This window comes from Cornus florida, unplaced genomic scaffold (assembly GCF_030987335.1).
Source record: "Cornus florida cultivar Cherokee Brave unplaced genomic scaffold, ASM3098733v1 CherokeeBrave_3.0.0_Hap2_Chr08, whole genome shotgun sequence".
Lineage (NCBI taxonomy): Eukaryota > Viridiplantae > Streptophyta > Magnoliopsida > Cornales > Cornaceae > Cornus > Cornus florida.
Window position 1 is genome coordinate 5730863 of NW_026775578.1, and position 142192 is coordinate 5873054.

Below are 142192 nucleotides of genomic sequence, written 5' to 3' on the forward strand. Positions count from 1 at the left end.
TAGTACCGATCATCAAGACAAAGAGTGGACCTTTTATTAAAGCTTTATTGTTATAGGTGCGTTTATTCTTTTCACTCAAAATTTATTTATTTATTTATTTTTTTTTTTTTTTTTTTTTTTTATCCCTAAGGGTCAAAGATGGAAGCATAGTGCAATGTGTTGATCTATTAAGCTTTCTACCGATCCATGAGGTCGAGCGTTAGGTCAATGACTCCCAAACCGGACAGCTTTTGGGCACTAGGTGATCAAACACCCCAAATTTGATAGGAGGTGAAAATGAGAATGTGGAATATGAGAATCGACTAGAGGCGAAAATGTGTGCTATGAGACTGCAATCAAAATTACCTCGCAGGGTTGAACTAATGATAATATGAAGATTTTGTGGAGGGCTGCCCATGTAACGTTAGATGGCAATTTGTGCTTTGTTATATTTAATTAAAGATGTAATGCTACAATGTTTGGGTTTAAAATAAAGGACAGGCCCCTCTTTTAACTGTTGTGATTTTGTATGGTGGAAAAATGATGAGAAGTTGTTATAACTTGTATATCATATGTAATAAAGTATTTGCAAAATCATTTTTCATTTAAATAGGTAAGCAACTCGCACACTTTGTGTTCCAAGTGGGACTTGAAACTCTCAGCCTTGAAGAAATACCACCCAAGTTAAGATTTGGTGGTGCAAGAATATAATTTTTCACAGTTGCAGCATTTTTCTATTTGCATTATGATTTACCATTCCCATTTATCTTACAGGTTCATGGAGATGGTTTGACGATTTTATGTTGGATTGCTGTGAACCTTTGTCAAAGGTTAAAATTGGACGCATTTCATTCTGGCAAACTTGCTAAAGTTGAAGCTTTTCGGACAAATGAAAACACTATTCGATGATTTATGATTGGTAGAAATAAACACAGACAAAGTTTTTCTTGTTCATGTGCTACTAACCTTGTAATATTCGTAGAAAATTTCGATACGAGGAAGAATGTGAATGTTTAGGTCTATGGATAAGGATAAGTAGTGTTGTTGGGTTATCCCTTTCGTATGTTTTATGCTGTCAAATTTTGACACTCTCTATCTCCTCACATAAAAAAACTTAACAAATACTTTGGTGGTAGTCCATTGTTACTCTACATTAATTTTCTTGAAGAAAAACTGTAGTTATTACAATAATATTTATGTTTCTAGTGATTTTAAGGCTACATTAATTTTTTAGCATAATGATAGTTAATTCTAGAGAAGATCGTAGTGGTTGAAATATGTTACCTCTTTCATGAATTTAGCTTCTGGTCCATGTTAGCCTTGCCTCTATGTCGATCTGTTCTCTATTTTTTTTTCCTGAATGTGTGTTTTTTTATTCATACAAAATGAAGCAATATGTTGATCTATTCTGAATTATGGGTAGATTTACATCTACACACTTGTATTCTTATTTCTGAAATTAAATCATTTTCAGAACCATGATTATTTCAAGGCCTCAAAAAGCACTAGGCTTTCTTTATACAGTGGTACGGCCTGGTTGGCACTACTGTTTATATTGTTCGGCTCCTACACCGGGTCACGCACCCTCTAAGTTGAATTAGCCCCGGGCTCACGAAACCTGGTTCCATTTACAAAACCTTTTCTCACAACCTTTTCCAAACACATTTATTTAAAAAGAATCATTTTAACCTCACTTTTCTCGAACCATGCCCATGCCATAAATGAAATCATGCATGAATGAAATTGACATACACATGCTTGCATTTTATCAATTTAGCCGTACAAACTCATCATCATCATCATCTATATACACATAACCTCAAAAAAACATTTCAACGTAAGGCATGCTCTATAAACACCTTTGCAATCAAGCAAATATATGTACACAATTAACATCATCTAGAACATATTTTACCACATAAACATGTAAACACATACTCAACATTCAAAATTTATCATTTTTAAGCACGCTTAGCAAGAATTCAAGTTAACAAAAACAACTAAAGTCAAAACGTAATGGTTTAGACATCCCTACCTCAAAAGTAGCCAAAATGCATCCCTGGCCGGAAATGTCAACGTTGGTCAACGCAGTTAATGTCGGTCAACGGCAGTCAACGGCGGCGGAACGGAAAACTATTCCGTGGAAACATAGCCAACGACGAGGAGAGCAAACTACTCTAAAGGCGCAGCTCCCGAATCCGAATCGAAGCGGCCCAAAATCCCCTCCGAAGTCTTAGATCTAAAATTTTCAAAAATTCGTAAAATAATCACCGCTACTCCGAAAATTAAATCCTTTAACTATGTGGTAGATGACGATGAGAGGAACATTTTTTGTTAGGAACTGAGCCCGGAAACCCTACCGATTGGCCAGAAAATGGAAGAGAAATTTGAGTCTTCAAAAAAAAAAAAAAGGAGAAGTTTATAAAGAGAGATGTTGCGTGAGTGGGAGAGATTCTTCCAAAGCTGATAGTGTGTGATGTATAAATGTTATGCTTAATCAAGTGGGGTCCACTCATAAAATAATATATGAAGAGTAATGGCTCCCCAAAGGATAATTCTCGTGCACAACAATACTGGTTGCGGGTTCCCTCGAACCTCCCAGTTCGAAAAATTGAAAAAATACAAAATTAGCAAATAATGCATTTGTAAGAGTTCTGAACTCGAAGATATGCCTAAACCAACTCTCGATACTCACCTGGCACACCCCACGGTGTTCGGCACGCAAAACAAGGTACGAAAAGAAAATTTTCAAAAAATCAAAAAATCTCCGAAAAGTAAAAATAGGAAAAATCAGAGACACTGCAGTTTTATAGTTTTAAATTTTTTCCTTGAATTGTGGGGTTTTTTTTTTTTTTTTTTTCATTCCATTTTATATTATATTTTTAAATTTTATTTTAATGTTTTAACTTCTAAAAAAGCACATGTTAAATATTTAATGATAAATGCAACACAACATTTCCCGGACCGTGAGGTACTCATTATACCATTTGAAAACCATGTTATTATTATTGGACGAGGAATATGTGCATTTTTTTTTATATAAAAATATTAAAATAGCATTTGGCTTAATTAGACAAATGTTAAAATCTGTAAATTGCCAAAATAAATTATTTGAAGGAAAATATTAAAATTCTCATTAGACTAACATGATCTGACCTCAAGCCTATACCATACTAGCTAGCCTAGGCCCAAGCCATATGATGTACAAACTGAAGCCAAGCCTGCCCATATGACCATAATTTATTCAAAATAATACTTGAATATACTAATAAAATAATCTATTTTACATTCAATTTTGTCCATCTTGAATGAAAAGACAAATAGCGAATTGAAAATTTGAAATTAATTGCCTCTTGGCAGCACATTAGAGATTTGAAATTAGTTGGATTCTAATTTGCATCAGGGGTGAGCAAATAATCCATAAATACGCGAATCTAATTCGATTCGATTCGATTCAATTCAATCAGCACATTATATTTATATGTTAGTGTGATATATTAAAAATAGTTACAAAATTAAATGGGTAAATCAACATTTCAATGTGTCAATTGATAAGTCATTCATAATAAGGTATTTTTATCTTATGTCAAAGGTAACTGGGATGATTGTTAAATTTTTCTTCGAGTTAGGCTCTAATTTATAATTTATAAGACTAATCAACAACGGTTGCAAAACTGATGGGCTAAGCGCACTCATGTTGGGCTGGTTAATTTTTATTTAGTATTTCTGTAAGTGCGTGAAACAAATTGGTGTATATTTACAATCATTCCATCGCCCAAATTCTATATATTCCTTCGTGCCCAAGGATTTGGAAATATTTCTTCAAGTCATGATCATAACAAATTTGTATCCGTTTCACTACTTTTTATCCTTTAAATAGATGTAAACAGAGCTGGTCCTAACCCAAGGCGACCGTGGTCCACAAAAATTTGAGGCCCATAGGGGATGGAAAAAAAAAAAAATTTAAGTTAGGACAAGTCTTGGTTGCCTTGGGCCTCAAATTTTAGAGGCCTCAATTTTGAACACATATACTGTCTGTCTCGTATATTCTTATTGTAGATTGATAGTAATTTTTGAACAATTCCTCAGTGGGTGTTCGAAGTTTTTACAAAGTTGAAGACTTGGCTAAAGGGTTTTTGCCTACACAATGAAACAAAGACAACTGAACTCCAAATTTGCACTTAGGAAGGTAAACATTTTTTTTACCCTTTAAGCAATTTGAAAAAAATTGAATCTTTTCCATATAATAATAATAATAATCATAAAGCTTCTTTTCTCTTAATCGTCATTTTCTCCGCTAAAGACGACTGAACTCCAAATTATTGTGTGTTTCCATATAATAATAATCATAAAGCTTCAAAATCTTGAGTTCAAGTTTGAATCTAGCTATTGGAAAAAAAGTAAGACTATTAAGTAACAAGAATGTACTCTAATAACTCAAAGTTTCATAAAAAGTCATATTTAAGTCTCCATAGAAACGTATATGTGCGTGCATTTTTGTTCAAGATAAAAATAAATAAATAAAAGAAGAAGAAGAACAAAAAATATATATTAAAAATGTTCTCAATGTGTGAAATTATCAAAATTCATTAATAAAATTTCGTATGATAAGTACATTGCTACCATGGAATAGGTACTTTGATATGCGCATAAAATTGAAAATTTCATTTTCCTAACAATTCACCCTAGATAATTACGTTAAAGGGTATCAACTCTACTCGAATTCTTATACACAGGTGGAAATCAGGAAAATGTGTTTTAAATTGGGTGTCAAAAAATAAAATTTTCAATGAATAATTTAACAAAATCAAATTATATAAATATAAAACTGTATAAACATAAATTTGTATGACTCAGAGTCTAACAATTGTAAGATTTCAATTCATTTTCTCAATGAACAGCAAATGAAATGATTCATTTCCAACCATTTGAATACACGGTGGGATGGCAACTTGACTCACCCCTGCGGTTACCTATTCCACCCCTGCCTCGTTTTTTGGCATTTTGGCCCACTGTTTAGCATATTTGGGAGGGGATAGTTTAATGTAATAAACACCTGCGTAGGTTTGGTGTGGGGGCAGGGGGAGGTCGCCCCGCCTCGTTTAGATAGACAAATTACTGAAGTGCCCTTATTTCTTTAGTATATATATTTCTTAGTATATATATTAAGTACCCTATATAACAATATTAAAATAACAAATGAATTTTATTAGAAGAAAAATTGCAATGGTAAAGAACTGAAGATGAGGGGGAAAAAATTGCAAATCTATTTCAACAATAAATAAATTATGATCTTAAACGGGATGGGGCGGGTACCCGCGGGGGTAAAAATTTTAAACGGTTACGGGGATGGGGTGGAAAGTCCCCTCGTTTTTACGATTTTGGGCGGGGAAGGAGGCGGGGTTTTTAAACGGTTGCGGGAGCGGGGATGGGCACACTCTCCCAAACCCGCCCCCCGTTGCCATCCCTATATAATACGCCTCATTTAGGGGTGAACATTGGGAAGGACGAGCCACTTAATAATTACTGTAGAATTATGAAAGACAGACATGATCTGAACTCAAGCCTTTACTATACCAGCCAGCCAAGGCCCAAACCATAGGATGTACTAACTGAAGCCAAGCCCACCCATATGACCATAATTTATTCAAAATAATACTCGTATATAATTATAAAATAATCTATTTTACATTCAATTTTGTCCTCCTTGAATGAAAAGACAAATAACGAATTGAAAATTTGAAATTAATTGTCTCTTCACAGCATATTAGAGATTTGAAATTAATTGAATTGTAATTTGTTTTAGAAAGCGATGAGCAAATAATTTATAAATACACGAATATGATTCGATTTGATTCAATTCAATCAGCACATTATATTTATATGTTAGTGTGATATATTAAAAATAGTTAAAAAAATTAAATGGGTAAATCAGCATTTCAATGTGTCAATTAATGAGTCATTCATAATTCAAAGAGCAATAAGGTATTTTTATCTTATATCAAAGGTAGTTGGGGTGATTGTTTAATTTTGTAAACTTAGGAATATCTTTGTCCAAGCATTGTTGCAATTTACCCAAATAATAATATCTAGATGAAAAATAAGTCTTAAAAAACATAAAAATAAATAAGTTAGCGATTTTTTTTATTAAGCTTAGGGGTTTTATCTCAATTTTTCTTAGAGTTAGGCTTTAATTTATAATTTATAATTTATAGGACTAATCAACGCCGGTTGCAAAACTGATGGGCTAAGCCCACTCATGTTGGGCTGGTTATTATTTATTTATTTATTTATTTTTCTTTCTCTAAGCGCGTGAAACAAATTGGTGTATATTTACCATCATTCCATCGTCCAAATTCTATACACTCCTTCGTGCCGAAGGATTTTGAAATATTTCTTCAAGTCATTACGATCACAACAATCTGCTTCGATACTACGCTATCGCCTCAGGTGACAAGATCTGCTTAGTAATATATATATATACACACATATACTTTCTGTCTCGTATATTCTTATTGTAGATTGATAGTAATTCTTTGAACAATTCCTCAGTGCGTGTTCGAGGTTTTTACAAAGTTGAGGACTTGGCTAAAGGGTTTTTGCTTACACAATGAAATAAAGACGACTGAACTCCAAATTTGCACTTAGGAGGGTAAATATTTTTTTTCCCTTTAAGCAATTTGAAAAAAAATTGAATCTTTTCCATATAATAATAATCATAAAGCCTTCTTTTCTCTTAATATTCAATTTCTCCGCTAAATTATTATGTGTGATGAATTATTGTGTGTTTGCGTGGTTGTTTTCTCCTTATTCGTTTTACCTAATTTATCATGTTGGTGTTCAATTCAATTATTATTACTATATACGGCTTGTCCTCACTATGTTGTGTGGTTTGAAATAATCAGTGTAAAGAGAGGAGTTGTTTTCTCCTTATTTGTTTTACCTAATTTATCATGTTTGTGTTCAATTCAATTTTATTAATTTATACTGATTGTCCTCACTATGTTATGTGGTTTGCAATATTCAGTGTAAAGAGAGGAGTTGTTTTATCCTTATTTGTTATTAACTAATTTCTCATGTTTGTGTTCAATTCAATTTTATTAATTTATACTAATTGTCCTGACTATGTTATTTGGTTTGCAATAATCAGTGTAAAGGGTGGAGTAATCACTCTGAAGATCGGATCAGTCAGTTACCGGATGAAATTCTTATTTGCATCCTCTCTTGCTTGCCAATGAAAGAGGCGGCAAGAACTAGTGTAGTCTCAAGTAGATGGAAAGTGTTGTGGACATATACAACTGGTACTTTTAATTTTGAGGCTTTGAAGTTATTGTGGAAAGTTCGAAGGAAAGCTCGAAGGAAAGGAAATTGGAAAATATTAGGGGTGGAGAGGGCCAACTATATAAGTTGGGTGAATCAGGTCTTGAAGTCACCCAAGGGTGCAACCCTGGATGAATTCAGAATTCACTTTGATTTGGATTCTAGTTCTACATCTGATATTGATAATTGGGTTCACTTTGCAATGGAGAAGAGAGTTCAAAGGCTTGAGTTGAATCTTAAACGATTACAAGGTAATTTGCCGGAAGGGCGTTACAATTTATCATCTATGCGGTCACTGGATTTTTCGAGACTTGAATCACTAACTGCAATCCGTTTCACGTATGTGGATGTGACGGCAGAATGCCTTGAATGTTTTTTATCAAGCTGTCCATTTCTTGAAGAAGTATCTGTTGATAACTCGACTTGTCTAGTCAATCTTAAAGTTTATGGTCAATCGCTCAAGTATTTGAAATTAGCGTACTGTTGGTTTTTGGAAGACATTGAGATTTCTGCGAAAAGTCTGGTGTCACTTGAATATTTTGGTCACCAAATAAACTTGTGTCTCAAGAGTGCATGCCATCTTTCTAAACTATACCTGGGGGGTCAGTTTTGCAAATTTATGAAATTTTCCCAGTTTTCAAGCTATATCTCTCAGCTGCAGAAACTTGTATTGAAGTTGGATTACGAGGTTAGTATCTAACTTACCTCTCTTTTGTGCCTTCTCTTATTCTTCAAGGTTTTCTGACACATTTCGTTATTTGGACTCTTCAGGTATTTGATAACTTCCCCAAATTTCCCGAATTAAGGAATCTAAAGCATTTGACATTGAAGGTGGTTTCAAACCGTATCAGGAGCTTCCTTCCTTGCATTTCCCTCATAGAGGCAGCTCCTTGTTTGTATAGATTTTGTCTCGAGGTTAGTGCTCTTACTTTCTGGTTTACAATATGTGCATCATATTCTATCCTGGAATCTTATGTTTTATGTTATTTTAGGTGTTTAGTAAGTAATTTTAACTTGTAATGGCATTCATACTACATCATCGCTCTCTTTTTCTTTTTTCCCTCTAGATTGTATGATTTGCTTTACAAAATTTCTGAGACCTATATATAAGATTCATATCTTACATAAATTTACCTGATATCAAAAGAATTTGAGAACAGTGGTGCGCTGTGCATCTAGTTTGTTTTCATTGATTTTGTAGCTTAGGCTTAGCATCGGCCATTAGAGGAGGTGTTTATATATATATATATATATATATATATATATATATTTATTTATTTATTTATATATTTTAAAATGTTAATGAAGATGTAAGAAATTCAATCACCTCTCTCTCTAGAATTCTTACACTTCAACGGAATGAAAAACCAAAAAACCCCCCTCTCTACTCATATTGTCTATTTATAGACCATTACAAATGCTCTAACTAATTTATTACATAGGGCTCTTATTCTTGGGCTTTCTTCTTTTTGGGCCTGACCTCATTATGTAAGTCTCAGACGTTGGGCCTAACTTACAGTGTTGCATTATGGGCTGAGTTCAACCGTTCGGTCCAACCTTTCTCTCGTGGGTGTTGGGCTCGTTATGCTACCTTTTTTGCTCGGGCTCGGACCCACCACTCAACCTGATGCTCTACCTATGGGTCGGGTCTGGTCCAGTCCATCTTTGATATCCTCAATTGCCCCCATAATTATTCCCTAATAAATAAGTAGGTAATTATTATTGACGGCCAATCATGACGTTGACGGCTCAAGAAGATCTCGTGGGAAAATGGACGGTCAGATCTAAAACCGATGCTTCGAGATTCCAAAGAAACTCCTCGTTTTCCTGACGCTTCGGCCTTCGGGCCCACTCTGTCTTTATTAGTATCAGAGACGTTCCGTCAATCCTTTTTACTGTCTCTATCTTGCATCACTGTTAGTCAAATCTTCGCTTGCTTTTTTTTTTTTTAAATCAAATCAAATCTCCTCTGGCGAACCTCTGCAACAGCTCCTTTTTTCAGCGATCTTGCAGTACTCTTTGACGTTTTCTCACTCTGAGGTTAGTTTTGTTTGCCTTTTTCTTTTGGAAGATCTCTTTTTCTCCCTTAAAATCCTCATTCATTTTCGCCATGCCTGTAGATCTAGATGTTCTTTGCATGAAACTTCATCTCCCTGTCGATATAGAAATTAGAAACTGCCCTAAAGATGTGAATATCAGGACTGGTACTGGCCTTCTTCCCGGCGAAGTCTTGTTTACCCATCTTCAGTTAAATATCATTAGGTTCCCTTTGCATCCTTTCTTTAACTATGTTTTCAACAGACTAGGGATCTCCCCTCTGCAAGTAAATCCAAATTTTTTTAGGATCCTATCCGTTCTGCTACTACTGACTCGTGACAGAGGTCTGGATCTTGATATCATAGATCTTCTTCTCTGTTACAAGATTAGTAAGATCCGACTTGAGGAACCATTCTACCACCTCTACCCGATTGAAAAGATGTCCATATGTAAGGACACAATCAAGTCTGAAAAGGGTTGGAGAAACAACATAGTAAGGGTTAGGGGGGCCTGGTCTTCTCCAGCTGCAGAGGGTTATCCAATTCCGAGCGCCTTTGGCGAGTGTTCTGTCTCTTCATATAAGAAATTCAAAACACATAAGAACGATTGTCCTTGCGAAATTTGTGTTCCTCGCTTTTGTACTTTCTTGTGCCGATCCTTAAGCATTCCTTGTGATGACTTGAGCTACAGTGTTTACAGGGATAGGGATAATTACTTGAAGAAGTACGTTCTGAACGACATTCCTTCTTGCTCAGACCTTCTTACTTCAGACAACCTTCTCGCAATTTCAGCCCTCGGCAACACAATGAGCCAGCTCCAGATTCCTTCCTTCGGCAGGAGGAAAAACCCTCCCCGAGTCACTGTTGCTGCTGCTGCTGCAGCAACCTCTTCTCCAGCCTCGGCCTCTTCTTCTGCCACTATTTCCGACACCATTCTGAACATAGTGGCTGTTGATCCTGCCGTTAGCGTTCCTTCTACCAATCCGAACGCATATCCTCAGTTCAATACTACTTCTGCTGTTATTGCGGGTGCTCAGGATAAATAGCGAAGCAAGAGGCCTCATCCCGACAGTGCAGCCAACCTTGATGATGAATCTCTTACAAGGAGGATCCGAATCTCTGGGCCGGGCACACTCCTGCATCGCCCAGTCAGTTTTCCTGCCCCCTCTGGGCCTGTTACAGCTGCTGCTTCAGCTTCAGCTTTTGCTTCTGTTTCTGCAATAGCAGCATGGACTCCTCGATTCGTCCGAACGGATGGGACATTCGTGAAGCCGAACGAGACCATGTTCAAGGATGGCCAAACCGCTATGGCATATTACAGGAACATGTGGACTTCCAAGGACATTGAAACAGCCAAAGGTCTGTCTCAGAAGGAGGTGTTCAACCGCTTTCCCTTATCTGCCATGGAGGTAATTTTTGTCTCTCAGTCTGCAAATCTTCACATAATCTTTATGCTTGACCTCTTCTGACCATGTGATCGGTTTAACCAGTATTCATGCATATCTCTGCAGACCTTGTTCGGTATGATGGCCATGCAAAAGCAGGTGGAAATGGGGAACGCCAAGGCTCGTAAGTTCTCTAACAGCCTCGAGTTGGCCCATAAAGAAAATAATATCCTTGCCACCAAAAACACCGAACTGTTGGTCCAGCTTGGCAAAGTTGAAAAAGAGAGAGACGTTCTGAAAAAGGAAATTGACTCCCTTCAGAATGAAAAGGATGCCCTTCAACTTGAGAAAAGCGTTTGGCAGACCGGGCGCGATTTGCTTAAGGATGAGAAAGCAGAACTCCAGCGCCTTCTGACTGATGAGCAGTCCGCTGGGATGGCCTTCGAGAAGAGAGCCCTGGATGAGCGTGATGCTCTCCTAAATACCATCAGCAAGGTGAATGGTGGCATGCTGGCTCTTCACGCTCGGTTTTCAAGGGTTGGGGCTCTCAGGTATGCTCAGGAGTACCGAGAGGGTTTCTCCGACTGTGTTCCTGCCGAAGGCCAGACCGGTTCCACTCCGGACAAAGTTGATAAGGACCTAGAAATTGATCCTCCAGGAGTCTATGTTGATTCAGACTCCACTCCTGCTGAACACATTTTTGATGAGTGTCAGGAGATTGCTTCCTCCAGGGTCACTTCAGCTCCCTCTATCGTTCAGCCTCTGGATGTTCTTCCTATGTCCACTATAGTTCCTTCCTCAACCGCTACTGAGGTTGGGCCTCAACAGAATGATTCAGTTATTCATCTCGACTCCCCTCCTCATGAAGATGGGACGACCAATGAAAGTGAGGAGACGAGTCAACGCAATCAGGAGGCTGACAGAACAGAGGCAGCTAGCTAGGACTCTTCTGATACTTTAATTTCCTGCTTCTTTGTAGTTATGTCATCTGTGTATCTTATCTTTTGTAACCTCAAAACATATCATGAATGAGATGACAAAAACATTGACTTTATCTGTGCATGGGTGGTAACAACCAGCTTCATATTTATCGAAAGCTAATGTTTGGCGTTCGGCTCATAGTGCCAATTGCCACTTACTTTGCTCAAGTGCCGGGCGCTTGGCTAGAATGCCACTTGCCACTTGGATTTTTATTTCTTAGCGAGTATTTGGCGTTCGACTCATAGTGCCAGCTGCCACTTACTTGCTGAAGTGCCTGGCGCTCGGCTAGAATGCCACTTGCCACTTGCCACTTGGCTTTTTATTTCTTAGCAAGTGTTTGGCGTTCGGCTCATAGTACCAGCTACCACTTACTTTGCTGAAGTGCCTGACACTCGACTAGAATGCCACTTGCCACTTGACTTTTTATTTCTTAGCAAGTGTTTGGCATTCGGCTCATAGTGCCAGCTGCCACTTACTTTGCTGAAGTGCTGGAGTGCCTGGCGCTCGGCTAGAATGCCAGTTGCCATTTGGCTTTTTATTTCTTAGCAGTGTTTGGCGTGCGGCTCATAGTGCCAGCCGCCACTTACTTTGCTGAAGTGCCTGACGCTCGGCTAGAATGCCACTTGCCACTTGGCTTTTTATTTCTTAGCAAGTGTTTGGCGTTCGGCTCATAGTGCCAGCTGCCACTTACTTTGCTAAAGTGCTGGAGTGCCTGGCAATGCCACTTGCCATTTGGCTTTTTATTTCTTAGCAGTGTTTGGCATTCGGCTCATAGTGCCAGCTGCCACTTACTTTGCTGAAGTGCCTGGCGCTCGGTTAGAATGCCACTTGCCACTTGGCTTTTTATTTCTTAGCGAGTGCTTGGCGTTCGGCTCATAGATCCAACTGTCACTTACTTCGTTATTTTTACTTAATTTCTTGAAGAGGAAATTACTTTTTATAAATCTTGGAAACCTGTACACTCACCTGTATTCAATTGAAAATGAACATGATTCAAAATTGAAACTCAACTTTTTATTGATTATTCCTCTTCAAAGACGTAGCATTCCAAGGCTTGTTAACCAGTCTTCCGGCCATGGTCTCTAGGGTATATGCCCCCTTTCCTATGACTTCTGCAATTCTATATGGGCCTTCCCAAGGTGCTACTATTTTCTTAACCATTCCTACCTTCTTCTTTAGAACCAGATCACCTGGTGTAAAGTCTCTGTGCTTTACCTTTTTGTTATGGCTATTCATAAGTGTCTGCTGGTAGGATGCGAGCCTTACTGCCGCTGCATCTCTCTTTTCCTCCAGCATATCGAGGTTAAACCTCAGCATACTATCGTTATGCTCTCGGCTCCATGCCCAGCTTCGAACAGTCGGAACCAAGTGTTCGACCGGTATGACTGCCTCGGTACCATACGCCATGGCGAATGGGCTTTCTCCGGTCAGTCGCCTTGGGGTCGTTCTATAAGCCCACAAGACGTTCGGCAGTTCATCTAACCATTTTCCCTTCTTCTCTTCAAACTTCTTCTTGATGCAAGTAAAGATTGTTCTATTCGTGATATCTGCTTGTCCATTGGCCTAGGGGTGACTTATTGCCGCCAGCTTTTGATTAATTTCATATTCCTCCAACAACTCTCTTACTTGCTTGCTGTCAAGGTTGGTCCCATTATCCATGACGATTGACCTCGGAATACCAAAACGGCAAATTATATTACTCCAAATGAACCGTCTCACATAAGTCTGAGTCATGCTTGGGGACGGCTCTGCTTCCACCCACTTAGTAAAGTAATCTGTAGCCAGCAGCACATACTTGTTCTGAGCTCTTGCAGTTGGCAGAGGTCCAACCACATCCATCCCCCATTGTGCGAAAGGCCATGGTGTGGCCATTACGTGCAAGTCCTCAGGTGATTGGTGGATCAGTGGTCCAAACCATTGGCATCTATCGCACCTTCTGGATAATTCTTTCACATCCCGTGGCATGTTTGGCCAGAAGTACCCTTGCGTCATTGCTTTGTGCGCTAAAGACCTTCCCCCTGAATGGTTTCCACATACACCTTCATGAATAGCTCGCAGTACCTGCCGAGCCTCTGTGGGGGTGACGCACTTTAAGTACGGCCTAGAGAAAGACCTCCTGTATAACTGGTTATGCACTATGGCGTACTTTGCAGCAGTCGATTTGATTTTCCTAGCCTCATCTCTTTGCTCAGGCAAAGTACCATCCCGGATGTAAGTTATGATCGGATCAATCCAGCTTGGCTCATATGGAATAACATTCACTTGCCAAGGATCTGCGCTCGAAGGTTCTTCAAAAATGGACGGCTGGTTTAATATTCCTACTAGAATCACCCTTGCCAATGTTTCTCCAGAACCCGAGGCACTACATGCTAGCCGATCGGCATCTTCGTTATGCTCTCTCGGTAATTAGATGAATTCAATTTTCTCAAAGCCTTTGGCCTCATGCAGAACGGCAGAACGATATGCTTCCATCGTTTCGTCCTTGGTTTCGTACTCACCATTTACCTGCGGAACAACCAACTATAAGTCACTAAAAGTAGTTAGGTTTCTGACCTTCAGCTCTTTGGCTAACTTTAATCCATTCAGTAACGCCTCATACTCTGCTTCATTATTAGTGGCTCGGAACTCAAGTCTGAGCGCTTGACTCAAAGATGTGCCCTCTGGCGTTTGCAATTTGATCCCGATGCCTGCCTCCATTTGATTGGAGGAGCCATCTACATAAAGTTTCCATGAGCAACGTCTAAGGTCTTCTTCCGTATCTTCTGAGTCACTCTCCAGCAAAAAATCAGCTACTGCTTGTCCTTTGACAGTTGTTCTGGGCTCGTATGTTACGTCAAATGAGCTTAACTCTATGGCCCATTTCGTCATTCTCCCAGAGAGATCTGGCTTGTGCATGAGTACTCTGATTGGAAAAGTTGTCAGAACAACTATAGGATGAGACTCGAAATAATACCTCAACTTTCTCTTTGCATTGACGAGTGAAAGTATCACTCGTTCGGCTTTCGAGTATCTTCGTTCAGCCTCGGTCATTGTTTTACTAACATAAAAAATCGGGTATTGCACTCCTTCTTTACAACGAATCAGAACGGCATTCGTCGCAACACTGGATACCCCAAGATATAAAAATAACTTTTCTCCCGGATTCGGAGCTGACAAGACTGGTGGGCTCTGCATATATTCTTTCAAATGAGTCAGTGCTTGTTGTTGTTCATCCCCCCAGACCTGTCTTCCATGACTCCGTATTGTGTCGAAAAATGGCTTGCAGTGATCTGATAACTTAGAGATGAACCGGCTTAATGCAGCTATTCGGCCTGTGAGGGCTTGTACTTCTTTGATTGTCTTCAGTTCCGCATTTTTGGTCAAAGCTTCTACTTGAGCTGGGCTAGCTTCTATTCCTCTGTGATGAACCACACGCCCCAGGAATTGCCCAGAGCTCACGCCAAATGAACACTTGGTTGGATTAAGCCTCATTCCATATCTTCTCAGCACATCAAACACGTCTTGAAGATGCTTCAGATGGTCAACTTTGCTCTTACTTTTCACCACCATGTCATCAATGTAGGCTTCCACGGTCTTCCCTATATGATCCTTGAAAATTTGGCTGATAAGCCTTTGATAAGTTGCTTCGACGTTTTTCAGTCCGAAGGGCATAACTTTGTAGCAATAGGTCCCTCGCTCGGTAACGAAAGAAGTTTTCTCTTTGTTTGTAGGGTCCATAGGGATTTGATTGTAACTTGAGTAAGCATCCAGGAAAGTTAAACGCTCGTATCATGTGGTGGCATTTACCATTTGATCAATCTTTGGCAGCGGAAAGCTATCCTTCGGACAGGCTTTGTTTAAATTGGTGAAGTCAATGCACACTCGCCACTTCCCATTCTTCTTCTGCACAATAACAACGTTTGACAACCAATCGGGATAGTGCACTTCTTTTATGAATCCTGCATCAAGTAACCTATCAACCTCCTCGGCTATGATCTGATTACGCTTTGGTGCAAACCTTCATTGCTTCTGCTTTACAGGTTTGACATTGGGATTGACGTTCAATGAATGACAGGATACCGAAGGACTAATTCCAGGCATGTCTAGGTAACTCCATGCAGATATATCGACATTGTGGGATAAGAAATCAATTAATTCCTGCTTCTCCCCCTCGATAAGTCTTATTCCCACTCTGGTGATTCGCTCTGGCTCAAAGCGGTCGATCTGCACATCAACCAGGGGTTCTTCAGTCAAGTCCACTGGCTCCTCCTCCCCATTCTGGTTGGGGGGAGGTTCCTGTAATTGCTATCTCGGGCTTGCTGAATAGATGGGTGCTTTCCCTTTTCCAGCATGCTTCAGCGTTCTTGAATAACATTTCTTAGCTGCAACCTAGTCCCCATAAATGTCGATCACATTGGCTCCATCTGGCCCCAAGCATCTCATTACTTGATGCAGAGTGGAAGGAACACCTTGAACTCTGTGGATCCACCCTCTGCCCATCAGAAGGTTGTAAGAGGGATGAATCTCGACAACCACAAAGGTCTCCATCAGAACCCTCTCTGCAGCATGTAGCGCTACCTCCACCGTACTGATGGGTTCCACTCGTTTTCCATCAAACCCTAGTAAAGGATTCCCAGTGGATTTGAGCCGATTCGGCTTGATCTCAAGCTGATCAAATGTGTCCCTCGGCATGACGTTCGCACTACTTCCAGGATCAATCAGAACTCTGCGTACCAAACATTCGGCCACCGTCAAACTGACGACCAACGGGTCCTCATGAGGGATCTGAACACGCAATAGATCTGTTCTGTCAAACTTTATTTGTGTTGATGCGCTCTGTTGGTGCAGAGTGTTTACACTGCCTATCCTCCTCTTCATTCGTGCCTAGCGAAGGCGTGTTCGAAGCAGTTCATCGGACTCCTCAATAGGCTCAGGCCGACCATGAATTGCATTGATTATTCGAACCGGTTACGTATTGTGAAAGTTTGACTTTTGATTCCTCTTTACGTGCTCCATTGGTCAGTTCTGTTCCACCGCCGGGCCTTGAATATAATTTGCGAACTCCCCTCTGGCTATCAGCATCTCTACCTGTCTCCTTAAATTCCTGCATTCATTAGTCTGATGGCCAAAGTCAGAATGAAATACACAATGCTTAGACTAATCCCTCTGTTCGAGGGGTTGTCTGATTGGTAAAAGAGATCGGAACTTATCTTTATTTTCCTGGTATAGCCTTGCTAAGGTAACTTTCAACGGAGTAACCAGCTTTTCCTCCCTGGGTCTCTTCTTAGATTCCCACGAGGTCTGACGCTGTGGCTGAACCTGTTTTTGTCTGATCTTTGCTTTGGATTTTTCCTCTGTTGATATGACAGATGTCTTCCGAGCGTTAGCTGCCTCTTCTTCCTCTAAGCGTACAAATCCATCAGCTCTTTCATTAAGTTCATCCATAGTCTTCGGCGTGTTCACTACCAAGCTTGTGTGGAATGGAGTGCCACGAGTCATGGCCAGTATAAACGCTTGAACCGCCGTGGAAGGGTGACATTCAATCACCATACTCTTAGTAAGGTTAAACCTGGTTAGGAAAGCTTGGAGACGCTCATCCTCATGCTGCTTCATTATGAATAGGCTTGAGATGTCCTTTGCTGGACGCTTATTTCCATAATATTAGCTTATGAACCAATCACACAAGCTTCGGAAGCTATTCACTGAGCCCATCGACAGGTTCTTGAACCAATTAAGCGCTGGTCCAGCTAGACTTGTAGGGAAGCACTTGCACATCAAGGAATCATTCTCAGTGTTCAGAGCCATTTTCAATTGGATGTGATACACATGATCAATTGGATTGGTCGTTCCGTCGAACAGAATGAAAACGGGCATGGAAAATTTCCTCGGACTCGGAGCATTCAGAATTTCATCGATGAACGGTGAATCAACCGTTCGAGCTGCTGAACGGAGGGCTTCATTTTCCCTCCGGAACCCCGCGATTGCTCTCTGATCTACAGATTTCCTCTCTAAGCTGCGATAGTCGAACGTCGCCATGGAAGGCCGATAAGTTGAATCAAATGATCTGTCCTCAACAAACTCTTTATGCCACGGTGGTATAGCTTTGTGACGATCAAACTCCATTGCCTCTCCTCGGCTAAGCGTTTCTTGATGTGGATCGAAAGTCATGGCTTCGTTTCGCCTGATTTGTTCACGCCGTGGATCTATGTGAGTTGATCCGTCACGATCATCAACACGACGAAGATTCGGCGGCAAATCGTTTGGCCGGACCTCCTCGCGGTGAAGATCTGTCTTATTGTTCCCTACCTCCTCGCTGTGATGTGCCGCATCGGTACGTGCAACTTCTTCTCCTGCCAGGAGCGGTTGCGGCATTACCGGAGCTTCGTGACGCTACATTTCAGTCCTTACATCTACATTCTCCCTCTTAAGAGCTTCGATCATGCTCATCAACTCATCAAGTTTTATCTACTGGACATTCTCTACCGCATTGGAGTTCTCACCCCCAGTCATCATTCCAGAATGGAGCAAAGGCATGAATCGTAAACTCTAAGTTAGATCTGAGTCTCGCTGACGCGAATCACGTCAGATCTGAACTCAAATTTTACGAGTTTTGTTCGCCTTTCGATAGATCAAAGCTTTTCCGGCATCTGAGTTTGCTGGATCAAGCCGCAATAGAGTGAATCACAGCTACGTAAACGTAATGCCAATTCCTCAGAATCAATCAAGAATCTAGAATCTCTCAAGAGCAAACCGCAATCTCTTAGATCTGGACTAAACTTCTCGAAATCAAGTTTCGTCGTCATCAATCAGTCTGAAACAACATGACGTTGATCAAACAAAAATCAACCTTCAACGCTTCCTACAGACGGCGCCAACTGAAGATACAAAAAATTCAGTCACCTTTCTCTCTCTAGAATTCTTACACTTCAACAGAATGAAAAACCAAAAAAACCCCCTCTCTCTACTCATATTGTCTATTTATAGACTATTACAAATGTTCTAACTAACTTATTACATAGGGCTCTTATTCTTGGACTTTCTTCCTTTTGAGCCTGACCTCATTATGTAAGTCTCAGACGTTGGGCCTAACTTACAGTGTTGCATTATGGGCTGAGTTCAACCGTTTGGTCCAACCCTTCTCTCGTGGGTGTTGGGCTCGTTATGCTACCCTTTTTGCTCGGGCTCAGACCCACCACTCAACCTGATGCTCTACCTACGGGTCGGGTCTGGTCCAGTCCATCTTTGATATCCTCAGTTAATATATATATATGTTAATCTGCATCTCTCTCTCTCCTTCAAGGAAAGTTTGTGAAAAAATTCTTTATTTCTTTGCCTCATACCTGTGGATTGATGATTAGCAATGTGTGATGTGTGGACTAGATGCTAATATAGAGGCAATAAGTTATACATCTGTTCTTAGATGGAACCGATGTTAGAGGTATTATACATAAGATGACAGTCCTTTGTGGACTAGGCTACTTAAAAGAAGATGTTAACTTTCAGTAGACTAATGCTCTTGATTCATTTTGTTTGTGGCTAATAGATTAAGTGCATTGATTTGGTTCTTAGCTTTAACCAGTTTGCTCATCATTCTATTTTCATTCTTTGGAATCAAAAGTCAATTTCATTGTTCTAACAAAATTGAATTAATAATCGGACCATTGGCGTGGCAGGTTTTTTATGGGAATATTGATTGTCCTGGCAACTACCTTTTGCAAGGGAAGGTGGTACAAAGAAGGGCTGAGAAACGTCTGCTCAAATGTCCCAAGGTGGTAGAATTGGTTGGATTTACTAGCCGTGAGGTTGATGTTGAGCTCGCCATGTACTTATTTGAGAATTTTGTCTCACTAGAGAAGATAAATATTGATACACGCCCACCAAATTTGATAGGAACTGAAAATGAGAATGTGGAAGATGAGAATCGACTAGCGGCGAAAATGTGTGCTATGGGACTGCAATCAAAATTACCTCGAGGGGTTGAACTAATGATAATATGAAGATTTTGTGGAGGGCTGCCCATGTAACATTAGATGGCAATTTGTGCTTTGTAATATTTAATTAAAGATGTAATGCTACAATGTTTGGGTTTAAAATAGAGGACAGGCCCCTCTTTTAACTGTTGTGATTTTGTATGGTGGAAAAATGATGAGAAGTTATAACTTGTACGGAATATATCATATGTAATAAAGTATTTGCAAAATCATTTTTCATTTAAATAGGTAAGCAACTCGCACACTTTGTGTTCCAAGTGGGACTTGAAACCCTCAGCCTTGAAAGGATACCACCCAAGTTAAGATTTGGTGGTGTAAGAATATAATTTTTCACAGTCGCAGCATTTTTCTATTTGCATTATGATTTACCATTCCCATTTATCTTACAGGTTCATGGAGATGGTTTGACGATTCTATATTGGATTGATGTGAACCTTTGTCAAAGGTAAAAATTGGAGGCATTTCATTCTGGCAAACTTGCTAAAGTTAAAGCTTTTCGGACAAATGAAAACACTATTCGATATCATCATGAGTGGTAGAAATAAACTCAGACAAATAGGACAGACAAAGTTTTTCTAGTTCGTGTGCTACTAACCTTGTAATATTGGTAGAAATTTCGATACAAGGTCTATGTGAATGCTAAGGTCTATGGACAAGGATAAATAAATTGAGAGTTGATATTTCTTGGTTAACCTAACCTAAAAACATGGAGTGTTTGTAGCTGTTAGTTATACCACTTCATCGTTACAAAGATTACCGTGTATAATTTCTAAGCAAGCACATAATTATTGATGAATAATTGGGGTTTGACCCAATGAAAATTGAGGAGGGACCCACTATAATGATTTGAACCGGGGTTTGACCCAATGAAAATTGAGGAGGGACCCACTATAAAGATTTGAACCGTCAAAAATTCGAAACTAAAAACAACCTTTCCATGCAAACTCAATTCAATACATTTGTTAAATAAATAATTGTGTCTAAGCAATAATGTCTATGCTTAATTAAGTTAAAACATCGTTCTCATTCCATAGTGATACGTGTGAGGACTCAATAAAATGAGAGTTGATATTTCTTGACTAACCTAATGCTTAATTAAGTTAAACATCATTCTCATTCCTTATATAGTGGTACGTGTGTGAGGATTCAATAGAATGAAAGTTGATATTCCTTGGCTAACCCAATGCTTAATTGAGGACTCAATAAAATGAGAGTTGATATTTATTGGCTAACCTAATACTTAATTAAGTTAAACATCATTCTCATTCCATAGTGGTAATTAAACATCATTCTCATTCCATTGTGGTGCGTGTGTGAGGATTCAATAGAATGAAAGTTGATATTTCTTGGCTAACCCAATGCTTAATTGAGGACTCAATAAAATGAGAGTTGATATTTCTTGGCTAACCTAATACTTAATTAAGTTAAACATCATTCTCATTCCATAGTGGTAAGTGTGTGTGAGGACTAAATAAATTGAGGGTTGATATTTCTTGGCTAACCTAACCTAAAAACATGGAGTGTTTGTAGCTATCGATTGTACCACTTCATCGTTACAACGGTTACCGTGAAATTATTCTCAGCAAGCATATAGTTATTGATGAATAATTGGGGTTTGACACAATGAAAATAGAGGATGGACCCACTATTATGATTTGGACGGTCAAAAATTCGAAACTAAAATCAATATTTCCATGCAAAGTCAATTCAATACATTTGTTAAATAAATAATGATGCCCAAGTAATAATGTCTGTTGATGATGGATTCTGCGCAACCTGGATCTGATCTGACTTCCTGAATAAAGAGAAGAAAAAGTGATCCTACGAACACCGGTGTGTTACCGGTGGAGTAGGCTCCGACGAACAAGTCAGTGTGAATGATAATCTCCCTGGAGAAATCGAGAAATTGAGTTAGGGTTTATTGTGTACCTCAAAACGTTGATTCCCCCGCCTTTTTTATAGGACTTAGGTTAGGATGTCACGTAGAATTACCTTATTGTAATCTGTAGACTTAATCCTCATCGTAATCTTTAATCCTTATCACAATCTTTAATCCTTATCGTAATCTGTAAAGCCTATCTCAATCTGTAATCCTTATCGTAATCTGCAGAGCCTATCTCAATAGTGCGTTAATTTAGTAATCTTCCCTTAATTATAGATATTTAAATTATACATCCATCAGTTGCCCCCCGTTTCAGAGGATTGCTTGTCAAACCACCGGAACGTTAATTCCAAAATATCACACAATAATATATAGTTAAAATTGCAGAGCCTTGTCCATTAGCCTGACTTATATTGTCATTTCGCGAATACAGTCGGGGGTCATAGTATCACATTGGCAGCTCGTATATGTGGCAAGCTCGTATATTTGTCGTATATTAGCAAGCTTGTATATTTTTCGTAGTGCCACATTGGCAGCTCATATATGTGGCAAGCTGCCATGCTGGTAGTCTACCGTTATGTGGCAAGCTGCCATGCCATGCTGCCGTGGCAAGCTGTCCTGCTGGCATGCTGCCGTTATTTGTCAAGTTGCCCTGGCAGGCATGCTGCTTTTATTTGGCAAGCTGCCCTGCTGGCATGCTGCCTTTATTTGGCAAGCTGCCCTGCTGGCATGCTGCCTTTATTTGGCAAGCTGCCCTGCTGGCATGCTGCCTTTATTTGGTAAGCTGTCCTACTAGCATGCTGCCGTTATTTGGCAAGCTGCTCTGCTGGCATGCTGCCTTTATTTGGCAAGCGGCCCTGCTGGCATACTGCCTTTATTTGGTAAACTGTCCTACTGGCATGCTGCCGTTATTTGGCAAGCTGCTCTACTGGCATGCTGCCTTTATTTGGCAAGCTGCCCTGCTGGCATGCTCCCATTATTTGGCAAGCTGCCCTGCTGGCATGCTACCGTTATTTTATACTTGATTTTATTGACATCTTTAGTCGGCTCGTCCCTTTAATAAGGAAAGTAGATTAAGACGAGTTTCACGTAACTCGTTATAAGGTAAGTAGATGAATACGAGCTTCACTCAGATCACCCTTTAACAGGGGAAGTAGATTACTATGAGCTTCACCCAGCTCACCTTTTAACGAGGGAAGTAGATTACTATGAGCTTCACTCATCTCACCCTTTAACAAGGGAAGTAGATTAATACGAGCTTCACCCAGGTCACCCTTTAACAGGGGAAGTAGATTAATATGAGTTTCACCCAGGTCACCCTTTAACAGGGGAAGTAGATTACTATGAGCTTCACTCAGCTCACCCTTTAACAAGGAAAGTAGTTAACCCCTCATCTTTTTACGAGGGAAGTAGATTACTATGAGCTTCACTCAGCTCACCCTTTAACAAGGGAAGTAGTTAACCCTTCATCTTTTTACGAGGGAAGTAGATTACTATAAGCTTCACTTATCTCACCCTTTAACAAGGGAAGTAGATTAATACAAGTTTCACCCAGGTCACCCTTTAACAGGGGAAGTAGATTAATATGAGCTTCACGCAGCTCACCCTTTAACAAGGGAAGTAGTTAACCCCTCATCTTTTTATCGAGGGAAGAAGATGAAGCTGACCCTTCATTCTTTTAAGGGGGAAAGAGGTATGGTCTTAACATGGGAGTCATCTCCTTTGACGGTTGTCTCGGGATGTTGGCAAATCGTTGACACTTGTCGCACTTTTGAACGAAGTCAAGTGCATCTTTCTGCATGGTGGGCCAATAGTATCCTAGTCAGATGGCCTTGTTAGCAAGTGACCTACCCCCAGCATGGTTTCCACAAACTCCTAGGTGGATCTCCCTTAAAATGTAGTCAGCTTCCTCGCTAGAAACGCATCGTAAATACGGCATGGAAAAGCTTTTCTTGTTAAGCACCCCTTTGATAAGCGTATACCTAGCTGCCCGCATCTTGACCTTTCGAGCTTCTGCTCGGTCTGTTGGTAGCACCCCATCCTTGATATATCTGATGATAGGATCTGCCCATTCCACACTCAATATCGCTTGTTGCACTTCAATTTGTCTCTCCTGAGATATAGATGGTTCGTCCAAATATTCCAGTGGTATATTCTTATTGATCTCAGGTTCAATACAGTAGCTAGCCGGGCTAAAGCGTCTGCTTTCCGATTCTCTTCTCGTGGTATTTGATGAATTGAGAATCTTTGGAAGTGATTCTTTAATTCCTTCACCTTTTGTAGGTAACTCTTCATCTTCTCGTCTCGTGCCTCATATTCCGCTTGAACTTGTCCAGCGACCAGCTCGGAGTCGGTGTAATTGCTCAACCCCTAGGGCATTTGCCACTTTTAATCCTGCTATCAAGGCTTCGTACTTTGCTTTGTTGTTGGTTGCGTTGAAACCAAACCGAAGTGTGTACTGTATACTTTCTCCCTCTGGGGAGACAAGAACAAGCCCCGGCTCCGCTAACCTGAACATTAGATGACCCATCCACGAACAAGTCCCAGACTACTTCTGGGACCATCTGCTCACTTAAACCTCGTTCTGTCAAAAATTGGGGTTGTTTCTCCTCTTTTGGAGGGGTAAACTTAGCTAAGAAATCAGCCAACACCTGAGCCTTTACTGCTGTTCTTGGCTTATACTGAATGTCGAACTCTTCTAACTCTACTAACCACTTCATCAGTCGACCAGAGCTTTCTGGCTTGTGTAGGACCTGTCGAAGGGGTTGATCTGTTAGGACCACTATCGTATGCGCTTGAAAGTATGGTCTCAGTTTCCTGGCGGACACAATTAAAGCAATGTTCCATCCTTGGATATCTTTCCTCCGCACCCCTAAGTGCTCTGCTCACGAAGTATACTGGCTTTTGGACCCCTTCTTCTTCTTCTCGTATCAGAGCTGAACTGACAGCTGTCGTGGAGACTGCAAGGTATATGTATAATTCCTCTCCCGGTATGGTTCGAGACAGTAGTGGGGGAGAACTAAGGTATTGCTTTAGTTCTTTGAACGCCTGCTCACACTCTGGGGTCCATTCAAACGCATTCCTTAGCACACGAAAGAAAGGTAGACACCTGTCAGTTAACCGAGAGATTAGCCTACTCAAGGCAGCAATCTTCCCTGTTAGTCATTGTAGATCCTTGGTTGATCTTGTCGATCTCATGTCAATGATTGCTCGGATCTTCTCTGGATTGGCCTCAATTCCTCTTCTGCTTACCATATATCCCAAGAACTTTCCTGAGGAAACCTCAAAGGCACACTTGCTGGGGTTGAGTTTCATCTTATGCCTCCTAAGTACCTCGAAGGTCTCCTGTAGGTCAGTCAAATGGTCTTCAGCTTTTAAGCTTTTCACCAACATGTCATCAACATATACCTCCATGTTTCTACCAATTTGATGCTTAAACATTGCATTCACTAGCCTTTGGTATGTTGCACCAGCGTTCTTGAGCCCAAACGGCATTACTTTGTAACAGTACAAACCTCTATCAGTGATGAAGGCCATTTTTTCTCTATCTGAAGTGTACATAGATATCTGGTTGTATCCAAAATATGCATCCATGAAACTTAATAGTTCGTGTCCAGCCGTTCCCTCAACGAGCATATCGATTCTTGGGAGAGGAAAGCTGTCATTCGGGCAAGCTTTGTTAAGGTCGGTGAAATCCACACATAGCCTCCACTTTCCATTTGCCTTCTTCACTAAGACCACATTTTCCAGCCAGTCGGGGTAGTACACCTCTTGAATAAAGTCGACTTTTAAGAGCTTTTTCACCTCTTCTGATATAGCCTGATTCCTTTCTGGAACGAAAGTCCTCCTCTTTTGTCTGACAGGTTTAAAGTCAGGATTTACATTTAAGCAGTGCTCCATGATAGTGGGGTCTATACCCGGCATGTCTTCATGGACCCATGTAAATACATCTCGATTCTTTCTGAGGAATTGAGTAAGTTTATCTTTGATACCTGGGGGGAGTAAAGACCCTATACTCACTTTTTTCTCGGGCTCACCGTCACCAAGGATGACCTCTTCTAGCTCCTCTGTAGGTTCCGCTCTATGAAAGTCTGGTCTATCTTTCCCTTCCAGCCCTTCAATCGTAAATGCCTCTTACGATTTTGTTTTTCTAAGAGAGGCGACATAACATTCGCGAGCCATTGTTTGGTCCCCTCTTAGCTCTCCCATACCATATTCAGTTGGGAAGCGTATCAGGAGATGGTAAGTGGACGTGATTGCTTTCATGGCATTCAATGTTGTCCTCCCCAGGATAATATTGTATGATAATGGGCAGTCCACCACTACAGAGTCCACCATTACAGTGACCTGCTTTGGATTGGCTCCTGCAGTAACTGGAAGGGTAACTGCCCCCAGTAGATATACTTTATCGCCTGAAAATCCCACCAGTGGTGATTTCATGGGTCGGAGCTTCTCTCGGCCAATTTTCAATTTCTCGTATGCCCAGGGGGTCATCATGGGGCTGGTGAATTCCCTTGTCATCTTCTTCAGAAAAGGTCATAACCGGCTCCTCAACTCGAGGTAATTTTGTTGGAGGACTTGTCATTCCAACTTCATTCACCTCTGAAAAACTCCGAATACTCCTAGCATGAGCCCTCCGAGCCGAACTTGTCTCACCACCACCAGCGAAGCCACCCGATATAACTTTGATCTCACCCATTGGTTGGTGTTGAGGAGGGCGATCATCTCGGCCCTCCCGGGCTGGGTTGGAGCCTCCTTTTCCATTTCCAGTTGTGAATTTGCGTAAATAACCTTTACGAACAAGGTTCTCGATCTGGTTTTTGAGGTCGAAACAATCTTCTGTGTTACGTCCATGGTCCCGGTGAAACCTACAGTATTTACCTAGAGACCTCTTTATTGGATCAGCTTTTAGCTTTGGCAGCCATTTCAATGATGCGTCATCTTGAATCTGCAGAAAGACTTGATCTACAGATGTATTTAGGGGGTATAGTTATTATACCTGCCTGGGCTCACTGGGCGGCGAGACGATCTGTCAGCCTGGTTGTTTGAGAATTTCTTGTACTTCAATTCCTTTTCCTCCCTAGTGTTAGGTGCTGGCCTCTTCTTCTCCGACCTCTTATCTTCACCATCTTTGTTTTTTCGTGCATTCATAGCATCCTCAGCGTTCATGTGCTTCCATGCTCTAACCATCAACTATGTCATGCTTGTAGGGGCTTCTTTTGATAAGGAAAATAGGAACTTAGAAGTCTGTAGTCCTCCCATAAAGGCTGTGAAGGCAACCTTGTCGTCCACCTCTTCTACCTGCAGCATATCAGTGTTAAAACGACTTATGTAACCACGGAGAGGCTTTCCCTTCTGCTGTTTCACATTCAATAAGTGTGTTGCTGTCTCCTATGCCTCTGCCCAGCGATGAAGTGTCCAATGAATTGTTTGCTCAACTCATTAAAGATTTCAATGGAGCCTGGCTTTAATTTATTGAACCAAAGACGAGCCCAACCCTTTAGTGTGGTAGGGAAAGCCCTGCACATAATCTCATCCGGTACGACTTGCAAATACATAAGAGCTTTGTAGGTCTCCAAATGATCGAGAGGGTCCCGCGTCCCATCGAAGCTCTCAAGAGTTGGCTGTAGGTCTCCAAATGATCGAGAGGGTCCCGCGTCCCATCGAAGCTCTCAAGAATTGGCATATTAAATTTGCTAGGTAGAGGACAACTCATAACATAACAGCGAGGCTAAATGCTAGGTTGGTCTTCTGTACCAGATCGTTCACTGTGGCCTGGCCCTTCCCTTTTATTGCTTGCATGACGTCTTTGACCCTAGTTCTCAGATCTTGCATCTACAGATTGAAATAAGTGACGTCTTCAGTCTTGTCACCAACACAACCAGAGGTACCTGCACGGAGCCTGGTATTATTCCGTTCAAGAGACCGATGGTGATGGCTTCTCTGTTGACCCCCTATTTGACTAAGCTCAGCGTCGTTGTCAATCCTACAGGAGTCATTCTTGGGTACTTCATTATTCTCCACCTCATTAAGGGCGGCTAAGCGTTGTAGAATCATTGAATTTTTCTGGACTAATTGGTTCATTCCCTTATTTAGGGTTTAAACCTGTTGTTCCAACGCTGTGACGCATTCCTGATCGTTTGGGACGGCGGGGGGTTGCCTCGTCGAGTCCCCTTGATCAGAAGTTTGCAACGCTTCGTATTTGCCAGCAACCAGACCAGATCGTAATCGAACCATACTTTATTTAGAAAACTAAAATCGTTCCCACAGACGGCGCCAACTGTTGATGATGGATTCTGCGCAACCTGGATCTGATCTGACTTCCTGAATATAGAGAAGAAAAAGTGATCCTACGAACACCGATGTGTTACCGGTGGAGTAGGCTCCGACGAACAAGTCAGTGTGAATGATAATCTCCCTGGAGAAATCGAGAAATTGAGTTAGGGTTTATTGCGTACCTCAAAACGTTGATTCCCCTGCCTTTTTTATAGGGCTTAGGTTAAGATGTCACGTAGAATTACCTTATTGTAATCTGTAGACTTAATCCTCATCGTAATCTTTAATCCTTATCACAATCTTTAATCCTTATCGTATTCTGTAAAGCCTATCTCAATCTGTAATCCTTATCATAATTTGCAGAGCTTATCTCAATAGTGCGTTAATTTAGTAATCTTCCTTTAATTATGGATATTTAAATTATACATCCATCAATGTCAATGCCTAATTAAGTTAAACATCATTCTCATTTCATAGTGGTATGTGTGAGGACTAAATAAAATAAGAGTTGATATTTCGTGTCTAACCTAATGCTTAATTAAGTTAAACATCATTCTCATTCCATAGTGACAAGTGTGTGAGAACTCAATAAATTGAGAGTCTGAGTCCAACAAAAATGTACTACTATAATATTTGTGACACTGTAAATGAGTCCTGAAGAAGTAGTTTATGAAATGAAACTGGCAGTGACAGGTTTCTAGAATGAGGTCCACTGCAGTTAATTCAAAAATGTGCGATAATACAGTTAATACTCAATGCCTTTGTTTTACCTTACCAGCGAAGGCAGTCTCTGTCTCTCTCTTTCATTAGGACTTCCGAGCCATCAATATATACAGAGACTACTTATTAAGAGACACCTACCCCAACTGCCAAGTAAAGTAACCCAACCACATGCCGTATTATTATTATTATTATTATTATTATTATTATTATATAATAAATGTATATTAGTAAGAATACATTACAATTGAGCTCCCTTGAGCATTTGATGAAGCATTTAAAATTTATTATTTTAACCTCACTTAAATTTTAACACATGAGCTCAACAACCCCGTTCTGTTTTCACTTAAATTTTTTAGAATGTGACCGTTAGTTGGTAGTTGATGTAATTAATCAAACTATTACAACTGTATTTTTGAATTTTTTTTTTATTAAAAAAAAAAACTAATTTCTAATTCCATCAATTTTAAATAATAAAAATTCAATTTCCAAAAATTAAATACCGTCCAACTCTCTGAGAGTAGATCAAAACCCATCGGTTAAAAATCCTTCCTTTAAAGATTGGGCGAGAAATTGTCTTTTAAGGAAATCGTGTAAACACAGGATTGATTTGCCTTCTACGAATTTTAAATACAATAAACAAAACAGCGGACGTTGAAATTTATGGGCAACAATTGTGTTTGTTTCCCATATTTTTCACCAATCATAATCATGGTCCAAAACAAAGACCAAGTATAATTGATTTTAAAAAATCTTTTATCTCAATCTTAGGACAACAAGAATATTAAAATAGTAAACAAAAACAATAGGAATATCTCTCTATCAATCATAGAAGAAGCAAAATATTTCATTAGATATTGAAACTGGAAGTGGCGGAGAGAGAGAAGAAGAAGAAGAATATGAAGGGAATAGAGAGTCATCCACTGTTGAGAGGAGGAAGGAGAGGATGCAAAAGCTACAACCATGGATTCAGTTCATCTCAGATCCAAACACTGTCTGCCATTTGTGAAGCTCTAATCCCATCCCTGCAGCCAAACAATATCATCACCAAAGAAGACCCACCTAACCCGGCCCTCCAATCATTCTACCAAACTTCTGGCTCTCAGTCTCCATTCCCTGATGAGGTTTTTTTTTTTTTTTTTTTCTTTTTAATATTTACTTACATAAATGTTTAAATTTAGTATGAGAATTTTGTGATATTATATATTTGCATTGATCAGTGTTTTTGTTTTTAATGGTGGACAGGTTGCAGAGGTGTTGGTGAGAAGAGGTCTATCGGATGCTGTGTTCTTGGTGACTTTAGTTCTAAAGTTTCTTTCAACCAGATTGGGGACATTACTGCTTTGTGGGTTTCTTTGCTTTGATTGGAAATGGCCATTTATTCACAAATTCTCTGAAATTTCCTTGGAGAAGAGGGAAAATGTTCTACAGAAATGGTCGAAGAAGAGTTTTTTCACTCTCCTAAGAGTAGTGTTTTTGGTTATCAAAATCTTCTGTTTATACACCTTTTACTCTTGGGTAATGCATCTATCCAATCATTTGTTTTCATTATTATTTATTTTATTATTATATAATATGCTTTTCTCTCCCCCCTTTGACTTTCTTATTTCTAGTGTTATGTTATATATTTGTTCTTTTTTCATGATTCTGGTTTATGGTTTGAGGATAATAAATAAATCAAAATAAAAATTCCCAGTTTGCTGAACTGGTTACTTGGATTTCTGCTAGGATCAACTGTTTGATTTACTGGAACTTAGGCCTTAGTAACAATTTGGAAGTAATTTATAGCTTTTAAAACAATACTACAATTTTTCTTTCTAATCAATAAAAACCTCAATTTTCTCAACCAACGACAACAAAGTTCATTAGGAGGATAGGAACTTACCAAATAGTTGGGTTCTTTTCTTCGGAAGCTGAAGCTATAATAACCCAATATTCTGTTCACTAAACCAGGTTTTGGCTTTGTTGATTTGTTTAATTTTAACCTTGAAGGGGTTAGCAATTTGATTGACTTGTGTCGTCATCATTATAATATATTCTTGAAAAAAGAAATTCCTCGGATAAATAAAATAGACATACAGTTCAGATTCTAGACTTTCTAGTCGCTTTCAGAATTTTAATTAAGATTTACAAATAATTTTGAGGATGGTAAAAGGGTGGTTTCTCTGTTTCTTTTCATTTGCTACAGCTTTTTGCAATTTTGAGCAAGAACGTATCCATAAATGTATCAGTATTATATTTATGTTTTTAATTTTGAATTTCTCCTGTGCATTTGTTGCAGACTGATGAGAACTCGAAAAACCCAGCATGGGAAGCAATGGGATACCAGGTAGACACTCGAGAAAAACTGGCCAAAACCCGAAAGGAGAGACCTCTGGAAAAGGGAATTATCGAAACTATGAATCAAAATGAGTCGACACTAGTACAATCTCTAATCCAGAAAGGCTTGGAAGTCACGGAAGATCCAAGTAATAACACTTACAAGATCAAATGTGATGTAGTGATTGTTGGTTCTGGTTGTGGGGGAGGCGTTGCAGCTGCAGTTCTTGCCAGCTCTGGACAGAAAGTGCTCATCCTGGAGAAAGGGAATTACTTTGTGCCTGAAGATTATTCTGGTCTGGAAGGCCCCTCATTGAATGAACTATACGAGTCGGGAGGATTTGTATCAACTGTTGATGGAAAAGTACTGATCATGGCAGGATCAACCGTTGGGGGAGGCTCTGCTGTTAATTGGTCCGCAGCCATCAGAACCCCAGATTCTCTTCTTAGGCAGTGGAGTGTGGATCAAAAGATCCCCGTCTTTGGAAGCTCTGATTATCTATCCGCCATGGATGTTGTGTGTAAAAAGATTGCTGTCATGGAAGGTTGTACGGAGGAAGGGTTTCAAAATCAAGTACTCCGGAAAGGGTGTGAGAATCTTGGTTTAAAAGTTGTGCCGGTTCCAAGGAATTCCTCGGAGAATCATTACTGTGGTTCTTGCGCTTATGGTTGTAAAACAGGAGACAAGAAAGGGACCGATTCCACTTGGCTAGTCGACGCTGTTGGCAACGGTGCAGTGATATTAACCGGATGCAAAGCAGAGAGATTCATATTGGAGAATGGCAATTATGGAACAAGAAAAAGATGCTTAGGAGTCATTGCAACTGCCTTGAACAATAATATCACAAAGAAGCTGCATATTGAAGCAAGAGTGACAGTTTCAGCATGTGGCTCGCTGTTGACACCTCCACTGATGATTTCCAGTGGCTTGGAGAATCATAATATTGGCAAAAACCTCCATCTCCACCCTGTTCTGATGGCCTGGGGGTACTTTCCGGAATCTACATCACAAATCAAAGGCAAGAGCTACGAGGGAGGAATCATTACTTCACTCCATAAGGTGGTTTCTGAGGAATCCAATGTCACCGCTATTGTAGAAGCTGCTGCACTAGGACCTGCTTCATTTGCTGCATTGTTTCCATGGGTTTCAGGGCTTGACATGAAGGAAAAGATGGCAAGGTATTCAAGAACTGCTCACCTTTTTGCGTTGGTTAGAGATCAAGGTTCGGGGGAAGTGAAGGTGGAGGGTAGGATCAAATATCGATTAGATCGTCTTGACAGAGAAAATCTTAGGACAGGGTTAAGGCAGGCTTTGAGGATTTTAATTGGGGCAGGAGCTGTTGAAGTGGGCACCCATCGGAGTGATGGACAGAGAATCAAATGCAAAGGGATGACGGATAAAGATTTGGAGTTGTTCTTGGACAAAGTTACAGCAGTTGGAGGGGCAATGTCGAAGGGTGAATACTGGACCACTTATGGCTCTGCGCATCAGATGGGTAGTTGTAGGATGGGTGCTAATGAGGAAGATGGTGCAGTTGATGAAAATGGGGAAAGTTGGGAAGCGAAAGGATTATATGTTTGTGATGCAAGTGTTCTGCCTAGCGCTGTTGGGGTCAATCCAATGATTACCATCCAATCCACTGCTTATTGCATCTCAAAGAGAATTGCAGAGTTCTTGAAGAAGAATAAGTTAGTGGCAAATGACTGATTGGCGCGATGGGATGCCCCTATTCTTTCATTTACAACCTTAATGTCAAGAGTGCAAGTCATTTCAGATGCCTAGGAAGAAAAACAAAGAAGATGACTGATTCTTCTCATTTTCTATATACCCTTTCTGTATCTTTTTTTCTACTAAAAATATGATGCTACAGAACTTTGTAATAAGAAAATCGATATGATGATGTATCAAATAATTCTTTTTATTATCAGTCCTGTTATTTGTGAGAAGCATCCAAATTCATACACCTATTCATGTGCAATCTAGAGGCAATGAACACGAGTAAATTTATACCAGTTCAACTCACTTATAACCTTTTTATTTTGGTCATGACAAAACTTTTTGTGATAGCCCAACCCAACCTGAACCATTTCACATACCCTCTAGGTGTGCACAACACTTTCCAAGGGTGAACCTATAGGTTTAGGATCAAAGGATTGCACTAGGTAATCGTAGTGGCTAAATAATTAATGTAACAGAAATGTTTGTCAACTATCGGTACATAAATGTTTGTTAATTCATCTTTGCATGTTTGTAATTTGATTGGAATATGAGCAACACATGAAGGCTGGTGCTGCGTAAGAATTCAACCGGTCAAAAAAGTAGTTGGAGATTCAGTCTGGATTTCACCATTCACTCAAACTGTTGCATTGAACTGAAAAATAAGAGCAGCCATGACGTCCCAGATCACATGCTCCCACCAATATGTTCAACTTAATATTGGTTACAGCCTATACATCTCACCTGCATTAAAAGAGTGACTTGCCATTACAAAGACTCTAATATAAGGCACTATAAATTGGAAGTATGGAGCTTACTATTTGGAAAACTTGGAAGAAAGGGTACCTGGAATAGAATTAAACCGGTGGATAGAAAGCAGCATCACTGATCCATGAAGGTTTTTTCGCATTATAGTAAAAATGTGCGATCATGTGAACCAACTCATCTGTTGTTCGCATTTCTACATGCCGAATCAATTAAATAAATAAATAAATGAAAAAAGAATAAACTTCAATATAAATAAATCGGTGCTTCAGATAAATTTAAGGAAAAATAAAATCATGAGCTTACCTTTTTCCCTATATACAATCCTGTTTCCTCGTAAAAATAAAATTTGTGGGCATTCTTTAACTTTAAGAGCGTATGCCAAATCTCTCTCAATGTTGATGTCAATCTTAACCATCTATTTTAAAGGAACAAAGTCACTCAAATTAGTGAATACACAAACTGAAACATTGGAGGAAATGTAAGGTCAATAGAGTTGGTGAATTTATGTGACAAAGCTTTAACAGATAGAGAGAGGAACAAAGAAAAAGAAAGTCAAACGACTTCAGAATGGACAAATGAAAAGTTCAGACTTTGGAGTACCCGAGGAGGCAATCGATCTTTTGCACTCAAGTACACCTTTGCTGCCTTCTCTAATTCCTTCAGTACCTTCCAGTTATAAGCTGCCCTGTTGAGATAATGGCGGATGGCAAATTCTATTAGCAGAAGAATTTATAGTTGGCGGTCCTCTCACACCACAAACATGTGACTTCCATGTAGGATAAAACAATGGGTTCAACAATGAACAAAGCTTGGAAGATAATCCTAAAGCATAAGATGCATAAGATAATCCTAAAGCATAAGAGGCATAACCAAAATCAACTTACCACCCAAATTTGATAGAGCTCAAAAAATGCAACTAGAAAGAATGTAGGTTTATGCCCAACGGTGCTACTAAAACCAAACATGAGAGATCATGAAGATTTGGAGGTACATAATCGATAAATCATAATCATATGCCTTTTATGCATAAACACGATATGTGACTATCATTATATACTTATATATACACTTTTATTAAGAATAAACACATACAAACACGTACATACATACATGCACATGTAGATGCATCATAAACAAATACAATGGCCTACTTTGACGCTAAGAATATACACATCGCGCACATACACACACTTATATGTAGATGCATGCATAAACACATATAAAGATGTCTGCTTCAAATTTCTAAGAAGCATGGAAAGCAAAAAAATATGAAAAACTACATCACATACAGCATTTTAGCTATCGGGAGTATTTAAAGCCCCAACTTCGAATGGACATGTTTATAGCACAGACCATTTATTAGAGAAATCTGAATTTCATATTATTCTATTAATGATACTCTTACACAATTCCTTAATTTCAAGGTACTGGTTCATGCCCTGCAGGTAGCCCCCGATTCCCAACATCTGTTTTCCCGCTACCCCAATGATGTTACTATCCTCTTAGACGTTCTCCAGAAAAATTACTTAATTGTGAGCCAGTACCTAGTCTTTGGTGAATAATTACCAGTAAGAGTGTTATGGACACATCAGCGACCTAATTATCCTACGTGGAAATTCTATACAATTGACTGGGACTTAAGACCTCCCTTGGATCTTTATCACAATTCACACCCCATTCTTTAGACTTGTTTGGGGACCTCGAGGAACCTCTACTCTACTGCCAAACCTCGAGGAGATTATTTTAGGAAGTGACACTTTGTTCTAGCCGCCTAGGTTGGAGGCAGAGCTTAGGGGAGTTCACAGGTACCTAATGATGTCACTTCATGGGATCCTAGGGGCAAAGTCTGGAGGCTCGAGCTCATAAATTGCTGAGGAATGCCCCTTTTGCACTATGTTCTACATATTAAATTGTCCAACTTTTCAAAAATACATTAGAATTCTAAATATTAAATACTATGGACTTGAACCAAAATAAAAATCTAAAACTTCTTGGTATCAAAACCTTTAGTGTTCCTCATGCTCAATTGACCTTGCTGCCCTTGTATAATTAATTGTTTCTAAGTTTCTCATGTTTCCGATCCAGTGTTCCGCAAATCAACTTGCCTTCTTACTGTGAAATCAGAGGAAATCGTTTCATACATGAAAGGTGCTTCATTGAAACTGAGAAACAAGCATCCTATGCATAAAAGCAGTGGAAGAAAATAATAGTCCAGCCAAAAAAAATTAATATAGATCATTACTGTTGTAAGCATGTTTCCTTAATTCAAGAACGTTGCTTTAATTGCTTAATACCAAGTCTAAAGCTGCATGGCAGAGAAGTATGTAATTTTTTTTTATATTTGTGATAAATCTGCATACTGCGTCTGACATAAACATGCAATATCATTTAATTGAAGTAACAAATAAATATTTACCCCCCTAATTTTTCCTTAAGACATATATTTGCTTTAAAAATACTTTAAGATTATATGTAATGCACCAAAGAAACAGCGAAAGATTTTTAAGAGTGGATAATAGTTCTCACTGATCAAAGTAACAACAAAACTGCTAAGAACCTGTTGTATCTTTCAAAAACAAGAACGATTAGCGGGCTTGGATGAAATGCAAAGCTCTCCCACTCCAGACAATTGATTTCCTTCACCCAGTTATCATCAATCTCCCCTTCCCAGTCAATCTCAACACCATCTTCCCCTATAACGTTCTTGATTGGATGCTCTTCAAAGTACTCTGATGCTCTAACTCCCCACCCCACATCTGCATCCAGTGGCCAATTTGGATTATCTTCCTCAACCACCATCTCCTTTTTTCTGCTGTTATCATCTTCATCGCTGTCGTCATCGCTGCCATCAGAATCGATTTCACTATCAACTCTATCCTTCATGATATTATCCTTATCTTCGAGAATTTCTGAATTCTGCTGCCTGATTGATGTAAATGTCTGTTCAAGCGAATTCCGTATATAATCTTCAACAGCAGCTGCTTCACTCTTACGACCACGCCTCGGCTTCTTGGGGATTGTTGTAGGGAAGATTCTGCCATTATTTCCATCTTCATCTTGAGGTACCTTGTTTTTCTGGTGTGCACTCCTTTTGGGTTTGAATTTTGGTTTGGGGTTAGAGTTAGGGTCAAGGTTTGAATCAGAACTCCTTGAAACAGCAAAGCAAGTCAGAGGTTTTAAACTGTAATTGTGATTCACAGGTGAGGATGAGAAGTTCGAGTGAAACTGAAAACTACGAGTAGGGTTGAGGGCTGATCTTTCCCGAGAGAATGAAGTAAAAGAGTGAAAATCAAGCCTATGATTCACTACACAAAGAGACATTTTTCCCTTAAATCCTTCGTCCACCTTAAAGTGACGTTTATAATTCAAATGTAAGGGAGAGCCTAAAAGCCAAGAACGCAGAAGAACTTGCTGGAGCACGCGAAGCAGTTTCACCCCTGATATGAATTAATAAATTTACATTACCAAAAGGATTACTTAATATTAAAATTATTAAAGACACACAAGTGAGACTCATTGAATCAGAATGCTAAAAGTTATGGCATTAGTAGTTTAAAATTTTAAATTTAATTTGCATAGAGAATAAAGTTTAGATCCTGCAGAAACAAGAAGATGCAAAACAAAGATTTCTCACTCCTGATGACACTACAAAAGTTTTAAGTTAATCATCCGAGGTTTATTGTGAACCATCAGACCATTTGGCATCTCACAGGGCCTAAGATTTATAAGAAAGGCTTTGGCATTTTCCCAATCGGAACCTGATGGCCACTCTTCACACCTCACAGCAGCAGCATGTTAACAAACACCCACATCATTTACAAAAGTACTATTTCGACTATCCAGTATCCACTATAAACACGCCTAAAACATTACCGCACAGAATTATATTGGATAAAATTTGCTGGCCATGTATTGAAGTCATAATATCTAATAGTAATTTCAAAACTATCATATTTAACCAAAAGCCTGTTCTATTTACAAATCATGTACTTTCTCACACTACAAGGGATTTAAATCCAATTACTACTCATATGCTATATCAATCACTCTTATACCCATATAATAAAAAATGGAAATTTGTGAACCTACATTATAAACAAAACGTAGACATACAATAGGTCTGGTTCCAAGAGCATGTATATGGTGGAAAGCAGAAAGTCCTGCACGCACAGAGATATGGTCAAACTATACCAGTTTCTATTTCTTTCTTGATAATCATAGATTTGATCATGTAAACGCAAGGTTTACAACTCTGCACTCAGTAGATTTGATGAAAAAGAATCAACAGGTGGAGTGAGTAAAACCCACAGCGTTATTTCAACCAAATGCAATTTTTATCACTGTATAGTAACAAGAGCTTAAAGAATTAAAATTAAACCATAGAACATGTGAACTTATCCGGCAAGACCGCATGCATCTTCTTGGCAAACAGTCGAACATATAGTGTGCATTCAAAATTTTTTGGCTTAAGTCAGGAAATAAATCATAAATCCTATGGACGCAATTAATAATGAAATTATGCAAAATCATGATTCAAGCCTAGAGAGAGAGGAGGCGAACCTAGTGAATTGTTCAGGTTGGCTGTTTGGCTTGCTGACTGTGAAGAGAATGGAAGCTCTCCTCGCGCTTTTGGTACTGTCAATTGTAACTGGACATCATATTTCGAAAAAAATTTGTACTGGACATGATAAAGCAAATGGAGAAGCTTAAAATATCTAATCACAAAAAAGTGGGACCCTAAATCCGGTGACATGTCATATACGTGGCAATATCGTGGGGGTGGTACTCCTGCTCTGTAATGCCACAGAGGCTCATGACTCGGATAAGATGAAGTTGTTGACAATTCAATCCAATACTTAATTCGGAAAATCTAGCTTTTTATTTTTTAAAATATTACATATTTAAAAATAGTCACTTGCAAATGATTACTTAATTAAGTGAGTTTAATAATACAATTTAAATATTAATTAGTAATGTGTGATTTAACTCATGACAATGCTTGAATATTCAAAAAAAAAAAAAATGTCTTAAATTTATTTTAAATATCATTATCATTTAAAAATTTAGCACTTAAAATGTAAATTTTAAAATTTTTAATGTTTAATTTTCAGTCTTAATTATTTCAATTTTCTCTCTCTATTTATTATTTTTTTTAACTATTTCTCATCCTTTCATTTTGTTCTTACTATTTATTATTTTTTCTTTGACTATCGTCATATGCCCATGCTTTTTAGTTTATCAAAAAATTTATATATATATATAATTTTCGGGTCATCAAATTGGATATTCAATATATAAGAAATGACAATTGAATTCAAACAATACGCGTTGTGGTGCATGCATACGGTTATTATTAACATTTTCATTTATCAAAAAATATTATTATTAGAAAAAAAAATTATTTTATTTTTTGGTGAGTGGAAAATAATTTTGTATCAATAAGAAGGAAGGAACATATTTATTGACTTTAAAGCACCTTTTTTTAACTAAAATCATCAAGAAAGTTAGTAAAAAAAAACTTATAAGAAAATAGAAAATATTTTAATTAGAGTTGAGTTAAACATAAACCTACTATATAAGTCAACATAGGCTCAACCGGAGCCCAAAATAAGTCCTTTGAGTCAGGCCCGGCCCGGACCGACTCATTCATCGCCTTAGTTTGGCATATTTCGCTAGCTGCATGGTAAACGTACAAAACAGACGGAGAGGGAGAGAATGAGAACAAACCAATTTAAAAAAAGAGAAAAATATTAGTAGTACTAACGACAAAGCTTATACTGCAGTTACGAAGAAACCGAAGCAAAAGATAGATCGCCGAGAGATTCAGAATAATGGAGGATAAAGACGACGGGACTGTCCAAACCCTAAGAAGGCGTAATCTTGATTCTTTAAATTCGATTCATCTCCAAACGCTTCGACTTTGGGACATCATATTTCCATGGCTGATAATCCTTCTTCAACGTCCAGATTTCGATTTCGTGATCACCAAGAATCCGACTCCTCGGAAGGTCACACCAGTTCCAATTCTTCGTCTCTGTCCAGCGACGCCGACGATGACATCGAACTTGAGTCCATGACCGGAAAGGTAAAGTTCTTCTTCAATCTTTACACGCTAATAAATTATTGTAAATTAATTTGCAAGTAGTCATACTTCGTTACCAAATTAAAAAGAAAAATGCATATATATATATATATATATATATATATTTTTTCTTGACAGAAATGTTTAGGGAATTTCTGTCCAGTTAATTAAAATAAAGATTAACGTCTATTTGTAAGTTCTAATATCTGAATGACAATGGCATTGCTATTTGCTACTAGCCTACTGCCTTTTTTCTTCTTCTTCTTCAATCTTTACACGCTAATAAATTATTTCTAATTAACTTCCCAGTAGTAATACTTTGTCAACAAATTCAAAATAGAAAAGCTATATATATTTTCTTGTAAGAAATATTTCAAGGATGATAACTTATTTGGCAGTGAACATTAGGAAATTTCTATCCAGTTGATTAAGACAAAAACAACGGTATTGCTATTTGCCACTGCCTCTTTGTTAATTTCTGTTTTTGTGTGTGTGCAGGCGTGTGTTTGAACTTTGAAGAACTCATGATTCATTTTTTAAATCAAATTGCTCTCTGTTTTGCAAAGAAGATGAACTGCAGCAAAGCTAACTTTTTATTTTTTATTTTATTTTTATATAGGATTGGAAGTATAAATTTTAGTTTCTGAACTTTTGAATAAAATGGTAGAAGAAAGGGTGGTTTTATCCAAACATGTTGCATGAGTCGATCCATATAGATACAGTGATATTATTGTGTAGAGTTGGAAGAGTTTACAAATATGTGCTAAAATATTTTTTTTGATAAGTCAAAAATTTGCTATAATATTAATGTTAGAATCTCTGATATAACTTAATTCCTTGGTTATGGAAGCAATAAAATACCTATTTGTCATTTGAAAGATCCTTGATGTGCACTTGACAATGTCATTTTATGCTTCATTCAGTTCATTCATTGGTGTCCACTGACTTCACTGTTGGTTATGTTCTCCACTCTGGACCTTGGTGTACACTTGGTGGAGACAACATAATTTGGGCATGAGTATGCGGCTATGCGTATTAGACACATAAATTTAATGAGCACATACATACCCCAGACATTCACTCATTCATGAGTCCGTTTGGCATGGGTTACGAGATGCTTTGGAAGGAAAGTTAAGTTTTCCCACATGCCAGATCATTGATCTGATCCATCTGCATTCCATATTTGTCGAACTGTATCCAACTGACATGCTAATAACTCATGTTTGATGTTTAAAGCAGGATTGATCTGCTAGAAGGTCTATTCACCACCACCCCCTCCCCTCCCCTCCCCTTCCTCTATCTACAACTGCACGACTATGTTTGTCTACATTTTGAGTTTATCAATATAATCCAAAAAGTTTATCTTATGAAATTTAATTATAATGGTTTGAATTTTGTCCAATACTTGGTGGACATGCAGTATTTTCAAATAATGAATTAGTAAGTTATTTCGTTGCTTCAACTTTTTGCTTAATATTTTTCTTTTTGGCTTAAAATTTTCAGTCATATATGTCCCTGTATCATTCTTATATATGATATATTGTTTTGCTGATATAGGGTATTAAGCACCTTTGTTCAGAACTCCTCGAGCTAAAGAGTGTGTCAGATGAAGATTTTCACAAGAACATCTTTTCCAATTATTCAGCATTTGTTAGGTAAATTATTAGGTTATGTGTGATTCTTCTTCTTCTTCTTCTTCTTTTTTCTCTTTTTTTTTTTTTTTTTTTTGGGGGGGGGGGGGAGGGGGGATAAGTCAACGTGGTTATTGGAGATGGTGGATTGAGGTTGTGGTTCATTGATTGCTTATTGTTATATGTAAAAATATTTGGCTCTTGTATTTCCTGCTGAGGTGTGAGTCAGTTCATGTTTCAAATGCTTTATAAACTGGGTGGACCCAAACAATCTCCCCCTCCACTCATGAGGAAGAGAAATCACATAATACACCCGCAAAGGCCAAGCTTCTTCAAAGTCCTTGACTCCCCTTGGGTAGAATTCATGTTCTCAACGCACAGACTCCTACTTTTCAAACATATCTTATTCTTAATTGATTAAAATTCTCTAAATATCTCTCTCTCTCTCTCTCTCTATATATATATATATATATATATTTGTCTCTGAGTCAGAAAATGAAAATTCTGTTTTTGTTGAATTCAATTGCCTTTTTGATCAGATTTTAGAGAGATTTTCTTATACAATTTTAACTTGTTTTCCAAGCTACAAAAGGACTCTTTAACAGGGGCGGAGCCAGGAATAATTATTTGGGGGGCCAAATTAGTAATCTAAAATTAAATTTTAAATAAAATAATTGTAAATATTTTTTTTCTTTATGTAGTGAATTTTTAATGTATTTTGTTAAAAGTATGTTTATAAATCATACGAGGAGAAAATGGGGAGAAGAACCATTGAGTTTGTCAAGTGTCGAGCATTTTTTTTCTTCTCTCAAATTCATAACAAATAATATATGTATGTGCGTATATATATGAATAAATAGAGTATGTTGTAGTGAGGATTACAATAATAATTATAAAAATAAATTTGTACTAACTCTGAATTTTTTAAATCAACATATTCATCAAACTTTGGGGGGGGGGACCCCTCCCTCCCCCTGCTCTTTAGCATATATAAATACTCTTTTCTAACTTGCTGACTAGATGCATACATGGATATCAGCTCTTTCTATGAGATAGTATTAACTTGCCCAATTGTTTAAGCTAGGTTTTTTTATACTACCAATTGTTTCAAAAGTATAAGTTGTTAAGGAATGGGCCTACATCAATCTCTCACACCTTCCCTCTCATGAACCATAACAAGTGTGAAGTGGTAAGAATCTAGATAGAGATACTTGAATTAAAAATCCCTCAAGATCGAATTATGCCATAGCACCACTAGCCCAGAAAGGTTAAAATTTTGAGGCTACTCATGCTTTCTTGTTTTACAGAAGGAGGAAGGGGATAATGGAGGGTTTCATTGTGCATTATAGTTGTTGAGAAGACTTCGTTAATGCTTGGTGCTGTAGGCTGCCATGTCTTGATGTTTCTTACGATATCATCTATTAAACAACATTGAATTTTTCACTTATTTTTGTCATTATAATTTCTAATTGTAATCTGGATTCTGAATGAATATTTTTTCTACCTTACTTTGTCTATATGATATTATGATGGAACATAAATGAAGTTATCTATAGATTTTTACCACCTTTTTTCCCTTTGTGTGTGCTTGTGTCTAGGTGGGTTGGTTGAGTGCAAACTAAAATCCTCTCTAGCACACTGCAGCATCAGTGCACTGTGGCAGGTGTGGATCATCCCACCAGCAGGCCTCACACTGCTGATGAGACAATCCTCCTCCTTCCCAGAGCACTGGAGAGGTTAAAGGCGGTTGGGTTGTGGTGTTGGGTGGGGGCCAGGCACGAACCTGGTTAAGGACCAGTGGGGGCGGATGCCCCCACTCGATTTTTCCTATTTGCATTATTATCTATACTTTTTATTAAAATTTTGAAAATGTCCCCTCTCAATTTGTAAAAATTTTAAAAATACCCTCTCAATTTGTAAAAATACCACACTTCACATTTTTGTCCCCACTGATTTTTTGAATCCAAAAGATAATTATTTATTTTTCACTCTCTACCACCTGCCACATTCATGATTCTCTTTCACACATTTTGATATTCCCACTCAATTTTTAAAAATACCCACTATATATTCTTGCGTTTTAGATCCAAAAGAAAGTAAAGTAAATCGGCTTTCTTGTTTTTTCACATCTCACATCCATGGTAATCTGGAAACCACGAATACGGTTTAAAGATCAAAGAATCTGAGTCAAACAAGCCACAAAAAATTAAATTCTTATATTTAAAAAATTATCTTCAAACTTTCTTTATTCTTCAACAGTGCCCGCCCACAAAAATATTCCTGCGTCCGTCACTGGTGGGGCCTATTCTTCCTTTTTTAGTCAACTCGTCCAGCATACTGCCAGCTTGGCACTCTTCTTTTACTTTTTTGTCTTCTTTTGTTGATGCTTCAATAACAACTAGAGCTGATATATGTTATTTTACTTGCAGAATATTTGAAGAAGTAGAATCCATGGAAAATGAACTAATGCAATTAAAACACCATATCTCAACACAAAAAAGGCTTGTAGAAGACCTTAAATATGGCATTTATCTGAAGGTTTTACCGAAGGAGACAGTGGAATCAATTACTGAAGAACCTGGATGTGATGGACAACCATCTCTGAGCATATTAGAGGCTCATGCCAATGATGCTGCAGAAATTCTAGATGTTCTTCTGTCAGAACGAAGGTTTGATGAAGCTTTGGAAATTTTAAAAATGGAAGCTAGAACTTTTCAGAGCATGCAGTTGGAAGAAAATATTCCTTCAAATGTGTTGATGTCCTACAAATCCGCAGTATCAGAAAGGAGGGCAATGATTGCAGATCAGTTAACAGTGGTGGCTGAAAACCCCAGAGTATCTGCACCAGAATTGCAGAAAGCATTAGTTGGACTTCACAGACTTGGTGACAGTAATCTTGCAACTCAATTATTGCTTAAATATTACCATTCACGCATTGCATCTGGTATATATGATTTTCAGTACTCAAAAACAATTTTACATGGCGTTTACATTCGTGAAGTAGCAAAGTTTGTGTTTTCTATGATTTCACAAGCAGCAAGGAGTTTTACAGTCTTATATGGAGAAACTTCTCCTTATGCTTCAGAACTTATTCAGTGGGCCTGTGAAGAAACTGAAGTGTTTGCAGCCTGTTTTAGTAGATATGTTAAATCCATTTCAGAAACAAGTGGGGGATTGTTAACAGCAGTGGAAGCAGTGCAGTTTGCAACGTCATATTGCTCTTTGTTGGAATCTCAGAGAATAGTGTTGAAGCCATGCTTAGTGAAGCTTATTCGTCCTTGTATGGAAGATGTACTACAGATTCATATAGACCATTTCAAGAAAGTCATTGGCATCTTTACGTCAACTGATAATTGGGTTGTGGGCAGATATCTTGTATCGGGAACTTTAACTGATGAGTGCTCTTCCATGGTTATTGGGCAACAACCAGAATTTTGCGTTCTCACTAACAGTGGTCGGAAGTTCGTGACATTGTTGCAGGTCTGTTTGATCCCTTTTTGGACTTAATTTTAATTTTAGAAAACCTATCTTGTTTCCCATGCTGCCAAATGGGGGAACTTGATGATGTAAACAAGAGGGATCCTATTAGTTCCAGGTGTACATGACTGCATTGGTACTATGTGCATAGAGGGCTATGTTAGAGTGTGGTTGTCATATATTTATTTATAGAAAAAAGAATACAGTACAATGTATTTATTTAGTGTGGTCATTGACTAGTCAAGTGCAATTCCAAAATCCTTCGGCAGTGACCAGAGGCAATTCCTAGCTAAGCAATCTGTTGCAACGTGGGGAGAAATTAATTTAAGAGTTCGGTAAATCTAACTGCCCTGTTCGTCCTGTTTTGAAAACGTTTTGTGATCTTTGTTCGTCAGTAAATTCTCTTCATTTTGTGATTCATAGTTTACATTGTAGGATACACTCTAATTGCAACGAGGAGTTGAAGTTGACATTCTTAGTTATGATTATTTGTTTTTGAACTTAGTCCATGACGAGCAACAGAGAGGCAGACCAAGAGTTGTTTGCCTAGAAGGTAAACCGCAAAGAGGCTGACCAAAACTTAAATGGGAGAAAGTGATTTAAAATGATTTTAAAAAATTAAATCTAAGAGAAGGCGTAGTATATACTAGGAAAGAATGGAAAAAGAGAATTCATGTGGCTAACCCCATCCATATGTGCTGATGCTGTTTTTGGAATTTTGACTGAATGTGAAATTGTAACCCTTTTAGTTTAACTTCCAGGAATAAGTTGCTAATGTTTTCTTTCCTTCTGTTATTTATTAATTCTTTTTTTTCAGGCTATCACAGAAGACGTTTCACCTTTAGTTGCCCTTAAAATGGAAGGTCCGATCCTCAGAGGACTAATGAACATCTTCACAGAATATATTGTCATCCTTGAAAGAGCCCTCACTAGTGAAACAAATTTTATAGAGAAAGGCTGTCCGAGAATCAGTTTGGCGGAGTCACCGGCACAACAAATTTCAGTTGTTGCCAATTTATCAACACTCGTACAACTTTTCTCCAGCATAATAACCAACTTCTTCAGAGGCATCAATCACTTCAGTTTCGAAGTTGATAACTTTAAAATATTTATCCAAGAGGCTTCTGATCGAGTCAGAGAACATTTCTGCAAGCAATTTATAAGTAGAATAATATCTCATGAAGGTGTCTATAGGCTTAAGTCAGAAACTTGTGTTAGCGGCCAGAGTGATTCTAACATGTTTCGTGATGCAATGCCTTCTGTTGCTTTCCAGGTATGCTGAAGCGTATTCGGGACTTTTTTAAAAGTAAAATGTGAGTAAAAAAAAAAGTTTATCTTAGCCTACCTGTAATCAGTATCTTCTTGGAATTTCAACATGAAACCTTCTTTTGATTATTTTAATGTTTCAAGTTTCAAAGTTTACTTACCTGGGGGAGGGGGTGGAGAGGTTTCAAATTTGTGGCATACAAAAGCTGCTACAATTGCCTTAACTGACTGGTTAATCTACTTCATGAGTTGATTGGAGAGTGACGACTTTATACTACAAATAATCTGTGAAATGACCTCATTCTTCTGCTGACCTCCCATCTTTGCTTATGCTGCATTCTTGGTTTGATCCTTTTCCTAAATTTCAGGCAACTCTACCTTACATTCTCACCATTGAAATTATCTCATGTTTTTAAAAAATTTAGGCACCTTCAAATACTTCAATTTATTTATCACCATTGGAAGTGCTTTATATTTAATTGTATGGTTGATGTAGAAACCATTTTGAGAACTGATTTTTTTTCAAAATACAGCTGCCTCTAATTTTGAAGTTTGCTTCTAAATTCTAATAAAACAACACACGGGTGTTTAGAGGATTACATCTGAACTTGGGCCTTTTTGTTTGAATCAGAATTTTCAATCATGATAGACAATTAATCTTGTCATTACTTTTGTCATACTCCTACTGTTGTTCCCTGTGTCCTATGGTTATTCTTTATCTAGGCCACATCTGCTAGTAAGTAACAAGTCACAGGCCACCATGACTTTTCTCACAGAACCCTTTATATTTGTCACCTTCCCTGCAAGAATGAGTTATATGGATATGGTTGATGTGCTTAAGGGAGATGAGTTTGGCTGAAATAATGTTCATTGAAGCTATGGAACAAGAATGTTACACTTAGTATGAGAAAACACTAAAATAAGGAGAAGAAAGTTCAAAAAGAATAATTTCAGTATCTTACCATTGATAGTTGGGAAAGAGGCTTGGATACATAGAAGATAGATTGTGCTCTAGCATAACAAAAAAGGTAGGAAAGAAAGAGATAAATGTGGCAATAGATGCTATGAAGGGCCAGCTATGCCATTATAAAAAACAGGGCAAGGTGCATAACTTCCAAAACGTGAATTTTTTTTTTTTTCTTTTTCGATGGTATTAGTTCATCTTATCAAGCTGTTCTAGATGGTATCTTTTGCAGGTTTTGGTTTAGTTTTGGTATTTGACTATCTAAGTAGTTCTATACTTTGCATATGCGAATTTTGAATATGCCTGAATTAAAATGAGTGGGATATGGGATAATAAGCATCAGTTGATTCACTTCTATTATTTTGAGTGAGATGATCAGGAACTTTTTCTAGAGCTGAGGAACTTAGAGAAACTTGCTGAAGACAGTGTTGTTGAACTTGACTGGTTGATGGATCTATTGGAAGAGCTAATGGAGACCATATTTGTTTGGATTTCAAATAATAAAGAAATCTGGACAATTACTGAAGAGGATTTGACTGCCCAACATTCTGGCATTTTTAAGCAGGTATGTATATTCTTTTGATTGTATGTGTGACTCTTCTGCCTGCTTAGGTATTCTTTAATTGATTGTTTTCCCTTTCCCATGCATCCTTGACTTTCTTTCCCTCGTCAATTTATGATGTGCGGTAATCGTGAAATAGTTGCTTCTTTGTGGTGCATCTACAGCAATTTTAGCAGGTGTGCAGGTTAATATCTAGTTCCCAATACAACCATGAAGAATATATAACTATTTGGACAGTTTAAATCCCACTTGTGTAGTTGTGTGGTGATGGTATAAATACTTCTTCATCTTATGAATTGTCTAACGCAATATCTTTGTTACAACATGTTAAATCCCTTCATTGCAATTCTATCCGATTCCATATTTGGTGGTCGATTTGCCTCTAATGCCCTCTGTATGACTCTCATTTTCACAGTGGCTGTATCATTGGTTTTCGTTGACATTACAAAATAATCTCCATAGGCCTTTTGTTTTTATCACAAGCATGGGCTATCCCTAGGTTTTATTGAGTGCAACCATTAATATTTCATTCCTGGTAATCTATTTTGTTGTCATATCACAGATGACTTATTCTACAATTTCTGTTGTACCCATCCCAAATACCTTTTTTGACTTTTATTAGTAATTGCTTGGTGTAGACACATTGTCTAAGTTATTGGTATCTGGGATGGCATTGTGATTCTTATTTTTGAAATGTTTATAAACACTTGTGGAGACATGGTAGAAGCATGTACTTTTAATATGTTTATTGCCTGCACTTGTTTTTTGAATCTGTATTTTAGCTGGGATTGAACTTAAAATTTTTGAGACGTGCACATGACACAAGTTGCTTCCTCCTCTTGGGCCTTTAGTAGATTACCATTTTTACCTATCCACAAAGGAAAAAATAAATTGGAATTCACCTTATTACAGTTGTGAAATTTATATATTTTCAAAATATTGTGAAGTCTCGTGATTTTGTAAGATACAAAATTCTATCTAAAAGTTAATGTGCCCCTTTGGCATACAAATAATTGTATGCGAGACCTCACCCATTTGTTTCAGTCTCATTAAAGCCTGACAATGACTTTCTTTTATAGTTTGGTTTCTTTGTTGGATGCATTTTGTAGTTTCATCAAGTCCTTGCATCATATCACTATTTTTTTTCCCCTGGTCATTTTTAAAATTATAGATAATTCAACTGAATGGGCTCACAGTCTCACTTTCATTAAAAGCGGATGGAGAGTTCAATGTTCTAGTCAAAGATTAGATTTAGTAACTTAATTCAGTTTAAACTTTTATGAGCTGTTATTAGGTCAATTTTGTGCCTGCCTTATTTGTGTTTCTCTGTCTATTGCAATGATGCTTTTTTTCTCACCTGAATTTTATCTAACCAAGTTTTTGATTAAACAGTTTGTTTTGGACATCCAATTCCTTGTGGAAATTGCAAGCCGTGGAGGATACTGCTCCAACAACATAATGAATGCATCCCTAGATCTTGTTTCTTGCATGGAAACAGCCTTTGTTTCTGCTGGGTTAGATCCTAAACGGTAATACTTTTTCTGCTAGTAATTGGTGCTAAAAATATTATATTGTTTGGATTCACTATCTATGCTCTAACTGAGAAATTTCTGGGTTGGCTACTCCAAGGTCCTTTTCATGGCATCAACATGTAGGTCTATTAAGAACTAAGCTTATGCCCAATATTGTGTGTGTGTGTGTGTGTGTCACTAGTATATATGACCAACTCCTACTTGAACCAAACATATTGATTAATTTAACGAAGTCAAGGTATAATGAATTGTTTGAGCAAGATTGAGACATATATGCATTGGGTTTGTGTTTGGGACTACCTTCTGGCCCAGAATAGTAGTCTGTAGATCGTTGTGTGGCTGCTGATGCCTTACAACTGGAATTGTTTTTTTGAGGTTTCTACCAACTGGAGGGTGTAAAACATATATGCATTGGGTTTATTAAGTTCATTACCTTGAGGGACCATCACATTATGGCTGTAGGAATGTTTCTACCAGTAAGCAGTAGTTGGAATAGAGTCTGAGGTTATCAGTGGTGCCGTGACAACTGGAACAAAATTTCAATCCCTTTTCAAAGCAATGCTTCATGGTGAGGTTATGGGGAAGTTATTTACTTTTCTTTCTTTCTTTTTTTGAGATAAATTACCCCAACCCTCTCGAGGTTTTTTCAAAATTACAGCATGCTTTCTCTGATTTTTATTTTTAAACACTGTTATGACCTTATTAAACACACTGTTTAAGGTTTTTTTGGATAGAGTTTGAGGTTATCGGTGGTGCTGGCCTTCCCTGTTAAGTTTTTAATTTTCAATCCGACCAATTTCCGCCGCAATGACCGAGAGTTGTGCAGAACGGTTAAGTTTTTAATTTTCAAGTGAACTATATCCTCACTCTCACACATACTCATTACCCTCCACTGGAACAACTATGATCATCACCTTAAATAGTCACAACCCAAAATCAACTTTTCCTTACTTTCACAAACCGATCATTATTAACATACTGCTTTCAAACCACCATAACTACTCAAATGCGCCCTAAACTTTTCACCGTCACCATACCCAATCAAAAGCATCACTTTTCCTTGTAAACTTACTATCATCCCCTCTTGAAACCATACTCTTCTACAACTCCCAAATCTTGTCACCAAACTCCATCATAGACCATCACCAAACTTAAAACTTTTACTCTCCATAGTCACCAATCGCCATTGATTGGTTATCCTAAAAATATTCATATAATGCGGTGTTTTGAGTGTGAAATTGCGTGATCTCAACTCTGAGCCTTTGTTCCTTATATTCAACTGATTTGTCTTAATATGAAAGAAGACAGGAAGAGGGTTTTGATTAGTGCCTTCCATAGATTCCGGCAAACAATAGAAAGGATAAAAGAGATAGTGGAGAACAATTTTAAATAGTGAGGATTTGATTAAATTACCATTCTGTAACTTAGGAAAGGAGAAATATGGCAGTTTGATTAATCTTTGTGGCTTTCATGACAAACTTGGATTTGCAAAAATTGTTTTTTACTTAAAATCTATAGATAGAAATCACCTACTGGGAAGCAATTTGGAAGTGTTCCATTGAAAATGAGTACCTCAAAAGTAAATTAGAAAGATGATGATGACTCCCAAACTGAACTCTCGTTGTGGCGCTACCATGATGGGAATGGGATAGTGATAGCAAGGAGAGTGAGAAAATGAACATCTTGCAGGAAGTGGGGGAACAAGTCCGAGGGCGTTTTAGGGAAGACCTTCGGGTGCTGAAGGATGCAAATATGCAATCCTAGGTGTAATTGGATATTTGTCAGTAAATAAGAGAGTAATCAAGTCATTTTATGCAATTGAATAAGGATAAAAATTCTTTTTTATAAGGGCAAAATTAGCATTATGAAAGTTCAATTTGCTAAGTAGATATAATCCACTCTTAAATGTTGGGAGGAATCTGTGTCAGGTTTATGTTATTATAGCAAACCACAAGGGAGGACAGATTGTTTACCCTTTTCTTTGCGCAATTCATGACAGTTGTTACATTTTAAGAAAGAAGGTTATATACTTGCTTCTGCTATTAAGTTGGACAGCGGACCTCCAACCTATCCAGTGAAGATCTTCTATTCTATCCTGTTTCCCTCTATTTTGATCTTTACCCTCTCTAATTTATTTCCATACACACCATAAGGGAAAGATTTTCATCATCGTAACATTATCATTCTGCTAGATGAATGTGTTGTTTGTGTTGAGCTTTAAAAAAGAAACAAGAGTAACGTGTTCATGTAACGGAAATAAGAATGTTAAGATGGATGGTCGGAATGACTAGAAGCGATTTTTTTTCTTTTTTCTTTTTGGGTGAGGACTAGAAGAGATAGGGTTAATGAACGAACGAGAGAAAAATTAGGAGTGACACCCATTAGTGGAAATAAGATTGTTATAGACTTAGATGTTATGGGCACTACAATGAAGACCTACAGATGCCCCAGTAAGAAGAGGAAGATTAGTTTTCAGAGCATCCAAAATTAGCTTAGAAATGCTTTCAAGGAGTTAAATATAATAAGAGAGATGGCGTGTAGTAGAAAAGAATGGAAAAAGAGAACTTATGTGGCTGACCCCATTCATATGGGATTATAGCAATGATGATGGCAATGCACCATAAGGAAAGGTAGCTTAAAAAATAAATTAAAATTTTGTGAAAAGTTGTCCTTCTCTTGTTCCTCTTTTGTGTTTTCAACCTTTTTTTTCATTTGTTACTCTTTATGTGTTGCTGACTTGCTGTTGATTCGAAAGAGAAGGTGTCATAACTACCAATTGCACCAGTTTTTCCCAAAGGACAGATAAGAACTAGAGTACAGTCTGATTTATCTTTGATTTTCACTTCAGCCTTTTCTTCTGTGAACTATTGAAATCCCTTAAAAAACAGTGTCTCTCTTTTCTTTTTGCAGTACCATAGAAGATGATGGATGGGCTATCAATGCTGCCACTGAAGCCCTTCAAAAACTAGAAGAGATGGCAGAAACAAACTTACCTCCAAATGAATCTTCAGAGCATTTTCAAGAGGAAATGAGTGAACACCCGTCCATGCTTGCAAGTGATTCCTTCAAGGATGATGACGCCATGAGTTATTCAGAGAAATCTGTCGAGTCTCTGGAGGATTCAGTTGTCGTAGATGTATCAGAAATTGCAAGTAATGCGGACTCAGATATTCCAAAGACAGAATTAGAAGCTGTAGATCTTCACAGGGATGGTGGTTTTGATGATGAGGACACTATAATCTCTGTTGCCACTTCTGTGCAATTAGAAGACACAACTGAAAATGCAGTTTATGGTGGGGAAGGCAAGCTGCCGACCCAATTACCGGACATGCAGTTGTCTGTGGGTAATGGTGGAGAAGCTTCTGGGGAATGGGTTTCTAATGAAGGCAAAACTAGCAGTCAGCAGGATGATTCTAGTCAAATGGTTTACAAGCTTGAAGAGAGCATACAAACAGAATTGCCAGCAACTGTTTCAACTAGGGAAGACATTGATAAACTGCGAGACACGGATGAAAATAATGTAGGGAAGGCTGCCGCTCCTACTCTGGAAGATTGTGACAAGAACTAAATCACAGTTATCCAGTCAAGAGAGAGAGGTTTCCGTGTTCTTAAGATATGGCATGTTGGATTGAATGCCAAAAATGCTTCAATGAAGTAGAATTCAAAAATAAAAGTTGAAGGGCTAATTTCTTATAGTTGTTATTTAATAATCATAAATAACGAGAGACGCTCCAGGCACTCCACAATAAAGATCCATTGTTGGTGTTGCTTGTATATATCATTTAATCCAACACTTTGGTACGCTTTTTGTTTATAGGTCCTGTTTGTTTGGATGCAAAGTATTTTTTCATCTTAAAATCTAATAAAAATAATTTATCATCAATTTTTGACAAGTTATTTTATATGTCTGTCTGATGGACTCAACCTTGATCCAAACCTTTGTCAACCACCGAAAAAGAAAAAATAAAAAATTTATTTTACCTTGAAAAAAATATCTTTTCTGAAAAAAATATTTTATGTTAAGAACAGACGGAACCCTCACCGCTTTGTTTTGTTGAGTATTATAGCAGTTGTCAGTTTGATATTTTTAGCAGTAATCGAACTCTTAAATAACATTTTTAAAGTAAACATTATATTTTTTAAACTTGCAACAACTACATAAAACCAAACCAACATAGACCAAGAGGTCACAAAATCATTATCTGACATATGATGTATACGAAGGGCGCAAATCCTCTGCTGTGAGAATCCTATGCGGTCCCCTGCAGTGGGTTTTGAGTGGCTTATATTTTGCCCTTTCATTCTTCATTTCATAACTCTTGATATAGCGCAAATCATCTGCCGTAAGAATCCTATACGTTTTAAGTGGCTTATATTTTGCCCTTTCATTCTTCATTTAATAACTCTTGATATAGCGCAAATCATCTACTGTAAGAATCCTATGCGGTCCCCTGTAGTGAGTCTTAAGTGGCCTATATTTTGCCACATCATTCTTCATTTAATAACTCTTGAGACAGCGTTTGGATGCACCAATTACTAAAAATTAAAAACCTTCACCACCATTTGCAAATATCTTCACCCTCAAAATAAGATATGCACATAATACAGACTAAATAATAGCACATATACAAACGTAACTCAATTCAACATACTGTGTTTGACAATTACACCACCATTTATAACATTTCATCCCCATTTATAAAAAAATTTCACCTTCAAATTAAGATATATACATAAATGGTGATGTTACTTTTAAACTCCTGTAATGTTACTTTTTAGACTCTGTAAATGGTGATGTAATTACCAAATACGGTCTCAATTATCAATATACGGTCTCAATTATCAAATGGTGATAAATGACGTGGCCAAATATAAACCACTTAAGAACTTACTGGGACCGCATTAGAATCCACAGCAAAGGATTTGTGCCCGTATACAAACCACCAGATAACTCACAAGTAACATGAAATTCGTCCGAAAAAAGGAGCTGCACCCAACATCATCTTAGAAAATAAAGCAATCCCTCCTCCAATCCCTATGGGAGGGACAACATATGACGCGTACCCAGAAGCCGTCGAACACCATCAACCTTTTCACTTTGATGAGCATGATATAATCAATTTTGTCAATGCCACCATTGATCATCAAACTTGAATTCATTTTCTCATCTCAATGAGACTCGAGATCAAAACCAACACCTGCTATTCTTTGGCTGGGCTGATAATGTAAAACATGCGGTACTAAAAGAACTTGCATGTATAGACTTGTAACTGAAAAAATTTACATGCATGAGGTAAGATCTTTAGTCCCAGCAACGTTAGTAGCTAGCATGCATGTCTTCCCTATTTTCTTAGGCTCGACTATAGAGCTAATGTTCCCCAATTTCCTATCAATTTTAACAATTGAAGGGTAAATAGAGTTTCAATAAAGGGGGTAGGGACAATCCATCACAGCAACGAAAATCCTTTTAAGTTCTATGGATAAGAAACATCTCAGTAGCAACGTTGACACAAAAGTGCCTGAATCTACAAAAGTCCAAAGAACAACCTTAAAATCATTTTTATGACATAATTAAGAACAAAGTGACACCAACATGACACCTAGCAACCTACTCCATAACAAACATATAACAGCCATTATGGTTTACTGCCTATTTTCACGGCGCCTCACATAACGGGTTCGGTCATTGTATCTTGGTCTGTCTCGGGCTCTTTCGGGCAGTGGCTCCACTCTCCTTTGCCTCTCTGGAGACCTTTTAACTATCTCTCCATTCACTAACAGCTCCGCTGCAAATCAACACAATAACAGATACATTCAGAATCATAGAATTTCATTTTAACTTTCCTTGTTTCAGAATATGGGTGAATAGAAGTAATTCAGATATTGGAATTTTGCATAATTGGTTGTATTTGATGTAAGGCTGGTTCCAGTGTAGACTAATATAGTAGTTGAGATTTGAGAACATAGGCGAATAACAAAGAATGATGACTTGAGACTACTACTACAATTCTTTGGTAAAGAACATCAGGTATGTAGTTAATGATTAGTTGGAGGTGGATTGGTGGGAATCCAAACATCCTCCATTTATACGGGACAAGATCCAGATACTACCTTACACCCCGTGGGCCAGTAGTAAGTTTGGAATTAATCGAACCAACAAGTAAACAAACAATGCAATAAATCTTGTCAATCTATCCTTTCTTGAGTACGTAATGAAACAGATTCCCTCCTGGAAAGCTTGAAAATTGAAATAGTTTGTGATAAAAGAGCGTAGAACATAACCTACAAACACGCAGAACTATACCTTAATGCTTATCCCAAGTAGTACAGTAATAACATTGAATTCATTCATGATAAGATAAAGGAATCAAGAACAGAAGAAGTATCTAGGAGGCTGTGGCCATGTGCAATTAAATCCAGTGAAAAAAAAAAAAGTAAAGGATGTGACCAAGCAGTCTTAACAAAGGAAGTATCCTTGTGAGCTTTGGGCTTATCAGAGAGTAATATTTACTTGGAATCTTATCCAAGTTCAGCTCAGCCACTGAGGTCATTGTTCAAACTAAGATTCCAAGTTTATGTTAATTGCTTATAGTTTCTATCAAACCCCAATCCTATAAGGTATGGCTGGTTTAACAGTTACACTATAGATATTACAGAATACTAAATAAAAAATTATCAATGAAATCTCAGAAAGCATTGAAAATTACAAACAACATGTAAGAGTCCCAATATTGAAAATATTGTGTACAAAAGGAATTCTCCTAGAATGAATCAAAAGGTAAATACCAAACAAAATATTTTCAATACAAACAACATGTAAGAGTCCCAATATTGAAAATATTGTGTACAAAAGGAATTCTCCTAGAATGAAACAAAAGGTAAATACCAAACAAAATATTTTCAATAATTGAAAATAATCTCTATGGATTGCTTATTCATTCTGTGTTCATTGTTGTAGAAAGCATAATGGATTGCTTATTGCCTTATTAGGGAAGGCCTTAAGGTAAAAGGGTAGGCAACCCTATTGATTTTAAGTCTTAAGGTCATAAAATATAAAATATTAAAAATGTAGAATATATATGTAATAAAAACGATACTTGAGACCAAAAAAAATGAAGAAGAAGAAGAAACACATATGAAAAATATAGTAACATAAATGACAATAAATACTATGAATATGAACTTCGATAACATTCACATCACTTTTGACAAGCTAGTCCTTGTATTTGCCAAAGAACTATCCACACCAAACCCATGTGTCAACAGATCAAAACAAAAGCTAAGTTATTAAGCACGCACATGATAATTGCACTTTAAACTGAAATTTGAATAATTTTTTATTTTTTTTTAATAGGTAAGATCTGAATGAAAATTTAGATAGCACTTAGATTGACTTACCGCCATAATCCTTATTCTCAACATCAACATAAGAATCAGGCAGGACAAACAGAACACCGGGCATACCTATAAAATTGGAAAATGTAACCATTCAAATTAAATCATTCCTCTTACATAATTACAACTAAGAATTAAACCAAAACTGAGCACAAACCGTCAAGCTTATTCGATGTCTCCTCATCAATCTCGCATCCAAACCCAAAGTACCTCTCACAAGACACATTGTAAATCTTCTTTTTGGCTTCCTCTTCGCTGATGTTCCACAACAACAAATACATTTTTACCATAATAATAAACCCAAAACTAAACATCAGTTGGAATAGACAACATATCAAAACATAAACCTTCAGTCCCTCTCCAGAGAGATCCGTAAGCCCTAATTGTAACATGCTGAAATGCATAAACCCTAAAATATAGAGACGAATTCTCTTAATTAGGCCACTGTCACAAAGCTAGGGTTAGAATCTCTGGCAAATGTCACAAAGCTCGGGTTAGAATCTCTCTAACATACAAGAATCCATATCACATACGCAGCAGAGGAACCCAAAAACCATTTATTTTACACGCACGCACAAACCCTTACTCTTTCCATCTCTAAATTCATTTCTCTCCACGATCTCCTCTCTCTCTATAGATTTATATAGATTTATATTCATAGATATAGGTGTATATGTGAAAATTTACCTTCCAAGGACCTTTGCAAGTGTGTCGATGTAACACTGGATCATCTCCTGCTTGGTGGCGGCGCCACCGGGCTTGTCCATGACAATGAGCCAGTGTTCGTAATCGCAACCCGGAAACAGCGGAGCCATCTCGGTCGGAGGCCGATCGCTTATGTTCCCGGAGTTGAGTGGCGAGTAGGTGGACCCACCAGACCGGTTCGCCCTGCACCGTATCTGGTTCAATCGAATCGCCGCCGGAGCGGCAAAACGGACGGAGTGAGAGATCATGCTCGTGGAGCGGACCGATCGAACAAAGCCAGGAAGTGGAGGGACTTTGCCTATAGAAGAATAGGATGACAAGAGCCGTTTAGAAAAACATAGATACGATGACGATGACATTGATCGGACGGTCAGGATTGATCGGGCTACTGTTGCAGCCATTGTTGCCGCCATGGATGTGAAACGAAACGAAAGGAAGGTAAGGGTTTCAGAGAAGATAATGAGGGTTTGGGGCTACTAGGTATGTAGATAGAGTGGTGTACGTGTAAATAGCAGACTGATGATTGAGTGTCTTGGGTTTATGTGAACTCGATGACGTGTGAGTATGCAATTGGTTAGACTGCACTGACGCTCTGGGTTTTAGCCAATCAAAATTTAACCCGTGTAAATTATTATTATTATTTTTTTTTTCCTCTTTTGAAAAACTTGTGTAAGCTTTCTGAACCAAATAGAAAGAAATTTAAATTTCCAAAAAATAAATAGAAAGACATTTTCTGGTGTTTGGACGACTCAATAGGATAGGTTCAGATAAAATCCTGTATTCATTCATAAACTGATAAACTTAATAAAAAAAATTATTACATATTTATTGACAAATAAAAGAGATGTTAGTAATGGTGATTTTTGCTTGGGTGTAGTTTCCAATAATCATCTCATACGCCCATTTGAATGTTAATTAACACGCTTATCAATTGACCAAATGAGAATGAATTAAAAGTATCAAATTTAATTATCAAATGAGTATGAACATGTTATTTTTGATTATCAAATCATAAATATTGAGTATATATTTATTTACCAAATCAAAGTTGATGAAGGGCTATTTGGATTGGCTTTTCAAACATTGCTTTTAACTTTTAGAGTTCAAAAGCTATTTAAAACGGTGTTTAACTAATTTTTTAAAAGAACTTTAGGATTTTGGAAGGGTGTTTTAGGCAAGTTGGTACCCCTATCTTTTCTTAAATACACGGGAAGCTAAACTTTTGTTTTAATGAATATTTTCCAATGACAACCGTACACCTTTTCTTAGTCAGAGAAAAAATAAAAATCCGACCGTGTTCCTATAAGAGCCTCATTCTGATTCTTCCTAAACCCTAGTACGATAATCTAATGCTCTGCAGAAGATCGTCTCTGCAATTTCTATCTCAGGTTAGCTACGTTCCTCCTTTCATCTTCAATCCCACCCAGAATAAAACTAAGTGTGTGTATATATAGAGATATAAATATATATTCATTTATGTTGCATTATCAGCCCTAATTTCTCATTTATCTATATAATGAATTTTTTCTTTCAGTTTCCTATCTTTTCTCAGACAACACCGGCGGCGACCTCCACTAAAACCAATGACCATCCATATTGGAGGTGATTTGTTTTCTTCCCTTTTTATTTTTCATTTTCGGAAGACTTAATTTTGGGAAATTTGCAAAATTCATTCCATTGTATATCATTATCTTAATTTTTGGTTTAATTGAGATACCAACCCAATTGGGACATGTTTCTTAAAAATTAATTAAGTTTACTGGCTGTGTGTATGCTTTATTGAGGGCTTTTGTGGGGGCGACTTTAAGCTCACATACTTCCATTGTAGGCACCTCCTATTGCAATATATGTTTATTTCAACAGTTCTTCATTTCTGTGTCATTTTTATCTCATAAGTTTACTTCATTTCATGGTACGTTTGGAGAAAAGTAATAGGTTAATCTCTTTTTACAAAAAGTTTGGTACATGTTGGTGGCTCTTTTAACTCATAAATTTTTAATATATAGCCGATCATTGTGGTTTCATAAGAAATGCAGTTGGACTAGTTTGAGTACAAAACATAGAGGATATTTGATGGTCAATGATTTGTCCCCATTTTTGTTTTCTAAATTCATAAAAGTTTGTAGCATTTACCGCGATATGCCCAAAGAGGGTTGAAAATATTTAAGAGCCTCGATGTGCATAATTATAGTGATTAAGGGGCTCACGAGACTGAATTCAAGTTCATTACGTACAATTATGGGTTACAAATAAGTAGTTTTGGCACTTGGCAGTAGTACCAGTATAAAACTTATAGAAGCAGTACCAAGATTTTATGAAAATGATGGTATTGCTTTATGCTTCAATTTCGTTCTTAATCACTCTTTATTGTATGGGTGGATGCGTTTCAAGTTTGAAATTCCAACAGTTTCTGTTTGATTGGAATATCTCTTATAATGGTGAAATGGTGGTGTTTGTGTTAAATGGTTGTTTAAAGGTTTGAAATGCTTGGTAATTTCAGTTAGACTAAACCAATTTCCTTTATTTATTTATTCTCAACCTTTTCTACACTAATATAAATTTCTTAGGCTGTTCTATTGTGTTTACTGGTATTCCTATTACTTAATAGTTGATCATGTTCTGTTGTAAATTAGATGACAATTGAGGAGACAAAAGTGAAACGAAATCTATATGGGACTCAAGGATGTACGAGATTTTTGTTGATCTTGCTGTAAAACAACACGTGAGGGCAAATAGAGCACACAAGAACAAAGAGGTTTGGAATATGTGATGAGATGAAATATGGGATATTTGTTGAAGCACAAATGCAGAATGTACCTTCTCCTCAAACCACCACCAAAACCGGCTGTCACCACCCTCACCACACACCACCCAACCCAGTGAACTGAAACTGTCATCTTGTTTATTATCCCACACGTGCATGCATAAGGTTTTGATGTACCAGCTTTTTAGTTTTGTATTGCATTGTACTCTTTTTGGGCCACTAATGTGGACAGTGTTTCAAAATTTCTTTTTTACCCATCTTTACTTGTCTGGCCTTGGGGAATGCCTCATGTTTTTTTTTTTTTCTTGTCCTAGTTGGGTACTCACGCACACATGCCTCCACGGAAGCTCGAACCCCTGATCTCTCTTTGAGAAGTAGGGACTTGGTACCGTTAGACCACTGGCCTGTTGATAATGCCTCATGTTTTTATTGTAATTACTCTTTTGTTATACTATACCACTTAAATACTGAAAAAAAAAAATTTGTTTATGTAATTTCATTATGTTTAATGGGTTGTTTGTATGTAGTAAACGTCCAGTGTAATTGTGGAAGATGAATTCCTAGCTGGACTGATTGCTAAATGTAATCTTGATATTTACTATTTTCTGAAATAAAATTTATTGTTTCTTGCTGTTGAAAAAATATATGTATTCCATTGAAAAATGTATCTCATGAATATAGATAATTTCCATTGATATTTTTTTATTTAAGAAAAAAAAAAAATTTGTATTTTTTAATTATACAGATTGTGTACATGGCACTATTGAGTACGCATGGGATTTTTTTGGCCTTGTTAAACCCTGATTTTGGTTTGGATTATGGGCTTGTTTCTCTGTAGTGTTCAAGTAGAAAGATTTTTTTTTATTTTATTTTATTGTATTTTATTTGGTTTGGGTTTGTCTATGGGTGCTCACAACTCATATTTGTCACGGATGAAACTCTATTTATGAGAATAGTTCGGTTGAAAAGTACCTTCTTCATGCTCTCCTGGTGATTAGTTAGATGCATGGAACATCAAGGTGATGTGAATTTCTTTTTCTTCATACAAACAATTCTTTTTTTAACATAATTTTTGCAATAGATAATTTTATCAAACATCATTTATGTTTTCAAAAGAATAATAGCTAGAACCGAAACTACTGGTTGGGACAAGGTAACAAAATACAATGGACGGGATAACAAGATATGAAAAAATTGGTATTTCAATCCGGGGTAAAATAGTTATTTTAATAACAGAAGAGATTTGGCAAATGATTTGCCAAACACCAAAAAAACTCTTTATATCATTAAAAGCTCTTCTAACATGTCCAAATGTTATTTCATAAGTCGAGTCAAACTGATTGTTTTTGCTTCTCTTTTTCTTTTGTATAAAAGTAAAAGCAAAAGTTATGTTAAACGAGACCGAAGTAATTACTATAATTAAAAGGACGTGCCCATTTGTTAGTGGACCACGACAATAGTTGAGATGATGTATATCCTCACTAGTGAAAACATAAATATGATCCTTTTAAAATAAAGCACAACTGGATTTAACATTTAAATATAATCTAAATTAAATTAAATGACAACAAAACATGTAAAAATAAATATTGTAAGACTATAGCACCTGGACCATGGATATTTGTATTTTGTACTATATGAAATAAGGAAAAAATATTGGGTTTAACCACAATGCTTGGGTTTCATTTGGATAAATAGGAAATAAAAGAAAATAAAGTATAGCTTTAGTTATGAGAAAAAAGAAAAAATAATAATAATCTCTATTTAAAAAAAATATATATTGATAACAATATTTTCTATTTACTGGTATTGCTTAATTACTTATCCTCCAAATATTTTATTTCTAGAAAGATAGCATATGAGGGATTTGGATGGATATCTCTCCTAATCATTTATTTTTTCTCCATTTAAGACAATTCAAACACAATTCACATATTCATTTATTTTCATTTACTTACAAATCCCTCCAATCATTCAATCTAAATGGAGCCTAAATCATTATACTTTGTAATTAATATATATATATATAAGCAAAATCATCCATCATTTTATGTAATGTCGCAAATACATTTTCGTCTCCCATCAAAGAGTTGTTGAGTATTGTACTCGGTTGATATTTTTATTACTTTTCAAAATAGATAATTGAGAGTTTAAGTTTGTCTAAAATAAATAAATAAAAATAAAAATAAAAATAAAGAAGAAGAAGAAGAAAGAAAGAAAAAGAAAAAAAGAATGCACGACTTATTTGTCATGACTAAAAAAAAGCCCTTCGAGTATTTAGATAATATGCAATATTTTTAAACTAAAGAGCAAAAATGTAAATTTCAATGATATAAGAAATGGGAATAATTATGCTTTGTTCGGTAGGAAATAAAAAAATTGAATGGAAGATAGAGAAAAAATAATGGATGAGACATCCTTAGATAAGAGATTATAAATTTCCTTCTTTTTGTTCGGTTGAATAGAAAAGAAAAGAATAAATTCATAATTTACCATGTTCGTCAAGAAAAAAGAAAATAGAAAATTTTAATTGTTTTTACCATTATATTAAATAATATTTATAATATGGTAATTTATAGAGGATATTACTGTAATTTCAAACTTGTATAATTTAGGATAACATTTAATTTTAAATTTCTATAATAGTCCACTTGTCTTCCTTCCTTTTTTCCGCCCATTTTTTTATGGATGAAAATTTTTAAAGGAGGAAGGATGCCTTTTTCCTTTATTTCCTTATATCATCTCTACTAAATAAATGAATTTTGTTCCATCCTTCTTATTTTCTCTTCACACCTCTTTCTTTTTTTCCTACTAAACACATCATTAGTGAGGATTGAAGTCATAAATGTCATTTCCTCGTTACAAGTTGAAAAGTTAACATGTTTAAAAATCACTATGACTAAATAAATTTGGTCACAAGTTCACATGGACCAATACGCAATATATTGGCTGATTCGTAATATATTTTTAAGAGTCTCATATCAGCTGGTTCAATTAGTTTACACTAATATTTATCTAAGTCCGTTATATCATGATCGCGATCGATACTAAGACCGTAATTACAAACCATAATCTGTTAATTTCTTATTTATAAATTTATTATTTTATTTTATATCATACATCAGGTGTCTTTGTTTTTGATGCTATTGCAATATTGCATAGGCATCTTGTTAGGGATCAGATTTCAGATTTCAACCATTGTTTTCAACACTCAACAAGCTTTGCAAGAGTTTCATTTAGCTGAACGTAGAATAAGTTTCTTTACAAAGACTTTAAAAGATCATAAATATAAAATTTGTAAGCAACAAGACTCTATAATAAGTATGAAGAGACCTGCTTAATCATGTAATGATTTTTTGGAATTGAAATTGTGGGTTGCAAGGACTTTAAATTGATATTTTTTTATTTATACTTTTTTGAGTTGCAAGGGTTCTAAAATCCAATGACAATTTATAATGACACTAATTATAAAATAGTTAGATGTAAATCAGTATTTAAATTTAGTATTTATATAGTTCATTTAACTAACGCCAACTATTACGAATAATTTATGATTTTTAATGATTTAACTAAGGTGAGAGTGAGTGATTAACAATAAGTGGTGTCCATTGAGGTAAAATATATGGGTAATTTTGTTTGGATAAACTGTGCAATTTGTTAAGATGTGTAAATTTTGTTTAAATTTTAAAAATATAAATTGGAAAAAGTGAGAGAGCACCATAAAAGAAAAGAAAAAAGAAATTAGATTTTTAATTATTAGTTAAAAAAATAGAATTTATGTATGAATAATGATCAATTTATGTAATTACTGATCAATTTAAAGACTTGTTAAACTTTAAAATTAAACATTCAATCCATAATAGTATATAGATTTTGTTACTGCAATCCATATTCAACCTTTTGAATTGAATAAGAAAACAAAAAAAAAAAATTGAACAAGAAACAAAATTTGGGGGATAAAAATATTAGGGAAAATTACATATAAATGGAGTCAAAGTTTCATATTTACTTAGAGACTGAGTCAAAGTTCCATATTTCTCTCAAATGGATTGCTGAGGTGGCACATGGTTTTTTACTGTTTAGAAAATTGTGGTGCCTAAAATGTCCTTCCCTAACCAAAAAGTAGTACCTTCAGTTCAAAAAAGTAGTACATTCAGAGAAAAAGTAGTACTTTCGCGGGTGTTTAAAAAACATGGTACCTGGACGCCAAAAAGTAGTACCTTTGGTTCAAAAAAGTAGTACATTCTCAGAAGGGTATTTTAGGCACCACAATTTCTAAACAGTAAAAAACTATGTGCGACCTCAGCAATTCATTTTAGAGAAATATGTAACTTTGATTCAGCCTCCAATTAAATATGAAACTTTGACTCCATTTATATGTAATTTTCGCCAAAATATTAAGATAGGTCTAATTTTACGGGACAAGCAGCGAAACAGGAGGTCCTATGGCGCTTTTCTCAATTTTGGCCTTTTGCCTTCCCCCCAATGGTGCTGCAATATTTGCAATCTTGAAAAATGCGCGCCAAGCGTCGGCGCTCTGCCCAAATTGTAAACATTTATATTCAACACCACACATATCTACACATAATTATACAGTCTCGTACACATATCACCTCTCTGTCTTTCATTTTTTGCAGAAGCAGTTCAACTTCAACTTCAACCTCAAGAAGCCGCTAATGGCGGACACTTCGAACCACGCTCGATTTCTTAATCCATGGCTGCTTCAATTCCAGAAGATGGGTCTCGAGCTCATATGCCCTCTCTGGTATTATTTTAATTTCTCTTATCATTTTTTTTTAACGCTTTTTGCGTTTATGTACATTTAACCACACACACACATAATGTTTTAGATATGGCTAATATGGTTTTACATGTTATCTTTGCATTTACAGTTTAAAGATGCTCAATCGACCAATGTTGCTCCCTTGTGACCACATAATCTGCCAGTCTGTATCTCCTTCATACTTTTTGATCTTTTCTGGTTCTCTTTTTTTGTTATTTGGTTTCTTCTACATTGATTTGTTGATTTGGAATTTGAGTATGATTTCTTGAAAAATTGATCAGTTCCTGTATGCCCACATCGACCCAATTTGGATCCGAATGCCCTGTCTGCAAACAACAGTATTCTCATCGAGGTTCGAATTCTTTTTGCTCTCTGCCAATTTAGAATAGCGTTTCATTTAGCTTCTTTTTTGTTTCAACGGGAAAGTAAGAGTTATATTTCTGGAAAATCAAAATGTTGTTAGCCCTCTGTTTGTGGATGGATAAGATGACATTAGAATGTAGAAAAGCTATACTTAAATTCTTTATTTTGCTTTTCAATGGTATTTTTCCTGCAATCTTCTGACCGAATTTGGTTCGTTGATTCCTTAAAACGTTTAGCAAAAAATAAAAATAAAAATCAGACATTAGAAATTCTTATGCAACAGAACTGTGGTAGAGACTAAAGAGTCTTATTATTTATATAAAATTTATAATTTCTCGTGTAAGGAAAATATTTTCCAGCAAGGGAAAGTGGTTTTGGTAATTTTTTTTTTGTAATGGTGTGGTTACATGGTGCTGATGCAGATGTAAGACCTGCTCCTTACATGGAAAATATGGTGACAATTTATAGAAGCTTGGATGCCGCTTTCATGACTAGTTGCTTTCAGCCTGCTTCTTCTGGTACTGCCACTAAATAACCGTTTCTTTATGAAATTTGTTCTTATATATATGTGTGTGTGTATTTATATATCTTTTTCTTTTTATAGTCTATAAGAGATTCATGATGTTTTATTGGATGGGTGTTGTTTTTAATCCCTGTAGATGTTGGGAGGGTGCCAAATGATGGCTTAAGCAAGGAGGCAATTGAAACTCGAGAGGGAAACTCTAGCAATGGGCAGTCGAGGTATTCACTAACATCTAACAGGCGAGTTCAGGCTACACTTAATCAGTCTGTTCAAGATGGGATCGAATCGACCGTAAAAAATGACAAATCTAGGTCGCCAAGAACTACTTGTGTGGAAGAATCTGATATGTGTGCTAGGGGCCCAGTAGTTTTGCATGGAGAGGGTAAGTTGACTCCTGCAAAATCTCCTGGTTGGGTGGGTGCTGTGAAGCACAATGAGCTTGGAATAGAGCAAGTAGACATAGATCAAGTGACAAGATCATCTTCAGGCAGCCCTCCTTCCTTTGGTGATACGAAAGATATGGATGACATCAATGATCCAGGCTGCAGCAATGCTGTAAGGTTCTTGTATTTTAAAAATGATATAATTGGTTTAATGTTTAATATATCGTTATAACTTTGATCTTACGCATTGATTTAAAGTTACCTGTGATAGATTCCTTATTTGTTTGTGTATATTGTGCATGTGCAGTGTATGATGCCTTATAGGTTTCAGATTGCTGGAGTTCTGATATGCATTTCTTCATAGTTTAAGATGCATTGTAATAGTTTCTTCTGCTTATGTTTTACCAATTTGTTGATAAATCATAAACAAGATCTTTTGAACCTGGGAAAACTATATGTATTCTCCTTTTTTTCCTAGTTGGTACTCACACACACGTCCCTTTTGAGACTTGAACCTCTGACCTCCCTTTGGGAGGTAAGAGGCTGATACCGTTAGGCCACTGGCCCGTTGGTAACTATATGTATTCTCATTATGACGAGTTATGATTGTCTAATAGGGTTGGAAGTTGTAGATGCAAAAAATACTATAATTGATTTTTATTCACCATTTTTTGCAGATTCCAGAAAAATTTCCAGCAAAGAGAATAATTACTAACCACTCTGATAAAGCAGGAGGTGAAATGAATGGCAGGCCTTCTCCTGGAACTGAATTTGGTCATGCTAGGAATGCCAAGAGACAAAAGAAATTGAACTATGGCATCTCAGAGAAGTGTGCAAAAAGCAATGCCCACGCACAATCGGCTGTTTTGCATTCTGAAAGTACAGGAAATTCTGGAGTTGAACATAAATTTGGAGGACCTTTTTCTTCAAAAGCATATACAAGTGTCTGTGCATTTTGCCGGTCTTCTAAGCTCACAGATGTAAATTGCAATTCTTCAATTTATTTATACTTCATTTCTTTCATCACCATTGACATTGCTGTGACCATCATGTTTGCTTGTCATGAAGAACCATTTCTGTTTCTATCTCAAAACATCTTAAAGCAAGTTAAACTTTTTGAGTTTAATATCTTTTCTGTTGTTATTGGGTGCTTCCAGAGATCTGGGCCAATGTTGCATTATGCCAATGGAAAAGAGGTAATAGGAGATGCGGCCACCCATCCCAATGTCATACATGTACACAAAACGTGCATTGAGTGGTATGCCATCTCTCTGGGACCTTATCTGCAATTTTTCCAAGTACTACTAACATTTTGAACTGTTGCCTATAACTTTGATATTCTTGGAGTATTTATTTATTTTATTTTTTTCAAAACCTGGGCTATTCATTTTATTGAAGAGGGAAAGTAAAGGGTGAGGCATTTTAGGCCTTGTAGGCTGTAGTTCAGATTTCCAATTCTCTTTTGTTATTTGAATACTCATATGTAATAGAAAATTGTGGGAATAAAAATAAATTGCAAATGAAATTAAATATGCTATCTTGTCTTCTATGATTTTTATCTGTCTACCGATTTGTTGCTTAATTGTTGATGGTTTCTGAATTGATGTTGATTAAAGCTTATTAAATGTCAAAATTCTTGTAATACTTGTGCTTGGGACATATACCTCACTAGTTTTATGGGCTGCATATGTCATTTATTGTTCAGTCATTGCATGTCATCTCTATGTTTATGGTCCTGTTAAGTTGATTGAAAAATGAGTAGGTTTTTTCAAAATTCATTAGGTCGGTTGGTATTTTTTGTTTTTATAATTTCATTATATTACATTATCCTTTAACTGATTGGGCCTTATATGACGGGACCTTGCTATGGATTTGCCATTGCAGGACACCTCAAGCTTATTATGATGGTGAAACTGTGATGAATTTGGAGGCAGAAGTGGCAAGAGCCGCAAAGCTGAAGTGCAGTAGCTGCGGGATAAAGGGGGCAGCACTTGGCTGCTTTGTGAAACACTGCAAGAAATCTTATCATGCTCTTTGTGCTGTGGACTTAGATTGCAGATGGGATTGTGTGAGTTAACTATGTCCCTCTCTTCTTGACACACTCAAGCGCACAAATGTATTTCTCGTGAAGTTTTACTCATCAATTGCTTATTCTTTACTTTTACAGGAAGATTTTCTACTGCTTTGCCCAAATCACTGCTCTGCCAAATTTCCAAGTGAAAATTCCAAGTCCGAGAAGAACTCCAGGAAAAAAGAAAATCATTTGTCATCTCAGATGTACATATTTTCTGTTACTCCTTACATGTATACATGTGTGTGTATTTGTGAATAAGTCAATATGAAAGCATGATCAATTATGCTATTAATAATGTTTTAGTACCTGATGTTCTAGTACCTTCTGATGGTATAAAATATAAGGTCTGAATAAACATTTAAATTTGGTCTGTACTTAATTTCTTGTTAGAACTTGTTTCAAAGCAATGATAAAGTTGCTGTTGTCTGGAGTATATTTTTGGGGTTAAGAAACTCTCAAGTCTATCTATATTTGCAGTGAATGAAAATTTTTTGTCTGGTGTTTTTTCTTTTTCTGGTTACTCTTTTATCCTGCCCCTTATAAGAATACAGCAATAGCTTTGCTCTTTGCCCTGTGCATATAGTTGCAGACTGTCCTACTTTGCAATGTGATGCTTTTATATATATATTTTTCTTTTTACCTGGCAAATAACATACCCATACATTTAGAGTAGATGGCGGTTAACACCCTCGACCTTCCACTTTGGGAGATAAGGACGTTTCAGTGGGTACAACCTTTGGTTGTTGCAATGTGATTCAATTGAGTAACCATAGTAAAAAGTGCTTGTATTCTGCAGCTAAGTGCTCAACTGCTCATGTTTTAGTTCCATTCTGCCTTTTGCACTGGGAGAGTTTCTCAGGAAGTATATTTCCAGTTTTCTTCAAAAATCTGATTTCCTTACCAAGAAAATCATAGAAACAAAAAGTTTGGGTTATGATTTGCCATTCCTTAAACTGGAAAATTCTTATTTTAATATACTTGATTTTTTCTCTTTTATTTTGTAATGTTTAATCTGGTTGTTAGGTGTTTCATCTGTTATTGCTATTTGTTTCACATCTATTGGCCGTTTCTGACTTTGTCTGCTTTTCCATCATTGTGCATACAGAACAGTGAAGCAATCTGACTTTTGGGCTGCAGAGCCTAATGGAGCCAAAGAATGGTTATTATGTGGATCTGCTCTGTCTGTTGACGAGAAGGTTGGTTCTCTATGTGTACAATGTAAAAATTTAGATGGATTTTCCTTTTTTTCAACCTCTACACCAAGGAGAAGGTTGGCTGTGTATAATGTCTAAACAATGTATGTCTTCTAGACATAGTCTGCATATGGTAAACGTGCTCATAGTAATGTTCAAATAGCAAAAATTAGGCCTTCGATGAAGATTATCTCATGTGATTGCAATCGAAAAATGTTCACTATGGCGGTTCCAACAGACACCACGAGTTCTATTTGGGGCCTACAATAGTTGAAATCTCATTTGCTTTCACATGGTTGTGATGGTCGTACTGGAAAAACTTCTAGCTTATTTATATGCTTTTATTTTTGTTATTTCCGTTTGGTGGGTTTTTGTTTTGTGCATACAGGGGGGTGAAAATGCTAGAATAATCATCTTAGATGAGGATCATATCTGCAAAAGCATATAAAAAGAAAATCATTCATGAAATTGAGCATCTAATTGTGCTGTTATTCTGATGGTTGGTTTTATTCTTCATGCGTCAATCCTGAAATAACTTGATTGTCCTTTTTCGGCTTCTGATTTGCAGTATCTTTTGGTCAAATTTGCAAGCATTTGTGGAGCAACTGTGTCCAAGTTTTGGAAACCGAGTGTCACCCATGTGATTGCAGCCACAGATGCAAATGGTGCATGCAGCAGGACGCTGAAAGTTCTTATGGCGATTTTGAATGGGAAATGGATACTGACGATTGACTGTAAGCTCTGATTATGTGTTTCAGTTTGTTATTTATGTAAGTTTAAATTGTTCCATCTTTTTATCTTTGCTGCTGGGTAAAGAGCGTAGTTAATTCCTTCACTCTTCTGTGTGTGGAATGCAGTGAAAGAAATTATTGGTCGGTCATTTTTACATTGTAAATGTGATGTTTACTAACAATGACAAGATAATTCCACCACCCACCCTGCCCGCCCCCCTCAGAAGATGAAGAAAAAGGAAAGAAAATTATATGATGTTTGAGTTACCAGTTCATCAATCTGGACCCATTTATGATCCTTTTTTCCATCTCTGATACAGCTTGATTTCTGGGTCTGCAGGGATAAAAGCATGCATGGAAGCTAAGAAACAGGTGGAAGAAGAACCTTACGAAGTGAGCCTGGACAGTCATGGCTGTTGTGATGGCCCCAAAAATGGAAGACTGAGGGTATCAGATAATGTAAGAGAATGATGAATTGCAAAGATAAAAGTTTAATGCACTGGAAAATTTTCAAAATTTGATAAAAGAAATAAATTTTTTTTTCCTTTTTTTTTTTTTTAATGTTTTTGCACATGGCTGGGAACTTGAATAGAGCAACTAGAAAATAACTCATTTCCATAATTTTTTCCCTTTGGCAAGAAACTAAATCACCCACTTTGCTCCTATGGTACTTAAACCTTCAACCTTCTACTAGCGAAAGGTGAGGAAGTACCACTGGGCTATAGGCTATAGCTCTTGGTAAATAAGTTGTTTTTTGTGTCAATAATTGGAGAAGTTGATAATTTGAGTCAATCTAATTGCATTGTGTGATTTTGGACAATGGAATTAAAGCACAAAATTTCAACTTTCAAGTGAGATCTGTATATTTTTTTCTTGGGGCTGTTCTCTGACTTGGTTCCACTTTTGTAAATATGCCGTTGCTGTATTTTTTTTTTCCTCCAACAGTTGTATGTTCAGTAACTTGATGGTCAAAATTCAGGTTTCTGGTGTGTCACCTTTATCGAGTTTTTAGTGAGTGTTCTGTTTCCTTTGCAGGCACCAAAGCTCTTCAACGGGTTGGATTTTTATTTCTGTGGGGACTTTTTGGCAGCTTACAAGGAAGACCTCCTAGCTCTGGTTAAAACTGCAGGTGGTAGTATTATTGAGAGCAGGGAAAAGCTAGTGGCACAAAGTAATGCTACCCATGCAACTTCTTCAACTACTCTAGTTGTTTATAATCTTGATCCGCCACAAGGGTGCCAGCCAGGAGAAGGGCGTTCTTTTGCGGCACAAAGGCTAGAGAAAGCACAATATTTGGCTAATGAAATAGGGTGTAAAGTCATTGGGCACACATGGCTTCTGGAATCAATAGCAGCATGTAAGCTGAGGCCTTTTGCACACTGATTATGGAATTCTGCAATGCAGATGGTTTTTTGTTGCTACAAAATTTAATAACGTCAATTACATTTGGGCTGCTCCAAATTACATTTAGGTTATGTTAGAATGTGAAAAGACGTCTCTTGATTATTTTGCGTGGGGCTGATTCATTTTGACTGATTATAGTGAGAGGATTTTGGTATCAATGTGTCAGCATGTCCAACATTAGAAAACTGAGATGGTTTTATCAGTTGGAAGAATTTTTGGTTGCATAAACCTCATCTTTGCATCTATGGACCAACTAGGAGCTTAGGACTGGCATGCCCAAGCAATCAAAAGCGTCCAAACAATATGCATAAGGTTCTTTATCCCACGAAAGAATAGAGCAATCTCGCATAAAAACTTACCATGTATTTTTATTTTTTATATTCCAAAATAATCCAATCAAGATGGTGATGTGGAGATTATTATTTTAATTTTAATTTTTTTGGTAGTAGGTTTAGACTCAATGGGTGCTTTGGTCTGACTTGGGTCAAGAGTGACCCAGTGTCTTCGTGATTGGCTCAACCACGAGAGGGATTGGGTGGTTGCACCACCATTTGAGCAGCCTGCCATGCTGCAGCATGAGTCTAATTCCACCACCACTAGAACTAGTATGATTAAAGCTTCGCCGCCACCCCGCCCCGCCAGAACTAGTATAGTTAAATTCAATTGCACCCCTTTTTTCATGGCTGCTCAAATGGTGGTGCAACCACCCATACCCAATCCCTTTGGTGTTCTTTCAAATCCCATTACTAAATTCACAATCCATCTCTAGTGAGGTAGAGCCAGGTAGATAACAATTGGATGGAAGGCGTTTTTGGATGGGTTTAATTTGTGAGTTGGCCAAGAAAACGAGGGCTCCCAACATGGAAAAGACTACGAGGCTGTAACTCTATTAAGAATCACTCACATGCTAACTGAGGAGTGTTATTACAAGGTATTTGCTTAATTAGTAATTACATTTTAATGCAATTAGTATGAACATATGTTGCATTTGGTATGAAGGGATCAGCCACAATTCTTCCATGACTTTTTCTTATATGAAGTAACATACTCTTGTTGTGGATAACAGAAATGGTGAAAAAAAAATGTTGGGTTGATGTGATATGGGAGGAAACTAATAAATAAAAAAAAGTTAGATGATCTACTCCACAAACTCTTACTCTTTCCATCTCTAAATTCATTTCTCTCCCCACGATCTTCTCTCTATAGATTTATATTCATACACGTGAATGTGTGAAAATTCACCCTAAACCGTATATGATTCAATCGAATCGCCGCCGGAGCGTCAAAACGGACGGAGTGAGAGATCATTCTCGTGGAGCGGACCGTTTATAAAAACATAGATACGATGACAGTGATCGGCGGATTGATTGGGCTACTGATTGGGCTACTGTTGCATCCACTGTGAAATGAAGATACGGGTTTCAGAGAAGATAATGAGGGTTTGGGGGCTACTAGGTATGTAGAGGGAGTGTTGTACGTGTAAATAGCAGAGGACTGATTATTGAGTGTCTTAGGTTTATGTTTTTTCCTCTTTTGAAAAAGTTGTGTAAGGTTTCTCAACCAAATAGAAAGACATTTAAATTTCCGAAAAATTAACAAATAAATAGAAAGACATTTTCCGGTGTTTGGATGTATGAGCAGTCAATGGGATAGGTTCAGAAAGATAAATCATGTATTCATTCATAAACTGATAAACTTAATAAAAAAAAGTTACTACATATCCATTGAAAAATAAAAGAAATGTTAGTAATGGTGATTTTTTCTTGTGTGTAGTTTCCATTAATCATCTCATACGCCTGTTTGAATGTTAATTACTACGTTTATCAATTGACCAAATGAGTATGAATTAAGAGTAGACGAACATGTCATATTTAATTATAAAATCATAAACATTGGGTATATATCTATTTACCAAATCAAAATTGATGGAATAATTACTATAATTAAAAAAGACGTGTCCATTTATTAGTGGTCCACAATAATAGTTGAGATGATGTATACCTTATGAGAACATATATATGATCCTTTTAAAATAAAGCACAACCGGATTTAACATTTAAATATAATCTAAACTAAATTAAACGACAACAAAACATGTAAAAATAAATATTGTATGACTATAACTCCTGGACCATGGATATTTGTATTTTGTACCATATGAAATAAGGAAAAAATATTGGGTTTAACCACAATCCTTGGGTTTCATTTGGATAAATAGGAGATAAAAGAAAATAAAGTATAGCTTTAGTTATGAGAAAAAAGAAAATAATAATAATAATAATAATCTCTATTTTTTTTTAAAAAAATATTGATAACAATATTTTCTATTCATTGGTATTACTTAATTACTTAACCTTCAAATATTTTATTTCTAGAAAGATAGCATATGAGGGATTTAGATGGATATCTCTCCTAATCATTTATTTTTTCTCCATTTAAGACAATCCACACACATTTATTTTATTTCTAGGAAAAGGCACATGCGATGCAGGTGTTGAATATTTTGTAGATAATGTGATAGAGTTTTATAGAAAATAAAATAGCCAATTTGGGGTAGATTTTATAAAAATTATTTTATTTTCATTAAATATATTATTGTTTAATTATATTTTCTTTTATTAAAAAAACTCATAATAAATAGATAAATAGGTAATATGTGTCAGAATTTTATAGAAACCCTTTTAAAAACTCTTTTTATATCAATTAAATATATTTTTTTATATTAATAATTCTTGTCTAATTAGATTTCAATAAATAAATAAATAAGTAATTTGTATTAGAGTTTTATAGAAACTCTTTTAAAACCTATTTTTATATCAATTAAAAAATAATTTTTTATATTGACAATACTTGTCTAATTAAATTTTCTTTTATTAAAAAACTCAAAATAAATAGATAAATAGGTAATTTGTATTAGAGTTTTTATATAAAATCTTAAAATATATCTTTGTCTAATGTATTATAATTTTATTGAAAATAAAATAGATAATTTGTGATAGAGTTTTTCTAGTCTAATTAGATTTTCTTTTATTAAAAAACTTATAATAAATAAATAAATAAGTAATTTGTATTAGAGTTTAATAGAAACTCTTTTAAAAACTCTTTTTACATCAATTAATAAATATTTTAAAATTTTAATAATTCTTGTCAAATTAGATTAGTTTTTACTAAAAAAAAAAAAAAAAACTTATAATAAAAAGTAGTTTGTGATAGAGTTTTAGAAAAATTATTATATTTTTTATATCAATTAAAAAATATTTTTATATAAATAATTCTTGCCTAATTAGAATTTCTTTTATTAAAAAACTTATAATAAATAAATAAATAGGTAATTTGTGTTAGAGTTTAATATAAACTCTTTTAAAAATTCTTTTTATATCAATTAATAAATATTTTTATTTTAATAAATTGATAATTTGTGTTAGAGTTTTTTATATAAACTCTTTTGAACCTCTTTTTATATCAATTAATAAATAATTTTCTATATTAGTAATACTTGTCTAATTAGATTTTCTTTTATTAAAAAAACTCACAATAAATAGATAAATAGGTAATTTGTGTTAGACTTTTACAGAAACTCTTTATTATGTAAATTTCAGTGTTTATATTTTTTTATATATAAATAAATAAATACCAAAACTCATTGCACATCTAATAATAGCATAGATAAAAACTCTTTTTAATAAATATTGAAACTCTTTTTAATAAATACTGAAACTCTTAGGTAGAGTTTCTGTATTTTACTCTGTAATTCTAGTTTAGATTTATAAAATTCTCAATTTCTGTACCCTTCCCTCCATGCCACTATTTATAGGCTTCTTGGATGTCATAACAGGGCAGGTTGATTATATTGTGATAATTATCTATAAAAAATAACTATTCTTTTTATATTGAACTAAAAATAAGAGTTTTATATAGAATGTGATTGATATTATTAGGTAATTTTGTAATTAATAAATATTTTTTATTTTAATACTTATTGTCTAATTAGATTTACTTTTATTAAAAAAAACTCATAAAAAATAGATAAATAGGTAATTTGTGTTAGACTTTTATAGAAACTATTTTAAAACCTCTTTTTATATCAATTAATAAATAATTTTAAATATTAATAATACTTGTCTAATTAGATTTCCTTTTATTAAAAAACTAATAATAAATAGATAAATAGGTAATTTGTGTTAGAGTTTTATAGAAACTCTTTAAATATTTCTTTGTCTAGTGTGATAAAGTTTTATTGAAAATAAAATAGGTAATTTGTGATAGAGTTTTATAGAAATTATTTTATTTTATTTAAATATATCCTTATCTAATTAGATTTAATTTTATTAACAAACTCATAATAAAAGCTAATTTGTGGTAGAGTCTTAGAAAATTTATTTTCTTTTATATATCAATTAATAAATATTTTTTTATATTAATAATTATTGTCTAATTAGATTTTTTTATTAAAAAATTCATAATAATAAATAGATAAATAGGTTAGTTTAAATTTTATTATTTAGATTTTAGTTTTTTAAATATTTTTTTATATAAATAAATAAATACTTAAATACTGAAACTCTTTGCACATCTAATAATAGTATAGATAAAAAACTCTTTTTGCAGAGTTCCTATATTTTACTCTAAAATTTTGGATTTCTAGAATTTTCAATTTTTATACCCCTTCTTCCTTCATCCATGCCTTTATTTATTGGCCTCTTGGATTAGTAGAATGATGACATGTGTCATTTTCTGATAATTACATAATCATAAACGGGCCGGTCCGGTTATATTATGATAATTATTCATAAAAAATAACTATTCTTTTTATATTGAACTAAAAATAAGAGTTTTATATAAAATGTGATTGATTTTATTAGGTAATTTTTAGAGTTTTATAGAAACTATTTTTATATCAATTAATAAATATTTTTTTATATAAATAAATAAAGAATGAAATACTGAAACACGTTGCATTATTTTATTAGGTAATTTTTAATTAATAAATATTTTTTAGTTTAATAATTCTTGTCTAATTAAATTTACTTTTATTAAAAAAACTCATAATAAATAGATAAATAAGTAATTTGTGTTAGAGTTTTATAAAAACTCTTTTAAAACCTCTTTTTATATCAATTAATAAATAATTTTTTATATTAATAATACTTGTCTAATTAGATTTTCTTTTATTAAAAAACTTATAATAAATAGATAAATAAGTAATTTGTGTTAGAGTTTTATAGAAATTCTTTAAATATATCTTGGTCTAGTGTGATAGAGTTTTATTGAAAATAAAATAGGTAATTTGTGATGGTATTTTCTAGAAATTATTTTATTTTCTTTAAATATATCCTTATCTAATTAGATTTAATTTTATTAAGAATCTCATAATAAAAGCTAATTTGTGGTTGAGTTTTAGAAAAATTATTTTGTTTCCTATATCAATGAATAAATATTTTTTATATTAGTAATTCTTGTCTAATTAGATTTTCTTTTATTAAAAAATTCATAATAATAAATAGATTAATAGATTAATTTAAATTTTATTATGTAGATTTTAGTGTTTTAAATATTTTTTTTATATAACTAAATAAATACTTAAATACTGAAACTCTTTGCATATCTAATAATAGTATAGATAAAAGTTCTTTTTATATTAATTAATAAATATTTTTTCCTATAAATAAATAAATACTAAATAGTGAAACTCTTTGGCAGAGTTTCCGTCCTTATTATGAACTACCAGTTCGTGAACTGTGGCAATTGATTATTCGTTACAAAAAAATAAATAAATAAATAAATCAAGCAATACTCAATTGCTATTGATGTTCAAAGTTACCAAATATCTAAATTTGCAAAACAAATCAATGTCTAAGAGCTTGTTGAATAATAAAACACCATGAATTATGAGCTCAAGCTGTTATGAATATTGCAGGGTTCTATGTCATCTTATAATGAGTAGTCATTGTTAAAATCCTCAAAGTTTGTTTTTTTTTTTTTTTTTTAAATCCTCAATGATTTTTTTATTTTATTTTAAATCCTTAAAGCTTATTTTTTATTTTTTATTTTTTTATTCACTTGAGAATTATCTATATTTCAGAACTAAAATAAAAGAATCACGCTATTTTCAGAGTCACAGACTCACAGTCATTCCTATAAGCATACCGAATGATTTGGTAGCCATTTAATGCATTAGGAAGGGACACCAAATGAGTCCTACATAAATGCCTCAAATGACTACCAGCTATTTGGTCTCTTATTTTGGTTGACTGTTTTTCACTACAACAATCATTTTCCGAAACTAAAGCATGAGAAATTATTATTTTTACAAAAACTATTTTTATATTAATTAATAAATATTTTTTTTATATAAATAAATATTGAAATACAGAAACACTTAGCATGATTTTATTAGGTAATTTTAATTAATAAATATTTTTTATTTTAATAATTGTTGTCTAATTAAATTTACTTTTATTAAAAAAACTAATAATAAATATATATTTTATATAAATAAATAAATACTGAAACTTTTTGGCAGAGTTTCTAGATTTTAGTTTGGAATTTTGGATTTCTAGAATTCTCAATTTCTGTACCCCTTCATCTGTCCTCCATGCCTCTATTTATAGGTTTCTTTGATTAATAGGATGATGACATGTATCCTTTTATGATAATTACATAATCATAACCGGGCCGGGCCGGGCCGGGCCGGTTATATTGTGATAATTATCCATAAAAAATAACTATTCTTTTTATATTGAATTAAAAATTAGAGTTTTATATAGAATGTGATTATTTTTTAGAGTTTTATAGAAACTATTTTTACAAAAACTATTTTTATATCAATTAATAAATATTTTTATATATAAATAAATAAATACTGAAATACTGAAACACTTTGCATGATTTTTTTATTTTAATAATTCTTGTCTAATTAAATTTACTTTTATTAAAAAAAAAAACTCATAATAAATAGAAAAATGGGTAATTTGTGTTAGAGTTTTATAGAAACTCTTTAAAATCTCCTTTTATATCAATTAATAAATAATTTTTTATATTAACAATACTTGTCTAATTAGATTTTCTTTTATTAAAAAACTCATAATAAATAGATAAATAGGTAATTTATGTTAGAGTTTTACAGAAACTCTTTAAATATATCTTTGTCTAGTGTGACGTAGTTTTACTGAAAATAAAATAGGTAATTTATGATTGAGTTTTATAGAAATTATTTTATTTTCTTTAAATATATCCTTGTCTAATTAGATTTAATTTTACTAAGAAAATCGTTATAAAAGCTAATTTATGGTAGAGTTTTAGAAAAATTATTATTTTTTATATATCAATTAATAAATATTTTTATATTCATAATTCTTGTCTAATTAGATTTTCTTTTATTAAAAAATTCATAATAATAAATAGATAAATAGGTTAATTTATGAACCATTTGGTTAAGCACAATTGATTATAGATTGAATTTTAATTTTATTAGGTAATTTTGAGTTTTATAGAATTTATATCGTGGGATATAATAATTAATGAGAGCTCTTTATTGTGAATTAAACTCTTTTTATATTTTGTTAATTTGAATTTTATTAGGTAATTTTGAGTTTTATGGAATTTATATCAATTAATAAATAAATACTGAAACTCTTTGCACAAAAAGAAAGTAGTACTATACTTGATCTTAGCCAAAAGACCAAGAAAGATTAGCCAAAAGGCCGATCCAAAAATATTTAATACTATACTTGATCTTAGCCAAAAGGCTGAGAAGGTGTGATTATTATTTCTTTAGCTCTATAGTTTTATAAGAGGCTTTCATATAATCATTTTTATTTAAAACCAATGTGGGACTTTGTAATTTGAATTAAACTCTTTTTATATTTTGTTAATTTGAATTAATTTTAATTTTATTAGGTAATTTCGAGTGTTATAGAATTTATATCAATTAATAAATAAATACTGAAACACTGAAACACTTTGCACATTTAATAATAGTATAGATATAGATATAGATATATATGCGCAAAATCATTCATCATTTTATGTAATGTCGCAAATACATTTTCGTTTCCCATCAAAGAGTTGTTGAGTATTGTACTCGGTTGATATTTTTATTACTTTTCAAAATAGATAATTAAGAGTTTAAGTTTGTATAAAAAAAAAAAAAAAAAATAAGAATGCACGACTTATTTGTCATGATTAAAAAAAAGCCCTTCGAGTATCTAGATAATATGCAATATTTTTAAACTAAAGAACAAAAATGTAAATTTCAATGATATAAGAAATGGGAATAATTAGTGAGGATTGAAGTCATAAATGTCATTTACTCGTTACAAGTTGAAAAGTTAACATGTTTAAAATTCACTATGGCTAAATAAATTTGGTCACAAGTTCACTGTAATGTATTAGACCAATACGCAATATATCCATTGATTCATAATATTTTTTAAGAGTCTTAGATCAGCTGGTTCAATTAGTTTACACTAATATTTATCTGAGTCCGTTACATTATGATCGCGACTGATACCACGACCGTAATTACAAAACATGATCATAATTGTTAATTTCTTATTTATGTAATTCTTATTTTATTTTATATCATATGTCACGGTGTATTTGTTTTTGATGCTATTGCAATATTGCATAGGCATCTTGTTAGAGCATCTCCAATGCTCTTTCATTTGGGCTGCTAAATTTAAAATTTGAGAGAGGAGTAAAAAGTGAACTCTCCAATGATCTTTCATTTGGGCTCTCAAATATTGAGAATATCAAATTTCCTCTAACATATAAGAGCTGCCAATTTTTTTGGCAAGCCTTCTTTTTTTGTATCAACACGCGCGCGCACACACATATGTAATCTTAATCCAAAAACTGTTTCAATAAAAAGATATAATCTCAATCCAAAAGCTCCCCCACGTATGATTTCAACCCATATTTGTCTATATATATATATATATTTAAAAAAGATCATAAAAAATTTCAAGAATTACAGACCTTGATTAGTTGAACATATGTTGCATTTGGTATGAAGGGATCACCCACAATTCTTCCATGACCTTTTCTTATATGAAGTAACATACTCTTGTTGTGGATGACAGAAATGGTGAATGTAATTAATTTAACACAAGAAAAAAGAAAAAAGAAAAAAGAAAAATGTTGGGTTGATGTGATATGGGGGGAAACTAATAAATAAATAAAGTTAAATGATCTACTCGTGTGGCATGCAAGCGAGATGTCGGACTAAATTTTAAATGTATTTCTAAGCTAAAATTTTAAATATCAGAATAAATGGTGCGTATATATATACCGAAAAGAAATATATAAATATATATATATAAAGTTGGCAAAGTGTTCAACTTCACCAATATACTACGGTATTGTTAATAATTTTATACTACAAATAGGTTAAAGAAGATTTTCTCTCCCCTTAAAAAAATTAAAATTATTCAGGATTCATATTGTTAATTTTTTTTTTTAATAAATTCTACAAAAGTTATATTCATAATGAAATTCAAAATGTGATCCGAATAGGTCAAAGTTCAATTTCATTTCATTTTGAAATCCCTATTTTTCCTGAATTGAAGAAAATTTATTAATTTAACAGTTCATTTGGGAATAGGGTTAAAAATAAACATTTTGGTTGGGAGAAAAAAAAGAAAAAGAAAAAGAAAAAGAAGAAGACGGTGAGATGCATTTCCCTTTGAAGTTGAAGAGAATATTATTTAGTAATTTTTTATTTAAAGAAATTTAAAAATAGTCAATAGCTACTTTATTTTGTTCACTCCATTTCATAAAAATAAAAAATAAAAATAAAAATAAAAATAAAATGCAACATAAATAAATAAATAAAATGACAAATGAAATTATATCATCTTGCTTAACTATAAATGTTTTTCTAACACATTTTTTTGACAAATTTTAAGATAAATCACTTGTAAAAAATGTCTCTTGCATACTATATAAATGTAGGTGGAGAAGTGTCGAATCAATTACAGCTGCATTAATTGGAGAGCTTAGCCGACCGAGAAGTGCAATTACCTCTAAGTTTTTATTTATTTTTTATTTCTTATTCCTCACATATTTTTCCATCTCTCTCATTACGAGCACACAACACACACACTCTCTCTCTCTTCCCCACTTCATCTCAAATCCATCTAAAGATTGTAAACCCAATAAGAGAATTTGTAGGGGACAAGGCATTAGACTAAATTTTTCTAAATCAGGTTTTATTATTCTTTTATTTATATTTTATGTTTTTGTTTTATTAATTTTTGTTATTATAAAAATTGTATATTTTATTTGTGAGTTGTAATTATTTTTACTTATATTGTTAAATATTAAACTATTTTTTTTTTTAATCCATATCTCTCATGTTTTTTCTTTCTTCTCTCTTTGTTTCACTGTTTTTTTATTTTATTTTACTCCTCTCCTCTTTTCAGCAGGCAATACAGTGTATTAATATTTAAACTACACAAATTTTTTAAACTCAATTTAATTTTTATCTAACACATAATTGGTATTGAAAAATGATAAAATTTTATATCTACTCTTACTTTTTCTATAATTATCTACTCTCTTTTCTTTTTTATTGAACTCCTATTTTTTGTTTCTTTATTATTAGTTTTTATGCTACTCTTACTTTTTCTCTAATTACCTACTCTTTTTTAAAATGAGATTAATCAAAGAGTATTAATTAAGGGAATAACATTATAGGGTCAAGAACAGAAAACACCCATAAAATATGTTTACAGTACTCATCACACTACTCATGTGCAAAAAACATTCTTAAATTTCAATTTGGTGGAAATAGGTACCTCTGACAAATTTAAACCCTAAATTAACTAAATTACTGTTACTAAACCATTTTATAAAATATATAAAAATTAATAAATTTGTAAAACATTGGAGGATGCCCCTCTCGTGCAAAAAAACGCCCTTAAAGTTTCAATACGGTGTAAATAGTTCTTTAAACCCTAAGTTGACTAAATTACACTTACTAAACTATTTTATAAAATGACCGAAAATGACACTATTGGAGGATGTGGCAATGGACAAGTAAAGATAAAAATATAAAATAAAAATAGAAAAAAAAATACAAACAAAAGAAAACAAAAAATTTCCAACCTTCGAAAATCAGTGCACACTGATATTGAGATTTTTTTTTTTTTGTTTAACAGCGTTGGTACAAAAAATAAAGAAAAAAAAATAGTAGAAAAGAGTAAACTGGAATCTCAACAAATTCACATCTTTGTTTTACAAATTCTCAAAGTTTTTTTAAAAAAAAAAAAAAAAATGTTTAGGGATATATATAGAGAAAAAAGTTTCAAAATAATATATATATATATATAAGGTAATGTGCACATAACATTCCTATATTATGAGATTAAGTAGCATATATACTCTCTTGGGTATTTTCGGAAGAGTAAAAGGGCAAAACGGATATTACAACACTAGTTTATCTTAAATAGAGTATTTTTCCACAATGTAAAAAGATTAAGAGTGTTTTTTACAATCTTTTTTAAATAAGGGGTAAAAATGCTACGTTGAGTATACTTTAGAATTATTTTTTGCACTTGTCCTTAACGTTATACATGAGATCGAATTAAACATTTACTTGAGAATTTAATAATCAAATCCAAAGAAAGCTAGTATAGTATGAAATCCATGTGGTAGAGATCGAATAACTAAGAAATTAAAGCCAATGTAAAAGAAGAAATAAATTAACAAGTTGTTTTTAGTACTCAACAAGATTATAGAGAAAATGCACTGTATATATAATCGACAACGATATATATATATATATATAATTGATATGATGGATAGAGATTTACTCACATTTTTTGCTAAAAGAATTAACAAATTGTCCTAGGGAACATTTGGAGTGACAAAGTAATCACAAATATATATTTTTTTCTCGAAAAAAAAAATCCGCCATTATTGAGATTACTTATTCCTCCAAAGCTTCGACCTCGCGGAACTGGAGAAAAATATATCCTATCCATCTATATCTGCAATCAATTCTCTCTCTCTCTCTCTTCCTCTTCTTTTATTTTTATTTATTTTTATTATTATTTTTATTTTTATATAAAATTGAAGACAAAAATAAGGCATGACCAATATATCAAGGAACTGGTCTGCACTCGGCATGAAGAAAAACTATAAATTTGTAAGTGATTACACTGACGGGTCTATTAGACTATTATAAAAAATATCTGGTTACCATATGTAACCAGAGTTACTATTCCGGTAAGAAGAAAACGATATCATCTTGGATCAAGGAGAATCTCGTTTCAACAACAACTACCATTAATGCTTCTATAAAAGGGATGATGGGTCAACCTCTTGTCCTGGAAAGTTTTGTTGAGCCGGTGGAACAAGGTGTTGCAAGAGCGTTGCATTTTGTTGGATCAACTGGTTCATACCCTGACTCAGAGTTTGAACCTGTACACATATATTTTGATATACGCGTAATGCATGAAACTTACCCGGTTAACAGCGATGATGAAACAACGGCTAGCGGTCGGGCGGGACTTTCTAGCAATTTTACCGGATTGAGCAACTGTACCCTTACTTTTGGCCATGCAATCCATGAACTGTTCCCTTTCTTTTAGAGAAAGCCAGATTGTAAAGGGACAATGCTTTCTTATATAAAAGGACATTTACATGCACAAAAGCATACCTAAGAGTTACAAAAGACTGCTATAACAATACAGTTATTTTGTCATTAAACAAAAACATAATGCCTAAAACATATCACATGTCAAACGGTTCCTTAACTATAATGTTATATTTGGAAGCACGAATTTGGTACTTTAGATTTGTTATTGAAAAAAGTTTAGTTCAAATTTTGTATTAGATTTTCTCAAAATCTAAGACTTCAATTCAGTCCTACCAAATATAACAGAAATGTTTATCTAACACATCTGGAGATAAATTTTACCAGATATTATGAAATGTTAAGTTCTATCTAAAATCTTAATATAAATCACTTATAAAAATATTAAAGGTCTGATGCATATTATTTATTTACTCCCTCTCCCATTTTAGTAGTGCATTTTTTTAATTTTGAGTTGTCCCAAAATATTTGTCCCTGTTGAAAAGTAAAGCCAAATAAATACAATATTTCTATCATTATCCTTTTAATTTTTCAAAAATCCTTCACCTTTGTAATATACATATTTAAAATTGAAAGGACAATTTGATAATTTTAAATAGTAACGAGGACCTTTAAAAAGTCAAAGCAAATATTACTAATTCACTATCTTATTTTTAGATTTCTCAAATTATATATTCATTTTAAAAAGTAAAAAAAATTGAGCCTTATCACTGTATATATTTTTTAAAAATTTCATACTTTGATTATATCAATCTAAATTAAAAAAAATAAATTGATAATTTTAAAAAACAACAATACATTAATTGCATCACCCTCTAAAAACTCCAATATCTAAACATGACAGCTAATATGACCATACAAAACTTTTATCTCTAATTTTTTGTTGATATATATCAAAAGTCAAAAGTCAGTCAGTCCCTTTTTTAAAAAAAAATTAGATAAATGAATAAAAATTAAAATCAAAAGTAAGTCGGTCCTTTAAAAACTTAAAAATTACAGGCTGGCCTTACAAAACCCATCATAATGAATCCTAACGGTCACTTTTCTTTTCAAACCCAAGAGAGTCTTGGATATTTCTCGACCGTTTTATTGCCTTTTTCTTCAATCTTCTTTCATAATCCGACGCTCCTCTCACTCTCTCAATAGAAATGGAGACCCTTTAACCATATCTTCATCGTCCTCCTTCGTTGGACCAAAACTGTGTTATCTGAAACCAAGAAGAAGAAATCCCTAATGGGTTGTTTTCTCGTTTGTTTTGGTTCGTCAAAGGATAAGAAACGCCGAAAACAGAGGAACAAGATCCTCCTTCGAGACCAAGTAAGTTCACGTTTAATCTGAAATAACATTAGTTCTCTACTTCTTTTACCCCTGTTTGTTTGCCAAGAAAACAGAAGAAAAGAAAATAAAGTTTGGAGTCTTTTGGAAGTCTGTTCTTTCTAATGAATCAACTCAACAACCCAACATAGCAGTTGTTTTAGGTTCATTTAACCTGGGTTTGTCTTTGTTATTTCCTCAGGTCCTAATTTATGAAATTTCTAGCCTTAATAAAATTTCTTTTCTTTTGGGACATTTTCTCAGCAACCAACCAACCAGAGCTTAAGTTTTTTAATTTTGTAGTCTGAATCAATTAAATTCTGAATTTTTGTCACAGAGACATGATACGGTCTCTTCAGAGCAGGACATCTCAGAAGAAGCCATCAATCCGGTTTCCGAATTGCGGTTAGTAATCGATTTGCATCTGTTATAATTTCCCCTTCAAATTTAATTTTTCTTGGGTTATTAAGCTCTGATGCTTCTTGATTTGTGTATCTTTATTATTTGTGTATTTTATTTTTTTCAGAAACAAAAAAATCACCTTTCTTTCCTTGTTTTCTTTTATTATGAAGTGAAATTTTATGGATTTTTTAATCACAGAGATAACCCTGAGGAACAATTGAGCTTGAGTACTAGGAAGAGAGTTACATTTGATTCAGCTGTCAAAACCTATGAACCTGTTTCAGTCCATGAAAGTAGGGATTTTGGAGTGGACAGTGACAAAGCTAGTGAGAAGGAAAACGGGGAAAATTATTCAAAATACAGCCAATCCCATTCTCTCTCCGAGGATGATTCAGTCACTTCAAGCACGGGATCTTACCCTCCAAATCATAGGTACCAGAACTGCAGGGACAGTGATGATGAAGTTGAAGAACTAGATGACGAGAACAGTGATTTAGATGATGAGGAACTCGGAGAATACGAGGATTGTGATGAAGATGGTGATGGTGATATTAGAATTGTAGGTGGAGAAGTGTGGTCTGAGTCAATTCCAGCTGTATCAATGGAGTCGAGGACAGAACTGGAGAGTCCAATGACAGTTTCTGGCTTGGGGGAGCGAGAAGTGAAATCACTGGGTTTGCCACGAAAGGCAAGAGATAGGAGTGTCTATGTTCATCCTGTGCTCAACCCAGTAGAGAACCTCACTCAGTGGAAAGCTGTGAAGTCAAAAGGTACTCCACCATTGAAGTCAAATAAGGAGAATTGCACAACAGACCAAGAAGCAGTGCCTATTCCATTTAGTTCAGAACCAAGTTTTAAGGAGGGTTTCAAGTCCAAATCCAAACAGTCCAAGAATTTGAATCGAGAAATAGCCGTTGATACTAGTCTTTCGAATTGGTTGGTATCTCCTGAAACCGCCCCCACCAAGAGCACTAGCTCCACTGGGCTTGAAACCATTACCTTTGAGAAAAGCATATCCCAAGGATCAAATTCTCCGTGGAGCATAGAAGATAGACCAATTTTAGGAGCACTGACGGTTGAGGAGTTGAGACAGTTTTCAGCATCATCGTCGCCAAGGAGGTCACCAAGTCGAAGCCCTGATGAAATGCCCATAATAGGTACAGTGGGGACCTACTGGAATCACACAGGAGGCCAAGCCAAAAATTCTGGTTCAGTCTCTGCCTACAAAGGCAAAACAAACACAACCAGCAAGTACAGAGAGGTATTTGTGAAATGAGATTTTGCAAGTTATTTTTGCTTTAGGTTAATTGGTGGTGTTAATAAGGTGGTGGTGTTGCAGGCTTGCAGGATAAGAGAGTGAACCATTTGGAGACGAGGCTGGAGAGAGCTTTGAATAGAGGTGCTGCTGAAGCTTAATCATCTACTCATCTTCCCATTGCAGCTTGTGGAGATGATTGTGGGGTGTTTTTATTTATATTGATATACATATACATAAATATTTCATGTTTGTTTTCTGCATATTCCATTAATTATTTCTGTTTGTCATTATGTTGTGAATTCGGTGTGATTTGAAACTGTTTGTTTGTTGTATTTATTTATTATTTTAATATGATGGTTCATTGAATTTATTGATTTACTTTTTGTTGCCACATTTCTTCCTCAATTCTATTGGTTTATTGACTATGGTTTTCGAGCACCTTCATGTTTTCACCATTAGAAGCAGAGAAGGCACCAAAGAAATTGAAAATAGGCCACACCTTATTCCCTTGCTTCCCTTAAATTTTATTTAGGACATGCTTGATGGGTAACCTCATAACGTTTTCTAGTCAATACTTGATCATTGATTAGTATGGATTGATAAAACCCAATGTTTTTTGCAAAATTAAAATTAGAGTTGAAGTTTTTCATACAGTTAGTTTCAGGTATAGAGCTGGAATCAGAAAGCAGAATGGGCTTTATACCTCTCATAGAACCATGGCTTCACATTTGCTTGTAATATTCAACTTTAGCTTAAACTTCCTCATACCAATTGTCATTTTCATTCTGTAATTTGTTTCAGGCAACAACAAAAGGTCAGATACTGCAAGTTGCTACAATGTGAAGGATAAAAAGAAAAATGCCAAAAAGAAACCATTGCATCAACAGATGATTATATAGATTCATCATATAGTTACAGAATTTCCTTGCCCTCGTAAATATATTATTACATGTGAAGAACTGTGATAGAAAATTGAAGAATGGTAATCTAGCAAAGTTGTGGAAAAGGGGAGGCAAAGTACTGGTCTCCAAATAGTCATGCTAGGGAGAGTCAGTTCATTCTCTATTTCAAGCAAATGCTGATAAATTGGGATATAGATGCACATATGCATGTGAAACAAGTCCAAATTTCTAAATCTGATACTTGTCTTTTGCTTCACTGCACGCACAATAAAAATGCATTAGCTAAACAGTTGTATGTTGCCTACCAAATTGAAGTAACAAGTGAATGAATAGTTATGGAGTCAGAATTTTAAACCAAACATTTTTCATCACATTTGAGCTGATTTGATTGCATCACTCAACATCCGATGCTTCATATGTATATTTTTTGGGTACTTTGTATATTTATTTTAATTCAATAAATGGCTACATGAACTATATAATGGCATTTTTATGTGATTATGTAGTCAGGTTTCCAAGCATGACAACGCAAATTCTGTCTGTCATACCATCCCTACCAACACTCTCAATTAATGAAAAAGCACTTGAGTTCGGTTCTAATTGCAGTCACTTTAGTGAAACAATAATAATAGTAAAATTTCATTACACATACAAACTAATTAGTGTTGTCTATCTTCATATAATATAGAATTAATCACTACAGCAATCAGTGCCTCACAAATAGTCTAAAAGTTTGTTTTTTAGACTAAATTATCTACAAAACTAAACCTCTTCTGAAGCAGTGAAAACAATAATTTCGAATGTGGGATTTCAAAATTTTCCGAGTTGACAAACGAATGAAAATCATCTCATCATCTCAAGATCATAAAAATGGGTGAGTAAATTCCAGATTGTAATCGTGCTATTTGTAAATTTTCAAATGTCAGGTCACAAGGAATTAAACGTCTAGAATTATATTTAAATGTGTTTGGTAATTATTAAAAGTGTTTTTAGTGTTATGAAATTTAGCTTAGTACTTAGCATAGCGTTTGAATAATGCTATAATTTGATTACTAAATTTAGCTTAGTACTTAGTACATTGTTTGAATGTTTTCAAAATAGTGGCAATTTTTTTTTTTGACAACTCTACTAATAAAAATGTTTTTATTTTTAATTTTAATTTTATTCCAACAACAATTCCAAACTGATTAAAAAGAACAAATTTCGGTACAATTTTTGGGTCATATGTGATTTGTTTGGCCTTTAAAATCTCGGTAGAAGGAAGAATTTCTATATTATTATTGTATTTATTCTGTGTAAAAAGGGATCATGAAGTAGAAGGCCTAGGGTAAAAAATCAGAACTCGTTTTCAAAAAAAAAAAAAAAACTGTGAAGTATATCTGCTCGTGTAATTTTCGTACTTGAAATAGAAGGCCTAGGGTTAAAGAAGTGCCTTCAAAGACCATGGGTCGGTGAATTTCTTGCCCCAAAACAAAAAACAAAAAAATAAAAATTTCTGCCCCTCTTGTGTACCCTTCCAATTTGTTAAAGATTGCAGACGTGAACAAATACCTCTCTAAATCTAAAAGAGTCTCTCTACTCCATGGTTAGTCTTCCCGCCATAATCAGTCTCTGCTACTTTCTTTGGTTCTTCTTTTCCGTTTGTAGCATAACCTGTGCTCAATCTATTCATCAAATTGCATGAAAGAAGAGCCAAAAAAAAAAGAAAAGATTTTTGCATTTTCTCCCCTTATTTTGTTTGCTTTGGGTTATTTATGGATTAAATTGGCGTTTCAGGTTGCAATTCTGATATGGGTTTCTTAACCTTTACAAGAATTGTAAAGTTTTAATTCTATCAAAGTTAATAGATTACTAATTTGAATTGTTGCTCTGCTTGGTTGCTGAGAACCCAGAAGGAAAAAAAAATTTCAATGTAGATATTGCAAGTTTTATCTTCTTTTCCTTAGTTTTCTTGGAACCCAAACAGAAATCTTGTTCTTCTTGTCAGCTTTCCAGAGCTCCTCTGTTTTTCGACTGTCTGTACAAAATTTATGGTTCATCCTTGAAAAGGAAAAAAACAGAGATTATGAAAGCAACCTTATATCAAGTGAGCCACACTCTATTTGTATTGCTCTTCTTTTAAACATATTGTTTCTTGTGATTATACAACTTTAATCAATGTGCCTTTCTTCTATATTTACAAATTCTAATTGCTGAAATCTTTATAAGATGCATATATATATAGATTTTCACTATATATTGCCATTTATGCACGCACTTCTGTTTAGTGAAAGACCAAGGCCATGCGGGTGCCAGGAACTTCACTGGTTGGTCTTGTCAAGTTAAGAGAATTGGCCCTGTGTTCTTGCTTGGAAGCACTGTGATCCCATGTGTATTGGTGTATACATATGCACTACACTTGTGTATTTGTGTATATATCTGGTTATATTTATACATATGGCTATTGTTTAGGCATACATTTTTGGAGGTAACAAAGAGATATGAGCAACTTATTTTACTCAGACAATGTTGGAAATTTATACATAACCAAAAGCTAACTTATTTTGCTGATATTCTCAGACGCCGCTGGAAATTTATTCATAACCAAAAGCTCCTAATGGTGGCTACCCAAAAATGTTTCCATTAAATTCTGCAATGTGATCATGTCAAAAGGTGCAGAGAGAGGCATACATGTGCCTGCTGAAAGTTCACTAGATACTCGATGCATGGTGGGTCGAGACATAGGATTCTCACGAATGCATGACAAAGCTATAGTCAGTGCCAAGACCAGATCTTGCAGAATGGGAGCAGATGGAGGTGTTAGCCGTTTATCCAGTACATCTGCAAGGAGCAAATCATATCTTCCAGATTGCAGACGTGAGAGGAGTTCGCCAGGGTGCTTCCCCATTACTAGTTCTAATGTAACAACTCCGAAACTGTACACATCACATTTCTCTGTCACCTTCATCGTGGTAGCAAGTTCTGTCAAAAGGGAATACTTAGAACAAAACAAATGGACTGAAATCTTTTGTTTACACCAACATTTTGCGGGAGTTCAAAATCATGGTTTGGCTATGATTAAACCTTGTAGATGATAATTTCTAGTTATGCAACTAGAATTGGAGCAGCATAATACTTGTTCAAAAATTGCTCTGACCTTTTAGAAAGCAAAAATCTAAAACAAGCTGATAATGTATTATGCAGGCCTCAGAATGGACATACCTGGTGCTATGTAACCGTATGAACCAACTGGAACTGTCCGGTAAGACTCGCCTTCTCTCAGCAACCTTGCTATCCCAAAGTCAGAGATCTTAGGCTCATGCTCTGAATCCAATAAAATGTTATTCGCTGATATGTCCCGGTGCACAACAGGGGGTGTGCAATCATGGTGCAAATAAGAAAGAGCGTGTGCCACCCCGCTGATGATCTTTAATCTCAAATTCCAGTTCAAAAGCTTGGCCTCATTCTCTTCATACAACAACTTTGCCAAACTGCCTTTCTCTATGTACTCGTACATGAAGAACATGGACTCTTTAATTGAACCGAACCCAAAAAGTTTTACAATGTTCCGATGCCTAATTTCAGTCAATGCTAGCAATTCTGAGTTGAAGTTCTTCTTCTGGTAGTCTTCAGGGAACTCATTTTCCTCACATGGGTGTAGACGCTTTACAGCAAAGACATCTCCGGTTGGAAGCATTGTTCTGTACACAGACCCTTGTCCACCCCTTCCTATGCAGCACTTGTCATTGAAATTCTCTGTTGCCGTAACTATGTCCTTGTACTCTATTCTCATTTTGTAGTTCCACACAGAGAACGACCATTTGTATCCGGAGTCCTTTTGCTCTACATCTAGGTCAGATCTGGGATTCCGATGCATGATGAAGATTATGAACAAAACTAGTAAAATTGCAGAAACTGCTATTGGAATGACTATGGAAATTATCAGCTTCCATCTGATGCGTTTGTCATGCTTTCCGGATGAAGTGTCTCTATTGCAAGGACTCAACCCTTGTCCCCTTTCACCACACAAATTGGGATTGCCTGCCACTTCCTCAGGAGTAGCTTGCTGGAAGGCTCTAGTGTCTGGCAAGGGACCTTCAAGATTGTTATACGACACATCAACATGTTGAAGGCTTTTAAGATCTTGAAAAGAGGAAGGTATTGAACCAGAGAAGTAATTATGTGAAAGATTCAGGATTTCCAATGATCCTAAATTTCCGAGTTGTGTGGGTATATCTCCAGTGATTGAATTTTGACTGAGGTCTAAGAGGGACTGCAAAGCCACTAGATTCCCGAGCTGGTATGGAAGCGTCCCATTTAATTTGTTATTACTCAGTTTCAATAATATGAGTGCACTGCAATTTCCAAGCGACGCTGGTACGGGGCCACTTAGAAGGTTTGCTGACAAATCCAACTGTTGTAGCCATGACAATGTTCCAGTCTCTGCTGGTATTGTTTCTGAGAGCTGATTATAACTCAAATTGAGCTTATACAAAATTGAAGATGAACTGAACATCCCCCTTGGAATCTTCCCCATCAGTCCGTTATCGGAAAGGTCGAAACTCTGCAGAAATGCCAACTTTTGGAGCTCCTGTGGGATTTCACCTTGTATCTGATTCTTAGATATGCTGAAGTAAGCAAGCTTTGTACACTCTGCCCAGTTTGATGACAGCATACCCGAAAGCTGGTTTTCTCCCAAGTCAATGTATTCAAGATCTGGGTATACCCCGAATGCATTCGTGATATCTCCATCAAGAAGATTCTGTTCAAGCCGGACTCTCTTTAGTCCTGTGCAATTTTTCAGGCTCTCAGGGATTGGTCCCACTAGTTGATTTTGGTTGGCTGTTAAGTAGATGAGATTCCCACCTCTACAAATTCCTGGAGGAATCTTGCCTGAGAAACCATTGTATGAGAAGCTCACATTTGTCAAAGAAATGGGGCCAAAATCTTCAGGAATGCTTCCTGAGATGTTGTTGAATGCAACATAGAATATTGCAATATTTTTCAATTGGGTTATTGATGATGGCAAGGTTCCTTGCAGTTTGTTTAGACTGAAGTCTAGATATTCTAAGCTTTTCATGTAACCTGTTTCTGGAGGAATGGTCCCATTCAGATGGTTGTTAGAGAGATTTATTCTCTTGAGACTTAATAAATTTCTGATGGTTGAAGGTATGGAACCAGTAAAAAAATTGTTGGTCAATTGAAGCGCCAACAAATTTGACAAGTTTCCTATCTCCTGTGGTATGGGACCTGAAAAATTGTTCTGAAATAGGAACAAATATTGGAGCTTATGGAGGGATCCAATTTCAGATGGAATAGTTCCAGAGAGATTATTGATCTGCAGTTGCAAGGAAATGAGTTGTGACCAGTTGGATAGGAGAAACGGATGAATTTGCCCAGATAGTTGATTATCAGACATTCCCAGATCAGTGAGTTGTGTTAATGAGGCCAGGGAAAGTGGCAAAGAACCTGTAAAGCTGTTCGTTGACAGGTCAATAATGGTAAGGTTGGTGCAGAAGCCAAGTTGTTTTGGGATGCTGGAATTCAACCCTGCATCCTGAAGCTTTAGAACCTGAAGTTTCCTGAGATTTCCAATTGCAGATGGTATTGGTCCATGAAATAGATTCTCATGCAATTCAAGTATTTCGAGGTTCGACATGAACCCTATTTCATCTGCTATAGTACCATTCAGCTTGTTTATCCCGAGCCTCAGATGTTGAAGTTTTGTTAAGTTCCAAAATTCTGTTGGAACCGGTCCTTCAAATGAATTTTTTGTCAAGTTAAGAAATAGAAGGTTTTCAAGACCAGTCAGTAATTGCACTGGAATCTGACCCGCTATTAGATTATCAGAAAAATCGAGAAATATAAGCTTTGGACATTTAGTAATAAACAAGGGAACTTCCACCAGGGAGTTGAGGTTGAGCCCTAGATCAGTTAAAGATGCCATACCCTTAAACTGAACTGGGTCAGGGTTCTCTAGAAAGTTGGCTCCGAGGTTCAGAACCCACACCTTCTGCAGATTGCTAAGCTCGTATGGAATTGGACCAGTGAATGAATTGTTATAGAGATGAAGAACTTGGAGTTCTAGGAGATTTCCAATCTCCGGAGGAATTGGATTTGTTAAATTGTTGCTACCCAAATCAAGAAAAGTGAGTTTTGTTGCATTTCCAATTCCAGCTGGAAGGTCTCCTACAATATTGTTGAGATTGAGATCAAGGGAAGTTAGATTGGGGAAGGCAGAGAAGTCAAACCTGTTGAGTGTTCCATTGAGGCCCGAGCTTGCTAGATTTATCCCAATAACGCTTCCGGCTTCATTGCATTGAATTCCAGTCCAGTTGCATGGACTGCTGCTGTTGCTGGTGACAGTCCACGAAGGGGGAGAGGGAGGGTCTAAACTGTTTTTCCAGCTTAGCAAAGCTTCTGCTTCTTTTTGTGCTGAGGTATCTTCCAATACACAAGATAAAATGTAAAAGTAAACTGTTAACTGTAATGTTCGTCTCATGTCTGCTGTTAGGATGGTATAAAAGAGCTTATCTTTCCAATTTTTTGATCAAAATATAAGAGGAGTCTGACTGAACAAAATATAGGTGCATAACCATTGTAGTTTGTTGCTTGGGTACTGTTTCTCTTGGTTGTTAAATTTCTTTGAATTTGGTTGTCTTTGCTGAAAATTCAAAGTTCTAGGTCATTCATCTGTAAGGTTGGGAATTGACTAACCTTGATCATGATCCCACGTTATATGGACTTTGTGTTCTAGTTTTGACTTACTATGCATTTGTGGGCATTGTGAAATACATTGACCGAACTCTGTGTACGTTTTGTGGTCCATAGAAGTTTATGCATATGAAATAGATATATATATATATATATATATATTGCACTTTTGTGGCTAGGCATGTAATATATTTTACGAAATACTTCACACAGTACATTTGTAAATTGATCAACTAATGTAGGCCAAAATAGACCCAAGTATGAGACCGGAAGGAAGTTCTTGGGCACGCCATATGAGAAGAGAAACTATTCAACTCTCACCAACTGTTTAGGAATTGTCAAACTAGTTTATTTTTAGGAATTATTTGTAGAATTTCAGCAAGTTGTTTGATTCAACTGTTATATTCGTTTTTTCTTTTTCTTTTTTTATCAAAGTTGCTTTCTGTATTTCATGTTAATTTTTATTGCTATTTAAATAATTATCTTTCTGGTTCCACTTTCACTAAATATGGCTTGCCATGGAGTCTGTCTAGACCTGCAGTTATTCGAATCTTGTGCTATCAAGATATATGAGGATTTAAAAGCAAATTCATTGAAGAAACATGAATGAAAATTGATTGGTGCTCACTTTTTTTTTTGGATAAGCGCTCACTTTTCAACTATCCTTTTCAGGGATGGTTTCTTTATTATTATTATTCTAGGTCACGTTTGGATAGAAAGAAACTGGGATGGTGACATATATTGGTTGGTGAGTGATCCAGTTCAGAATTCACATTATATATAATGTGAACTCGCAGAATTTCAGAATAGCGCTGGAATCTTTAGTCTACAGAGTACCCACATGTCTAGCTAAGTCTCTATCTTTATTTATCATGTGCAAGCATGCAACATACATTCATACATACATACATACATGTATATAAATATCTATATATTTCTGTATGTAGAAATGAAGTTAAAAGTCTCTTTTTTTTTTTTTTTAGTTGGTACTCATATTCACTTATCTCTTCTGAAACTTGAACCCCTGATCTCCCTTTAGGAAGTAAGAGGCCGATACCGCTAGACCACTGGTCCGTTAGTGAAGTTAAAAGTTAATTATAGTATAGTTTGAACGAGTTTCAATTAGAGTCTACACTTCATGAAGTGATGCTTGTGATCTTTTGTGCTCAAGTGTGGGCCTGTGGCATGAGTTTTTCTTCTCTTTTGTTGTTGTTGTGAATAGAGAGAGCTTAACATTCAAATAGTACTATGTCTCATAGAGGTCTTCTCTTTCTTCTGTTTCCTGTTGGTTAATTGTGAATGCAATTTGACTTAGATGCAGAGAATGGCTAATTTAAAAATTGAGGCAGTGTGGGAGGATATAATTCAGTTGCTGAAGACTTTTTGCTGGTCAAAGGTTGACGTTAACCATGTGGGTGGGTGGTGATATTTTTACTTTCAGTGGACCCTAAAATAATTTTAGACAACACTCCGTTTAAAATCAAGGCCTGAAAATAGATAGGTTGGTGGGTTAATATAAGTAGGAGGTTGACGTCTTGGATCTAATCAGTGGGCTGAATTAAATTTTTATTTTTATTTTTATTTTGCAAACTAGTTTCTAGATTTTGTTTTTGGTGAAAGCTGGAAAAATGCATATATGAGAAGGTCACCTACCAAAAACAAAAAGATGAAATGGCCATAAACAGTGTTTAGGAATATTAGATAACATTTTATTTGCTTATGTCTTGTTAAATTTTGTCATTAAAATGCTTGGAAGTTGGAAGTAACTGTTTCCAGGAGGAGCATAAATGCTCAACAGTGGTTTGACCATCTTAGACTAATTTTGTTTTAGTAGGAATAGTTTTGCTTTTTACATTGAGTCCAAGAAGTCTATGACATACATGCTCGTGCATGCATGATTTCAGCCAAGACCTCCAACCAACATGGCATTCATTTGTTGGGCTGATTAATTAAGGTTTCACTAATGAAATTAGTCAACATTACCATCAAACTCCCATTGTAAGTGCTGTTAGTGATTTAAGCACCACTCTATGACCACTCATAATTTGTTTTAATTATTTATTTTTCACATTAAACACAGTGCTAATGAAAACTGGTTAAATATATATCCACTAGGACGAGAGCTCCACAATCCCATAGAAATAGATAAATTAAACTCTGCTTTTCATTGTGACTACTAAATATCTATATAATATGCTTTTGTATGTAGTGGAATATATTTTCACTAGGAGTAGTACTCCACATCTAGTAGGGATAGGTAGAATATAATTTCACTAGGAGTAGTACTCTACATCCAGTAGGGATAGGTGTCAATATGATATGATTTTGTATATAATTTATTGTACATATGGAAGGGAAGTCCTCACTTAACTTCAGTAAGGAATGGTTTTCTGCAATGTGGTTTCCACATTGATGGGTGGTGATTTTCTTCTTCTTTTTTCCCTTGGGCTAAAAGCTAGTTTCATATAAAAAAATATTGGGGTTTGAAAATGGATTTCAAATAAAATTACTAAATGCAAAGCGACTCCCAGAAAGTGCACCACACAGTAAAAGCATAATACTGAGAGGGAGTCCTTTTCAGTGTTTGTAAATGACTTGGAAACTTAGGAAGTTTTATTTTCAAAACTAAAGTGGGATTCAACATAATGAACTTAGATTGACGAATGTACCCTAAGCTCTATTCGTTCATTTAATCCACGTTTATATCACAAGGCTCACAGCTAACTCTAAACTAGGCTCCTGACTTAGTATTTTTTTATTTGCATCCTCACTCTCTCTGCTATAAAAGAGTATGCCACTAGTATAATGTTGTAACATGCATGAAACCTTAAACAAAAAGAAACCAAAGATGACACCATTTCAAAGGCCTGGTTTTCTTCTCCTTATTATTCTCTCTCTCTGTTTACTTCCATTGAAGATCACATCATCAGCAAGAACAGAAGCAGATGCTCTTGTCAAATGGAAGAACACCTTATCATCTTCATCCCTCAGTTCTTGGTCTTTCACCAACCACAAAAACCTTTGTGACTGGCCAGGCATTGTCTGCAATACAGCTGGAAACGTCTCCGAGATAAACCTCTCATATGCAAATGTTAATGGAACACTTATCCAGTTCAGTTTCACTTCATTTCCGTATCTCACTCGTTTCGACCTTAGCTACAATAACTTCAGCGGGTCGATACCATCCAGAATTGGCAAGCTAGCCAAGCTCACATTCCTGGACTTGAGCAGTAACTATTTTGATGACATTATCCCTTCAGAAATTGGACAGTTGACCAAGCTTCGATACCTGAATATTTTCAGCAACAAACTAAATGGTGCCATTCCATATCAAGTTAGCAATCTTCAGAAGGTATGGTACCTAAACTTTGGGTCAAACTACTTAACTACTCCAAACTGGTCGAAGTTTTCAGGCATGCCTTCATTGACACACCTAAACCTTTTTTCCAATGAACTTACCTTGAAATTCCCAAATTTTGTACCTCAGTGTCCGAATCTGACATACGTCGACTTATCATCTAACCATTTAACTGGCCTAATACCTGAATCGGTGTTCATCAATTTGAGCAAGCTTGAATATCTCAACCTCACCACGAATTCATTTCAAGGGCCATTGTCATTAAAGTTCTCCAAGCTTTTCAAGCTCAAAGATCTTCGCCTAGGAAATAACAATCTCACAGGCACAATTCCTGAGGAGATAGGTTTGATGTCTAACCTTCAACTCATTGAGTTGCGTAACAATTCGTTTGAAGGAAAGATTCCCAGTTCCCTGGGCCAACTCTGGAAGCTTCAGACCCTCGATCTCGAAATAAATAAATTGAATTCCAGTATTCCTTCTGAGCTTGGCCTGTGTACTAACCTTACCCGCCTGGCTTTAGCCATGAATTCACTTACTGGAGTGTTGCCTTTATCCTTGTCGAATCTGAAAAAGATATCTGATTTGGGTATTTCCGGTAATTTTCTTTCTGGTGAGATCTCACCTTACTTCATCACCAATTGGACCGAGTTGACGTCATTGCAAATTCAATACAATTCTTTCACTGGAAAAATCCCACCCGAAATCAGCCTATTGACAAAGCTTAACTACCTTTTCCTGTATAATAATCATCTCACTGGTCCAATCCCGCCAGGGATTGGAAACTTGAAAGATTTGTTGTCTTTAGACCTTTCAACAAACCAGCTCTCAGGTCCAATTCCTCCAGCAATTGGGAATCTCTCAAACCTTACTCTCCTAAACCTCTTTTCCAACAATCTTAGTGGAACCATTCCGCCTGAAATTGGAAATTTGACATCACTGCTTACTCTTGGTCTCAACACTAACCAGTTGAAAGGAGAGTTACCGGATTCCTTGTCTAACCTTGATAAACTACAGATGCTTTCTCTGTACACCAATAATTTCACTGGCAGCATCCCAAGGGACTTGGGGAAGAGAAGTCCATCTTTGGTATTTGTTAGTTTTTCAAACAACAGCTTCTCTGGAGAATTGCCCCCTGGATTATGCAGTGGTTACACTCTTCAGTTTTTGACGGTGAATGACAACAAATTCAGTGGGCCATTGCCGGATTGCTTGAAGAATTGCTCAGAACTAATTCGAGTCCGTCTTGAAGGGAATCAGTTCTCTGGAAACTTATCGGAGGCATTTGGAGTCCATCCAAATCTTGTTTTCATCACTCTTAGCGACAACCAATTCTCAGGGAAACTCTCACCTAAGTGGGGACAATGTGCAAATCTCACAAATTTACAATTAGATCGAAACAATATCTCCGGTGAAATTCCAGCAGAGCTAGGGAACTTGACACAACTGCACATCCTGAGGCTGGACTCAAACGAATTGGCTGGTGAAATTCCTACTGAACTGGGAAAGCTTGGCTTGTTGTTCAACCTCAACCTGAGGAACAACCATTTGACAGGAGAGATCCCTCAGAGTATGGGCAACTTAACAAAACTACAATTTCTTGATTTGTCAATGAACAAGTTTACTCAAAGAATCCCAAAAGAGCTTGGCAATTGTGAGAGCTTACTGAGCTTGAACTTGAGCAACAATGTTTTGTCGGGGGAAGTACCATCCGAGCTTGGGAGTCTATTTAGATTGCAGTATCTCTTGGACATCAGTAGCAACTCACTATCAGGAACAATTCCCTCCAGCTTTGGAAAGCTTTCCTCATTGGAGAATCTCAATCTTTCACATAACAATCTCTCAGGTAGAATTCCATCAGCCCTATCTGGCATGATTAGTTTACAATTCATTGATGTTTCTTACAATGAGTTGTATGGTCCAATCCCTACTGGTAAGATGTTCCAAACAGCACCGGCAAATGCTTTCTTTGGAAACTCAGGCTTGTGTGGAGATGCAGAAGGCTTATCCCCTTGTAATGCTCGTTCTCCAAGAGAGAAGTCGAAGAAACACCATGAAACTGTTCTTATCAGTGTCATTGTCTCAGTTGTTAGTCTAATAATTTTGGCAAACATCGTTGCTGGATGTTACATCTTTCATGGGAAAATTAAGCAATATGAAGAAGAGTCTAAAAATGCCAATAAAGATGAAAATTTTGAGTCGCTGATATGGGAAAGAGAAGGAAAATTGACATTTGGGGATCTCATGAAAGCCACCGAGGACTTCAATGATAAGTACTGCATTGGGAGAGGAGGGTTTGGAAGTGTTTACAAGGCTGTATTGTCAAAGGGCCACACAGTATTAGCAGTTAAAAGGCTTAATATGTCAGATTCTAGCGACATTCCAATGATGAATCGGCAAAGTTTTGAGAATGAGATTCGGGCTTTGACAGAAGTTCGACACCGGAACATCATTAGGCTCCACGGGTTCTGTTCTAAGAAGGGGTGCATGTACTTGGTTTATGATTATGTAGAGAGAGGTAGTTTGGGGAAAGTGTTGTATGGTGAAGAGGGGACAGTGGAACTAGGTTGGGGTACGAGGGTGAAGATTGTGCAAGGAGTGGCTCATGCACTCGCTTACTTGCACCACGATTGCAATCCACCTATTGTGCACCGTGATGTAACTTTAAACAATATTTTGCTCGAGCCAGAGTTTGATCCACGGCTCTCAGATTTCGGCACAGCCAAGCTGTTGAGCTCGGATACATCTAATTGGACTACAGTTGCTGGCTCTTATGGCTACATGGCTCCAGGTAAGCTTTAATCATTCAGTTACCTGGTGACTGAAGAATGTTGTATTGATGCCATTAATATTGTTTTTTCTTTAAATGTGTAGAGCTTGCGTTCAGCATGCGGGTGACAGAGAAATGTGATGTTTATAGCTTTGGAGTGGTGGCATTGGAAGTTTTGATGGGAAGGCACCCAGGGGAGCTCCTATCTTCTCTTTCATCACTAACAACATCATTGTCAAGTGATTCAGATTTGTTCTTGAAGAATGTGCTAGACCAACGGTTCCCACCTCCCACAGGCCAATTAGCAGATCAAGTGGTGTATATAGTTACGTTGGCCCTGGCATGCACGCGTGCCACACCGGAATCACGACCCACCATGCGGTTTGTTGCGCAAGAATTATCGGCTGAAACTCAGGCATACCTGGCTGAACCTTTGAGCATGATACAGATGAGCAAGCTTACAGGCTTTCAGAAGTAAATCATATAGTAATGATTTTTGCCAAATAAATGCAGCTTAACACCTTAGGAACCACCCCTACATGTATTTTGGTTTGGCTTGTACTATATTTGTGTTTCCAGTCAATGCACTGCTTTGTTAATGATAATGTTATTTCTTTAAGCCCCAAAATGTTGACCGTCACGAAAAGGATCATAAAACTGGTTCAACCCATTTCCGAATGAATCCAAGTCTGTCTGCTTCTCATTCCCAACTCTGTTTGTCTCATCTTTTCGCCAACTCTCTCCCTCTCCGCTCTCACAATCTCTCTTGGTTCTAGTTTAATTTTACCCATCAGAGTAGAAAATTCGGTTTTCGTTTTTTTTTTTTTTTTAATGATCTTTATTTCAAAATGGCAAGAAAAACTAATTTGATATCTTTGTATTTCTCATTTTAGCTACCTGAAGATCTATAACCAAGTTCAACTTGTGTGTTCCAATTTGGACATTAATTTGAATTCCAAATTACCAACCTTAAAATTAAAGAACCTATTTCCATAACGTACAGAGCCTGCAAATTTATACACAAAAATGAACATACGAGGGAATTTCATTCCATTTTTTTCTTTTTTCTTTTTCATAGTGCAGCCTTAAGATCCATGCAAGTATCCATAAATCTTACAGCCCCCAGCAACCTTCTGTTTTCACCATCAAGCAAAATTACAGTCCGCCATGTACCCAAAACAACCAAAAACATTAACATTATCATAGTTCTTTCCCCCCCCCCCCCCCCCCCCCCTTTTTTTTTTTTCGGGTAAGTCGGTAACTATCCTATCATCCAAAAAAATTTGTCTTTGTTGGAAGCATGGGCAAAAAAAGTTCCTGCCTTTTCCAACTAGAACTTCTGAATTCATCCTTGCTCAACTAAAGGAGCATAATAATCAAAACTCCGACAATTTACTTACCTCCACAAAAAAGGAAAAAGGAAAAAAGAAGAGCACAAGATATTGCCCAAGAGAGTTTAGCTATGAAGAAAAAGAAAACAAGAGAGTTCTAAATCTCAGACCATCCGACTCAGCTGAGATACGCCATTTAGCAGTATTCGTCATACTAAGATGATTTGGCAGGTTATTCGGCTTATTAATCAGTTTTTGCCCGCTTTGGGGGTTGAGCATTAGAAACCTCGTCAGCATTTGCCTCAAGATTCTCGGAAGCTTTAGAATCAGGTGCCTTTTGCTTCTCTCCCAACTTCCTGGAAACCTCCTGTGATTCGGTGACAACTGGAACATCTTCAGTTTCTTGACAGACCACCTGTGAGGCTCCTGGTTCATTTTTGGCAGGGGAATTTTGAATTGCATCTGTCGACTGAGCAGAAGGGTTCTCCTGGGCGGATGGCGAGCCCTTAAGCATGTCAAGACCTGACTTTTGCTTCTCGAACATCATCTGGAGGTATCTCCCTTGTTCTTCTATTCGCAGTTGTAGAGTTCGTTGAATCTGCACAAAAAATGTTACTTAGATATCAGTATTAACCATTAATTCGATGACAAACAAGGAAATGCTGCCCATGTTACCACTCTGAGGATTAAAAGAAGCAATCTGGAGCAAATCATTTCCTTGCATAGTCAATTAAATGCTTAATTTCAAACTATCAAAGTCAGTACTGCTCATAGCACAGGCAAGACTCTGGTGAAAAAGAATTTATACTTTCCAAAGAAAGAAGGGGGAGTTCTCACTTTGCCATCTGCTGCACTTACAAGGAAAAGTTAAAAACTCCTTTTTATCATCAATGGAAGTCCCAACCTTTGCTGATACCTATTCAAGCTTCTCATACTGTTGCCTGGATATTTACCAAAGAGTAAAAACATCTAGAACAGCCACTTTCCAACTCTCACTCACTTAATCATTCTTTTGTTTCCTTTTTCCTTTTGCATTTGAAAGAAGTCATTTTCTAACTTTAATCAAGGTTTTGATACCAAAAAAAAAAAAAAAAAGAAAATACAACTACAGGATCCGTGAATAGCTTGTGGAGATTGAAAGGTCTTGAAATGTGTGAAATCTGCAATATAGATTTATATGCAACGTGTATTCTCCTTGTGAAAGATTCACCAACAACACTAATTCACTGGTTTAAAAAAATATCGATAAGGCAAGAGGCTCATGGTAAGCAGCAGGCTCTAAACACATTATACAGTAGAAACAAAATATAATTAACATAGGTTTCATTTCTCACAAACTTCTTTGTGGACGAATAAGTAACCAATAAAATTAAAAACCAAAATTCCTCTCAGAAACAAATTCATACCTCAAGCTGTTCATGCAGCCGCTTCTGCACTTCTATTTGTAACCGCAATGCTTCAGTTATCTCAATACCCCTGTTACCATGACACAGAGAAGTTAGCAATTTAAATGAATTCAGAAGCCCCAATTGCATCAAGAATACAAAGGTAAGTTAGTTTGTACTTTGTAAAGAATATGTGGAAAAATCACTACAAAGGGATATAGAAAGAAGTGGCTTCAGCAATCATGCAGCGAAGATGTGTATCAAGGGTGAACTAATTCCAGAAGCTATAAACACCATCAAACTTGACCAACAAGTTCACATAAAAAGGACTCGGTCAATGCTACACTGCGATTTTTTCAAGTCGATCTTTAAGAAGCTACACTGACTTTAACTAATAAAAAGGACTACCGAAGCAGCTTGGCAAAGTGAGAGTATTAATATTGAGACAACAATAACTGAATTATAGTCTATGTATACACAAAATGAACTATGCCTAGTAGTAATAGTTCATAGGATGATAGGTTTTGGTGATCCCTTCAACTAAAAGAAAAGATAAATGGATGACAATATGTGTGTGTGTGTGTGTGTGTGTGTGGGTGTGTTCTTCCCTTCTGAATCAGATAGGTTCATATCTGAAAGAGGTTGACAATAAGTTATTTCAAAATTGACTATTTGTCCCTCTGTTAGAGGTGTTCCAGAATGCGATCAAGTAAATAGCTATACGAACAAATGGATCGGATCGACTTGGCAAATGGGAAGATTTGTACAAGTTATACAAGTAAATTTAAAAGATTAACTAACTTACGATTTCAAGTCTAGAGATGACAATTCCTCAATAGGAGTCAATTTTTTATCTGATGATCCTGCAACCAAAGGGAATGACCAACTTCATAAATAACTGCCCCAGAAATAACAAAAGCAATATAGTCACACATAAGCAAACTTCACATATTACAGCCCATATAAAGGTAAACAAGTCACACATAATCACCAAGAAAAAGGTCACGCTATGGCATAGGAGTTTAAGCACAAAATAAATAAATAAAAATAAAAGGGGAAAAAAGTTAATATTGAAAGTAAAGACAATTTTCTTTACATGACAAGGAAATACGGAATTAGAAGCATTGGAGGCTTGGAACAATGTCAAGGACATTGACAGAGATCAAGGAAGGTAGTTTTAGACATTTGCCCACCAAAGATCTGTTACTTACCCAATAGGTTGCAGAATGAGGGAAATATTAACTAAGACAGCACAGCATAGAAGAATAATCTCAATAGAAAGTGCGAACTGAATCAAAGCCAGTCCAATATTTTAAACATAGGGAGAGAGTAAAAAATGAGATAAATAGTTTATTACAAAAAAAAAAAAAAAATGGAATTGCATAATTTTATCTGAAGGCATGGCATGTTATACAGGAACTATAGAACTTGATTAGCAACACCAAATAGCTAGGGCAAAGAACTCAGAGAGAGAGAGAGATGGCTGTGGTACAAATCTTCCATACATTGGTAAAGAGCCAAATTACAAAGTAAACATAGCAGAAGATTCCAGAAAATAATTGTTAAAAACTACATTACTTGATGACTGGATCATGCAAAGATTGATAACTTCAATCATCCTCCAGAAAAGTACCAAGAAGGAATCCAATTTCTATATTTAAATTGAAAGGCCTTGAAAAAAAAAAAAAAAGAAGCTTGAAATTCATATGTCATTTCATTTGTTAACATGTCAATGCTTTAACAACATAGTGAATTGCATCATAAATATAGTAGTACAACCTCATTGAACATAAAGGAACCGCAATGCAACAACAAAGATGCCGATACAGTGAAGGAGAAATTTGGGGGCACAACATTAAAAATACTAAACATGTATGTTTTTATTTTTACATCAAGAGGCAATCGTTATCTACCTTCTGATAATTCTGGTCTGTATCTGGCTGTTCTATACTTCTGCAATCCATGGAACAAGTGCTCCCATTAAATAATTAAAATAGACGATATCAATTCTAAAGAGAACTACTATCAAAGGGGGAAAAAAAAGATACCTGCAGGTGGCTCTTTACATGATAGATGGTTAACCCTTCAACCTTCATTTGCTTCAGTACACCCTTTGGAGTAGCTCCTGTAGTTTAAAATTAACAAATTAGTAAACACAGCACAGCCAAATAATGCCAATAAGAACAGTAAGTTGAGGAGAGCTACACACTTTCACTTCCACCAAGCTTGTTAACAGCCTCCACAAAGGCTTCATGAAGTTCCGGTGTCCAACGCATGCGTGGCTTACTTGGGGCACTGTTTGCTGAGGACAAGGGGGTGCCAACAGCGCAGGTTTCTCCAGGTGTGCCAGGAACCTGCTGAAATACTTGGGGCTGGTGTGCTGAAAAGTTTGTAGATGACTTGGCCACCTGATATGCCATCTACATTAATAAAACAATACCGTCAGGCCAGTCAAAAGAGTTAAACGAATTGTAGAGATTTCTTAACAGTCTCATGTCATGAGACGAACCCAACCTTTGGTTCTGGATCTGCAACATGGGTATCAACAAGAAGGTCATTCCAATTAGAAGCCAAAGCATCATCATCAGTGATTAGCTGGTCTGCCCATTCCTGCCAATCATTTTGTTTACCAAGGTCCTCAGATACCATGACACAACCATCACTATTGGTGCTATCTATTTGATTATTCTGGCCAGGGGTATTTACAGGATAATCAAAAAAATCCGGCAGTGAATCTGTACGCCAGGAATCATTGTTGCTTTGCCTAGTATAATGACTTGAAACTGTAGAGGGAAACACTCCAGAATGACTTGAATGAGTAAATGGCATAGATGCTCCGCAGTTTGATGACTGAGAAAGAAAGGGAGCCTTTCCAGAATGCTTTTCATGTGGTGCAACAGAAGAAAAATGAAGATCAGAGGAGTACCCCGAGGATGATGAAAACATGTGACCTACTACCCCACTATTTGAAGGTAATGAAGAATGAAAAGCCGAAGGATTTTGCATTAGTTCCCTCTCCATGGAGACCTGTTGAGAGTCTTGCAGGTTAGGATATCTCTCTTCCATATTGGTGGGTAGAACGGGTAAAGATGATGATAGAGCTCCAGATGCTCCAAGGTTACTTAGCTGTCTTGCACCTGATCTCTGAATGGATAAAGCCGGTCGTGCCTCCATCTTTTTCCTGATTTAACAATAAAGAAGCAAAGCTATTCAGTCAACCAATTTAACTGTTGCGTCCACTTCACCCATTTGATACCTACACCAAAAGAAAGGGTCAATCTAAATTTCAGCTTCTCCAAGGAGAAAGCACACACTCATATAACAGGGACGAACCCAGACCATTAAGTGGGAGAGAGGGGGGGGGGGGGGGGGGGGGGGGGGGGGGGGGGGGGCAATAATGATATTTTTTAGTAATTTCAGGGGGAGCAATAGTAATATTTTAGGGGTATATAACTGAAAAGGAACAATTTAGTAAGGTAAATTAATAAATAAAAAAATTTTCAGTGGGGGCAATTACCCCCCTCATCCTAATGAGGGTCCGTCCCTGCATATACATACACGCACGGCAAATATATGTAAAAAATAAATAAAGTAACCACCCAATCATCAAAATGTTTTTCAGAAGGAATGTGAAATTAAAAATTAGTGAAAAATCTAAAAGTAGCATCTATAAGAGATGTGAAGAGCACTCTTCATCTCTCTCACCACTTCTGTTAGTTCCCTCCTGATGTAAACAGCTTGCATTATTAACCTCTCTCAGGCCTATCTCATGCTCAACAAATCTATCGCAAAATTTCATAGTATGACTTGTTAGTTTAATCATTAATGCCACAAAAATTTTTACAGTTTTGATTTTGAAAATCTCCTTTATTTTTATATATAGGAACTAAATTGTTTTCCGCCTCAAAAGAACTAATTAGCTTATCAAACAATTTTGTTAACAAAGCTTAAGACACCCATGCCCACAACGAACTGGGACTTGAAGTACCCCATTTGGAGTGGTAAGAGATTACAATTAATTAAATACCGTGCTAGGACTACCTATTTTCACCAATTCTGTTGATTAATTATGGTTCTTAGAAGCCTCTCACAGATCTCAATATAGCATACACCAAATGAATCTCGTCACACACAAAAGAAAATTCCCACATCTTTCTTGGGGTTGTTCACGATATATAGCCACTGCTCAAATAAGGCATATTCATCTATTTGTTATTACTTACTTTTTTAAAACCTACTATATTATAATTTCCATTCTCTAGGGATGTTATTATAGGGCTCCAGCTAAACAAAAAACACGTGAAGGGCATTCCTTATCTCTTTAAGCACTTCCTTTAGTTCCCAACATATGTAAACAGCTTGCATTGTTGGCCTCTCATGCCTAAAACTAGACTACTTATTTGAAACTATTTAATTTAAGTCCTAATCCATGCTCAACGAATCTCTCCCAAAATTTCATAGCATGGCTCCTTAGTCTTGTACCACAATAAATTCTACATTTGATTTTTGAAAATCTCCATTATTTTTATATGTAGGCACGAAACTGTTTTTCGCCTCTAAGGCATTATTATGAACTATAAAACAGTTCAGTTAACTAAAATGCGTGACACACACCCGTATCCCAACTGGGAGTTGAAGCCTGCAACTCCCCCTTGGAATGGTAGGAGGCAACACTCACCGAATCATGAATTTAGGACGTCCCTATTTTCATCAATCCTATTGATTAATTATAATTCTCAAAAGCATCTCAAAGCTATCAGGGACACACAGTAGGCATCTACATTCAATATTGACAGACTAACACCAAATTCAATTCCAAGAATAAAATAAACTTAGTTTGGGATACCTACGTAAAGCCTTGTGGTTTAAACAACACTCAACTCAAATAAATTCAATCAAACAAACACAACTAAGAGCAATCCCTAAGGAAACAACAGAAGATATAAAAATAAAAAAAAAATAAAAAAACCCCAATTCAGCATGGACCCAAGGAAAAATAAAAATTTTAAAAAACAAAAGCAAAATCGACAAGGGCCATTAAGATTGCAAATTCACCCAAGTAAATAAATAAATAAACAAAATCGAGAGATGGGTGTTTGAATTCATACCTAAAATCCAATAAAAATCGGAACGTGAGACCCGAAAAACTCCATATGTGCTGAAATTGAATGATTGTAGGGCTGAGATTGTGCTTGGAAGCAATAGAAATCAGAGACACACAAGGGTGATATAACGTGTGTGTATATGTTATGGTATATATCTAATGGCACGGGCGGGTTTCATAACTTCCGTCACAGAGGCAGAGGTCCCAAAAAGAGGAGAGAAGTGAACGGTGACGAGTGCGCATTTGGCCTTAGCCTATGCATAGTGACTGCTCAACGCGACTTCAGTGGCGCGTATGGAACAATACTAGGATTTTATAAAAAGGGTGGTGATTGTCATGTGTTGTGGGTCCCAACGAGAAGGGCACTTATGTATTTGTGATTGGTTAGTGCACGCACTGTCTTATGGGACGGACGTGGGGTTAGAAGCTTGGAATCTTATTCAATCATATAGTATATTTTACTATTATTTTTTAGTTTATTTATAATATACATTTTACATAATACGGTATATAATTGTGCTCTTTCAGTTGCCTAAAAGGTCATATGGGAACTCTTTCGTGCTTTCGCACTCAGACAGAAATGTGGTGCTTGATAACTTTGACTGGACACGTGTTGCATAAATACGATTTATTAGGGGTGTACACGGTCATAGTTTTCTTAAAAAAAAAATCGGAACCGTATAATATGTAATCGAATCATTAAATCAATTCGAAAAAAGAACCGAAACCGTATAATATGAAATCAAACCATTAAATCAATTCGATTCTGATTCGGTTCATTAGAACCGTTAATGGTTTAGTTTTATTTATTATCAAAATAAAAATCTAGAACTGGGTTTCTTTAAGCACACTCAATACCACTAAAAGTGCACAATCATACATGGGTGTCTATATATATATATATATATATATATATATATACATATAAAAGATGAAGATAGTGGATGCTGAAGATAAGCAGCAGCTTTACATGGATTGGAGTGAATCAAGAATTGTAGCTTTCCCTCCTCTGTGATTGATTGAAGACAACAAGTACGGGTCATCTCAAAGGCCAAAAACCATGAAAACCAAACACAGGTCAGCGGTCAGATGGGCATTCTCACAACAGAGGTTCTAGACAGATTTGATTCTTCTTGCTATCAGATCTGTTCAAAAGCTATGGCGCAAGCTCACGTGCGGAGAAAGAAATTGATAAATAAGAAGTCTTTGCAGAGAGAGAGAGAGAGAGAGAGAGAGAGAGAGGGCAAGTTCAGAGTTGAGAGAATAGAGATGGAGATTGGAGGCGATTGGGGAGGCTGAGGCTTAGATTTAGGGCAAAAAAAACTGAAAAAAAAATAGGTATATATATACACACGGTTCCGGCTCTTACCGGTTCCCACGGGTTAGAACCGGAATCGAAACCGAAACCGAAACGGTATGTTCGCGATTTCTAAATTCGAAATTGGAACAAGAATCGGAAAAAACGGTTCCGATTCTTTTATGCACCTCTACTATTTGTTAGAGTAATATAGTTATGGCCTTTGATAAATGGACCTTAGAGTATTCCTTTTAAAATTATATTTATTAATTATTTTATTTTGACAAATGGGTATTACTAAATCATCTGAATATTATGATTTATATTTGTACAATTGTACTTTACTCTTAACCAGTTAAGCCGTAGGATATCTGTATTTCTCACTAAGACTTAGATAAGTCGTAAAAATATTATGATATAATTGAACCATAAGTATTAGCTCTACTCATTTAAAGAATACTTAATCCAATAATATCATAATATTTTGAATTCAAAAATTATTCCTCCATTATATTTCATATTTGTATATATGATGAGATTCACACTTTACTATTTTTTAAATAAAATGAAAGGATATAATTACACATCAAATATCTATTTTGTCATTTCAATTACTACAAGAACTCAAATAAGGAAAACGCATGAACATCACTATATTTATGTAATAAATATAAAATCCTCCAAATAAAATTCAAAATCCTTATTAATTAGGACTTAGATCATGATATGATTTGGCCACAAGTGTTAGTTAGACACATTTAAAGAATACATTATTCAATAAAATCATGACATTTCGAATCAAAAAAATATGTCTCAATTATGGTAGTTCATATTTTTATATGTGTGCATACGATGAGATTCACATTTTACTTTCCTTTTGTATGAAATTCTTAAATAAAATGAAATGATATAATTACATTTCAAATATTTATTAGGAGAAAAACTATATTTGAAGAGTAATTTTGTCATTTCAATTACTAAAACACTCAAATAAGGAAAAAGCATGAACATCCCTATATTTATGTAAGAAAATATAAAATCCCCCAATAAAAGTCAAAAAAATTAACAAGATAGCTAAAAATTGACTAATAAAATTTATAATAAATACTGAATATCACCTCCCCTTGACAAATAGTGGAAACTTAAATATTTTCCTTTTCAAAAAAAAATTGATTTCCATTTGTACCCTGCAAACTATTCCTTATTCCAGTGGAGAAGCCTTATAGATAAGGTACAATGATACAATCCATGCCATCAAAATGGACTTAAAGCAGAGAAGCTTTGGCCATAGATAAAATGGCACCATCCAACCAAGTGGGCACCAACAATCAGTATCAAAAACAACAAATTGGGAAGATAGATAGAGATATATATATATATATATATATGCGCGCGTATGTATATGACTCTATGAGAGATGTTGTCGTCAACAATCATTGCAATTGTGGAAGCATCAAAGAATTGACAGACCACATTTTAAAAAAGATGCCCCAGCCTTTATAACATATAATTTGAATAAATAAATATATGATATTAATTATATTGAGATCAGTTGTATAGATTCATCACAAAGAAGAAGATATAACCATCTCACCATGGCGATGCATTGAATCTACACGGTATGAGAATTGTACTAACGCAGCCCTTTGACTCCTCAGAATTGCGTTTCCAAGAAACAATAAACCATTTTGTACTTTTTTTAAAGGTCAATTTATTCATAAACCATAAGATAAAAACAGGTGTCAAATATATATGAACAAATATTATACAGAATACGTAGTATAATCTACTTTCACACGCTAACAATATCTATATTTGTCTGAAGTTTGAGAGTTGAGATTGAAGTCTTCCATTTCTGGAATAAATATTGTTGCATACAGTTTCTAAACAAATCGTTTGGGAAATGTTCGGTATGTGCACACCCTCTCGACATTGGACATATAATTATGGCCCACCACCTGCTAAAAGCAACACACTCACTTTGAAAATGGGTGTGCAAGTGGATATGAAACTTTAGGGAGCTCCGTTTCCTATTTATTTATTTATTTTTGTTTTGTTTTATTTTAGACAAAAACAGTGAACAATTTCTATTTTATAGTAATTGTTTAATCTTAGTATTTGTTTGATAAGATTAATTCATGTGAGTTCCACTTATTCATCCAACGAAGTAAAATAAGATTGTACATGATTTGGTCTTTATATGTTGGATGAAATGATGTCATATAACTACTCACAGCAGCAACAGCACGAATTTGTTAATAAAGTCTTTTTAAAATATTGAGGTTTATATATACATATATATATATATATATATTCTTCTTATTTTTTGGCTCCGGAAAAAATTATTTTGAAAGACTTTAGGCGCTTTCAACTACATGAAATTGGAGCATTGGTATTAGAATTAGTATAATTTTAAAAAAAATTGATTTAATTTTTTAAAAAAAAATTTACCAATTTCAATTCCAAGCAGCATAACTATGTTCGGTAGGCATGGAATTGGTGCTATAGAATTAGAATTTGAGAAATTGGATAAAAATACCTCAGAAAATTTAACCAAATTTTTTTTTAATTCTACCAATTCTAATTACAAAGCTTTAATTACATACCGCTAACTCAGTCTGTTTTTTTTCCTTTTAACAATTCGATGCCCACGAAGGTATCTATACTCTACCATATTTAGGTTGTTCATAATTCACTTGACAAAATAATTAATTTGTATGAATACAAAATGAATGTTAAGAAGTAAACTAATCAGTTCATGCGAATACAATATGTATGTTAAGAAGCAATCACGACTCATCTATGTGTGGAGAGTGTGTTATCAAGAGGTTTGCTTTGCTTAATTTTTAAATGAAAATATTACAAAAATTAATTTCAATATTATAACATTCTATGATATAGTATTTTTATTTTCATGAATGAATTCGACATACTATTCTAATTCCCTGATTGGAATTAAAAGAAACTTAAATATCCAGTTAGCATCCTCCCCATTCAGTGCAAAGTAATTCTAAATGGTAATGTCTAATTATTGTTACTAGTTTTGAATGTTATCTCACCCTCTACTAAAAAGTAGAAGTGAAAAAAAAAAAATTACAAATTACAGACAAAAACAATTGAGTTTTGAATGGATGAGTAAAACAATATAACTACCACACACATGAACATAGCAGTTGCATAACACCATCCATTCAGTGCTTGCTTAGCTAGAAACAAGCATGGTGAAGAGTAGTGGTGGGTTTTAAGAAACATAGTACAGGGAATTTGGAAGCTTGAATGTTCTTTTAGCACTTGGGTGTCCATCAAAGCTGCTCCATTGATCACCCAAAATCCCCCATACCCGATACCCTTCCTCAACTAATCGTTTCCTCGCCTCGGCTTTGTAGTTCTGCACTTGTTTATATTCATCTTCAAGACCCCTACGTCCAAAGTTCTCAATTCTTCAACATACATACATACATACATATATATATATATATATATATATGGATTATATAAATAAAACAAAAATGATTGTAATAGTTTGAATGCGATATAGAGATCGATATATTGTACCTCAAAATTAGTCTAGTCCATCCATGATATCCAACCTTGATGAGGTTGTCAACAGTGGCATCTCTGAGGCATTCCCTTCTTGAAGAGATCAAAAAGATCTTTAGTCCCCTGCCTTTTATCTCATCAAAGAGTCTGAATGTGTGCTCAAGAGCTGGTGCTTCGTTCTCTCTCATCCATACTTCCAAGGAGGTCACATTCAACTTGTCTCCCCTATTTTTCAGACCACAATCATCAATTTACTTAGACATTGATAATATCATACAGCTACATATATAGACTATACACAACCCTCATAATTTTCTAGAGAATGGTCATTGATTTAAGCAATCCTTCAGTTAATTGGGAAATTTTAACTAATCCCTTGTATATTATTCCATGATCGATTCTTGAATGCTCAATTAGATTTTTACGAAATTCTATATCTTCAGATCAGAGCGCTGAAAAAGGGAATTTACCCCTACCATTGTGAGAAGGGGGGCGTGATCCTTTTAGATCCGTCAGGCTGTCAGACTCCAAATCATTTAACTTAGATCAAAACATCTAGTTTAGTTTTGACTATATGGTATTCCAAATTAATCAATAGTGCCCAAAGTGACTTAGTAAGTTATGTTCCATCTATATATAATAAACTCTATACACCGTACCATTCAATAATATTGGAGATGAATTTGAGTAGTATGTAGTAAAACAAGTAATGGATCGAATTAATCACTTACAGGTTACTGGAATTAATATTGCAATATAGTGATTGTATAAATTACATAGCACATTCAATGGCCACTAGTAGAAGCATGATATGATGATCAAGTAATAGATCTACTTACCCAAAATTGTGTGTTTTGAAGTAAGGAACAGTTGATAGAAGCGTGTCATCGATGTCAAAAATCCAAGCATCTTTACCATCTCCTTTCAATGTGCAACAACAACCAGTCAAATAGAGTAGACACTCTTCAATGGCTCTCTCGCAATCCGCCTTGTACTGACTGGATGTCATGTATTTTCCGATAAAGTCGACGCATTCTTGTGGGACAACCTCGAAGGCCTTGATGTTGTTGAGTTCCACATTCATCCTCCAGCTCTCACAGTAGTTTTTCAAGCTAATGCCACCTTCTATCTTCCTTTTTTTATTCAAAATGTTCCAGTCTGCAACTGCCAACCCAATGCACACCCCAACAATCACTAGAACAAACAACAACACATCTCTACCCATCTGCATTTTCTGAGACACACAGAATCCAGATGGGTGATAAAGTAATACTAAATAGTATTCTTGTAGCAGTATTTCTATTGTATGTCACATGGGGTGTGGGGTAAAGTTGTAATAAATTGGATTGACTTTAGCGAATTAATGACTTTATATTTGTGGTGTTTAGCATTTAAAATTTTAAAAAATTACTTTTAAAAGGCTTCAAATGCGTAGTAATATACTAATATGTAATTCAAGATGGTAAGTATATGACAAATTATTGCATTATAGGTATATAGAACAAACTTCGGTTGGATCAAGCTAATGGGCTGTTGGGCCCACTAAATGGAGATTTATGATACAAGCTTTTCCTTGATTAGTGCAAGGCAAACTAGGGTCATTAATCTCTGAATTAAGATTGAAATCAACAGTTAACTCTCGGTTTCAAAGTTAATTTAAAAGAGATACAATTTTTTTTATACTATTCTTTGACAAAAATACTCACACACTTGCTACCTCACCAAAATCTTGAACCTTTGACTTTTTTATTTTAAAATGTGACGATGTATCACTATCACTAGACGACCATCTTTGATAAGAAATACATTATTTTTAATGTTAATTAACCACACCATTATACTCATCTAATCAAAAGTTTTCATGTAATTCGGGAATCGTTGCAACTGCTCATATGCGATCAACAATGGGTTGGATTTGTACGATGAATGAGATCTACCTCATTCAATAATTATGGACCCACAGTAACGATAGTTGCATTTTGTTTCATTGAAATTTTGCAATTCTAAAAAATTCACCACAATGACCAGTATGGAAAAAAAAATTAAAAATGGAAGACATAATTATTGATTCTTATATTATTTTGTCTGAATTATATGGGGTCCAATTATGACATTTCATGATGATGAATGTATTCCCCACATTCTCGCCCTCAAACGCGGTTTGGGTGTTGTCACATGAAATTTTTGGTTCTGTTCGATCGTGTTATTTATTTTTGACCAATCTGGTGATTAATTAGTGAGTTCTTTTCACAGTATAAAAAGTTCAACCCACTTTCACATGATCAACTTAAATCTTGATCTCCAATTTTAACATCAATCATTAAAGCTAATTGTTGGATTCCCATAAACTTCATTTCGATGACATGATTTTAGCCTTTGATTGATGATCAATGCGTAGTGGAGGGTCCCAAAACCAGAAAAAAACACAAGGTGCTACATAGTGAAAGCCCATTTTACCTGTCTTTTTATCTTATTAGTTAGACAAAGATAATGGGGAATGGTGGTGGGTGGAAAGAGATGTTGAAGAGAGAGAAATGATCTACTACATCAACCATGTGCCATTGATAAGACTGTGCAGAACCAGGCCCCATTTGTTTCTTCATTCATTTTAGCAGTTTAATATTACAATTATCAGTACTCCACCAAAGCTGTCCATGAAAAGATCATTGGAACAATTTTTGAATTACGAAAATTTTAATTTCTTTTTCTTTTTCTTTTTTAATTTTCTAAGCAAATTCAAGTCTGGAAAATTTTGTTATGACTAAAATGCATAACTCATGAAAAAATTAAGTAATCTAAATCCATTCATGCTTTGAGTACTGCGACTGCAAGTAGTAATAAACAGGAATATGGATCTCTTTTATTCCAACTTGGATCAGATGGAGCATTAATCACAACAATGTAAGTAGTAAAATAATTGTAAACTACTTCAAGACTATGAATTCAAATATATCGATGACGACACTAGCTAGCTAGTTTCATCAACCACTAAGAAAATTTGCAAAACTGAATGAGCCAGCTAATAGAGGTATTCAGGTAATTCACAAGAGAGAGATCATATATCTGGATACATAGGAAATTAATTAAGCTGACTCATAATTGAATGAGTTGATGATCATAGGGTTCATAGCAACCATCGTCGAAGTTCTGAGAATAGCTAAGAGCATCATAGCTGTACTGCATGCTGCTTCTTCTCCATCTCAAAGATTGTTTCCATTGCGACTTGAACCGCCAAACAAATTGCCTCAACACATAGGATCCATGGCAACAACAACATTCTTCTTCCACTGATGCCCTTTTTCGTAGGGTCGACACTCTGGAGCCGGAGCCGGAGCCGCTGCATGCAATTCTCCTTCCCCACTTCAACATTTGGATTCTCCTCAACCTAATTACCATGCTCACAAATTTCATTTCATTTGCTACTACTTACTCAACCTTCAACTCAGCATTAACTATATATATTACGAAAAAAGGAGAGCTAAGATGACTTCAAAAGGCAACAAAACAACATCACAAATTTTAGTTTATGAGAAAGAAACTTGAAAAACATGCTTTTAGGAATCAATATATTATTCCATTAGACAGGCATCAGCATCGATGATATTGGATGTCATTTTCGCATCTGTAGGACGTGGAAAGTGCTGCCATCGATACCACATTCAAATATTGCTTTGTTTCCCTTTATATGTGGGGCCCCAATCTTAAGAGATAATAGAATAGGAATTAAAGAATAGAATAGTTCACTCTATTAATTAAGGCTCCGTCCGTTTAGAAACACATAAGATAAAAGGAAGATATAATATTAGTTGTGAGATAAAAATATGAAAAGAAATAAAATAATAGTAATAATTTTTATTTATATTTGGATAAATATAAGAGAGAAAAAAAAAATGATAGTATTTTTTGTTTAAATGTGATAAAGGAAAGAAAAAAAAAAAATAAAGAATAACAACTAAATTACACGCATGCTCTTTTAAATAAATAGGATATAGAGAGTGAGTCTCTACCTATATTTTTTTTTTTTCACTCATTTTAAACAACACAAGCATAATCTACACTATTTTTTCTTTTCTTTTCTTTTTTCTCACTATCCCTCCAAATCTCTCAATTCAAAGGTACCCTAAATGCAAAGTAAATTACACCGATCTTTTTGAAATAAACGTTTAACGATCTACTTATGTGTAATTTATTCAAAACTCAAAGGAGGTGAGCGTAATTTACATTTAAATACAATATCACGGATAGAACAACACTTTTTATCAATAATTCACTCACCAGTAAATGTAACATCATTAGAGGTAAGACTGCACTTTTTGGTGATGATCGGGTAGAATTGGGAAAAAAAAAATATTATCATTTGTGATATTTCTTGTGTTTTTCTAAGAAAGAGATATGGTAGGGTTTCCTGGAAAAGCAACTATGGAGACAAGAAAAAAAAGGTTGGATGAGTTGTACTCTTGTATTAAAGAAAGTTCTCACCGTCCGTGCCTAAACAGATGAGAGTGACCTATTCAACAATATTGTCTGTCACTTTTTGATTGCGGGTTCGACTTGATCTTGTAAGAATATATACTACGTGGAAATGACTAGCTACTACATTGGTTCAAAAGAAAGGATAAAAAGCTAAAGAGAACCAGGCATGCCATAAGCCTATACGTACGTACAAAAGGTGCACAACCCTTATCCAACAATTTTTAATATTTTGGTGAAAATTTATGTTGTGAGGTAGATTTATTTAGGTAGTGTTAATTGAACTTATCCAAAGATACTAAAATTTGTACTAAATGACCATCAAGTTCTCCAAAGAAAGTACAAATTCTTGTACTAATTAACTCAGTCGTTTTCATCGACCAAAAAAGTTCGTCTCAAAACTAATACTTGGCTTGTACCTAATTTTGCCATTATCTCACAATGGGAAAGTATCATTTATGATGACTCTCGTGACTGTGAGTGTTAACACATATATATAATTTTTCTTCTAATACTTATTAGTTGTTTACATTAAACAAATAAAATAATGGATGTGACCAACCCTTTTCTTCAATCCAAAGAAGCTCCACCAAATAGAGTTCCAAAGTCTTTGAGAAAGAAGGTTTCCTTCCCTACTACTTTAACTGACTTCTGGAACCACAAAAGCCCATTGGACTTAAACCTGTTTTGGACTCCACCCTCAAGTGCTGCTTCTAAGCTGTGTTCGAGGGAGATATCGTTGGTGTCTATGATAGAACAGATGATCTGAGAGAGGGGCAATAATTTATCCTACCGCAGATGTCAGCAGTTCAAGATTTCAAGTCCGTTTTTCTTAACTCATGACTATAATTCATCCTGTCGCAGATGTCATCGACTACTGGCAAATCTAGGGGTGGACTTGAGCCCACCAAAAAAAAAAAAAATTTATTACTACTATTAGCCCACCTAAAGAAATATTAGCCCACCCCAATGACAATTCTTGGATTCGCCTTTGCCCGTGATTATAATTTATCTTGCTGCAAATGTTAGCGGTTCAAGTCCGTTATCTCCAACCCGTAACTATAATTTATCCTACCGCAGATGTAAGCGGTTCAAGTCAATTTGTCTCCAACTCGTGACTAATTATATTAGAGAGGAGTTAGAGGACGTGCACATAATTCTTTTTCTTTTTTCTTTTTTCTTTTTTAAACTGGAAAAATATTTTATCACCAAAATGTTGAACCAAATGGTTTTTCTTTTTCTTTTTTTAATTATTATTTTTTTTTTATCATGGCAAACAAAGAGAAACGGCACATATCAAGCTAAACAATCCTGAGCTGCTATAAGAAGAACATTATGCGGAACATGTGAAAGAACAACATCCCTAAAAAGAGGACTTCTGGATAGCGCCGTTAAAGCATGAACCACCTCATTGCCATGCCTATACACATGGCGAAGACAAGCTGAGAAAAAACTCCGAAGCACCACATGAATATCAAAGGAAATGGCCTGAATATCAAGTGGTCCAGAATCGACATTCAAAACAGCACTTACCACCACCAAAGAATCAGATTCAAACCAAACATGAGAAAACTGAGAAGACAACGTCCAAAACACAGCCTTACGCAGACATATAACCTCAGCCAACATCGCATTAGAAGCTGGAAACAGACAAAAAACTACAGCCTTAAAAATAGTATTTGAGAAATCTCGAAAGACAACTCCACCTCCCCCCACGTGGGAAGATTGAAAAAAACACACATCCACATTACATTTAACAATACCTAAAGGGAGGCAACCAATGTGACAATGAAGATGAAGATCGTGAACGGGAGGAAAAATGAACCAAACGGTTAGACCAACTGCATGGCATGAATGACTATGTTTTCGGCCTCCTCCACTCAACTCACCAGTTCAATAAGAATAACAGGATTGTTTTATTTAATTTAAACCAATAAAAAGTCAAACAATGGCTAGATTTTAAAAAAATAAAAAGTTAAAGATGATGATTCTATGAATTAATCTTTTATATATTTTTGTTGTTTTAGTAGTGAACAGAATAACAGAATTGTTTTACCAATGTATTAAACTTATTAAAATATATATATATTACCACATTCACTACTAATATAATAAAAAAATATTAAAAATCAAAGAATAGTTAGAAAATTCAGACTCGATCTCTAGATGATATAATAAATCTCACCAATATAATAAAAAAAATATTAAAAATCAAAGAATTGTTAGAAAATTAAACTCTCCTAAATTTTCTAATAAATCTCACCTCCTAAAAGAGTGAATTTTCTAATAATTCTTTTGAATTAATCATTCATTTGGATAAATCTGCTTTGTTTTCTCCTTGAATTATATAATAAAGTTTGGTTGTTACTCTCAATTTTCTTTGTCATCCCATAAATTTTGTGCTAGTAAATTTAAGTGCCACTAATAGTTTCCAAGACACAAGTAATGGCCACGAACAACGGGTTGGCAATACTAAGACGTCAGGAAATAACGTGTATTTTTAATAATTCAATGGAAATTTGTACAATTAGCTCCTTTTATATATAATAAATTGATGATCCGACGGCGTTGACCGCTAAACGGGGAAAATGTCGTGCACTTCTTCTCTGTTCGGCTCTGCACTTCCCATCCCATCCCAGAAAACGAACACTCCCACCAAAATCAAACGATCCAAACCATGCAACGTCAGCCCTAGAATGTCACTCGACCCACCACCACCCTCACCCCTAAACCCAAACCCTAGCCCTAACCTCCTGAAGACCATTACCAGACTCCTGTGGGGCCAGTCCCTCCCACCCCAACTCCTCATCTCCACCGTTCGTTTAACATGGTCCACCGCCTGGCAGCTCATGATGTCTCAGCTCGCCCCCTCCGACTCCTCCGGCAGCTACACCAGACCCACCAGTCGATTTCGGGCCAATTCCAATTTCTCCCGCCAAAAACCAGGTAACCTTCACCTCTACGTCGGGTTACCTTGCCCGTGGGCACACCGAACCTTAATCGTCCGCGCCCTCAAGGGCCTAGAGGACGCCGTGCCCGTCTCGATTGCGTCACCGGGCATCGACGGTTCTTGGGTATTCCTGAATAGCTCTGTCCCTGACGGGAATGGACTTGTACCGGGTTCGGATAATGCAAATGGGTGTAAAACCCTAAGAGAGGTTTATAAGCTTCGGAGGGGAGGCTACGATGGCCGGTCCACGGTTCCGATGCTCTGGGATATGGAGAGAAAGGATGCTGCCTGCAATGAGAGCTATGATATAATTGAATTGTTCAATTCAAGTTTGAATGAATTGGCTCAAAATTCAGAATTGGACCTTTCACCTCCATCTTTGAGAAAACAGATTGAAGAATGGAATTCCATCATATACCCTACTGTCAATAATGGTGTCTATAGGTAATTATCAATGGTATGGAATTTAATTTCATAAAATTATTTAATTGGTAAACTCTTGGTCATTTATTTCATATTGAATTGTGGTGGTTTGATGCTGCAATTTGTAGATGTGGGTTCGCACAAAGTCAAGAAGCGTATGATACTGCTGTCAGTGAGTTGTTTAGTACGTTGGACAAGATAGATGATCATTTGAGCCGTTCTCGGTATTTATGTGGAGAAATGCTGACCCTCGCGGATATATGCTTGTTTACTACCTTGATTCGGTTTGATCTTGTGTATAATGTTATGTTCAAATGTACAAAGAAGAAGGTGATTGAATATCCCAGTCTTCATGGGTATATGCGAGATATTTATCAGGTACCAACTCGTCTTGTGATTATTATCTGCTTAAGGAGTTAAGTGGTGCTGACTGCTATATTTCCATTGGATTTTATCATTTAGCTCATAATGTGCAACTTGCCTTCTGAGATCTGAATGTATGTATGGCTGTGTCTTTGTGTTAAGAGAGCATAAAGAAGTGAATGTTTCATCTATTTCAATATCACCGAGACCTATTCTGAAGTTGGAATTACAATTATATTAGGCTATGTTCAGCCACATGTAATTGGAGCTTTGGAATTGGAATTGGAGAAAACTGAAAAGCAACTCAGAAAATTGAACCAAAATTTTCTCCAATTCCAATTCCAATTCCAATTCCAATTCCATGCAGCTGAAGACAGCCTCAAAATAAATAGATGTGGGATTGCAGATTGGAAAAGTATGTCATTAGTTGTATTTGAGTATTTGGGCTGTTAAATGAATTTTGATCAGAGGTTAAAGAACTAACAATTTAGTTTTGTCTTAGAAGATGTAGATAAAAGTGTGTGATTATAATCTACACGAGTTGGTGGTTTCAATGATCCTAAATATTTCATATTTTCCTCTGGTATTCACTTTTTGGCTTGACGAAGATCTAAATTTGTGGTAGATTCCCACCGTAAGCTGCTTATCTTGTTAAAACATAATTCAGATTCTAGGTTATTCATTTATTCACCAACCAGAGATAACTTGCTTGTCAGGAAAAAAGAAAGGGAAAGTCCAGTCCTTGTTGATAATTTGCACAACAGTACTAGCCATCGGCTTTAGGTCTTATCTCCTAATACTCCCTCCCACAAGGAGAGGTGCAGGTTCAAAGTATTTGCTAGGACTGAGTGTGTAAGTGTAAAAGATATGCACATCATTCTCAAGGTTCAAGCCCTGCTTCTTATCACAATGCTTGCATTTATACTCATCACTCCATCCTAGTCTTTAGTCTATATTTCCTATTTTGTTCCTTCCACCGGATAACTAACCGAATAATATTTTGGAAAAATTAGACTTTCGTGACCAAAATTAAAAATAATAGCTCAAAAGTGACCTTAAAGTTACAAAAAGATAAACCAATTCCAAAGTTATATTGCTCTTTAGTGACCTTTTGACACTAAATTCCATAAATACCCTTTAGTCTCTATTTTTTTGCAGTCACGTCTCTCTTTATCTGTTTTGTACACCAAATCCTCCTTACATTCAAATCCTTCATTCTCTTTACAGTTGGTTAAAAGTACGATTTTATTATGTGATTCTTCAATTGTCCTAAGCCACTTCACCAACTCTATGTTCTTTTCCCTGCAATTAACATTGTTTGCAGAGGAAAAAAATACAAAAATGGGTGCCCTCTCTTCCTTCTCCATCTCTCCATTATCATACCCGAAGCTCTTTCAAACACCAGCACCACCACATTTCTTTGTTCCCCACTATCTCCTCCATCAGAATCAAAGAAAACCCAACCACCATCACCACCACAAGAACAGAGCTTCAAGAAACATTAAAGCAGCAAAATCCATCATCATCATATATGAGAAAATCCTCTGATCTAATTACAAAGGCACCACCACCGTTGCTGCTCTTGCCGACAATCATCTTCTCCGGCAAATTCGCCCTTGCCTATGACTTATCAAAAAAAAAAAAAATTTCGCCCTTGCCTATGAGCTCCGGTCGACGAAGTGTGAGTTGATAGACGGCTCCCTCCCGGCGTGCCTCAATGGAGCCTACATCCCCAACCCGCAGTTCCTCCTCGGAGCCTAAACAAAGATCTAAACCGATTTGTTTAAAGATACCCAAAGGCTTTGGATAAAACCCAGATCGTGATCTTGTGCACTGGAGGAGAGAGAGATTGACCAGAGTGGTTGAATTGTTGGGATATAATGTAAATATAGCACTTTGACAGAATTGCCCTCAAATGGTCGCTGAAGAGCAATATAATTATAGGATTGGTCACTATTTATATTTTTGTAACTTTAAGGTCACTGTTAAGCTATTATCTTTAATTTTGGTCCCTAAAATCTAATTTTCTCTAATATTTTTCAAACAAAAAGGAAAGACACTAATTGCATTAGTTTTTGAATTGTTGATAGAACTGATTCTAACGGGAGAACCTGGCGTATGTATCCGGTTAGCAATCAATTTTTGCAGGACAGTATTACTCTTGGCAACCCTTGCATAAGAGAATAGGCTATTTTGGTGATACAAGTTCTATAAATTACATTGATGTATTGAATTATATAAATTGAATTTTTGGGTGTTATATTTGCTGCTTGCCTAACAATTACATGTTTATTTCCTCAACAGATTCCGAAGGTTGCAGCAACTTGCAATTTCGAAGCAACTATGGATGGTTACTACAAATTTCTTTTCCCACTAAATCCTGGTAACATTCGGCCGATCATGCCTTCAGGTTGTGAGCATGAGGTCCTCCTCAAACCTCATAACAGGGAATCCCTGTCAGTTGTAGATAAAAGTGTTCAGGTTTATGTCTAGCAAAACTAACATTCAATGCATGGTTTAGACATGTAAATTTCCTTTATATATATTATCAAAGTGTAATACTTGAATTTTGCTGTAAAAATTTTGCTGTAAACATCCTCCCACAATGAAAATGATCGTGGAACTACTTGCTACATTTCCGATTATAAACTAATTGTTATTGTTTATCTCAAATAAACTGCAGTTATGCTTGTATTGATAGAAATTGCATTTTAACAATTTATCTGGTTCTAGTGTTTGGGATCAAACTCCCCGAGTATAAATAAAAATCGGCTACATGAAACTGGAATGGCCTTGACATCATAGCCTGTTTATAATTGGTATTGAGATGGAGGTAGCAGGAATCCTTTCTTTTCTTTCCTTTTTTCTTTACTTTTTCCTGGGACATTGGTAGCATGTCTTATTGTTATCTCGTTATACTTCACTATATTTGAGCTGTTTTAAGTACAGCTTCCAAAAATTGGTAGAAGTTCTTTATGTTATAACTATTTTTTAAAAACAAATTGGCGTCATACTCATTGCTGACTAGAGATATTATTCGCATTGCTGCACCTTGCTGTTGGGTTCCTCCTTTTTCTTTTCTATCTGGATACAGAAGAGGGAGGAGGAGGTTGTTTACGGAGGAGGTTCCTAGAAGAGGGGAGATAAAAGAGGAATTTGAGATGAGTTGACGAAGGTTGGAGGCTCTTCGGCTTAAGATGGAGGATCAAAACAGTAAACTTTCATGGCATGGTTGATGCTCATAGCCAATCAAATCACAATGAAGATTATGGATTAATTGGAAGGAGAGGAGTCAGAAAAGGGATGTGAAGCTTGGGAGAGCTGAGTTTTATGAGACTCTATTCTGAATCTTAGCAAAGGAGATATTTGAATGAATCACTTGAATTGGTGACCATTGGGAAGGACACAGAGTGGTTAGAGTGGCCCTTTTCGGAGTAAAGAGGTGGTGATAGCTCCACCCTAATGGCATAACCAAACGACACTGAGATCACATTGGTACATTGTTAAAGATGATGTTATGATTATCTGTTCACTTCCATCATCAGCATGTGGAATTTAATACGAGCCTAAAATTCTGCATTTTGATTTCTAAGAGGGAGGAACATCGGATTTGAGCGGTTACAAAGTGGGCAGTGTGTACAAGATTCTTGAGAATATTAGGCAAAGTGATTGAAGTTACATGCTCCTATGCAGTCGAGAGATTTGTGTGGCCATCAGAACGGAACAGATTCACTTTAAAAAATGTGGAATTGTGTATAGATGGGTTGAAAAAAGTTGGAACTGTATTCGAGGAAGAGCTGCTTAGTATTTGTTTTGCTTGGAGATCGCTATCTTTTTTCTTCTTCTTTTTTTCTTTTTTACCAAGCAATTCTTCTTCTTTTTTTCTTTTTTACCAAGCGGGGAAGGATGGGGTGAGTCAAACCTGGACTCCCAATTGACTCAAAGAACTGAAGAAGTACCTCTACCAACTGAACTACACAGCTCACCCTGCTTAGACATCGCTATTGAAGTTGCAATTTCCTGAACAAGCAGCACACTGCCTTTCCCACCTGTTAGTTGCTACCTAACATCTGCCCTTTTTCCCTCATTGAAGCTCACCATTTTGGGCCAGTTGCCCTTACTGAAGCCAACATAAAGAAAAAGCATCTTGAGAATGCAAGGCGTATCAGATCAAGGAGGCAGGCCAAAGATAGTGGGTGATTCCTCTCTTGTTCCTCTAGAGGTTGCATGATTTTTGTGTGATCCGTCTCTGTTAGGATTTGGAACCAATTCCTTAGCAAGTAATGTTGGGCTTTGGTCAAATCGCCTATAGACCCTATGAACAAATTTTATATCAGCTCTAATTGGGAGATTCGTCTTCACAAATCAGAAGCAACTACAAAATTATAACCAACCTAAAGCTTATTTAGGTTCAGCGTGAATATGATTTTCAATGTTGGAATTTAAACAATTCAAAGGAAGGAGATGGCATCCATGTGGCCAATAATACCTAAGACCGATCCCTTTCCATGCTGGGTGGTGAAGGGGAACAATTTGAGACAAACTAAACAGAATTACTAGTCTGAAACCCATGTCCCAGCACTCAACATCAATCAGAACTTCAACCAAAATCAATATCCTCTCAGTTCTTTCACACGTGTATCCTTCAATTGGTTCATGTTTCCAAGGCTCCCAACTCCAACACACACTTAGAAACAAGCAATAGTACAAGGCTAAAATTCTGTGCAAATTACAATGGTGAAGCACAGAATAATTCAAAACTGATGATATTTTTTTAGAGCAACGTATAGAGAGGGTGCCTGTGTTGCATAGTTGGCGACTAGCACTCAAAAAAGGCCAATAATTCTATTAGCAAAATATTATACGCAATGTACCATACATGAAATGCACAGGACAAAATAATAATGTGTTCCGAGTTGCCAAAAGGAAAAGGAGGCAAAATGTTATTGATTCATGACAACATCCATTATGTAGATGGTTGCTCATAGAACATATCTGAATTGACCTCCAAAGGTTCCACCATACATGGTCCGCATAACCTTGTGCAGATTCACATAGATCTCAAAGTTTTAGGGTAAATCTAGAGCCAGTAGCAAAGTCCGACCAGTATCAACCAGTGTCACATTTCCCCACTGAGCAAAACATCAAAATAGCAAATCCCCTCAGATTGGAGGTTCATCTTCTAGTACCTCTGGATCTAGATCCTGTGTTACAGAAAACATATTGTTAGCAACAGCAAGAACAGCAAAATTTTTAGTAGAATGCAACCCAAGCACTCTGAGATCATTGAGATTCTATTATTGCATATCTACCAAATAACATTTAAAATCAAAACTTTTATTCCTAACTTGGAGGAACCAGATTTAAGGTGGCACACAAATGCCACAACCAGTAGGAACTGAAACATGCCTAGGACCCGACCAATTATTATAAACTCTGTCTTCCGCAGCAATTATCCTTCTCCATAGCTTATCATCCAGCGCTCCAAATCTCAAAAGCTATTTATCCAAGAAAAGCATTGATAATGATTGATATGGGTGGACTTATTTATTTATCATTTACATGGACAAGCCTTATCTGATTCACCAAGACATACTTGAATTCGTCACCCTCTCTGTCATTTCAGACGTCTCTTCTACAAGCTTTTACTCGACCAAATGGAGTTCAAACCTGGCCAAAGCAGCTAATACTAATTCATATCCGTCACTTGTTCTAGGCCATACTAAATCCTGCCATATCTTGACAGGCCAGACACATTGGGCATATGATAGAACAGATCAATAGCCAGAAGGCCCAGAACATAAGAACAAAATACTTAAAATGGCCTTGAAGAATATACAGAATTATAAGTTCAATTTCAGGGTCAATTCAAGGGGGTGTCTTCAACTCTAATTACACCAAATAACTCTGTCATTCCAAAAGAATTCAGTAATATATCGGAAGAAATCGGTCTCCCATTACTTTCTTCACCATCTCAAACTTGGAGGAAAAGGCAGCATCAACTTCACAGTTGGCATGCCAACATGTAGAGCATGGCATTTCCACAGAGGCCAACATGTGAACATGGCACCCTCACAAAGGCCAATGCGTCTCTCCTGCACAACACATGCAGCAATCCCAACGAAATGATCTCCCATCTATGCTTAACATAAGGACTGGTTTTACATAACACGTGATCTTCTTTGAAGATGGCATGTGCAAAAAGGATTAAAGAAATGTAAAATTATTAAATTGGTTCTTGACTTCTTGTGTCAAGAAGAAACCATTAGGTATTTTCATTAATACTCGCTTCTTTGACTTCTGACTTCGTTTTTTCCAGCCGGCGTAAGTTTTTCTTAGAGAATCTGGTAACTCATTTGCAACTCTTAAATTCTAGTTACAATTTGACCTTGATATTTGTTTCCACTTTCCAAATCATTTACACATTTGACAATTTCAAAATAATAATAATAATAACAAATTAACAATCAACCAAAAAACTCATTTGTGTTGCATAAAGAATCCTGTTTCACCTGCTTTTCTGACTTCTGATAACAACATAAATACCAATATCGTTATCATTAGGCTTTCTGACTCTACCTTATCTACTTGATTGCCTCTATGATGCATATTTTATCTTTTTACAGCATTTCAGCACCATATGTTTGTTGAAAAGGAACTTTTACAACACATCCAATCGAGTAGAACTCTCCAAAATTCTCATCATAACTTTTCATTTTTTTTTTTTTTTTTTTTTGTAAGTCATCATATACTTTTCATTTTTATAAATACAAATTGAGAATATTTCTAATAATTTATACTATAATATCCACTAAATTTTCTTCTGAGACTCTAAGTAATTCAATCTAATATACTTATATATACCAATGACACGTAATGGTATCACTGGCCAGACACATCATGCCAGATATAAGAACTTCAAACCTCACATCCTGGCAGATCTTAAGATACCCAAGGAACCTTAAAGAAACTGAAAGAGCATATATAATTATATAAACATGTTCACAAACACATTGATAAATGCTATTACAAGAGTAAAGTATTTTAGACACTATCACAAGAGAAAATGTGGCATTGCTGAAAATACAAAAACATAAAAAACCAATCCTCGTAATAGATAAAGAATACTTACTACTTGAACGTTTAATGTTTCGGCAGAACTTGCTACCACAGCAACACCGAAATGCCTTAACTGGATGATCATGATCATCAAAATCAATACCATAATCCTGCAGGCACACCATGCATAGCTTCTTAACATAGGACATAAGCATTGACAGAGTGAGGCATAAATTATTTGTAATATGATGGAGCATTCAACGAATAACAATGATACAACAGAATCGAAGGATGCAATTGACTGTATAAAAGCAACCACGCGTGTATTCACGATGCTAATCGACCAACAACACTCAAAATGATAAGATTTGCAGAGTACACTAGATTAAAATAAATCCATGAAACCATCTGTTACAACATTGATACCAGATGACTCTTGCATAATCTAGTTCTGATAGGAAAAAATGTCTGTACGATTGATGACTCCTCAGTACGATTGATGACTCTTTTCTCCCCTGATATAATACACGTATTGTAAAATGTTTTACTTCAAAAGATTCTAGCGAAATTTAGTGATCAAGTAGAAGGAAATTGACATCCACTTCTACAAGCTCAGGTAAGTAACTCCTTTAGAGACCTTAATGTCACTTCCTGCAGCTCTTGCTATAACTTCTTGTCATCAGACACCCTGCAAGCACTTATTGATAGAGTTGCATGTCATGATCAAGTTTTAGTTGTATCTACAGTCCTTTAGATTAGTTTAGAATGTTCCAGAATGCGAAAAGACTCTTACAAGAATGTCTAAATATCTAGGATACTTCATAAAAGGTTCCAGAAAGTCTTCTTATAAGAGGTAGGAAGTTTCTGTACTCTCAAACAATACTAGAACTAATGACACGCAATTTGTGTGGCTTAATTTCCACAAGCATTACTAGACATCTAACAAGTTTGCCTCTTGTTAATAACTCGTTTCAATGGCTCTTGACAGCAGTGCATAATATCTATATTACAAAAATATATGTCATGATCAATATTAATATCTACATTATAAATATAAGTCATGATTAATATCCGTATTATAAATAAGATCATGTTTTTCATGCATGATATTGTTTATAGAAAATCAGTAAGCCTGGATCGATTAATTTCCACAAGCATCACTAGACATCTAACAAGTTTCCCTCTCGTTATAACTCTTTTCACTAGACTCTAACAACTGCCTCTTGACAGCAGTGCATGATATCTATATTATAAATATTAGTCATGATCAATATCTATATTATAAATATAAATCATGTTTTGAATGCATGATGTTTTTAGAATAAATACTCCCCCTGTCCCATATTAATTGTCTCTCTTTGGTAGCATAACTTTTTAAGGGGACATGCAATTAATGCATTATCTCCTTTTAAAATTACTAAGTTGTCCTTGTAAATTTAAATATGTATATTACCAATTTAGAGGATTTTTGAATCCCTTAAAGGGTAATTATGGAAAGATAGCATGTATTTTGCTTTGACTTTTCAAATGGGACAAGTAATTTGGGACATCTAAAAAGGAAAGAGGGACCACTAATATGGGACAGAGGGAGTATATTTAAACAAGAAGATTTACAAAACAATAAGCCTCGATCAATCGACAATTTTCCAAAAAGTAGAACATACTGAAGTCAAGAATAGCTGGATAGATCATCCTGTGCACGAAAAGTTTTTTAAAACTTCTTTAAATCATAATCCTAGAGGGTTAGGTTTTCTTTTCTGATTATAACTAAGAAACCTTAATGTTGTGTTTGATAAACAGGAATGGAATACCCATTCCACCAATTTTTTTGTTTGGTAGGAAAATTAAAGTGGGAATGACCATTCCATGTCATTCCCTTGGAATAGAAAAGAATGAAAATCCATTCCACATCTCAACCTATGGAATGGCCATTCCATTCCCAAGAAAAATTAAAAATAAATAAAAAAATCACGTTCCCAAAAAAAACTCACGTTCCACCAGCACCACCAATGCCGCCGCCTTCAGCCACCACCACAACCTCCTTCCACCACCATTTCTTTTAAAAAATTATAGAAGAATGTTATTTTGTTAGTTTAATTTATTTGTCACTGGGGTCTTTTGAATAAATCAATTTGAAATTCATTCCATTCTAGGTTTTAAATTGGTCCAACCAACTTGGACGACTAGTTATTGAAGATCAAATCTTTGGATGGAGAAGCAGATTGCGTGATGAGTGGATCTATTGACGAACGAACTGTGTGCCTGGAGACTCAAGTGAAGAGTTTGGTGGATCAATCCGTGTTAGGAACTAACTGGGAGTTTTCTAGGGTTTAGAGAACTAATAGCCTAATTGCAAGATCTCTTTACCATAGAGTGGAACTGATTTACCTGGCGTTGGTCCCATGGTTTTTCCAATGTTGCTAAAATCGGGATTCAAAGTAGGATCGCTGGGGCCTCCATAGAATCAGAATCGTAGAATCGGATCAAGAATCGTAAGATTCTACCAAACTAGCAGAAAAACATTTCAAACTAACTTGTATCTCTAAAATATAGCAAGAATAAGTCCAAAACAGAGTAAACGTAAAAAAGTACCACTCCAAATATAATATATAAGAGAATATAGTGCTACTAATATATCCAAATAATTCAACTAATCAAGTTTAAACTTTCAGCATCAATTCAATTAGATATGAATTATTACTTATTAGATGCTGGTGCTACTAACTATATGAATTATTTAATTATGAACATAAACATTATACACTGAACAAAATTAACAAATTTATATCCAAAAACAAATATAGAACAGATTAACAAATTAAGGAACAACTGAATAAGAAATATCCATGCATAAATTAATTAGGAACAACTAAACAAGAAACCAAGAACATAAATCAATTAATCAAATGCCCATGCATGCTGCATATCAAAACCCTAAGAAATCAATTAATGAAATACCGAAAAAAGGAAAACAAACACACATTTTCTCATCTATGTATTTAATGTTTTGGGGCGCAAGACCGTTGGGCTTTCTTAATAAAAGAGCTCAACCCATCAAAACAATATATCAGCCCATTAACAAGGCACAAAGTAAAATCATATAGAATCGGTAGAATCTTACGATTCTACGATTCTGTAGTACGATTCTACCATACGATTCTTCCCAAAGGAGCGATTTTCATGCGATTTAACTCGTTTTGGGGGTCTAGGATCGTAGATCGTGCGATTCTACGACCTAGAATCGCAATTTTAACAACCATGGGTTTTTCCCCATTTAGGTTTTCCACATAAAATCATGTGTTCTTGTGTGGTTGTATGGTTAATTTACTTTTGCTCTCTATATATAACTGGTTCATATGGTTGCATTTTAAGCTAAATGATTAAAATTTATAATTCTGTAATTGTAGGACAAGATATATTCACCCACACCATCCCCTCCAGATCTATTTTGGGACTCACGCTTACACATCAGAGCCTCAGTTACGGTCCTTTGATCCTTTGACTCATCAGAGCCATATTATGCCAAACTCTAAATACACTTGTGTTTCTCATGTGCGCCAAATATAAACTTGATTAGATATGGATACATGTCTGATTTATGAACTAGCATTTCTACCAATAAAGTATCAAATAAAAATCGCACTTTATTTATCTCTCATCCAAACTATAATCAAGTATGCATTCATGAGAAAAACTTCATAGCAATATTGTAATGAATCAAAACCTACTTACCCAAGTTAGCTCTTCCAAGGCTTTTACCTTCCTTGTTGTGAAGAAGGCCAGCTGCATCAAGGAAACACACAAACTCCATTAGATAACTGGTGTACAGAATTAAGTCTACCACCAATTGTGGACAAAGCTGAAGGATGCATCACAGTATATAAGATATCATACATGATAGTAGTGGTGATCAGGAGTCTCCACTTCCACTGGGATCTCAACCAAGGTTGAATCAAAACATCTAGCAGAATAAGAAATATATTTATTCAATATCAGAACACAGATGAATATTCACTTTACAAATAGACAAAAACAGAAGAAAAAAAGGGGGGTAAATGGAAGAAAATAAAGAAAACTAAAATTTGACGCAATCTTAATGTAGGTGCATGAGAGAGAGAGAGAGAGAGAGGGAACAGCAGAAATACGGTAATTAAAGAAATTTTAATAAAGACATTTTTTGTCTTCTAGCTTAATAGAAATTATAAAATAAATACTTTAAAAAATATATATTGTGGATCGAAACTGATTCACCCTTCTATTCATTGTAAAGTATTGCCAGGGTTGTGAACCAGAGTGTAAAAGCACCATGGCAAAACACCGAAGATCCTGGGAACATCTCTATTATTGACATGAATTACAGTGAATTACCGAATTAAAAACCAAATTGTAAAAGGATAATGAACAACTAACAGGAAAGTTTGAAAAGAAAAGATAAATGTAATGAAAAATACCACATGTACATGTGTTTGTGTTTTTATAAATATACCTGTGATTAATAAACCTTGCAACATTTCCATAATATGTCGCATCCAAACAAAGAGCTTCTTCATCCTTTAACACTCCCTCTGAACTCCAATCTGCATCAAGAAGCACAGGATATGCATGTTCCTCAGCACTGGGGCTTCGCGAGACTCGCTCATAGAGCTCTGCATTGGTTAATACTTCCCCAACATATTCACACACAAATGCACCTTTTGGCAGGTCCTCAAGGGTACGAAGACCCCACCCTTTGCCTTCGGGTGTCATAAACACCTGAAACATAGAAAAACTAAAATGAAACAATAATAAGAGGTATATTAAGAAGTCCTTTTTTTCCCCGATAATTTCAAGCAAATGCACAAACCCACAATATTGCCCCTAGCAGGGCTCTAATGCCCATTGGTAGGTATATAAGAAGTTGTAGACACAAAAGTATCTTTTTCAAAGTCTGTCAAAAAAATTGTATATATGAGATGTTAGCTCAAATTTTGTAAAACCTATTCTGAAGAAACTGCAAAAAGATTGTTTTCAAAAGTTTGGTGCAACATATGCACAGGAAAGATTAAAAATAAAAAATAAATAAATAAATAAATATAAACATACAACTCCAGTCAAAACAGACAGAAAACTTTGAGATCGAGGCACAAATCTCACCTGCAAGTTACAATTTATCCCCCGCTGAACCACCCGATTACCACAATGTTTACTACAGCCACATTTCCACCAACATTCTTTGATGAAGTTCCTCATTAAGTGACCCTTGCATTGTTCCAAGATATCATCATTTTTGGATCTTATCAATGGACATTCTTTACAGTAATAGTGGCAATGATTTTGAGGGTCACGGTTCATAGAAACACACTCATCTAAAAAGTCCTCCTTAACAAGGCCTTCTGGTGTGTATGCAAAATCACCATGACTCTCGTGAGCACATGCACAAGGTGTGGACAATGATAGACAATCACCAAAACAAGTCGAACAAGAATTCTCATCCCCAATTCGAGCCAGAGAGAAATTCACATAAGCATTCTGGAAAACTACGTTTTGGGGAATATAATGAAACTTTGGTGGACAGTCACTGTTGATTTGATTAACCAGTGAAATCACAACTCTTTCTTGTCCTTTGGCTATGTCATTAACATCATGCAAAGACCTTATATTATCAGGGGTTTGTTGATGCTGCTGCACAACCACCAAACTACGAGAATTTATGTCTTCAAGGCAATTCTGTTCTGTATCAGTATCACAACCATTCCCAGTAATATTCTTATCAGGTTGTACACAGTCCTCCATACCTTTCAAAGGTGGAATTCTCGGAACTTGAGGCAGAGCCACCTCAGCAGCACATTGAATGTTGACTGATCCATTCAAATGACCAAATGGCATGTCTCTGGCACCTAAAGCATCCGGTGAATTAGATTTATTCAATAACTCAATAGCTGGTGTTACACCTATTCTTCCTTGTGATTCATTAGAGTCGCTTCCTAATTCCAAAAAACATTCGCACATATCTTTCATCAGTTTCTTCACAGAAAAATTTGGGTCCAGAAGTTTGTAAGATCTGAGGCATTTGTCCTCCACCAGTTTCAGAACTTCATCAAGACAAGGCATGTGAAAGTCAGGCTTACCTAGTGCAGAGTTACAACTCAAAGAAATTTTAACCTCCCCAAAGGACGAGGAAGCAATCTCTAAGTTAGCAGAAGATTCATCGTTGATGGTTGCAAGCTCAGAGTTAGTCCTTGTTTCACTTGGCGAAGCTGGAACACTCCCATTTTTTTCTTCGCCTACAGATTGAGATACTAGGGCTTCAGGACCATCTAATTCTCTGATTGAATCATTTCCATTTAAAGTATTTCCTTCGCACGATGGCTCTGTAAAAAATGAAGAAAACAACAACTGACATCATTACCATTTCATATTCAACAAAATTTATGTGAGAGCTTTGCTCTCAAGTTGAATTACTACTTGTCATTCCATGCATCTTATTGACGTAATAATCAGATATTTATTCGCCTAATTAATTGGTATGAAATAACTGAAAGATGTGGATATAACTCGATATCACTCGACCTCAATAGTATTGAAACGAAAATATTATCAATAATTTTATTAAAAAACCCTCAACAAACAAAATAAATAAATGAATAAATAGATAAATAATTGTGGGTGATTGAAGTAGCACCAATTAGAGATAAAATGAGAAAAAATCAATTAACATGGTTCGGCCATGTGTAGCGACGGCCAATCACTACACCGACAAGGAAAAGTCACATGGTCCTCACAAAAAATAATCTCAGGGTGAGGAGAAGACCAAAACTAATATGGAATGAGATAATTAGGAAGATATTAGATCGAGTAAAATGACCAAAGACGATTCACAGAATCAACCTTTAAATAGTTAGGAAAAAGAGGATTCACAGAATCAACCCTTAAATAGTTGGGAAAAAGATTTGATGAGGATTTAAGTTGAGATAAATAGGTCTTTCAAGTTTCAACACATCAACATGTGTCCGTGCAATGTTTGATGATTTCAGATTAGACTCCTTCCACCTACTTTGGCAGATCAACCACCTAAGTCATCAGATTGAAAGCTTACGCAATGAACGCATAAATCAAATAAACCAACAAAGTTTAGAATCTCAAGTGACCAAAGCAAAAGGTGAATCCAATGACCAAAATAAATTGAAATGTACAAACCTTATGGACTAGATAAAAGACCTATGTTATAACATTGACAGTAATACACTTGATTAGTCAGAAAATATAACATGTACCTGGATGAATCACTGCAATAGGAACCTCAAATTGTGGCATGTCATCAGTAAATGGCTCATCTTTTGGCTTGATCAATGCATGACTATTGGGCACTTTCTGTTTGGGCAAAAGAACAATGCCGGGATCAACGTTTGGCCCTTTAAAGAGCACTGCATGAGCTGGCCTCTCAGAAAATGATCCCTTCTCTCTTTGAGCAGTTTGGGGGGAAAGTGGTCCTTTTCCCTTGTCCCTGAGATGTACTGGAGAAGATGTTGAATCAAACTCGGTTCTCTTTGCTGGCTGAGTTCGGTCAGTAGCACCTGCTTGAGAAGGCTCAGATCTTTCCTGCACTGCCAAATGATTAGGCAATATAGGTTGTTTTCCTTTATTTCTGATAAGTGGGTGGGGTGAAAAAGGTTGAGATTCAGCCCTCGCCTTTTCAATATTGGAGTGAGTCTCTATTATGCCCTGTGACTGCTGCAAGGAACTAGATTGAGGTAGTTCCGGTTGCTCCACTTTAGGCCTTTTAAGTGGAGTTCCACCGGACCTGGGGCTAGAGTTACCCAAAGAGGATGAAACTGGAGCTTCTTGGTGTCTTAATCGTAACCTTTTTAAGGGACGTTCAGGCTCATCATGCCCCTGATCTTCTGAAGCCAAATTATCGTCCTGCTAGTCAAACAAAAGGTGAAAAGCAAAAATAGTTAGCGAGTATATGTATAAGGTCCCTACAAACAAAGGAAATGAGTCACGTACATCAGTATTCTCAATTTTCTTCTTATTTTCCGCAGCCTGAAAGATGAGATCAATAAAATAAAAAAACATAAACAAATGTTATGAAAAAAGATTAACAAAAAGAAAAGGAAGATGCCGTCTGGATAATAAAAGAACGAAATAATGAACCTTTGTGTCCTCGCAATCAAATATAGCGTCTGCCAGGGCCCTGTAATTTTCTTCTTCAATAAGTTCCCAATTTTTTTCATACAATTTTAAAAGATTTTTTAAGACGGGTTTCACTTTTTCTTCAGGAATGCCAATATCCCTCATAGCACGAAATGCTTTTGTAACTCTTGGATTGGGTGCCATTTCTCAACTCCAGCAAGTTTTTCCACAACAAGCTCCCAAACTTTAAACACACTTGACCCCTGCATTTTACTACATTTGTAATGAAACCCACATATGATACATTGTTGCATAAAACAAAAGTTTAAAAGATAGCATTCATTAACAACATGACATGGGATACACATTAACTTTGAACTAACATGAAGGGATGATGCAAATAAAGCGGCAGACAGCATATATATTATGATCTCACCAAAATTTGAAAGAGCCCAAATTTTGGGCAAGATTACTATCTATTCAAAGCACAGTAAGCACCTCAGTTTTTTATTGAACATTCTTTCGAAAAAAATAAAGAACACTGATGTCTTTTGTCTTTTTTCAATGTGGTCACAAAGAACTAAGAAATAAAAGGACAGATGAAATCGTTGATCCATTTTATCAGTGTTTCCAGTATTGCCTCATTTTGGAAAAAAGAAGTCAATCCAATTTAAGCATCACAGATAAATCAGGTGACCCGTCCCCACACCAATCTAAGTAGCTAATATGTCTTAAGGATGCCAAAATATAATTAAATAAAAATAGACATCGATGACAAATAGATATCATGTGATAATTTTCCCCTTTAAGGGAAAGCGACAATTACTATTAAAAATCCACAGCAAAACTGACAAATACAAACGAAAGTTCATAAATAAGTACATCGGTATGCATATACAGGACTAACTGTAATTGATGAACAAGGTGACTAGAGTAAAAATCATAAATATGCTGGAACAACGAGCAATACTGATGAAAGGTGTTTGCTGGAGTACATATCATCACTGAACCCAACACATGCGGGAACACATCCAAATAGAGTTGGAAAAATGACGCGAAGTATCTTTTGAACACTTCAACATAAAATTGCATGCATTGTTAACCTTGCGCTGGAATTAAAATGTGTCTGTATACTAGTTGCATTGCGCAAATACTACAATAGATGGAAAGGAGAATCATAGATGCACCCCCATGATCTTCTAATACTTAACATTTATAGAACAGAACCCCAAAACGGGATTAAAAAATAACTTGGAGGGCTTAACTGTGTAACCAAATAAGGCATCTAGCCAATATAAAAACCCTCGTCTGGAGAGGCATTATTGATATGAAATAACAAGAAGTTCAATTAACATAACTGTTAAACTCTATATACAATATACTTTGTAAGATGACTTCAACAAAGTGCAAAGTTGCTATAATTAATAAAAAATAATGAGGTTTTGGAGAATGTGATTAATACAATTTTTTTTTTTTTTTTTTTTGGTAAGTAAAAATTGTATAAAAGAAGCATTCAAAAGGGGAACGCATCCCTCAAAAAATACACAAGGCCTAATAGGGCCTCTAAACTCTCAGGGAGTCCAAAAAAATCAACTATTTCCTCCATGGATGAGCTGTGTGATCCATGTTTATTTATAGGAAAACAGTGTGTACCCCAAGTCCTAGTTTATGTACAACTCATCATTATTCTGTAAGCATTTTGGGGTGATTTTATGTATCAGTGAATCGGGCACCATCTTTTATACTTGGTTCTCGAGGGAGTTATGCACAACCCATCATTATTCAGTGTTCTGGTGACTTGTGAAGGATCATGTATTTGTGGCTCTTGTGACTCTTGGCGAGTTGAGTACAACCTATACCACTAGAGACACAAAGTTGTGTGCAATTCTTAGATAAATAATTGTCTTACGAGGAGATTAAGTAAACTAATGGTTAATCAAAGAGATTAGCGGGGTGATGAGAATAATAAGTTGAATAACTAAATAGAAAGATGCTACACATTAAACTTGGAGAACCAAATTTGAATTTATAATTAATAATTGAATTCAAGGACAAGGTGTTAGTGGCTTACCAAAAACAAAAAACAGAAAGAAAGGAAGGAAAGGATGTTTCTGACCTCAAATTTGTGGACGTGACAAATTGCTTCAAGAAAGAAAGAGGCACTGCATCAATCTGTCACACTATAAATCAGAACCCAACACACAGTAACAGACCAAGATTTAAGACACCCCAGCCCCGCTTTAACAAGTTTTGACCAAGCAAAAATAACAGATTAGTGTAAATACGGGTGCTCATCCAGCACTATGCCATATGCTACATCTCACCTTTAACTACAAATACAAGAAACAACAGCTGGACAATTTTACCCGTAATAAACCGCTCAAAATTTTCTTATGCAGACAAGTAAACCTAAGCAGCTAGGTCATTGCCACTCTTGACGCTATGGGCAAATAATAGAATTTTTTTCTCAATGGGCCAAGTCTTTCTCCCTACTTCAAGAGATTAAAGGCAACATATTCACTTTGTGACATTTTCCAACCTTTAATGACATAAATTTTTCATAAAAATGTTATTGCCTCTCTTGGATATAACTTATTATATAAGAGGGATGTACTGGTAATTACATTTTTACCTTTAGCACATAGTAACAGACAAAGATTTTAGACATCCCCGTCCTTAACATGTTTTAACCAGGTGGAAATATAAACATAGAACTCCCAAAATAAACATAGAAATCAATTAATGATATAACATCTCTATCTGAAATTTAATTTATTCCCAAAATATAAACATGGTACTCCAGAAAAAATAAGCAAAAAAGAAACAAACCTCAGCTAAGTGACTTTATCAAGCAAAACCCTGCCGAAATAACTCAAGCCATCAAAACCTGATTAATACAATAAAAACTAATATCATAATTAGGACATGCTTCAAATGTACAAAGCAGCATTCCCCATATTTGGCTATTAAAAAGATTTCGGAAAATAAATAGATAATCCCTATTAGTTGGGACCTTATGATAAAATAAGCCATCAATTAAATTTAACCCAAAACATCGAAATCCCTCATTCTTTTACATTCTAATTTTCAACCTTACGGACATCAAGGTACCAAAAAAAAAAAATGAAGTCAAATAGATTTTCTTTTACTTTCTCCGACTAAATTTTCTCAGCAACCAAACGGATGGAGTGCGAATGTGCATGTGAGTGCTCGAGATTGCATGTCCGTATATAGAGCTATGCAATAAATGTTGTTCCACAGGTAAATAGAGGTAATGTACTTAGCGACCCAAAACCCTTAAAACCCTAAACGATATTAAAACCAAAGTTTGAAAAAAAAATAAAAAAAAAAAAAAAAAAAAGAAAAGAAATCGTGGTTTGAAAAAAACATTCAAAGATTTCAAGCGTTCGAAGTCACGAAAATATTATTGCAAGAAAAAATAGAAAGAACGATCGACAAAAGAAAGAACAAGAATATTAACCCAAAAAAAAACGTTGAAAATGAAGAGATTGAGTACAAAAATTATAGATTCAATTCGAAGAACAACCTTACCAGCATTTCCCAATTTGGTGTACAGCAAGAGTGTTTTTGAGAAAGATAGGGCAAAATGACATAGCAGGTGAAGGGAGTATAGAGAGAGAGAGTGGGGCGTGTGCGTTTTAGAGAGAGGAGAGAGAGTGCGAGTGTGTGACTCGAGGGAGAGATGCTGTAGTTCGATACAACGTTGAACAAACTCAAAAATAGAGCGTGAGAACGCGCGGGTAGGGGAAAGCTTTGTGGTGGTGGGTCCAGCTGCAAGATTGATGATTTGGCGATAAAGTATAGTGGTGTTTAGTAGCGCGTGATATGAACGCGTACGAGCTATAGAGTGGCACGAACGCATCGGAAAGCTTGTAGAATCATAGATACGAGCCATACGGTATCTGAAACGGTGACAGATCAAGCATCGATGACTAACTTGCGCCTGTGGTGTTCGTACGCCAGATTTCAAACATAATTACCTCCCCCAAGCTGATATTGACTGACAATGGGGTAGTTACTTTGCCAAAAGAGGGAGACGACACTCATTGGAAATTCGGAGTTTTGAGTGAGACAAATCAAACGGGTGTGATTTACATTTCAATAAACAATACTATTATTACTTTTTTATTTTATTTTATTTAAAAAAAAAAAAATAGAATGTATTTGAATTTTTTTTTTTTTTTTTTCAAATTCATACTATATAATAGTTAGAAAAATATAACATTATCATTTTGAAACTGTCACGTATATGTTTTACTATAAAAAGAAAATGTTAACATATTAGCATATCTTATAAATTTCTAAGTGTGGATCGACAGTTAGGTTACTTTGTTAATCAAATCATCAAAATTAATGAAATTAGTCACTTAATTGAACGCTGAGTTGATAGGATAAAAGATGCAAAAAACCCTACAATAAATTTTTGGTCGACATTTTTAGTAAACATAGCAATCATCCATTTTGAGGGTAATATGCAAAATTGCACTCATTAAATTCAAGGTTTTTATTGTAAGATTATTATCTGCTAATTCTCTGCCCTTAATTAAATTTTTTTTTTTTTCTTAGTGAAATGATATATGTGTTAACACAAATAAAGCAATTTATATATTTGTTGATTATTAATTATTGTTATCACCAAACCATATATTATAGTAACATCCTTGTTAAGGAAAAAATATTCATTTCTCATTTTTTTTATATTTTTTTATTTTTTAACTTGAAATAAAATTAATGTAGGGTTGGACATAAATGGGCCTAAGACGAGTAATTCTTGTCCCACCAAAAATTTTCAGGAGCGTGAACGAGCTTGTGAAATTGAAATTACAATTTAACTTTGGTACAAATTTTTAAATATATATATATATATATATTTTAGTGAACAATGAACATTGAAATTTTTTAGACTCAATAAAACATATATATCAACCAAACTAAAAAAACGAATGAGTAATCCCTTTAACTTTGATATCCAACAAGAAGTAGCCCTTTAATTTTAATATCCAAAATAATCTTCCTTCAATCATTTTATTTCCTTTATTCGTGTTATTGAACCCTACATTCAAATACCAGCATCTTTAAAACAAGGAGATGGATATTCACTATTTGTCTTCCATGGAAATATTATTCAATAGAACTAGAACTATGACACCCCTAAGTAATGACTGATAGTTATGCAAGATTACAGTCCCTCATCTAAATTGTCCATTTTTAACGTATATATCACGTATTTCAACCAATATAACACACTTATGGCCACAAAGAGCAAGATAAAAAAATATATATATAACAAAAATGAGTCCATTAATACAAATTTCTAAAACTCCAAATATTTTGATTTATACTCCGTAGTTTCCAGTATCAAACTCATTTAAATTTATTAATAATTTTGATTCTATCGATGAACAAAATTAATACTCTCTCTGTCTCAAAATACATGTCATGGGGAATTCAACTTTTCATGATAGTGGAGTTTTAATAATTTTTTATTATATTAATAAGAGTGAAGTTTTAAATATGCCCTTACTAAAAGACAAAATAGTGCTCCGTAATTAGTGCAGTTGTTTAATTTAAAGAATAGTTTAGGAATGTTATAAAAAAATAGTATATTCAATTTTGGAATGGGACATGTTTTTTTGGGACATCCCAAAATGAAAAGA

At 35.5% G+C, this 142192-nt stretch overlaps 12 protein-coding genes, 1 long non-coding RNA gene and 1 pseudogene across 25 annotated transcripts; 7 read left to right on the forward strand and 7 right to left on the reverse strand.

Annotated features, from left to right (window-relative positions):
- Window positions 1–6233: 6233 nt before the first annotated feature.
- LOC132269069 (long-chain-alcohol oxidase FAO2-like) lies at window positions 6234–32796 on the forward strand. 3 transcript variants are annotated; one of them, XM_059770082.1, is made up of 6 exons: window positions 6318–6429; window positions 6532–6631; window positions 7130–7987; window positions 8071–8214; window positions 29795–30067; window positions 30831–32796. In XM_059770082.1, the coding sequence occupies exons 3-6, from the start codon at window positions 7214–7216 to the stop codon at window positions 32574–32576; spliced, it is 2937 nt and encodes a 978-aa protein (XP_059626065.1). In that variant the 5' UTR covers window positions 6318–6429; window positions 6532–6631; window positions 7130–7213; the 3' UTR covers window positions 32577–32796. The 3 variants fall into 3 exon arrangements, with proteins under 3 accessions (XP_059626066.1, XP_059626065.1, XP_059626067.1); XM_059770083.1 differs by lacking the exon at window positions 6532–6631 and having other exon boundaries at window positions 6234–6429; XM_059770084.1 differs by lacking the exons at window positions 6318–6429; window positions 6532–6631; window positions 7130–7987; window positions 8071–8214 and adding an exon at window positions 29112–29673.
- A 226-nt stretch (window positions 32797–33022) lies between these two features.
- Window positions 33023–38145, reverse strand: LOC132269070 (thioredoxin-like fold domain-containing protein MRL7, chloroplastic). Of its 2 annotated transcripts, XM_059770086.1 has the most exons (7): window positions 37914–37997; window positions 37443–37513; window positions 35911–36790; window positions 33954–34038; window positions 33657–33768; window positions 33432–33546; window positions 33023–33329 (listed from the first exon to the last, which is right to left on the reverse strand). In XM_059770086.1, exons 3-6 carry the CDS (start codon window positions 36672–36674, stop codon window positions 33443–33445), a joined length of 1065 nt encoding a protein of 354 aa, XP_059626069.1. In that variant the 5' UTR covers window positions 36675–36790; window positions 37443–37513; window positions 37914–37997; the 3' UTR covers window positions 33023–33329; window positions 33432–33442. The 2 variants fall into 2 exon arrangements, with proteins under 2 accessions (XP_059626069.1, XP_059626068.1); XM_059770085.1 differs by lacking the exon at window positions 37443–37513 and having other exon boundaries at window positions 37914–38145.
- Window positions 38146–39020: 875 nt separating this feature from the next.
- LOC132269071 (exocyst complex component EXO84B-like) lies at window positions 39021–52899 on the forward strand. Its single transcript, XM_059770087.1, has 7 exons — window positions 39021–39438; window positions 40993–41090; window positions 43496–44546; window positions 45361–45816; window positions 47153–47338; window positions 48728–48864; window positions 51778–52899. The coding sequence occupies exons 1-7, from the start codon at window positions 39292–39294 to the stop codon at window positions 52433–52435; spliced, it is 2733 nt and encodes a 910-aa protein (XP_059626070.1). The 5' UTR covers window positions 39021–39291; the 3' UTR covers window positions 52436–52899.
- A 1415-nt stretch (window positions 52900–54314) lies between these two features.
- LOC132269072 (multiple organellar RNA editing factor 2, chloroplastic-like) lies at window positions 54315–57457 on the reverse strand. The gene is made up of 4 exons (XM_059770088.1): window positions 56950–57457; window positions 56420–56517; window positions 56266–56331; window positions 54315–54653 (listed from the first exon to the last, which is right to left on the reverse strand). Exons 1-4 carry the CDS (start codon window positions 57378–57380, stop codon window positions 54511–54513), a joined length of 738 nt encoding a protein of 245 aa, XP_059626071.1. The 5' UTR covers window positions 57381–57457; the 3' UTR covers window positions 54315–54510.
- A 734-nt stretch (window positions 57458–58191) lies between these two features.
- Window positions 58192–60347, forward strand: LOC132269073 (uncharacterized). 2 transcript variants are annotated; one of them, XR_009469412.1, is made up of 4 exons: window positions 58192–58355; window positions 58502–58569; window positions 59601–59896; window positions 60046–60347. It is a non-coding gene; the product is annotated as an uncharacterized LOC132269073 (long non-coding RNA). The 2 variants fall into 2 exon arrangements; XR_009469411.1 differs by having other exon boundaries at window positions 59601–60347.
- A 3801-nt stretch (window positions 60348–64148) lies between these two features.
- Window positions 64149–71292, forward strand: LOC132269074 (BRCA1-associated RING domain protein 1). Its single transcript, XM_059770089.1, has 14 exons — window positions 64149–64279; window positions 64369–64496; window positions 64624–64677; window positions 64796–64866; window positions 65300–65395; window positions 65537–65955; window positions 66461–66763; window positions 66941–67041; window positions 67668–67851; window positions 67951–68060; window positions 68963–69053; window positions 69619–69784; window positions 70122–70240; window positions 70817–71292. The coding sequence occupies exons 1-14, from the start codon at window positions 64247–64249 to the stop codon at window positions 71162–71164; spliced, it is 2223 nt and encodes a 740-aa protein (XP_059626072.1). The 5' UTR covers window positions 64149–64246; the 3' UTR covers window positions 71165–71292.
- A 7509-nt stretch (window positions 71293–78801) lies between these two features.
- LOC132272310 (U2 spliceosomal RNA) lies at window positions 78802–78945 on the reverse strand (annotated as a pseudogene).
- Window positions 78946–84857: 5912 nt separating this feature from the next.
- On the forward strand, window positions 84858–87138 carry LOC132269075 (uncharacterized). The gene is made up of 4 exons (XM_059770090.1): window positions 84858–85103; window positions 85438–85505; window positions 85701–86763; window positions 86842–87138. The coding sequence occupies exons 1-4, from the start codon at window positions 85020–85022 to the stop codon at window positions 86860–86862; spliced, it is 1236 nt and encodes a 411-aa protein (XP_059626073.1). The 5' UTR covers window positions 84858–85019; the 3' UTR covers window positions 86863–87138.
- A 2908-nt stretch (window positions 87139–90046) lies between these two features.
- LOC132269076 (MDIS1-interacting receptor like kinase 2-like) lies at window positions 90047–94289 on the reverse strand. Its single transcript, XM_059770091.1, has 2 exons — window positions 90864–94289; window positions 90047–90623 (listed from the first exon to the last, which is right to left on the reverse strand). Exons 1-2 carry the CDS (start codon window positions 94141–94143, stop codon window positions 90256–90258), a joined length of 3648 nt encoding a protein of 1215 aa, XP_059626074.1. The 5' UTR covers window positions 94144–94289; the 3' UTR covers window positions 90047–90255.
- A 2914-nt stretch (window positions 94290–97203) lies between these two features.
- LOC132269624 (MDIS1-interacting receptor like kinase 2-like) lies at window positions 97204–101065 on the forward strand. Its single transcript, XM_059770878.1, has 2 exons — window positions 97204–100501; window positions 100585–101065. Exons 1-2 carry the CDS (start codon window positions 97204–97206, stop codon window positions 100956–100958), a joined length of 3672 nt encoding a protein of 1223 aa, XP_059626861.1. The 3' UTR covers window positions 100959–101065.
- Window positions 101066–101802: 737 nt separating this feature from the next.
- Window positions 101803–108590, reverse strand: LOC132269077 (protein PHOSPHATE STARVATION RESPONSE 1). 2 transcript variants are annotated; one of them, XM_059770093.1, is made up of 8 exons: window positions 108305–108590; window positions 105711–106377; window positions 105406–105616; window positions 105245–105321; window positions 105110–105149; window positions 104002–104059; window positions 103218–103287; window positions 101803–102409 (listed from the first exon to the last, which is right to left on the reverse strand). In XM_059770093.1, exons 2-8 carry the CDS (start codon window positions 106368–106370, stop codon window positions 102056–102058), a joined length of 1470 nt encoding a protein of 489 aa, XP_059626076.1. In that variant the 5' UTR covers window positions 106371–106377; window positions 108305–108590; the 3' UTR covers window positions 101803–102055. The 2 variants fall into 2 exon arrangements, with proteins under 2 accessions (XP_059626076.1, XP_059626075.1); XM_059770092.1 differs by having other exon boundaries at window positions 105711–106452.
- A 4015-nt stretch (window positions 108591–112605) lies between these two features.
- Window positions 112606–114409, reverse strand: LOC132269078 (acid phosphatase 1-like). Its single transcript, XM_059770094.1, has 3 exons — window positions 113977–114409; window positions 113153–113362; window positions 112606–113016 (listed from the first exon to the last, which is right to left on the reverse strand). Exons 1-3 carry the CDS (start codon window positions 114366–114368, stop codon window positions 112839–112841), a joined length of 780 nt encoding a protein of 259 aa, XP_059626077.1. The 5' UTR covers window positions 114369–114409; the 3' UTR covers window positions 112606–112838.
- Window positions 114410–120147: 5738 nt separating this feature from the next.
- LOC132269080 (uncharacterized) lies at window positions 120148–124047 on the forward strand. The gene is made up of 3 exons (XM_059770103.1): window positions 120148–121001; window positions 121109–121358; window positions 123648–124047. Exons 1-3 carry the CDS (start codon window positions 120196–120198, stop codon window positions 123834–123836), a joined length of 1245 nt encoding a protein of 414 aa, XP_059626086.1. The 5' UTR covers window positions 120148–120195; the 3' UTR covers window positions 123837–124047.
- Window positions 124048–126163: 2116 nt separating this feature from the next.
- Window positions 126164–140225, reverse strand: LOC132269079 (probable inactive histone-lysine N-methyltransferase SUVR2). 8 transcript variants are annotated; one of them, XM_059770102.1, is made up of 13 exons: window positions 140067–140225; window positions 139344–139401; window positions 138631–138686; window positions 136536–136777; window positions 136389–136424; window positions 135656–136304; window positions 134510–134752; window positions 133536–134365; window positions 132889–133154; window positions 132297–132363; window positions 132135–132185; window positions 128476–128572; window positions 126164–126547 (listed from the first exon to the last, which is right to left on the reverse strand). In XM_059770102.1, exons 4-13 carry the CDS (start codon window positions 136716–136718, stop codon window positions 126519–126521), a joined length of 2451 nt encoding a protein of 816 aa, XP_059626085.1. In that variant the 5' UTR covers window positions 136719–136777; window positions 138631–138686; window positions 139344–139401; window positions 140067–140225; the 3' UTR covers window positions 126164–126518. The 8 variants fall into 8 exon arrangements, with proteins under 8 accessions (XP_059626085.1, XP_059626080.1, XP_059626078.1 ...); XM_059770097.1 differs by having other exon boundaries at window positions 133536–134752; window positions 139344–139373; XM_059770095.1 differs by having other exon boundaries at window positions 133536–134752.
- Window positions 140226–142192: the final 1967 nt, after the last annotated feature.

Bases quoted from the DNA above. Each gene is read 5' to 3' on its own strand.
- LOC132269069 (XM_059770083.1), top strand. From the start codon at position 7,214: ATGAAAGAGGCGGCAAGAACTAGTGTAGTCTCAAGTAGATGGAAAGTG. The intron at 8,215-29,794 runs GTTAGTGCTCTT...AATGGTGGACAG, and splicing joins TGTATAGATTTTGTCTCGAG to GTTGCAGAGGTGTTGGTGAG. The intron at 30,068-30,830 runs GTAATGCATCTA...CATTTGTTGCAG, and splicing joins TATACACCTTTTACTCTTGG to ACTGATGAGAACTCGAAAAA.
- LOC132269070 (XM_059770085.1), bottom strand. From the start codon at position 38,106: ATGTCACCGGATTTAGGGTCCCACTTTTTTGTGATTAGATATTTTAAG. The intron at 36,791-37,913 runs GTTCGCCTCCTC...AATTCATATCAG, and splicing joins CAACCTGAACAATTCACTAG to GGGTGAAACTGCTTCGCGTG. The intron at 33,769-33,953 runs GTACTCCAAAGT...CCTTTAAAATAG, and splicing joins AAGATCGATTGCCTCCTCGG to ATGGTTAAGATTGACATCAA.
- LOC132269071 (XM_059770087.1), top strand. From the start codon at position 39,292: ATGGCTGATAATCCTTCTTCAACGTCCAGATTTCGATTTCGTGATCAC. The intron at 39,439-40,992 runs GTAAAGTTCTTC...TTGCTGATATAG, and splicing joins TTGAGTCCATGACCGGAAAG to GGTATTAAGCACCTTTGTTC. The intron at 41,091-43,495 runs GTAAATTATTAG...TTTTACTTGCAG, and splicing joins AATTATTCAGCATTTGTTAG to AATATTTGAAGAAGTAGAAT.
- LOC132269072 (XM_059770088.1), bottom strand. From the start codon at position 57,380: ATGGCGGCAACAATGGCTGCAACAGTAGCCCGATCAATCCTGACCGTC. The intron at 56,518-56,949 runs GTAAATTTTCAC...GTGGAACATCAG, and splicing joins CTTGCAAAGGTCCTTGGAAG to CGAAGAGGAAGCCAAAAAGA. The intron at 54,654-56,265 runs GTAAGTCAATCT...GTTGATTTGCAG, and splicing joins TGAGAATAAGGATTATGGCG to CGGAGCTGTTAGTGAATGGA.
- LOC132269074 (XM_059770089.1), top strand. From the start codon at position 64,247: ATGCGCGCCAAGCGTCGGCGCTCTGCCCAAATT. The intron at 67,042-67,667 runs GTATGCCATCTC...TTGCCATTGCAG, and splicing joins CACAAAACGTGCATTGAGTG to GACACCTCAAGCTTATTATG. The intron at 67,852-67,950 runs GTGAGTTAACTA...TTACTTTTACAG, and splicing joins TAGATTGCAGATGGGATTGT to GAAGATTTTCTACTGCTTTG.
- LOC132269075 (XM_059770090.1), top strand. From the start codon at position 85,020: ATGGGTTGTTTTCTCGTTTGTTTTGGTTCGTCAAAGGATAAGAAACGC. The intron at 85,104-85,437 runs GTAAGTTCACGT...TTTTTGTCACAG, and splicing joins AGATCCTCCTTCGAGACCAA to AGACATGATACGGTCTCTTC. The intron at 85,506-85,700 runs GTTAGTAATCGA...TTTTAATCACAG, and splicing joins AATCCGGTTTCCGAATTGCG to AGATAACCCTGAGGAACAAT.
- LOC132269076 (XM_059770091.1), bottom strand. From the start codon at position 94,143: ATGAGACGAACATTACAGTTAACAGTTTACTTTTACATTTTATCTTGT. The intron at 90,624-90,863 runs GTATGTCCATTC...CCCTTTTGACAG, and splicing joins ATACGGTTACATAGCACCAG to AACTTGCTACCACGATGAAG.
- LOC132269624 (XM_059770878.1), top strand. From the start codon at position 97,204: ATGACACCATTTCAAAGGCCTGGTTTTCTTCTCCTTATTATTCTCTCT. The intron at 100,502-100,584 runs GTAAGCTTTAAT...TTAAATGTGTAG, and splicing joins TTATGGCTACATGGCTCCAG to AGCTTGCGTTCAGCATGCGG.
- LOC132269077 (XM_059770093.1), bottom strand. From the start codon at position 106,370: ATGGAGGCACGACCGGCTTTATCCATTCAGAGATCAGGTGCAAGACAG. The intron at 103,288-104,001 runs GTAAGTTAGTTA...TCATGGTAACAG, and splicing joins TCATCTCTAGACTTGAAATC to GGGTATTGAGATAACTGAAG. The intron at 102,410-103,217 runs GTATGAATTTGT...TTTTTTGTGCAG, and splicing joins GGCTGCATGAACAGCTTGAG to ATTCAACGAACTCTACAACT.
- LOC132269078 (XM_059770094.1), bottom strand. From the start codon at position 114,368: ATGCAGATGGGTAGAGATGTGTTGTTGTTTGTTCTAGTGATTGTTGGG. The intron at 113,363-113,976 runs GTAAGTAGATCT...TCTGAAAAATAG, and splicing joins TTCAAAACACACAATTTTGG to GGGAGACAAGTTGAATGTGA. The intron at 113,017-113,152 runs GTACAATATATC...CTTTGGACGTAG, and splicing joins TGGACTAGACTAATTTTGAG to GGGTCTTGAAGATGAATATA.
- LOC132269080 (XM_059770103.1), top strand. From the start codon at position 120,196: ATGTCGTGCACTTCTTCTCTGTTCGGCTCTGCACTTCCCATCCCATCC. The intron at 121,002-121,108 runs GTAATTATCAAT...TGCAATTTGTAG, and splicing joins GTCAATAATGGTGTCTATAG to ATGTGGGTTCGCACAAAGTC. The intron at 121,359-123,647 runs GTACCAACTCGT...TTTCCTCAACAG, and splicing joins ATATGCGAGATATTTATCAG to ATTCCGAAGGTTGCAGCAAC.
- LOC132269079 (XM_059770100.1), bottom strand. From the start codon at position 136,718: ATGGCACCCAATCCAAGAGTTACAAAAGCATTTCGTGCTATGAGGGAT. The intron at 133,155-133,535 runs GTGAGATTTGTG...TCTATGTTTCAG, and splicing joins GGATAAATTGTAACTTGCAG to GTGTTTATGACACCCGAAGG. The intron at 126,548-128,475 runs GTAAGTATTCTT...TCTGTAACACAG, and splicing joins AAACATTAAACGTTCAAGTA to GATCTAGATCCAGAGGTACT.